General features: G+C 40.8%; 8 protein-coding genes across 11 annotated transcripts; 6 read left to right on the top strand and 2 right to left on the bottom strand.

Annotated features, from left to right (window-relative positions):
- The first annotated feature begins 1796 nt into the window (after window positions 1-1796).
- Window positions 1797-5647, top strand: LOC138413827 (F-box only protein 50-like). The gene is made up of 6 exons (XM_069539940.1): window positions 1797-2031; window positions 3369-3440; window positions 3516-3612; window positions 4324-4419; window positions 5037-5175; window positions 5258-5647. Exons 1-6 carry the CDS (start codon window positions 1890-1892, stop codon window positions 5402-5404), a joined length of 693 nt encoding a protein of 230 aa, XP_069396041.1. The 5' UTR covers window positions 1797-1889; the 3' UTR covers window positions 5405-5647.
- Window positions 5648-7565: 1918 nt separating this feature from the next.
- nccrp1 (P1, F-box associated domain containing) lies at window positions 7566-11488 on the top strand. Its single transcript, XM_020086253.2, has 6 exons — window positions 7566-7816; window positions 9182-9262; window positions 9353-9449; window positions 10165-10260; window positions 10884-11022; window positions 11105-11488. The coding sequence occupies exons 1-6, from the start codon at window positions 7675-7677 to the stop codon at window positions 11249-11251; spliced, it is 702 nt and encodes a 233-aa protein (XP_019941812.2). The 5' UTR covers window positions 7566-7674; the 3' UTR covers window positions 11252-11488.
- Window positions 11489-14707: 3219 nt separating this feature from the next.
- slc8a2a (solute carrier family 8 member 2a) lies at window positions 14708-39300 on the top strand. 2 transcript variants are annotated; one of them, XM_020085320.2, is made up of 12 exons: window positions 14708-14896; window positions 27086-27494; window positions 28121-28258; window positions 28650-28877; window positions 28968-29246; window positions 29854-30288; window positions 30980-31341; window positions 32894-32997; window positions 35095-35207; window positions 35930-36029; window positions 37138-37404; window positions 37673-39300. In XM_020085320.2, exons 2-12 carry the CDS (start codon window positions 27147-27149, stop codon window positions 38047-38049), a joined length of 2751 nt encoding a protein of 916 aa, XP_019940879.2. In that variant the 5' UTR covers window positions 14708-14896; window positions 27086-27146; the 3' UTR covers window positions 38050-39300. The 2 variants fall into 2 exon arrangements, with proteins under 2 accessions (XP_019940879.2, XP_069366263.1); XM_069510162.1 differs by lacking the exon at window positions 14708-14896 and adding an exon at window positions 16743-16882.
- A 1504-nt stretch (window positions 39301-40804) lies between these two features.
- LOC109628792 (heterogeneous nuclear ribonucleoprotein L-like) lies at window positions 40805-50901 on the top strand. Of its 2 annotated transcripts, XM_020086169.2 has the most exons (14): window positions 40805-40943; window positions 41454-41572; window positions 42236-42473; window positions 43011-43096; window positions 43254-43350; window positions 43425-43497; window positions 47969-48004; window positions 48242-48310; window positions 48397-48650; window positions 48897-49018; window positions 49136-49337; window positions 49424-49481; window positions 50342-50437; window positions 50562-50901. In XM_020086169.2, exons 1-14 carry the CDS (start codon window positions 40860-40862, stop codon window positions 50618-50620), a joined length of 1593 nt encoding a protein of 530 aa, XP_019941728.2. In that variant the 5' UTR covers window positions 40805-40859; the 3' UTR covers window positions 50621-50901. The 2 variants fall into 2 exon arrangements, with proteins under 2 accessions (XP_019941728.2, XP_019941729.2); XM_020086170.2 differs by lacking the exon at window positions 47969-48004.
- A 597-nt stretch (window positions 50902-51498) lies between these two features.
- On the top strand, window positions 51499-57076 carry LOC109628607 (interferon regulatory factor 2-binding protein 1-like). The gene is made up of 2 exons (XM_020085796.2): window positions 51499-54525; window positions 56148-57076. Exon 1 carries the CDS (start codon window positions 52725-52727, stop codon window positions 54498-54500), a length of 1776 nt encoding a protein of 591 aa, XP_019941355.1. The 5' UTR covers window positions 51499-52724; the 3' UTR covers window positions 54501-54525; window positions 56148-57076.
- Window positions 57077-57144: 68 nt separating this feature from the next.
- micu2 (mitochondrial calcium uptake 2) lies at window positions 57145-63384 on the bottom strand. The gene is made up of 12 exons (XM_020085797.2): window positions 63027-63384; window positions 62647-62776; window positions 61392-61423; window positions 61227-61302; window positions 60923-60970; window positions 60548-60630; window positions 59797-59847; window positions 59591-59688; window positions 58480-58651; window positions 58281-58389; window positions 58041-58198; window positions 57145-57698 (listed from the first exon to the last, which is right to left on the bottom strand). The coding sequence occupies exons 1-12, from the start codon at window positions 63234-63236 to the stop codon at window positions 57597-57599; spliced, it is 1269 nt and encodes a 422-aa protein (XP_019941356.2). The 5' UTR covers window positions 63237-63384; the 3' UTR covers window positions 57145-57596.
- A 3529-nt stretch (window positions 63385-66913) lies between these two features.
- Window positions 66914-114061, bottom strand: sptbn4a (spectrin, beta, non-erythrocytic 4a). 2 transcript variants are annotated; one of them, XM_069509931.1, is made up of 20 exons: window positions 113942-114061; window positions 108854-108957; window positions 83081-83344; window positions 81479-81712; window positions 80429-80518; window positions 80061-80339; window positions 79843-79973; window positions 79508-79712; window positions 78543-78788; window positions 78279-78413; window positions 77771-78012; window positions 76329-76467; window positions 76133-76217; window positions 75612-75823; window positions 73887-75274; window positions 73676-73736; window positions 73321-73589; window positions 72199-72369; window positions 72017-72059; window positions 66914-71016 (listed from the first exon to the last, which is right to left on the bottom strand). In XM_069509931.1, exons 2-20 carry the CDS (start codon window positions 108941-108943, stop codon window positions 70717-70719), a joined length of 4584 nt encoding a protein of 1527 aa, XP_069366032.1. In that variant the 5' UTR covers window positions 108944-108957; window positions 113942-114061; the 3' UTR covers window positions 66914-70716. The 2 variants fall into 2 exon arrangements, with proteins under 2 accessions (XP_069366032.1, XP_019940869.1); XM_020085310.2 differs by lacking the exons at window positions 108854-108957; window positions 113942-114061 and adding exons at window positions 92116-92270; window positions 92471-93191.
- On the top strand, window positions 104849-106733 carry bhlha9 (basic helix-loop-helix family, member a9). The gene has a single exon (XM_020085537.2). It carries the CDS (start codon window positions 105219-105221, stop codon window positions 106089-106091), a length of 873 nt encoding a protein of 290 aa, XP_019941096.1. The 5' UTR covers window positions 104849-105218; the 3' UTR covers window positions 106092-106733.
- Window positions 114062-120436: the final 6375 nt, after the last annotated feature.

The raw sequence follows: 120436 nt of genomic DNA, 5'->3' as shown, positions 1-120436 counted from the left end.
ACAACGGTTGGTTATTGACCATTAGCAGACTGATAACAGCTTTCCTGTCTGGCAGTTTCATTTCCCGGGAGTGCCCCTGTGGGCTGAGACTAGAATACAAATCAAAAAAAGTGAAAAAGAAAACAAGGTAATCTTTCTCTTCTCCTCCAATCTCTTTGCCATTATAATAATAATACCACTAAATGTTTTTGTTAATGTTATTGAATGGCACCTTTCATGACATTCAAGGTCACCTTACATCAGATACAACCGACAGCAATAAAACATATAATCATAATAAAACATACAATCAACAGCAAAAGTAATAAAACATAATTACCATCAACACTGCAAAAAGCAGAACTTTGAAAAGGAATTAGAGTGAGTATGTTAATTTAAACAGATGGGTTTTGAGAGCAGTTTTATATTTTGTAATGGAGTCCTGTATGCGGATGTGGTGGGGAACGTTGTTCCAGAGTTTGGATGCAGCATGAGAAAATTCTCAATTTGTAAGCATTCAATGTGCTGACATCTGTCTTGAAAGAGCCTCCCAATGAAATGATGTGTTACTTTTAGTTATGAAGAGAGTCAGGTGCATCAGTCCATCTACCAGCTGCATGTGAAGTTACTGGGTGCAGACAAAAGCACAGTGATCTCAGAGCACTGTGTCAACCCCACTGAAGACCTCAGCACTTACTCCCACACCTGGAAAGAGGTGAGTGGCTCAGTTCTCTGCAGGACTCAAACATCCACTCATATCCAGGTCATTCATTGCATTTCTCTGGGTTGGCCTGCAGGTGTCGCATGTGTTCTGCAACTATGGGACCTGGGGTGAGATACGTCCACTTCCTGCACCGACTGAAGAATAGTTTCATGATGGAGTTCTACCCAACAAAGTTGAAAGTTATGCAACCATTTCCTCTATGGATTATCTTGGTGTAATAAAAACATTTAAATCACACTCTAACATTAAGCTGAAAAATATTGCAAATATATAAAAATATATACAATAACTCACTTCATCATGGCACTCATAACTTGCTCATATTAATATTTATTTTTAATCCTTGGGAGGTGACACAGATATTTCTCCTCAGCCTTGTTCATCGTGACCCCCACTGTCTGTATGTTAAGTTTCAGAAGATTTTAATGTCGACTTTTTGATCAAATTAAAGGCAAATTTGGCTACCTTTTCATTATGGCACAACTGTCTTGCTTCTTGTAGTTCAGTACTAGTACTAGCACAATATTTACTGCTAGTGAGTTGTACATGCAACAGTCTGCATACAGTCTGCAATTCACTATTTGATGCAAGATTAAAAGCCGCCATAGAAAATGTGCAAAAGGCCATCTTGTACAGTCTCAATGTATTTTTTATTGTGCAATTTCAAAATGGAAAATTCTCTTAACATTAATGAAAGAAACAAACTTAAATATTCAAATATACATGCTTTTTTGGAAACCGGATGTTATTTTCCTGGACAGCATGACGATCACTGTAGTTCTGGAACATCTGCTGGTATTATGTAAACACCGTCACCGATAAATGCTATAAGGCAGGACCAAACCATTCCATGCAGATGCAGGGGGGTGGTCGGTCAATATGGATGTTTACTTTTTGGTCAATGGGGACATTTAACTGTTACTGCCAAAAACAAGTAAAAACAAAGAGATCATAAATTTTATTATTATATTTGAAAATATATATATATACTCAATGATGATGGTTTCATAATTGTATATTCATTTTGACCTATCTTTTGGGGGTCCTGTCAGTCAGGGGCCCTTGGAATTTTCCTAACTTTCCCCCCCTATACGGTACCCCCTGTTCCACTGTGGAACACAAGCATAACAAAGGAGCGTGCACAGTTCCTGGCTTTGTTGTGTGAGATTGCACATCTGGGCTCAACATGTCTGCTGCTGAGTGGAAGAAGAAGTGTGAGGCTGAGTGGAGCCTGCAGGGAGCTCCGCTGCCCGACAGCCTGGACTGGAAGTCCGTCTACGAGGCGAAGCCGCTGGGGAGAAACTTACTGAAGAACCCTTCTCCTCTCGGTACCATGACTCTTCTGCTGACACTTGTATTGTGCTGCTTCCTCTTCAGGACTGATCCACACTGTGCTGATGTGAATGTACTGTGAGTTACAGTAGTCTTCACTTAGGTATTAGGTTTCCATGTCTGGTTTTCTACATCTTCCAAAGATTCTTTCCCAAAGTTTCGTTCTGATTCAGTTCAGATATAAAATGGTGGTTTCAGTGTTGGTGCTGAGCCAATACTGCACACACGTCCTCTTGGACATTTTGTCAAACTCCTGTGAGTAATCTGACTGACAATGTGAAGAAAGAGTGCACCAGACATGTGTTAATCCTCTTCACTTCCCCTCTTGGTTTGGTTTGTATTATTATTCTACTTGTCACTGCAGGATCTGCACTGATGATTGGTTTAATGCAGCCTCATCTGTTCCAGTAGTACTTAAACCAAAGGAGGACGCTAGTCAATGTCTGCTTGTTGTTTAATCACTATAACAGAACATTCATTTGTGCAAAGATTTTGAAAAAGTGGAAACTGCAGAAACAAACACAGCTTCATAGAGGCTCAGAAAAACATGAATTAGTCCTAATTATACAGCACATCACGTGTCATATATGCACAATATCAATAAGGTCACTCAAGTTGGCTGACTTCTCACAAGTGGTGAATTTTCCTCTGACCCCTTGTTGCACAGAGATTCACAGTTCATTTTGGTTGTTTTTTTTTAACCAAGGTTTTTCTGATTACTTCTGCTTAGATCAAACTGCATGTCTCTGCTCAACAGGGTTTTTGTTTTATGAAGAATCTAAAATTTGCATTTGAAAAACTCTACAACACTCACAGGCAAATGTTTCACAAAATTCTGTTAGAGCTGTGTGGATCCAAATAAAGGTAATTGTTGCATTGTTTTACGTTGTTGAATCTCTTATTAAAGCCGTAATTATCCTTGTATCTGTTATAGGAGATATTGGTGCAGTCCAGTTTGAGGAAATGCAGCAACATTTATCACCTAGAAGAAATTCTGAAAGCTATTTGTACACTCAAATATTGTTTCTTGCCAGGGAAGGAATCGGTGAACGAGGTCACTGCATTGTATCGCTGTCATGTTTAAACTAAAATATCAGTGTGTTTGCTCAGAGACAGAAAAATGATCTCTTAAATCTCAAAGGGCATATGTGAGATTTATGAGCTGCTGACTAATACTTAAAGTGTGTGTTTTTTAAAGAGGGCCACACCCACTGACCCTGTCTGACAGATATACTGTATTCTTTGGCTTTGTGATATGTATGGTGTGATTACTGCTGCTTCAGTAGGTGTGGCCCCTTTTTACAACTGTCCCTTTGTCCTGATCCTGACACAGGTTTGAGTAAAGACGCCCCTCCGCCTGAGCGTGATGCGACAATGCGTGGACTTCCTTGTTTTCAACTTGACGGTGAGAGAAACAGCTGATCAGCACGTCACGCAGCAAATGAATGAAGTTTTGTTGAGTTCATCTCTTAAATCATAGGTGACTTCACCGGCTGGACCACATCTGTCGAGATCCTCCCCTATGATACCAGTGGGATCCCAAAAGGTGCCGTGATCTGTCAATTGCCTAAACGCAGGTGGGTCGGATGGTAACCATACCATTGATTATAACAGTGATTGCCAATGAGCATATTCAAAAACCTAGCATGTCTATATTAATTCCACAAACATCTGTATCTGATATCACAGTCACCGTTTATCTTATTGGCTGCACACATAGTCGACCAGATCTTTGTAGCAGGTAGTGGGGCCGTAGTTAAACATGTCCTCCTCTACGTCCTCAGATAAACTACTGACGGTCAGTAGCTGGCAGCCTGTGGCCAATAATATCTGTACCACCAGATCATTTCAATGATATTTCACCATATCGGACTGACACAGACAATCTTGAGGGCTGATCTCTGTCATGGCAACATCATTCATAGACTCATTTCATCATTAGCAATTTGCGTTCAAAGTCAAAGCCTTTTTGTTGCTGCAATGCTTTATATTAAGCTGAATTCACAGAGCTTTTATTTTGAAAGACTTTGCACTTGGGTCTGAAGATTGTGTCACTACCTTATTAGAGCTCTGAAATATAATATGCAATTTATGAAAAAAAAATAAGACCAGTTAAGTTAATCATTCAAACTCACTAAACTAAAACTATTGACTATGAAATCTTCATTGCAGATAAACCAGGTAGAATGAACACAATGTTTTCAAACTTCCCTCTTTTTTACATATAAGAACATGGTGTGACTTGAGGGTGTGGTATATTGGACTCATGTCTGCTCTGATGTCCTCAGCTGGTTCTCCATGGAGCAGGTTGTGGACTTGAAGGCAGAGGGACTGTGGGAAGAGCTGCTGGATACATTTCAGCCTGAGATATTCATCCAAGACTGGTGAGTTGATGAGCACTACAACCCACTCCCACCCCCATGTCTTCATATTAGACAGTATATGATTCTTTATCACTGTCAGCATGGTTGGTGCTCAGTAAAGTTTTATATTATCTAATGGGACTAAAACATGTCGTTAGTAGTTGGGAGGGGAATCCAAACATGAGCAGATGTAATTATAACTTCATGTAACTGTTCTCTATGGGAGCAAACTAGACATGTGTTTGCATGTTCAGCTTATCTGCTGTGCTCTGACTGAAAGAGTCTCACGTCACAGTAACGAGTAAGAGTTAAGCATTTATCTGTCCTGATATCAAACCACACAGTTCTTTCAAGATGCCTCTTGGAAGTTAGTGCAGCTGAAACAAGGTAGTCGATTAGTCAGTTGAAGCAAGAATAAATCGTATGATGATGAAATAATGATTTCAGTCATTTTTCATGGACAACTTTATTTTTTTTGCCATTTCTTACACTAAAGAAACAATCGCTTGATTAAAAAAAAAAACAGGTTTATCAATAAAATTATTTATTAGTTTCAGCTCAAGACGTTTTCATGGAGTAGGAATGTGCTGACATCTGTCTTGAAAGAGCCTCCCAATGAAATGATGTGTTACTTTCAGGTATGAGGAGACTCGGGTGCATCAGTCCATCTACCAGCTGCATGTGAAGTTACTGGGTGCAGACAAAAGCACAGTGATCTCAGAGCACTGTGTCAACCCCACTGAAGACCTCAGCACTTACTCCCACACCTGGAAAGAGGTGAGTGGCTCAGTCCTCTGCAGGACTCAAACATCCACTCGTATCCAGGTCATTCATTGCATTTCTCTGGGTTGGCCTGCAGGTGTCGCATGTGTTCTGCAACTATGGACCTGGGGTGAGATACGTCCACTTCCTGCACCGACTGAAGAATAGTTTCATGATGGAGTTCTACCCAACAAAGTTCACTGGCAGCTCAGTGATTGTCAGACCAGTCACAACCAGCTCCTAGGCTGACTCCTGCTGAAACACTGCAAAGCAGTCACAGTTGCTAACACGCTCAATCTAGTCAACCTGATCAAAACATATTTGCTTTGAGACTATTACTATGGGTTTGCTTTGAATGCACTTTCAATTGACTGAGGGATTTAATTATGTTTTATTGTGCATTTGCTTTTTTAAACAAAGGGGGGGGTCCAGGTTAGTTGCTTTATGGAATTATACACTTGTGTATAATAAACCATTTACTTTAAAATTTTCTTTTGTGCAATCATGTTTCTGAAAAGCATTAAAGGCAGATGTTTGAATAGTACACATAGTTACACACTATCTCCACAATTAGAGAGTATTTGATATGTTTTGTCTATTGGTGGGTTCTTCACTGTGTGAATATACATGACACATTCACATTACATTAATCAACAGAAATACTTGAGTGAATGAAAAATGAAAAGGTTTGACTACTCAGAGGAGCAGGTGGTAGATTTAGTGAAATTCTCCTTTATAAAGCTACATTTATAAATCCTATTGAAACTTAAAAGAGTTTCTCTGAGATGCCTAGGACCCAGGATTATGATCTCAGTTTTGTCTGTGTTTAACAATAAGAAATTCTGGGTCATCCAGGCCTCAATGTCCTTAAGACAGTTTTGAAATCGAATTAAATGGTTCAGTTCGTCTGGCTTCATAGATAAATATAATTGGGTGTCATCTGCATAGCAGTGAAAAAGAATCTTATGTTTTCTAATAATATTGCCTGATGCTAACTTTAGTGTATGATGAGTATTCATTATTAACACTAACAAGGTGGAATCTATTTGATAGTTACAAGTTAGTAAATTCAGATTTAGTGGGCTAGAAGTGAGATACCAATCAGCATTTATTAATTACTATTCAATCACCAACATTCAGAAGTGCACAATACCTAAATAGAATAATGAACACTGGCCAGAGGGATTTTTCACAGCCTGCCAACAAAAATATGCTCTCATGATAACATAAAATACACAGTACAATTAGTATGTACTTTCCAGTATAAATTGTGTTTTGATTGCTTCCACGAGTACTGTACTGACAGTCTAAATACAACCAAGAGAATATAAATTCCATTATTTGTTTTACATAGCACCAAATCCCAACATGAACAATGACGGAGAGAAGCTCATCAAAAGTGGAGAGAAGAAAAAAAAATGAATAAGTTGAGTCATCAAGGCAGATCTGTATCCTGCTGCTCTGAAGTCAGAATTAACTGCAGAGAGAAATGATTGAATATTGTTGATATTACATGCAGAGACGCTAACGGTCCTGTCCTATAGAGACTTATTCCAACAAGATTACACTACAATGCAAACATACCACCTCATACAACACTACCACAGGTTTAGCTACTTCCGCTATCGGGATTGTTATTCCTCGCAATCACATCATGGATGCACCTGATTGGTCCCAAATTTGTTCTGCGGCACAAGCACAAACACACAGACAGAACTGTCTTTAGACACAATAAGAAGAGTAAGTCCTGCTGCAGGTGGTCGGGCCCCTGCACAGCCTGATCTCATCACCATGGAGTCTAGATTAAAGCCGCGGGGCATCTGTGTCAACTTTTCGGAGATGCTTGGAACAACCTGCCTGTAAAATCAGATTGTGGATGTGTACTGCAGAGAACTGGTGCTGTTTTAAAAAAGCTAAGGGAGGATTGAGGGAGTTTTTCCTCTCCACAGTCACCAAAGTGCTTGCTCATTGTGGGAACTGTTGGGTTTCTCTATATTTTGCTTTTAAGCTCCTGACCTTCTATGTAAAGTCCCTTGAGGTAATGCATATTATGATTTGGCGCTATACAAATAAAATTGAATTGAATTGAATCACAGAAAATATTGAATGGACTGAACCATCACGGCTGTGGTGCCATGTCCTCTTGTGACCCCAGCTGATGAAGCTCCTGCCATCACTGTCTTCCAGGAGGTTTTGACAAAAAGACAACATCCAGCCTTTAAAAACACCTCCTTTTCTGACTCCTCCTGATGAGTCTCCTGTTAAATGGCTCTGGTGAACCGGTGAAGCAGCCAACTCTGCAGCAGTGTCAGCTCCACCACCTCCTCTGACACTCCTTGTCTCCAGTGTGTTGACCTGTGTTGGGATCAGCATTAAACACTGCAGCTTTAAGAGAGCAGGGGGCAGCTGCTTCCATTACACCAACCCGGGGAGTGGCACACAACTCACAGCATAATAAAAGAGCGTGCACAGTTCCTGGTTGTGTTGTGTGAGCTTACGGATTTGAGGCTCAACATGTCTGCTGCTGAGTGGAAGAAGAAGTGTGAGGCTGAGTGGAGCCTGCAGGGAGCTCCGCTGCCCGACAGCCTGGACTGGAAGTCCGTCTACGAGGCGAAGCCGCTGGGGAGAAACTTACTGAAGAACCCTTCTCCTCTCGGTACCATGACTCTTCTGCTGACACTTGTATTGCGCTGCTTCCTCTTCAGGACTGATCCACACTGTGCTGATGTGAATGTACTGTGAGTTACAGTAGTCTTCACTTAGGTATTAGGTTTCCATGTCTGGTTTTCTACATCTTCCAAAGATACTTTCCCAAAGTTTCGTTCTGATTCAGTTCAGATATATGGTGGTTTCAGTGTTGGTGCTCACCTTCAGGAACATGTGGACATATTGAGCCAATACTGCACACACGTCCTCTTGGACATTTTGTCAAACTCCTGTGAGTAATCTGACTGACAATGTGAAGAAAGAGTGCACCAGACATGTGTTAATCCTCTTCACTTCCCCTCTTGGTTTGGTTTGTATTATTATTCTACTTATCACTGCAGGATCTGCACTGATGATTGGTTTAATGCAGCCTCATCTGTTCCAGTAGTACTTAAACCAAAGGAGGACGCGAGTCAATGTCTGCTTGTTGTTTAATCACTATAACAGAACATTCATTTGTGCAAAGATTTTGAAAAAGTGGAAACTGCAGAAACAAACACAGTTTCATAGAGGCTCAGAAAAACATGAATTAGTCCTAATTATACAACCCATCACGTGTCATATATGCACAATATCAGTAAGGTCACTCGGGTTGGCTGACTTCTCACAAGTGATGAATTTTCCTCTGACCGTTTGTTGCACAGAGATTTGCAGTTCATTTTGGTTGTTTTTTTTTAACCAAGGTTTTTCTGATTTCTTCTGCTTAGATCAAACTGCATGTCTCTGCTCAACAAGGTTTTTGTTTTATGAAGAATCTAAAATTTGCATTTGAAAAACTCTACAACACTCACAGGCAAATGTTTCACAAAATTCTGTTAGAGCTGTGTGGATCCAAATAAAGGTAATTGTTGCATTGTTTTATGTTGTTGAATCTCTTATTAAAGCCGTAATTATCCTTGTATCTGTTATAGGAGATATTGGTGCAGTCCAGTTTATAATGAGGAAATGCAGCAACATTTATCACCTAGAAGAAATTCTGAAAGCTACTTGTACACTCAAATATTGTTTCTTGCCAGGGAAGGAATCGGTGAACGAGGTCACTGCATTGTATCGCTGTCATGTTTAAACTAAAATATCAGTGTGTTTGCTCAGAGACAGAAAAATAATCTCTTAAATCTCAAAGGGCATATGTGAGATTTATGAGCTGCTGACTAATACTTAAAGTGTGTGTTTTTTAAAGAGGGTCACACCCACTGACCCTGTCTGAAAGATATACTGTATTCTTTGGCTTTGTGATATGTATGGTGTGATTACTGCTGCTTCAGTAGGTGTGGCCCCTTTTTACAACTGTCCCTTTGTCCTGATCCTGACACAGGTTTGAGTAAAGACGCCCCTCCGCCTGAGCCTGAGCAGCGTGATATGCCAATGCATGGACCTCCACGTTTTCAACTTGACGGTGAGAGAAACAGCTGATCAGCACATCACACAGCCAATGAAAGTAAAGAGAATGAATGAAGTTTTGTTGAGTTCATCTCTTAAATCATAGGTGACTTCACCGGCTGGACCACATCTGTCGAGATCCTCCCCTATGATACCAGTGGGATCCCAGAAGGTGTCGTGGTCTGTCAATTGCCTCAATACAGGTGGGTCGGATGGTAACCATACCATTGATTATAACAGTGATTGCCAATGAGCATATTCAAAAAACTAGCATGTCTATGTTAATTCCACAAACATCTGTATCTGATATCACAGTCACCGTTTATCTTATTGGCCGCACGCATAGTGGACCAGCTCTTTGTAGCAGGTAGTGGGGCCGTAGTTAAACATGTCCTCCTCTACGTCCTCAGATAAACTACTGACGGTCAGTAGCTGGCAGCCTGTGGCCAATAATATCTCTACCACCAGATCATTTCAATGATATTTCACCATATCGGACTGACACAGACAATCTTAAGGGCTGATCTCTGTCATGGCAACATCATTCATAGACTCAATTCCTCATTAGCAATTTGCGTTCAAAGTCAAATCCTTTTTGTTGCTGCAATGCTTTATTTTAAGCTGGATTCACAGAGCTTTTATTTTGAAAGACTTTGCACTTGGGTCTGAAGATTGTGTCACTGCCTTATCAGAGCTCTGAAATATAATATGCAATTTATGAAAAAAAAATAAGACCAGTTAAGTTAATCATTCAAACTCACTAAACTAAAACTATTGACTATGAAATCTTCATTGCAGATAAACCAGGTAGAATGAACACAATGTTTTCAAACTTCCCCTTTTGTTTTTTACATATAAGAACAGGGTGTGACTTGAGGGTGTGGTATATTGGACTCATGTCTGCTCTGATGTCCTCAGCTGGTTCTCCATGGAGCAGGTTGTGGACTTGAAGGCAGAGGGACTGTGGGAAGAGCTGCTGGATAAATTTCAGCCTGAGATATTCATCCAAGACTGGTGAGTTGATGAGCACTACCCACTCCCACCCCCATGTCTTCATATTAGACAGTATATGATTCTTTATCACTGTCAGCATGGTTGGTGCTCAGTAAAGTTTTATATTATCTAATGGGACTAAAACATGTCGTTAGTAGTTGGGAGGGGAATCCAAACATAACTTCATGTCACTGTTCTCTATGGGAGCAAACTAGACATGTGTTTGCATGTTCAGCTTATCTGCTGTGCTCTGACTGAAAGAGTCTCACGTCACAGTAACGAGTAAGAGTTAAGCATTTATCTGTCCTGATATCAAACCACAGTTCTTTCAAGATGCCTCTTGGAAGTTAGTGCAGCTGAAACAAGGTAGTCGATTAGTCAGTTGAAGCAAGAATAAATCGTACGATGATGAAATAATGATTTCAGTCATTTTTCGAGGACAACTTTATTTTTTTGCCATTTCTTACAATAAAGAAACAATCGCTTGATTAAAAAAAAAAAACAGGTTTATCAATAAAATTATTTATTAGTTTCAGCTCAAGACGTTTTCATGGAGTAAACTGTAAATAACCAATTTGTAAGCATTCAATGTGCTGACATCTGTCTTGAAAGAGCCTCCCAATGAAATGATGTGTTACTTTTAGTTATGAAGAGAGTCAGGTGCATCAGTCCATCTACCAGCTGCATGTGAAGTTACTGGGTGCAGACAAAAGCACAGTGATCTCAGAGCACTGTGTCAACCCCACTGAAGACCTCAGCACTTACTCCCACACCTGGAAAGAGGTGAGTGGCTCAGTCCTCTGCAGGCCTCAAACATCTACTCATATCCAGGTCATTCATTGCATTTCTCTGGGTTGGCCTGCAGGTGTCGCATGTGTTCTGCAACTATGGACCTGGGGTGAGATACGTCCACTTCCTGCACCGACTGAAGAATAGTTTCATGATGGATTTCTACCCAACAAAGTTCACTGGCAGCTCGGTGATTGTCAGACCAGTCACAACCAGCTCCTAGGCTGACTCCTGCTGAAACACTGCAAAGCAGTCACAGTTGCTAACACGCTCAATCTAGTCAACCTGATCAAAACATATTTGCTTTGAGACTATTACTATGGGTTTGCTTTGAATGCACTTTCAATTGAGGGACTTAATTATTTTTTATTTTGCATTTGCTTTTTTAAACGAAGGGGAATCCAGGTCAGTTGCTTTAAGGAATTATACACTTGTGTATAATAAACTGTTTACTTTTAAATGTTCTTTTCTTTTGTGCAATCATGTTTCTGAAAAGCACTAAAGGCAGATGCTTGAATAGTACACATACAGTACATACACACTATCTCCACTGTGTGAATATACATGAGAAATTCACATTACATTAATCAACAGAAATACTCGAATGAATGAAAAGGTTTGACTACTCAAAGGAGCAGGTGGTAGATTTTGTGAAATTCTCCTTTATAAAGCTACATTTATAAATCCTATTTAAACTTAAAGCTGGGTGAAAGTTATGCAACAATTTCCTCTATGGATTAACTTGGTGTAATTAAAGATTAATCATAAAAATTAAAACCACATTCGTATATTATGCTTAAACATATTGCAAATAATATCTCCTAAAAAGCTTTCATGTTACCACCTTGTAAAAAAATAGCATTTCCGTGGCTTTACTGTGTTTCTTATAGTGCTCTATAGATTATAAGCAATCAAGAAGAACTCTTGGGTTTCCAGAGTGAAAATTCTGACTGGCGTCTGAAAAAGGACTAAATCTGACCCAAAGTCTATTTAAATTCTTATAGCAGCAGATGTGATGATTAAATCCATTAATACTGACTTATTATCAGTTATAAGTTCAGATTTAGTGGGCTAGAAGTGAGATACCAATCAGCATTTATTAATTACTATACAATCACCAACATTCAGAAGTGCACAATACCTAAATAGAATAATGAACACTGGCCAGAGGGATTTTTCACAGCCTGCCAACAAAAATATGCTCTCACAATAAAATACACAGTACAATTAGTATGTACTTTCCAGTATAAATTGTGTTTTAATTGCTTCCACGTGTACTGTACTGACATTCAAAACACAACCAAGAGAATATAAATTCCATTAATTTTTTTACATAGCACCAAATCCCAACATGACCCCAGCTGATGAAGCTCCTGCCATCACTGTCTTCCGGGAGGTTTTGACAAATAGACAACATCCAGCCTTTAAAAACTCTTCTTCTCTGCCTCCTTTTCTGACTCCTCCTGATGAGTCCCCTGCTAAATGGCACTACTTGTCTCCAGTCACTGCTGACATGCCCACCATTCCACACTGGGATCCAAGGCTTCCCTGTCCAGATCAGAAAAACTCAGCTGCCATTTTACGCCTGAAAAAACAATACTAAAAACTATTCCTCAGTGATTATTCACTTTTGCATATTACATATATCATGATGATGTTTTAATTTTGAAAATAATAAATTTGTTGTTGCATTGCAGTAAGTCTCTATCAGTCATTTTCCTTTAGTGTGAACTGCAACACAGAATGAAAACATTAATTAACTAGAATGGCTATATATATATATTTATTTATTTCTTTATATATTTATCTATTTAACCATGTCTTGCGGTGGAAGATGTGTAGACTCTCTGCTTGAGTGGCCTGCCTTGAAACCAGACTGGTGAGTATCAAGAGGGTTGTTCTGGTGAAGATAGGAGGAGAGTTGATTAAAGATAGCATGCTCAAGTGCTTTGGAAAGAGAGGGGAGAAGAGAGACAGGTTTGTAGTTGATTACTTCAGACAGGTTGAGGGTGGGTTTCTTCAGGAGAGGGTTAACTCTTGCCTCCTTAAGAGAGTTAGGGAAACAGCCAGTTGACAGGGAAGTGTTAATAAGATGTGTGAGAAAAGGAACAAGGTCAGGAGCAGTAGACTCTAGATATCAGTATCGTAAGTACGCTGGCTTTTTTCAGTAAGACTGGTTAATCATTTCCAAGGAATTTGGTGAACAACAGGGGGCTGATAACTGTTTTTTGCGCCTGGTACTGCTAGAAATTAATCAATTCTTGGTTTTTACTATTCAGGATGTTCATTTGAAATCTCCTTGTAGAACATATTTTATATACACACAGATATAGAGCATGTAACTCTGTATGTAACTTTAAACTCAAATCCTTTCTCCTCTGGATTGTGGCAGCTGGATAGTAACAGGACAATGTTAACAGAGGTTTTGCTATAAATTTATGAAACTATAAAATCTTTGTTCCCAGCAGAAAGCTTTTGGGAGTAATTACTTTGCAGCTCCACTCATGAAGTCTGTACAGTCCGCCTACTTACAGTTTCTCATTTTTCGATTGCTCACATACATTGGTCAAAACTGAAGTGACGTTGTCTTCACACAGTCAATGAAGCAGAATGTTATGCGGGCCAAAGTGTGAGTCACTTTACATTGCTTTCACACAAAATTATTATTGCATTATAACATTACACAAAATGTATTCATTGACCAAACTTTCCAAAAACTCATGGCTTTGTGAATGACACCGCTTCCAGTCAAATTTGAATGTGGGGGCTTACGGACCCTTGGATAACATCACAGGAGCAGTGTGGAGGCACTTTCTGTTGTTTTTACATTTGAAGCAGGAGTCCCCAGTTACTATTATCTCAGATTTGGCTGCAACTCTGAAACTCCCAAAGTGTTTTGTGGACTCAAACACTTCACCCACACCTCCATTGGCTTAGTGGTGAGTAGATAATGAGTGAATTTTCATTTTTTTGGTTAACTATCCCTTTCATTGCTGGCCAATATGCTTGTTGGTGGTTGATAAAGAAAAATCTTCTGCACAGATATCTGATTATATGGCTAAATTTGTAAGTAGATAGCAGTCCACTTTACTACAAGTTACACTACACTAGTGTGTACTAGTCAAGATCACTATCCTTATGAGAAACAGATTGTGGATATTCACCTTATCACAACACCAAAGACAGGATGGCAACTCCGAACACAATACATAAATATAAAATATAATATAATATAATAATAAAACATAAAATAACTAATCTAAAGTCTGCTCAGGTCAACCATCTGTGAAACACCATTTATGTTGGGCACATATTTAATCATACTAAATATTAAAGGTACCAAATTGTGTATTGGTAACACATTCCCTGACAATACTGCTGAAGAGTTTTGAAAAAGCTTGACAGCAATTAAAACAACTGTAATACCTTACAAACACAGTCTTTGTGTAGCTGTGCATTTGTGCTGCTTTCACGTGCTCTCAGTAACAATTAGGACGAGGTGGCCATGTGTACAGTGTCAAACCACCTCTACCTGCATGTTGCAGCTGGAGCAAAAAAGTTAGACCCAACTATAAAGCAGCAGGAAGTTGTGGAGGGAGACAGTGAAGGCAGCACGTCAGCACATCGTAGCCCTCCCCTCCTCCCCTCACCACCCCCCCTCCCCCCTCCCCCATGTGAGCTCTCTCTCTCTCTCTCTCTGTCTGTGTCTCTCGCTCTCTCTCAGCAGCATCACCGTGCTGAGTTAACGGGGGATGTGAGTGGACAGGAAAGTTCAGCTGCATGAGTTCAGCTGCGGGAACAGTTTTACCAGGAGACCTCTCTGAGAAGCGATGGCAGCCCGTGGTGGAGCTGGGCCCTAAAGCAGAAGGTAAGAGGGTGGAGGAGGGCCAGGACAGGACAGGACAGGACAGGACAGGTTTATCCAGGGGGAGACATGCTGAAGGCTACGCCCTCGACTGGTGACCCATCTGTAGTCCTGATTGTGTGAGCCCCATGACCGACAGCATTATTCACAGAAAGTGTTTTATATTCAGTCTATGGTTTCTACAAGTGTTTTATATTCAGTCTATGGTTTCTACAAGTGTTTTATTTACAGTTTATGGTTATTACAAGTATTTCATATACAGTCTGTGGTTTCCACAAGTGTTTTATTTACAGTCTATGGGTATTACAAGTGTTTTATTTCCAGTCTATGGTTATTACAAGTGTTTTATTTACAGTCTATGGTTATTACAAGTGTTTTATTTACAGTCTATGGTTATTACAAGTGTTTTTACATGTAGTCTGTGGTGTGTTTTTATTTACAGTTTAGTTATGTAGTACTTATAGTATAAATGTGTAAATAGTATGAATGAGGTCCGTAACACAAAAACAAATCGAATCTTTAATCATATGTTTTTGTTAGGCATTTTGAAGCCCCAGTAGCATATTCCAGTGTTAACTGGTGCCACAGAACATAAAGTCTTCACCATATACTTTATATTTCAACAAGTCAGCTCAGAAAGAAAAAAGTATAGTCCCACGTGAATGACAAGAGAACTCTGCAAGCTGCAACACTTGCTTGATACTTGAAGCTGCACCGCACATGTATGTACGACCATCCACATCTCAGGCTGTTCTCAGCATTTTCTGCCAGCTTCTTCTGACTGAATGAGGAAATTACAATTGCTCTGCCACTTTTAAGTCTTAACAAGAGAGTAGTGATGTTTGTCCCCGAGGGAAACATTGAGGTACCATTGATTTGGTTAATTCAGAAACATCCCTCTGCTTTGTCCCTCGCTGACATTTTTTCTGATCAGGACTGAAATTCAGAGCTGACATTTAACCAACATCATTCATCTAGCACAATGGCTGCACCATTTACCACATCCTGGCTGCCCGTGAGCTGTTTTAAGAGTTGGTGATGAGTGAGACAGGTGGAGATGAGGGAAGAAACACCTCCAGTGCCAGGCCATTCTATTTGAATACATAGGCTACATAAGCATCCATCAATAGCAGTATACTTGTTTTTTAGTGTTTGCTAATCTGCGTATATCTTTTCATCATGGCATATAGTTTCTCATATCTTATAAATATCTCATTGAATTACAGGGAAGTGTGGGTTATTGGCTAATCAAATCAGACATATATAATAATTGAACAGAATAATGTCAAACATTTTAAACAAATGAGGAGAGACTTTCAGAAGTCTTTCAGTCTTTCATTCGGAATGTATTTTGTTAGTTTTAGTGGGTGTACATATTGTGCTGAAATTGTGATTAACATAATTAGTTTGTTCTATGATAATAATTTTTGAACTACTTAAGTAGAAATTTCAAATTTTTTTACCGATACCAGCATTTTGTCTTGTCTTGTTTTGGTCAGTTATGTTGATGTATGTAAGTGTCCTTAAGCTATTGATAATTGTGACAGGAATTTTTTATTTAAATATTTTATGGGGAAATCAATTAATCAAGAGCATAATCCGCAGGTTGATCCATTATATAAAATAATATTGGCATCTTATTTTTTGTTCTCTGTATTCCCACTGGCTGTCGATATGTGTTGGGCCAGAATAAGCTCAATCCAAACAATCCACCACTGATGCTCTGTGACATCCCGTAATGCAACCTCCTCCCCACGTATGTGACAGCACACGTAAACCAATGCTGCGGCTTTGTGTGCAGGCACCGATATGCTCGGCAGTTGCAGGTGCCACAGGACAAAGGGCTATACTACACCTCACTTTTCTCTCACGTTTCCCCCAGCAAACTGCCTGTTAAACTGTACAGTTAATCAGACTCCCCCCCTCGAAACCTTTCATCCACTTGATTTAGGGAAGTCAATACCTATGGATTGGTCTCCTTTACCTCGGGTGAGTTAGATTACTGTACCTCACTTTGTCAAGGATGTGTAATGTGACTATATGGTAATTATGAAGTCCAGAATCCCCTGGAGTTGGAGCAGAGAACTGATGTAGTTCAGTTTATCTAGTTATATAATCATGATCATGTATACCTTTATCTTTATGTCTAACAGTTTAATGCTGTAATGGACAGTATTTACCAGTCTCTCTGTCTTTGTGTGTGTGTGTGTGTGTGTGTGTGTGTGTGTGTATGTGTATGAGTGTGTGGGAGAGGAGAGTCAGTGCCTGTGGGGGTCTGTTTTGTTTTCATTGACTCCCTGCTCTATTGTGTGTTCAGGCCTGCCGGCTGCCTCTGCACATTTTGTTAACATTTTGTTGGTCTAAACTCGACTGTTGCCCTGAATTCGGGCGCTCACTCATGGTGACAACTTAAAGGCGCCGGTACATCTGCATCTGCCGCGTTAAAAATGTTTGAAATGGAAATGTTTGTCGGTGCTTTGTTGAATTTCCCTCTTTGTGTTATTCTTTAGGTTGTGTTTTCTTACCCAGTGAACAATCAGCATGAGCAACATGTTAACTCAGACTGGGTAATAAGTAGAGGTGTTCTTCTTAATGTGTCACATCGTTGAAAAGTTCAGAGATTAGAGATTGCTCACAGAGCTTTAATAGTTAGAACCCAGCTCTAGTGCAGTTTCTGTAAAGTGTGTGCAGTGCTTGTGCATGTGATCAGTGGTGGAAAGTAAGTACTTTAACTCAAGTACTGTAGTACAATATTGCATTGAATTGTATAAGTATAAATTAATATAACAAATTCAATTTTTATATTGTAGCAAAATGCAGTTTTTCCTTCTTTCCTCATCTCACATGGCCTCATAGACAAAGTAACTAACTGTATATAAAATAGTTATCTCCGCCTAGGAAGTTGTTTTCTGTCTGTTATTTACCAGGATTACGCAAAAACTGCTCAAACTATTACCATGAAACGTGGTGTAAAGACGTGATATGGCTCAGGGAAAACCTCTTTAAATTTGAATGTGTATATGGATCAGGGGGCGGACACAGGAATTTCTTTTCACTTTCTTTAACATTGCATTTTTCTACATTTTTGTTGATTCCTCAGAAAATAACTCATGGATCTTGATGATAGAAATCTGGATTTATTTAAGGGACTGATGTGTATAAGTGTAAAGTGCAATTTGTTGATCTAAATCAAAATATTAATCTATTGAATTTAAATGAAGTTTCACTAGTGGACTGTTGGGCCTTGGCAGAGGTATGTGTTCACCTGTGTACAATTCTAGTTAAAACTAGCTCTACATATTGTGTATTGCTATTAACATCTAATGTCATATACTACTTCTATATATATATGTATATATGTTGTAGAATATAGGACTAAATGGTAAATATGCCTTTGCACAAATTATATTACCAACTACCAGTATATGTTAGCAGGTGTTAGCAGCCACCAGTGGATCTAATGAATGCCCACCACCAGTAGATGTTAGCGGATGTTGATCACCAGCAGATGTTGGTGGGATAGAGTCACAGGGGACAGTGAACTGAACAGGTTTTCATTATCTGCAAGTCCTGAATTCAAAATGAAAGTAAATGCAGAGAAGTAGTATCAACAAAATAATAAGTACCATCAGTACCTGTGCAACAATTTAGAAACTCTCCATTGCAAGCAAGACCTGCAATCAAAATTTTACTGAAATAAATGTACAGATCTACCTCTACTTTTGATATTTATATTAGTAATACTACATTTTCATGATAATACTTCTGTGCATTTATTCACTTGAGCAAAATTCTGGATGCAATTTGAACTGTATTTGAGTGTTATTAAACTCTGGTACTTTACTTAAGTAATGGGTTTGAATACTACTTCCACCACTGATATTGACATGTCACTCGTTGACAGCCAGCAACAGCCATGTGTTTGTATATTCTGTCTGCTGTTGATGTTTCTGACAGTATCCTGAATATTGCATAACAGGTGTCTCTGTCTGGGTTCATGCTGAAGTTGAGAATGCTGTTCCTTCTAAGGTGACAGGGCCGCCAGTGGCTGGACAGGGTGTCTCAGGTAATGGAAACCTCAGGAGCTGCTGTCTGCTGGCTGACAGTCATACGTCTGACCGCCCCATGCAGCCTCGTTCTGTCTCCCTGCCTCCTCCTTCACTGTCAGCCTGCACTGGAGACTTTTTAGGAAAAGGAAGTGTGTGACGATTTCAGTTGAGGCAGAATGACACGAGAGGGAGAAACGAGAGACGAGAACGCCTTAAAGATGTCAAATGGATTGTTTCCCTTGGAGTCAATCTGAGATGCTGAATTTCCGAATCACCCATGAGATCTCAAGGGGCCTCGTCTGAAACGTCACAGGATTGAATTCATGCTCAGCCTGAAATCCCCCTTGAGTAGGGATGGGTGAAATGACAATACATACGTTTTAGACACAGAGTGAGAGTGAAGATAACTATCGAATAATGGAATAACGGAACGGTTGGCAGTTTGTTCCAAGTATCTCAGAGAAGTTGTTCCGCTGTTCTGTTCTGTATTCTCAGTATCTTCTTTCTCATGTGATCCCACACTGATGACAAGATGCTGAGGTCAGAGGATCATGGGATTGATGATGTTTAAGAACACAAATATCTGAAGTGGCTGAAACCTTTGCCATGTCCAGATATTTTTTTAACATTTGGTCTACTGTGCAGATGTGAAACAGAAGCAGTCATTTGAGAAGGAGGATCCTTAGAATGTGTCACATTTTTAAAAACATCTCTGTTGATCAACTCATCAATCAACTGATAATTTCAGCTCTTACAAAGACACTGTTATGAACTACACATATTGCCAGTCTAACATGTCTTGTCTTCAAGAGTTACTTGGCTGAGGAGGTAGGAGAGGTTGTCCTCTCACCAGAAGGTTGGCAGTTTGATCCCAGTCTCCACCATTCCACGTGTCCTTGGGCAAGATACCTAACCCCAAATTACCTCCTGACGGCTGTTCCAGTGGTGTGTGATTGATGTGTGATAATGAAGATTACTGCAACTATATGAATGTGTGTGTGAGTGGGTGAATGGCAAAAACTGTACTCTAAAGAGCTTAATTGATCATCAAGACTGGAAAAGCATTGATGAACTTCTAATTACTTTCTTCTGTGTGATTTTTCCATGATGGCAGTGCTAACAGTCCATAAGCAGGACGTGTGGTTTCATCCACAGAAAATCTTACATTTTTCTGTTTTTCACATCAGAAGGAAGAGTGAACTCGTCATGTTTCTTCCTTTCACAGTGTAGTTACTTCTGGGACACAAAATAGAAATTAGATTTCCAAAATATAATTCACTCTGAAATGCTTTTAGGATATAAAGGAACAGGAAAAACGTCACTGTTGATTACTTTTATCCACTTTATTATAGTAAGTCAAGTCCTTCCACCTTCATCAGGCATAATTATTGTTACCTGATAAGATTATTGTTGTTGAATTTACCATAGGACATAAACAGGTTGGAGGAGTGGGGCTGAACTGAGGCGACTGAGAGTACATCCCCGAGCATGGCAGCACGCCCACCCTGCTGTAAACTAAACCTTGTGCTCAGTCAAGCTTTCACTGACGCTGTCCAGATTGATGGGGATTTTGACCCAGTGCACACAGGGGGAATAGAGACTTTGCCGACTTGGCTCATCTCTCCGCTGCTACGTGAACTGTACACCTATCCGTCAAAAACAAATTCATTCCTCTGGGGGACCGATTGAGCCAGTGTAGTCAGTTTATACTGTACTGAGTGACCTAACACAGCGCAGAGACTTGCTAAAGCGCTTTGAGTGACGGCTGCTGCTGATGAAGTTTGTTTGTACAGGATCCATCTGCGTGGACAATAAAAACTTTATGGACAACAGCGCGAGCAAGCATGTTTTAAATGGTGCTGCACACAGTCATGCAATGCAGCGATGGAGCAAAACACTAAGTTAGAGATCTCTTGTGATATCATGAGAAGAGTAAAAAATGTTGGCTCATTGTAAAATTGTCACAGGACAAATTAGAATACGGTTGGTCACCACAGTCTAGATAATAATATTTTTCAGGGAAACATTGACTTGCATCAACATTATGTCCTACTTCCAGTTTACACGAGAACTCAGGGCATGTGTCATCAAGCAGGTGACTGTTGTATGTCAATGTCCTAAAATGCTGTTAAAAGGATGTAATCATGCGATTAAGACATATACATTTCTACATAATGCAATTAAAGTCGTAATACTCTAAATTAGAGTTGTCATGATTCCATGATACCATAGACTTTAATACAATACCACTACCTTACCACTTTCAGCACCATGATATAAAGAAAAAAGGTCCTGTTACGTTGAGCAATATTGTTCATGTAATACTTATTTTCAAAGCAATACATATTTATTCAATTAATCAATTGATACAGCAAACGGGTGGACACAAAAAATAGTGTTGGGGGATCTGTTGGAAATCTGATTGTAGATCTGCTTTGGTACTTTTCAATACCATTGAAAGGTAAATTAACAAAGATTGTATCATTTGTATTAAGAGATCAATCGTCTTAATTCAATGATTGTTTATTTTGAGCATGACCTTATTCAGGTCAGAACATGCACAGTGCAGTGTCAGGCTATTGTCTTAACGAGGCTAATATTGGAATATTGATGTCCATGTAAACATATCTAGTGTTGTGTATTGGCAATCGTTTTAGACTCAGTGGGAAGATGTGGACAAAACCACAGACTTATCGTAGTCATTTTTGCCTAACCACACATAGCTATTGGACCTGAAGTCACAGAAAATGCAACAGTTAGTCTCTTCAGTGGCTTTTTAAAAAAAAAATCCAAATTCCAATTTATACGTTTGGGTTTTTTGTAGCAAGTCATGGAAATTGAAACCATGACTCTGAGGTCTTGTGTGGATCCATGTGTTCAGGGTGTAATCTGATGTGCAAACCTCCCACACAGACTCTATTTCATCAGTCTGTCAAAGCGTTCGGTGCATTCTTACATCCGGCCCTGTACTGAGCAACTGACATAACTAAACCTGTTTGTGTGAGAGATGCGGTAAAACAGTTTAAACATTTGCAGAGACTGTGGAAAGTTTTAGTTGTAATGGAAACAACTTAACCAGATAACTCTTTAACTCTTTAACAGACCCTGGTTTGCTTTGCATACTCTCTCTCTCTCTCTCTCTCTACAGGACAAAGCCTCTGGGTGTGTATTTGAAAAGTATTATTGCTTTTTAATATTATTACTTTTTGTGGAAAAGACTGATGAATTTAATTCAGTTCAAATAATTCAAGACAAGGGGGAGAGCAAACAAAAGAGCACAGACAAAAAAATCCACACAAAAAAAACAAGAGTGAATACTGACAAATCTAAAAATACAAACAACCATTTTAGAAAAGACAAAAAATATTATGTATTTCCTTTGGATTTACGTGAATATTAAGTCTTCTTAAATATTTCTTACATTTTCTGACACAGACAAAACAGTTGAAATTAATAGAATTTCAGAAACAAAATATTTGTTTCTCGCGAAACAAATGACTCACTGTGGATTCACTTTTGAAATGTATATGCCCAGGGTAGTGTTTAAACAGGCCAGCGTTAAATTGCAAAAAGTGAGAAATGTTAAATGTAAAAATGATGACGTTTGTATATCGTGAAACATCTTAACATGATATCCTCAAAGCTACATTTGTGGTTTGGTCCAGTGCTTATCTGTCTGTCTGTCTCTGTCTGTCTCTCTCTGTGTGTGTGTGTGTGTGTGTGTGTGTGTGTGTGTTAGTGTGTGTTAGTTCGTGTGTGCAGCCCAGTGGATTATTTTACACTCTGATTCAACTGCTTCATTAAAAGGGCTGCAGCAGTGTTACTTATTAAAGGGACGGATCTCTTTCCTTTCTTTAACTGCAAACGGGGAGACTTGATTTGTGTGTAACTTGATTTTATTGTGCTTTAATGGATGTGTCTTAGACTGTACTGCTCAAATCAAATGAACCATCTGTGGGGAGAATAGTCTGAAGGTGTAATCCATGACATCTCCACAGGAAAACAAATCCAACAGATTCAGATTGCCTTGCATGCATTTCCTTGAATAGTGTAAGAAGCAGCACAACTTTTATTCTGAAAGTGACTCTTCCACCTTATCCAGTAGTATCTTACTCTGGTTATTCACCAACGTGGAACACGTAAGATCTGATTTGTATTTTAAGCATTTGGAGCTAGTTTTCTTTCAAATGACACAGTTTACACCTTGATTCTTAAAGATCGATTGGATACACAATTCTCTCTTAAACAAATGTTGCGGTAGCACCAGAGGAACTCTTGACAAAGTTTGTGAATAGCAGTGGAGTCACCCATGTATAAATTAACTTATTTGTTTATGGAGAGCTGCATTAATGTTACACTCATGAGTGTGACCTTCTGCTCTCTGAATTTTTGCATGGGGCTTCACTGTTTGTCGACTGTTTAAGATTAAGTACAGAGACATGTTTTGATTGGCTATCTGTTAAATTGATACATGGTATGTTATCGGTTTACCTGGGCCCAGAGTTTACTTCCTGGAAAGCGGATCTTTGTGAATCTGTACACAGGTTAATGTTCAAACTGCACGTCCGATGCATCATCATCGTTCAGTGGTGGATTAATGAGGATTTTGGGTGTGTGTGTGAGTGTGTGTGTGAGTGTGTGTGTGCATTCATGCATGTTTTAAGGTCAGGTTAAGATTAGGGTTGGGGTTAGGCAGTAGTGACTATGGTTAGGTGACATGACTGTGCATGTGTGTATGTGTGTGTTTGTATTCATTAACTATATTTTTTCTTGTTAATTTAAAAACATTTACCAATTTGACTGACGGGGAAACAATTCATAATTTGACTGAGCTGCAGGGTAGATCTCTTGTACAAATGTTCACTGAATGGTGCCCGTGAGCTGCCTGACAATAATGAAACCCAAGAGCTCATCTGCTCTGCATGTCTAAAGGAGCATCCCTCATCTGACTGTACACCACCACCAAGGTACAAGCAGGAAATATTAAACTGTCACAGGTGCTAACTCTCTTTTTTGGTGGAGCTCACTCTCTCAGTGTAAGATAACCCCAGGCAATCACTTATCGTTGGTGCTGACTGATAGTGTTTGGTCAGAGGCAGTAAGGGGAGATGAGCTGTCACCCAGTTTACAGCTCCTGTGTGAGAAGTGAACAAGGAGACCACAGTTGTGTCAACACCTTCTGACCCCCCTTCCCCCCAGGCGTAAGAGAGGCTTGTAAGAAGAGAGATAATTTTTTTACATGGTCATCCACTGTACAGCTTTTTCCCACAGAGCAGCAGTTTGATATTAAAGTAACCAGTGAAGAAAATCAGAATAGAGCTGCCTTGAATCAGAGTCACTGCAGAGGAAAGTTCTGTACTATTTAGGTTTGGGTTGCGAGTTGCGGTGGTCTGCCGATATATCGTCCTACCTCCTTGCTGGAAAGACTAAGAAGTAGTCCCTTTAAAATCTACCAGCTCTCCATCTGAACGATTACACAGCTATTTGTAGGTGACATGAAAGGAAACGATACACTGCTATATTTAGGTGAATGCATTTATCAATAATTCAGACAGCTCTTTCAGCTTCGTGGTTAGCCAGCACTCACAAACTGTTTTGCCTTGGCATTGATGCATTATACAGATTCACCACTTACCAGATAGAACAAATCTTTATTTGGATCTTAAGTGTATCACTCAGGCATTGGACTCTAATACATAAATTATGTTGGGAAAGGGAGTTGGTTTTAAAATGTTGATTGACACTAATCTAATTGATTAGGTGCTGTGTAGTGAGTGTTTGTACCTCTGTGTTGCATACTGCAGATTTCTTGTTAAAGTGTTGGCTGTTATGATAGAAACAAGGCAGATGCTCTCATTAAAGCTTTGCAATATTAATGAGAGCATCATACAACAATTTATTTGACAGGACAGATGTATTTTGCTATTTTCATTATGATTCACTGTGCTGTGACACGTGACCATTCTGTGCACCATTGTTTTCCAAATATGAATGTTAAGGGGGGTTATTTTTGGTGAGCCTACCCCCCATCAGCAATCGCTGGTGTAAGGTGGCCCTCTGTCTGAGGTCGTGGTAACCATAGCAGGCCTTGGAAAGTGAAATGTGATGCGGCGGGCCCTTTGGGCTGTGCTTCTGAATCACAACTCCATAATGAGCTGGCAGAGCTCAGGCTGCATCAAAGATGCAGCACCCAAGTATCTGTTTCAACTCACAGCGCACAATGGTGCAGTGTCACCTGTGCAGGTGGAGTGGAGGTGGGGAGTGAAGGCTCTCTGCCATCATGGTGTATGTCAACCATACATCCTCAGATTGGCTCGCACTGTAAAATACCTGTTACTGACTAAAAGTACAGTTTAACATGTCTGCTCTGCTGATTAGTGCTTTGATGTTATTATTACACAGACTCACAAAAAATGACCCTCCCATTTAAATTTAAGATTCGCAATCCGACATCATCGATTAATAACTAGATGAATGTGAAAAGTGATGGAGACAAGCAGACACACACTCGAAAAAGGATTCCTCCTTTCAAAAAACGTGACAACTCTCTACAAAGTTCAGCATCAGCACATTTCATGTTCAGGTGATATTAACACTGTGTCTTGGCTTTAGTTCGTCACTATGGGTTTTTTATCACATGATGATTCTTCTTACTAATTTGGCCGAGAGAGCTCAAATTAAGAATTTGTATTTTTGACAGAAGAAAACAGCTTCATCAATTTAAAGATACAAACTAGACAAGTACAGAAGTTATTGAAGTCTGCTACATGTCAGTGGTAATGAAATTGATTGCACTGAACTACAGCCAGGTTCGTTTCTTTTTTGATCCTCTGGGAACCTATCCTTCATCATTTTCGCAATTTGCAGCACGTTTCTGTATTTGCATGTGTAGTGACTTTTTTGCAGCGCATGTGTCATTAAACTGATGAATTAGTTTTTTCTGTTTGCAAGTGTTTTCTTAATTTGTCGTATATTGAGCTCTCTCTTCTGTATAAGTGGAAACGTGAGTTTGATATCTGTAGAATGTGTGGTAACGTCATCACCCACTGATTAGTTATAAGACCCCTGATGGCCAATTAATAAGTCATGTTAACGCACACAAGGGTAACTCATGCAGCCTGTCAGTAATTGTTGCCAATATTACAAGAATTACCAAATTAGTTTTAATTTGCAGATATGTCAAAATTCTGCCTGTCCACTGACTTCATTCTTTCCATGACATTGCAGAGGTTAGTTTTAAATTGAAATATTTATTTCTTCAGGAAGTGCTCACAGAGATATTGGCATGGAGCTACTGACAGAAACACATGAATTACTGCTTAGTCATTCTTACCACCTGGGTTCAGTGATTAGTGCCAGATAATGTTAACCACAGGAGCTGCATGGCTTAACAACCAGGCTTTAGTTTCTCCGAGGTCATTTTGATATGCAGTTAAGATGACTCAGTGGGGTCGGTTTACGTTTAACTTCTAATAACAAGCCTTTGTGCTTGTGGCAATGACTACAGAAACAAAACATCCTGTACCCTGGCTGAGTGTGCAGGACAGGACAAAAGACGTCCCTGAAACTGTTTGAATGGGTTTGTGCTATAGTCACCTGCTGGGTAAAGCATTAGGGTAAAACAGAGGGTAACCATGGCAATAAGGGGTTCTGACCAGGTTTTGACAGATGAAAGTGATGTACATTTAATAAAACAAATAATCTGAAAACTGATGACACAGAAACTTTGCAGTACATGTGTGTTTATAGTTTTACTTTTTGTTTTTTGTATTCAGTCCTGTGTCTGGAAGTAATCATCTCAATTTTATTTTATTTGTTTAGCACCAAATCATAATATACATTCTGATGCTACTACAGCATTAACTGTATTGTATTCATCAATGGCCGAATCTTGGCAGTAGCCTTGTATCATGCTCTCATTGACTGAGGCGGGGACTGCAGGGTGAGCACAACAAGAAACGCCTGTACCAAATTTAATTTCACTCAAACCCCAAAATAGGTTAATTCTCTGAAACCTGCTAATTACCATTTTAATCAACATGATAACAGACTTCTTTATGAGTAGTATTAATAGTGGGCGACTTCTCACGTTTGGTTGTTTTTTTTTACTACTGGCTACTAATGATTCTGTCTGTGTCTCTAGGGAGTCTTTTGACCCAGCCGCTCCCCCAGTGACCACGTGCTCCTCCTGACTCAGGATTATCATGGGAAGCCATCCAGTTCACCTCTCCCCACCCATCATCCTCCTCTTCGGGCTGCTCCTCCTGGCCCACCCCTGCACTCCCTCCAGGCCACTGGTTTTGGAGCGGGCATCTAGCCCCGATGAGCCTCAGCCCACAGGCAACTCTACGGGATCTGCGAAGCGCACGTGTTCAGGCATCGTGGTGTGTAAACCTGGTATCCTGCTGCCGGTGTGGCTGCCGCTCAACCCTCCACTGGGGGAGCAGGCGGGGAGGGCTGTCATCTACTTCCTCTGTCTCATGTACATGTTTCTGGGTGTGTCCATCTTGGCAGACCGCTTCATGGCATCCATAGAGGTCATCACCTCTCAGGTATTATTGAACTTTGTCCTTTTGAGTTATGGCTGGGGAAGGGATTTCGCAGAGCATTATGATGTCACAGTGAAGTTGACCTTTGACCTTTTGGATATAAAATGTCATCACTCTACCCTGTCAGTCATTTGTGTGAAATGTTTTCATCATTAGCATGTGAATTTTTTGAGTTGTGGGCTCAAACTTGTTTTTGAGGTGACCTTCACCTTTGACCTTCGACCCCCAATATCAGTTCATCCTTCAGTTTAGTGAGCATTTGTGCGAAGTTTGAGCATATTCCTTCAAGACCTTCCTGAGATATTACATTAACAAGAAAGGGATGGGTAGATGTATGGACAACCTAAAATTATAATAAGTCAGCTATTTCCAACATGGAGACATAAAAATATGGAACCACAAACGGTGGTGATCCGTGTTTCTGATCACAGAAATCTCAGTTGAGTTTACAGTGAAGCCACAACTATTCCAATAATATTGAAATAAGCTCACTACAGTACACTACACATTCTTCTGTTACCATGACTCCCCTCAGAGAATGGATTTTAAACCTCATTTCACATCGATGACAGTAATGGAAACACATGCATCAGAATAACAGACATTTTCTCAAACATCCGTCCCTGCAGGAGAAGGAGGTGACCATCACCAAACCTAACGGTGAAACGACAGTGACAACAGTGAGGATCTGGAATGAGACTGTGTCCAACCTCACACTCATGGCCCTGGGCTCCTCTGCACCTGAGATCCTGCTCTCGGTCATTGAGGTACTCAGACACAGTAGCCCAACACACTTTAGATGATTGACTTTCGTTGAGAATGTGGTATTCATGCATCTTTATAAAGAGTCTGACTTTTTCTCATATTGTAAATTATTTACACATGCAAAGAGAACTATCACCATAAAGGGAGAAGAAATTAGGATACATTATAGGTCTCACAAACAAATACAGTACAATTACAAGTACAATTTGCAGGTTTATGTCAGCGTGGAAATAGATTAACTCTGTTCTCATTCTCTGTAATGTGTAGTTACCAATTTAATATATATATTATTTAAGTATTCCCACAATTCTTAATAGATTGAAGTCCAATTCCTTTAGAACTTCCATTACAAAACTGTTTGATTTGCTTCTTTGTGATGTTTCACTGTGACAGGTGTGTGGGCACAACTTTGATGCAGGCGAGCTCGGCCCGGGAACCATAGTGGGCAGCGCTGCCTTCAATATGTTTGTGATAATTGGTCTGTGTGTGTGGGTGATCCCTGACGGAGAGTCTCGCAAGATCAAACACCTGCGCGTGTTTTTTATTACATCTTTCTGGAGTATTTTCGCCTACGTTTGGCTCTACCTCATACTGGCTGTCATCTCACCGGGGATTGTAGAGGTGTGTTTCTGTATATTTGACTAAAAATCTATAAAATGGAATAAATCAAATGTGTAACTCATGTAAAGCTCATATTGCCTGTATTGCCAGGTGTGGGAGGCCGTAGTGACGCTGCTTTACTTTCCGGTGTGTGTGATCTTGGCTTGGATTGCTGACCGTCGCCTACTATTCTACAAATACATGCACAAGCGTTACCGCGCTGACAAGCGGCACGGCATTGTTGTGGAAATGGAGGGTGACCTCGAGCCCAAAGGCATTGACGTGATCATGGATGGAAAGCTGTCGGACAGCGGAGCTTGCGCTGGAAACTCCTCCAGTGTGACGGTTTCTGTGCAGACAGGCAATGAACTAGACCGGGACAAAGATGAGGTAAGACTTGCTCATGGAGAAAATACTTGACCACATTGTAGACACAGCTTTTTTCTTTTTGTTTGACATCTTTGTTGTGCTCAGCAATTAAAGCTCTTAATTTTTTTTCACTCTAGTTGTGGTACTGTTTTAAGAAGAAAGATTACTTCAGTTGTATTTTTTTTAAAGCACGAGGACAGAAAGAAAGCTTTGAGCAGGGGAACGACTACATTACTCTATCCTATCAAGTCCACCGTGGATTCTAATGTTCTTATAACTTTAGTTAGTAGAGTTCAGTTACAGCAGTGGTCTGAATGGCAGCACTGCAGTCAGCAGGAGTCTTAACAGCAGGAAGTTGATCAGTAGGAGGCAGAGCAGTATGAGTTCTCAAAGTTTTTCTCATATTTGTCTTCAAAGTTTTGTCCCATGAAACGCTAATGCTTTTAACATTATAAGCTCAGTTATTTCATCCTGCTGTGGACTCCCACCTATCCTGTGCAGGACCCTACTGCACACACAGCTTGTGTAGTCTTAACTTCAAACTTCTGTTGTAGAAGGAAACAATGGACATTTTGTGTTCTTTTCTCTGTAGTGTGTTTTCTTATAACCAGTTTCCTCTCTTGGACAGGTGGTTCGCATCCTTAAAGACCTGAAGGAGAAGCATCCGGACAAAGACTTGGACCAGCTGATTGAGATGGCCAACTATTCTGCCCTGGTCCACCAGAAGAAGAGCCGCGCCTTCTACCGCGTCCAGGTGACGCGCATGATGATCGGTGCCGGTAATATATTAAGGAAACACGCTGCTGAGCATGCACGCCGCTCAGTGGGGCAGGAGTCCGACAAGGCCACATGCTCGCACATCTGCTTCCAAAGTGCCCAGTACCAGTGCACTGAGAACTGTGGCTCTCTGAGCCTGGGGGTGATCCTGGAGGGGGGCACAGGTCAGAACACTTTCTATGTGGACTACTGTACAGAAAATGGCTCTGCCAACGCTGGGGCGGACTACGAATTCACTGAGGGAACCCTGGTGTTTAAGCCAGGGGAGACACGCAAAGAGATCAAGGTGAGCAATTAAAGGAGCCTGTGATAGGTATTTAATCAGTCTTGATTTCAAAATGTTGTCCATGTAACAAAATCCATCACCTTCTGTGTTTCCTGTTTATTTCCACTATTTCAATAATGCAATTTTATAATGACTTCATAGGTTAATTTAGATTATTATCTATCTTATTGGTTGCGATAGCTAATGCAATGCTACACTATATGACATTGGTGATTGTCATTATCCTACCATAGGATCATACGTTACTTTTCTTTCAATATTAGCGTGAGGTTGTGTCTATAGTCTCATAGGAAACAGAGATACCTTGACATCATACTGTGCATCTATTTGCAGCACTTTTGTATCACACATCATTCCACATCATATAAAGAGGATATGGAAAAAAATATCACAAAAAAAAAAGTTTGGCAAAAATCCACCCATACATTGGACCAACACACACACACACACACACACACACACACACACACACACACACACACACACACACACACACACACAACCACGTTTGTGTATATGCTAAGTGAGATTGCAAAGTTAGTTTACAGGCATTTATTATGCATCGTTTTCATCAGTCCGTGGAGAGAATACTATTATTTCAGGGTTGGACATTAATCGAAGTTGTGTTGAAGTGACTTTTGAGAATCTACTTCCATGAGGAGAGTGACCGCACAAAACTTTTCATCCCCAGGTCAACATCTTGGACGATGACATCTTTGAGGAGGATGAGCATTTCTTTGTGCGTCTTCAGAAACTGAGGTTAGAAGAAGGTGCAAATGAAGGGACAGGAAATCCACCCAAGGGTAGACTAGTGGAGCCGCTGAGTGCCACCATCACTATCTTGGACGATGACCACGCCGGCATCTTCACCTTTGCTCAGCGGGTGCTGCGGGTGAGTGAGAGCACGGGCATGCTGACGGTGACGGTGGTGAGGAACTCAGGCTCCAGGGGCACTGTAGCTGTGCCATACCATACAGAGGATGGCAGTGCCAAGGCGGGGGTGGACTATGAGGAGACCGCAGGGGAGCTGGAATTCACCAATGAACAAACCAGGTGAGGCAGTGACTGGCAGGTACAGTTTGAATGTAGGAGTCAGAGTCTAATGGATGTGTTTCCTCAGAGAGTCAATCTGTTCTTTTCCAGGAAGGAGACATTGGGAGACTGTGTCTGTTATGGTTACATATTTTTGGCTCCTTATCAAACAATAAAATAAAACAAAGCTCCGTTATGATTAACAGTTGTGTTTTAAAGGTCAAAGCTTGCAATATTCTCTATTTTGTCTTTTTGAATTCATTTCATGAAAAGACTAAATGCAACAGTGTCCAACTTTGGACAGTGGTAGTCAGTGCCAATCATATTAGTTCCTATGCTGAAGACATTCTTTAGAAATTGGCCACGGATACATATGTACATTTTTTGAAATTATGATTTACCGAAAGAGTCAGAGTAGTTTGTGGCAAATGTTCCTTAAAAAAGTAGAGAGATTTGGAGTATTTATGGCAGCAGGACAGTAATCAACCAAAAATAAACTACAGCGTCAGGGCATTAAAGGAACATTAAATACGCTTTGACTCATTTGTTCGTTTTTAATCATTTTTTAGACAGCAAAAGAAAATTCTGGTCCCACTATAACAATATTTATTTGTTATATTATTCATGGTTCATTATGGTATTTGATTGAATAGTATATAAAACTATATATAGTATATCAAAAGACCTTATCCTTAAGTTTTTGAGGGAGCTATTTTCTCAAACTTCAGATTTAAATAACCGACAAAACTGAATTATGGTATGATAGTCTCTACATTCTTGGTATAATCACCGCAAACACATAATCAAAAAACTGCTGGCAGTTATTCCAAAACCACTCATTCTGAAACACACACAGCATCCTCAGTGCTTTTAGATACTTTGGCTTATTAGTGCTTTTAGTAAACAGGCACCTGAACCTCATTGAGAGATTACTATAGGTTGTCAGTCACCCACTCCAGGTGGAGGAGGTCCTTTTAGACAGAATTACCCGACGACTTGACACCCAAAGATAATACCATCCCTGATCAGGTGTGGGAACCTCCAGTCACCCCATGTAAGGTGACGGATTGTTTTCCCATTAAATTTTCAGGTTATATAAGCTTTGTTTGCACATGCACTAATTGTACACTTAGTGAAAGACTCTGTTATGTAACAGTGCCCATCAATGATGCTACACAGTCACAACAATAACAATTTGTGGATTACAGTTAATGGGCAAGTGTACACGTAGTTAGCCTCATTATTTTATTGCTATTTTTCAGCCTTTCCATGGCTTTCAGACAGGGATGAACCAGGGTGTACAGGCTGTTTTGCACTTCATTCAGTTTATCTATTTCCTTGGAAAACTGAGCAAGTGTACACAATGTTTTTACCTGAATTATTGAGAAAGCCATTATCATTAATTATTTAGGTCACTTCAATTTCCGGTGTGATTTAGATTGGTTGAGGCAATGGTTTTGTTTTTATGTCCCTCATTGTTCATCAAATTTAATAGTATCTCATTGTTTTTTTTACTGAAATTAAAAATGTGTGTGTTTGTGTGTGTGTGTGTGTGTGCTTTGCATATCTCCAGTCAGACGTTACAAGTGCGCATCATAAATGTGGAAGAATATGAAAAGCAGGAAAACTTCTTTGTTGTGCTTGAGGATCCAAAATGGCTGAAGCGAGGAATCTCTGGTGAGCTCTAACATTTTATCATTGATGTCTGAATGACTTGATTATCATCAATAATGTGGTTATCAACAATAATCAAAGAAATATATTTTACTTTCTCACTTACATTCACTTAAAAAGGCTGCAAGCAAGCAGCAATACCCAAGATCAGGTATCAAAACAATAACAAGAGCAACGCGGGCGGCTGTGTGCCTGGCACCTGCGTCAGAGCCAGTAACCGAAGATTACACGCTGTCATTCACTGCAGTCTCTGTTTCACTGTAGCGCTGTAGCCACTGCAGCCAATTATGAATTTAGTATCCTTTAGTTCCCTGCTCCCTATAACCTCCATGTGACAACAGGATGGTGCAGGAACTGGGTATGTTAATGTTAGTGGAGGTCAACAGAGTCAATTACATCAGTTATTTATTTAATGAGGTAAAAGTGGAAATGGAAGATAACAGTGTGGGTGTGCCGTGCATGCCAAAGACAAAAGAGAGTGTCTTCTTCCTTGTGCAGTTTTAAATTCTTTGAAGCCACTCTGATGTGTTCGAGAGAGGTATTGAATTGTTGTCTTTATTCCCTCACATGCAGCACTGCTGCTAAATCAAGGTAAGGTTTGCCTGTTAAAGGTGAAGTGTGCAGCATTTTCAAATATCCATAAATAAGTTTTCAGTCTTTTCTGACTTAGTTTTCTTTTTATAAGCATCTCTGAAAGCTTACTTATTAATATTTAGTGCTGTAATCAAGATCAGCATATTCTTGATTTTACTTTGTGGAAGACACCGAAGGTCTCATTGTTAGTTGTGCTCACTGACAGTGAGGCCTGTTACTGCATGAGGACTGCTTGTACTGAGAGGGGGTGGAGTGTGACATCTTGAATGTCGCTGCTTGGATAAACATTCACGAGGACATTGTTAAATCTATATGGACGGGGCCAGCTATCAACTCTGGGGGCAAAGCTCCTGCAGGGCCTAACGTGGACAGCGGGGGAGGCTAATGTCATCACTGGTTGTGGTGCTGTGACACATTCTGACTTAATTGTTCCTAAGCACACGTCCTAGTAAACACGAGGGAGACAGGGACACAGGGTGGATGCCACCTCTCCAGACGATGATGTTTCACTACCAGTGACAGGAACAGGGGCAATTCTGAGATGGGCCTAAAGCAAGGACTAGGCCTGTTAGGTAGCTGGAGTGGGTTCAGTAGTTACTTTAAGAGATCATGTATTTAATAATAATAATAACTTGAATTGATATATTGCCTTTCAAGAGACCCAAGGACGCTTTATATGTAGGGACAAAAAGAAAAAGAAGAAAAAGTAAAAAACGATAAAACTACACCTTTAAATGATCCCCTTGGTGTCTGGGTCTCCTGGGATACCTGAAGTATAGGATTTTTCCTGATAGACATTTGCAGACAGTGCTTAGTCATAGGCTGCGTACAACCCAAAACATATTCTTTGAGATACAGATAAGTGTGGTCAGGCTTAATACCATGATTGGATTTTGATCTACAGTTGCTTTCAGAGACGCACTGAAATTTTGCTGAAAATTGGTAGGACAATTTTCTGGTGGGGCTAAATGTGAGAACAGAAATGTCTGCATCATATGCTCCAGACTTTTTCTGGAACTTTTCCTGCCAGCCCCCTGGTAAAACGTCCAACACGGCCGGTGCATTAAAATTCATTTTGACAATAAGGGCGGATGCCGGTGTTGATATGCAACTAAAAACACAGGAGTCCTACAGCGGATTTTCACATTATGTCCTGTCTCCTGCATGTTGTGCCGCCCCTCACTTGAACATTATGGACATTTTCCTATTGTTGTGACCGTGACGATCTCCTGCTGCATTCTTAAAAACTAAAAGACCATCCAAAATTTCTGGAGTTCATATCTAAAAATGCCGGGGATAACTCAGGGTAAAAATACCTGGTCATCCTGGTCACCCCGATAACTTGTTTTCATCAGGGAGTAAATGGATGCTGCACTAAGTACCTCTGAAATGTAGTGTTTTTTATCTTTATTGTGTAGGTTTGGGTGTGTATTGCCTGAGGTTTAGAATGTATGTGTTTTGTAATATTACAGACATGATCATTTAACATCTGTGCTCTCCTGACAGGAAACCCCAGCCCTGAGGAGGAGGAGGCCAGGAGGATCTCTGAGATGGGTAAACCCATTCTAGGAGAGCACAGCAGGCTGGAGGTGATCATAGAGGAGTCCTGTGAGTTCAAGGTGTGTGAGTGTCTGACAGACGACCAACCAGGCTTTGTACTTTCTGCAAATATATGACAAGGAAAAAATAAGTTAGTAAAATATGAGCTCTTTATTATCTATATTGGTTTATAAAAATCGTTTAGTGACAGATGGTTTGACATGTAAATTATTTAATTGAGTGATAATGAAAAGTACCACAGGGATCTGCAGTGTGGGAAACTTGATGTATATGTGTTTTTAACCACCTGGTGCCCTCTCACACATCAGACTCCCAATGGAGTACTTGACCAGGTACAGTTACTGCCAGCATGCTGTGTGTTGTTGAGACTGATTAGACTTTTCTCATTCCATTCCCTGCTTCATCTCACATCATACTCTTGTGATTGCAAAAATACTACTTCTGCCATTCCTCCATTTTTTGTGCTTCATGCATTTTGATTTGAGATGAATTGAGGCAACATGTGGGTGTCAGTATGCGCTGTGTGAGCGATATTAGATTTATCGATTTATTCTGTATTTAATTTTGCAGCAGAACAGGGAAGCTAGTGGTTTTGTGGATACACTATATGTGCCATATCCAACACTGTCATATTTGTACTGAATATTACGCTGGGCCTTGTCAATTTGAGAGTCTGAAGAACAAATTCCTTCAGAGGCTGAAGAGAGACATGTGGACCATATAATCTATGTGCAAATATATGAGCTGTCTTCTCACTGACCTTTTCAATGTGCAATAACAGAACACTGTGGACAAACTCCTGAAGGACACTAACCTGGCAGTAGTGATTGGCACTCATTCATGGAGAGAGCAGTTCATTGAAGCAGTCACAGTCAGTGCAGGTCAGTGGCTGTAAATGCATCTGTTTTTTTTGTGTGTGTGAAACCTGTAAATAAACAGGATTGTAGTGTAATGTAGTGTAAAAGCTCAACATCTGTCACATTCACACAGTGTTGATATACTATGTATATATAGTGCTTCCCTATCAGAGATAATTTGGAGTGCAGCTGCAAATATATTGTACATATATGTTTTTTCAACCAGGTAATATTTGTGGAAAAGAGGTCCATTTAAATGTTCTCATGTTACTGGACCAGAAATTATAAGCTTCAATTTAAAATGTGAGATGAGTCTGTTCCAGAATGGTTAAATTAACTTTTATTCATTTGATTAAGGATTTGCATCCACAGTCTGACTGTGTATGGAAAGAGGCAGGGAGTAGGTGATAGAAGATTGAATGAACAATAAGAAAATGCAGTAGTAAATAGTGTGAGTCAACTGATAACACAATTGAACTACCTGGTGCACACCTACACCAAGGCCCAACTGTCTCCTTATGAAACCACATTTAAATTCACTGCACCAAATTATGCACACACATAAATATCAGTACATATTTTTTTCATAAGAAATATTCTCTGAGAAATCAAAGAAATGTAGAAAATACTCTACTTCTCAAAGTTTTAGAGAATGTGAAAGTTCCTGGACTCCTGATCTGGATCCATACCAAAATTGAATGTTGTCTGTACCGAACGCATACCACATCCCTCCACTAAGTTGTGTATTGATACATTAAGTGGTTCTTGCAAAATCCTAACAGTAAGACAACAAACGCAGAGAAAAGATCCTGGGTTAGGTTATGAATCAGGTAGGCAGACATACAAAATACAAGACTTAACAGGCTCAGAACCAGCTGAGTGAGTTAAGTGTAAAAACCATGAGGTAAGACAACTTTCTGGCAGAGAGGCAGTGTTCACACAAATACCAGAGGCGGGTGAGTTGCCGAGACAGGATGGAACCACAAAGGAAGACTAATGTGCATGCAATACTCTGTTTACAGCTTGATTATAACAATATTAGCTGATGGACTCAAAATGTGATTGTATAATTTGTGGCTGATGCATTTGGTTGCTTAGTTTGATTTTTCTTCACTGTGTCCTCTTAAATCAGGTGATGAAGATGAGGGACAAGAGCAGCGGATGCCGAACTGCTTCGACTACTTCGTGCACATATTGTGCTTATTTTGGAAGGTTTTGTTTGCTTGTATCCCGCCCACCGATATCTGGAATGGCTGGGCGTGCTTCTTAGTATCAATCTCTGTCATCGGTTTCTTAACCGCCTTTATCGGAGACCTGGCCTCCCACTTTGGCTGCACCGTGGGCCTGCGGGACGCTGTCACTGCAGTGGTCTTTGTGGCACTGGGGACTTCACTTCCTGGTGAGAGAAATGTACCTCAGTTTGTATTGATTGAAGCAAATGCAATAAAGCTCAACGGTGTGGTTGAGGAAGTAAAAATCCTATTCATTTTCTAAAAATAGAGATTTTAATTATCAGACATAATATTGTATCCTATCTATGAAAGGGGAATTTACCTCTGGAGCCAGAGCTGATTTAAAAGTGGGCAGTCACTGTTTAGCTCCATATGCTGATTGTCCCCAAGTATGAAGGATAGTACACTCTGCAACTTGACTATTTTCTTTTTCAGATACGTTTGCCAGTAAAGTGGCTGCCACTCAGGACCAGTATGCAGATGCATCAGTGGGGAATGTGACTGGAAGCAATGCAGTTAATGTGTTTTTGGGTATTGGGGTGGCCTGGTCTGTGGCTGCTGTGTATTGGGAAGTCAAAGGTAAGGTCTTCCGTGTGGACCCTGGCTCGCTGGCCTTCTCCGTCACACTCTTCACCATTTTTGCCTTCTTCACTATGGGAGTGTTGATGATACGCCGGAGGCCGTCCATTGGCGGCGAACTGGGAGGCCCGCGGATCCCCAGAGTCCTCACCACACTGCTTTTGTTTGGACTCTGGTTCCTCTACATTCTCTTCTCCAGCTTGGAGGCCTATTGCCATATACAAGGCTTCTGAGAGAGCGCGGTGTGGCGAGTAATGACTGCGAACACACACATCACCAAGACATTGACCTGGTCAGTGCTGTTACAGTAACTACCGCTGACAAGACCTGTCACCACTTGACAACTGCTGCCATGGTTCAAGAAGAAAATCATTAATTCTACAGACCTGCACATGCAAATTTGTGTGTTACATCCACTTCAGGATAGTTCCAGTCAGTAAAATACAGACCGGTTATTTTCCCCTAAGCGGATTAAATAACCTGCAGTGACCATTTTTGATGAAGGAGATCAAATGGACTGCACCTCCGTGAAGTCACTGGATTTTGCTTCATAATGGCTATAACCTGGGCTTCAAATTTGGTCTTGTTCCTTGTAGAGGCTGGATCCGTAGATTACATGATCCAACCCAATAAATAAATAAATAAGAAGAGGAATGTCAGGTTGCATGATTACGTGATGATACAAAACAAGCTGCTATGAAAATCAGGGTTGAACATTACTCCTCTTTGTGTTACAGCAGTGGAGCCTGCTGTTATTTTATATCATTACACCTCTGAGCGTAGCAATACGTTTATGCCATGGCCACTCCTCACCGTCATACATTTATGAGGTTTATTTAATGCCAGTAAACTTGGACCTGAGCATTATTCACTCACTACAAGTCAGTTACAGTTAATGCAAAACATAACTCTGTGCAAAAGTCCTGTTGCTTTGGTTACCTCCAGTTTTTGTGAACAGATTTAAATCAATAGCTAGACTGATGAAAACTGTGAGTTGTCCTGGTGTAGATTCTTGATTAAACCCTGCCAGCCATTCAGAAACAAACAGCTTCTGTGGCCATGGTATAAAAACTGAGCACTGTTTGGGAGATAACACCCTGTGAAATATTTCACTGCTAAATTGTATTTCTTCAAGATATGACATGTTTAGTGGAATGTACTGCACCCACTAACGGTAATCTCACAATAAATATTGATAATGATAATGATGAGTAATGCATTACATGGACGTCATATTGAAATGTAAAATTGACGATGAGTTACACAGACAATGAATTTCTAATAAGCTGTAGAATGAAAAAAAATTACTTAGTATCTGCCATTTAGTGTGACTGTTTGAAAGTGATTCATACACCCTGATAAGTCTTACATGTTTATTTATCAATGCTGTATTTTAATGTCTTTATAATTTATTGTATTTGACCTGATGAACAAAAGTATATTATTGTCATTTATTGTAAGTTGTCAATTATATTGAAATTTTACCTGAGTGTCTGGATCGGATTCATCATCCACAGTGGTCAAGAACTGCATTACTTCCTCATTAATGCAGAAGAGGACATGGCTTTTCTGAGGGAATGTGAAATGTAGGGAACACTGATATGAATATGCAAACTTAGGCTTTTAAACCCTGAAGACATCTTCCAGGTTTGCACATGTAAAATGCACATGGCTTCAGGGTTCCTAAAAGGGCAATAATTGGATATTTAGGAAGATTGTATGATGTTAAAATGTTTTTTAAAGGGCATGAACACAAAATAGAAATCTGAAATACAATTCAAGTAATAAATGCCTTGGTGCAAATACAGGGACAAGCTTTATTTTTTGGGTAAATTTTCAAGTTGAGTTTCTGATCAATTTCTCATTTACAAAGTAAGTTATACATCATGGGGAAAACATATTTTTCAGCATACTGGTAATCAACATACCAGGCTGTGTAAAAACATTGAGTGGAAAAGCATTGAGTCCATGTACATCAAGATGGATGACACTGGACTCTGGTGCTGCCAACTTGCATATTTTACGTCAAAGGTCAAGCCTATTATTCAATTCAATTTTAGTTGTATAGCAAAGAGAGAGAAAGGGAGAAAGAGGAGAGAGACCAGGAATTGTTGTAACTTCTGTTTAAACTCTGTCAGGTTGTTATCATGAAAATAATAAGAATGACATTTATAGATGTAATACATGCACTAGACCAATCATACGCGATTGCCAATCATGATGTTGCATCAAATAACTAATTAAAACCAAATATATCAGAAACACTCTGACATACATCAGTGTTATAAAAACTACATAAAATGACAGAGCCCATATTTGAGAAAAATGTATTTAACATCTACTTTGACTGTTTAGTGTGGTCCATGTCTTATCAACTAACATGACCAGTACTGCAGTTAGCCCCTAGCAGTCGACTGAGATGATTATCTAGACTTTTGAAAGCTGTCCATCTTTAAACACAGTCCATTACTGAGTCCAGTGAAACCGGGGGCTGGTTAGGTTTCTATCCATAACAAATGTGTCCAAAGTTCTCAGATCTACACTGGCAGATCTGAGACATGTGATATGAATGATCAAGGTGAGGGCCACCCATTGGAAATATAGCAATGGTTGTTCTTGGTCTAAATAGTACAACTACTACTACATTAGTACAATGACATTTAAAATCAAATTCAGCAAATCATATGGTCTAATGTCTAAAACCCAAGACATCAAATAAAACAATGCAAAATCTAAAATCGATCATTTAGAATGAATTAAGAGAACCTGATAAAAGAAACACAAGTAATAGTAGAAAACTATCAAAGATAAGTGGCAATGTTAAGTGTTGTTAATTTAAAAGCCATGTTGTGATCACAATGTCTGATCACCACTGAATGAGACGTGTTAACGCGAGGAAAATATATTAATATATCAATATTTGGACAATTTGTAGAACGAAATTGGAGTTTGTGGAAAACGGGTGTCTCGACAAAGGTGTGCAACAGAAGCCCATTTTTCCCACACACCTTGAAAGCGGCAGCGCTCCAGCAGACAGGACAACATGGCTGCCGCTGCGGGCCGATACTACGGAGAAGGTGGCAGAGCGACGAAAAGACAGAAAACTGAGGACGGAGGGATGACGACGGTGAGGCTCTGCTGTTTGTCCATGACTGTAGTGGCGTGCTGTGTTGAAATGTGCGGGGCTTTGCTTTTCTAAGACATGAATTAAGCCTGAAAAAGGGAGGATGCTGGTTTCGCCGCTGGCTAAAATGAAGAAGCTAACTAGCAAGTTAAACCCGTTCTCCTGGATGCTGGTGGGGTCAGGCCATAAAGAGGGACAGCGTCAAATAGAACTACATGACAGTGGTCATGGGGTTCGTCCTATAGTGTGATTGAATAGTTACTGAACGATATGTCTGTCTTTGTTGGACACAGACCATGTTAAAGGTCTTCATATGAAGAATAACGTAAAGAGTGTGTCGGTTTTTCTCGTCCATGACGTTGGTTTGCTAACGTTAATCTTCTACAACCTGTTATTCCTAAAAAAAATGATTTGCCCCACTGTTTCCACATCTTCAGCCGCTGCTCCAAGCCTCCCTGCAGGCGGTGGAAGTATCTTTACGACCCCACAAGCGTCATCTTGTTTCATTTTCAGGAGAGCTACGAGGACCCTCACAAACCGCTGCCCTCCCCGGTGGTGCACATCAGGGGCCTGGTGGACGGTATCATGGAGGCCGACCTGGTGGAGGCCCTGCAGGAGTTTGGTGTCATCAGGTAATGTCAGGCCACCCAAGACCATGTGTGTCTCACATTCTCCCTCTCTTCTATCAGTGGTGTTATTCTCACACCTTCCAGTTTCATAGTGACCACTAACAGACCCTCACAGAAAGAGACACATGTCTCTCTCTCGCTCAGTTACACACATTGACAGTGGTCACACCAGTTAACTCAGACTGGGTACAAGCAACATCATTTGGTCCTGATCACAGTAGTCACGTGAGGTTCTTTACAATACCAGGTGTGAAATGGCTTTTATTTATTTTGAAATCATTCTACTTGAACGTCTTACCATCCAGGCACAGGGATCCTTCACATGTGGCTTGCTATCGTCTTTTTTGGTAGTTTTTACCCACCCTTGCTGAGGGTGAATGACAGATGTTGCTGCACCTTGCTAAGCCCTATGAGACAAACTGTGATTTGGGCTGTACATATATGAATTGATTAATAACAGGTCTAAATAGAGTCAGTGAAACTCAAAGCCTAAACTATGAGCTGTTTAATACATAAAAATAAAAATTGGGTTAAGGCAAAATAAGTTCTATCAAGTTGCTCAGGATTTTAAACATTTCTATGAATGATGCTTTTTATAGATGAAGCATGGTTAATTGATCTGGTCTATAGATCCTGTAATTTCCATCTTGAAATATTTATTTACAGTTATGTGGTTATGATGCCCAAGAAGCGCCAGGCCCTGGTGGAGTATGAAGACATGAATGGCTCCTGCAATGCTGTTAACTATGCCGCAGAGAATCAGGTTTACATAGCAGGCCACCCTGCCTTCATCAACTACTCCACCAGTCAAAAGATCTCCCGGCCAGGAGACGCAGACGACACGCGGAGCGTCAACAATGTGCTGCTGCTCACCATCATAAACCCCATCTATCCTATCACCACGGTAATGTGATTGTGAAAACAAACCTTGTGTACCACGGTAGCTTCACGTCATCATTTCTATGACCAATGTGTATACAATACTGTATAATTACGAATTCAGACCGAATCATTCATCAGGCCACTGTACTTGTAGCTTTGTTTGTAGTGTTTGATTTGAGCAGTGATTAAAACTAGCTTAATGAATAAGAAAGGGACTAGATTAATTTAATTAGTACTAGTAGTACGAGTGCCAATATAGTCATCAAACAGTACTATGAAAACAACTATAAAGGGGAATTGGTGGCTTTTGTGGTATTTCAGTGTGGTTTTTAAAAGTGTTTTTCCACATGATATTCTCTGCACAGATACACTGAATTTCATTTCCACCTTGATGTTACTAAATTATGTTTTTATTGCAAAATGTAGTAACTTGGTTTTAGTTAACAATTACCAATGCAGTATGTTTTAGTGTTGTGGTTGTGTATTAAATGTGATATATGTGATGTTTGCATAAAGAGTACTGACAAAATGGTTTAATTGTATCCGTGTGCTCCTGCAGGATGTGCTCTACACCATTTGTAACAACTGTGGTCCTGTACAGAGGATTGTCATCTTCAGGAAGAATGGTGTTCAAGCCATGGTTGAATATCCTTTTTAAGAACTACTGTATTTTTTATTGGCCATGTTGCTCTATATTTTGATACACTATGATTCTATAACAAGCTGACATACGTAATTGATGATGTATTTGAATTCAGAATTTCTCTTAAAATCAGATCTCCCCTTAACTTGCTGCTGCCACATTTGATTCGGTCCAAAGTGCCCAGAGGGCTAAAGCCTCTCTGAATGGGGCAGACATCTATTCTGGGTGTTGCACTCTGAAGATTGAATATGCCAAGGTGAGTGTATGGCAATATCTATCGATCTTTGTACCAAGAGGAAACTAGCTAAAAAATGTTTTTGCACTTTACAGCCAGCACGCCTTAATGTCTTCAAAAATGACCAAGACACGTGGGACTACACTAACCCCACCCTGAGTGGCCAAGGTAACATGCAGCCCCCAAGCCTTCCTTCTCCCATTCTTCTTCTTCTTTTCCTCTCATGCCACTGTATGGGATGGTTAGGTTTGTCTGCCTCCTGGGGCACTGCCTCAGATCACAGATGTTCCCCATGCCAATCGACAATGTGTTCATAGGCAGTATTCCTGTGATGCCTTCACAGTCTTCATGCATTTTCTCGTCACACTGCAGGCACAAAGTAAGGGCATGAGGAGCAACCTCAAGGGCAGCCAACTTCAGTTACAGTCTCATGCATGTACAACGCTCAATGCAACCGACACAGTAGCATATGCAAGTGCACCATTCTTCACATAGTTTCACATTCCCTATAGAGCATGCCACAGCTGCACAACCTCACGTCCCTGCCTACCCTCCTCCAGTAAACACTAAAGACTGTCACACCTGTTCTATTCTTTCAAACATAGTGGAGATTTTATAGCTGAAGTTAGACATTGCACTAGCCAGCTGAGTTGACTTTAGAGACAGCTAGACATGCCTCTGGTTAAAGGTCCCATGAAATGACCCTTGAGATTGTTTTTGAGGCATTGATCTGCTCGATGTGTATTTCAATATGGTTGACCTGGGATTGAGGGCAGGTGGCGCATAAAGCTGTCAGTGGGTGTCACTGTGTCAACAACTACTTATTATGGAGCAAAGAACATTTTGCATTTCATGGGACCTTTGGTGTAAAATATATATTACAAACACACTTCATGGCTTCTACATCGTTCAGCTTTCAAACCAATATCTAAAATGTGTTTTGTTTTTAGAATCACTAATGAACTTTGTATAAGATTAAGTCATAGCGTGTATAAATTATTTTTAGTTATTGGGTGCTTTCTTGATTATAAAGCTTAAACAAACCAAATCAATGTCTGAAAACTTCATCAGCCACTTGCCACATTATGGTGACAGACATTCTTCTCTTCCACTTGTATGACATAATACTGGTTAAAATACAGGTTACTGCTAATTACAAGTAGACTAACTGTAATGTTATCAAATTTTCACTGTTATATTCTGTGCTCGGAGCCTTGGTCCTACTCAAACCTCATTTCAGGAGTAAACATTTTCTTCAGATTCGTTTTGGGCAGCAGTAGACAGTTGCTGGTGTGTTAAATGTATTTCATTTTTCTTTTCTTTTCTCGTCGGATACTCCTTAAATATGTAATTGTTTCTCTTGTACACAGCCAGTACATGTACACTGCAGGTTTCATACAGGTGTATGACACCTCGTCCTCTCGAGACATTTCTTGGTATTCTAGTTTTTGCTGCCTTACGAACCAGAGGTACTCCTTGTGTCCTCACTGTGCAAACTCATACAGGCTTACCTCAACTTCTACAGCGACAGTATAACAGCACCCACAGCTAAAGTAAATCAGCTCTGTGGCTTACATCGGACACAGTGGGGCAACAAACACCGGAACACATCTTCAACTCTGTACTTCCTTATTCCAAGTCCATCATCACCTCTTTCTCCACCACCTGACATGGGAATCCGCTTTATTTTTGGTGTCGGACAGTAGCCACCATTTCAGATTAAGGGACAGAAATGTTCCAAGGCCACGCAAACAGACACCTTGTATATCCACCACAGACTGACGATAGATTGATAAGCATCTACCACCACCTCTCATCCAGTACAGCACATCTGCAGAGCCCTGAGGAGTCGCCACTTTTGACACAAAACATTGACGATGAGGGCTGGAGTCAGGCGTGTGGTCGTTTCCGCCACGCCTCTTAGCCCTCGGGATGTGACTGCCATAACACAACCACAGGGAGCAAGAGAGGAGTTTTCAGACACACTCAGCCTGACCAGGGAACAGATGACATCACATACGTGGGGCAATAAACAAAAAAACGATGCCATTCTCTTTCTCAGATGCTAATACCGCTCGTCTCTGCCATCCTGTGCCGAACACAACATGACAACACAACGAGCTGAATATCCACGACAACACACAGAGCTGAACCACCACGACAGCACATCGTCACTAGATGCCTTTTCAAATATGCAAGCATCATGTGAACGCCCATTTTTACACAAGAAGAAACATCTACAGGGGGGCCCATGAAGACACAAGCATCAGACACCTATCAAGCATATAAGCACAGAGGCAAACAGATTACAATCCTTTCGCAACGCTTTCTACATTTATGGACTCTGGTGTTCTGTTTTTCCTTGTGCCTTCCTCCCCATTTCCCTCCTCTCTGTGCTGTTCTTGTGTTGTTTCTGCGTGATTTCATTTACCCTTTTTGAATATATTTTTTTGAACTGGCCCATAGTGATACCTTTAACGCCTCCCGTGTGATGCAGGTTTGGCTCAGTGTGTCTGTGGACTGACAGCCCACTCTGAAATGGTGCAAATGTCCCGCTTTGTGATCAGAGCACGGTAAGCTGGAAATGAGCCTCTAATTGCAACTTTCAAAACGAACTGGCAGCAAGTCAAAGCCAAGCTTGGAACCTGGATGTACTTTTCTTCCTGGTGGTGGGGATGCAAGGATGGAAAGAAGAAGGAAAAGACTGAAGAGGGAGAATGAGTTGAGGCTGGAATCAGAGGTATGCGGGTAGCATCCTTGCTGAAGACTGCCCCCTACCTGCCCACTGTGTCCCATGCTTCATGTGTGGTGCTGTAAGTACTTGAAAGAAATGAATGAATAATCTGACTTTGGTTAAAAATGGAAATTTAATGTGAAAAACCCCAGGATTTCTGCCATCCTGTTTATACAACAAAGTCTCAGTTGTAGGACCTTAGTAACACCAGCACATAATAGATGTACTAAAGATTTTTGACAAGCTTTGGAGTTTTTTATGCAACTTACCATTTTAAATTATAGTTCCTATAATCAAAGAATATGTTAGATTTATGGCTGTGTTATTACACCGGTTTGTATTCGGTAACCAAGCACCTTCGTATTTCGGGGAATGAGTGGGGCATGTCAGTGGTTGAGTAATCATAACTTTGATTTATAGATCAAATTAAGTGCGTTTGGAAAGCTGTTCATTGATTCTAATGTGTTGGAGCAGTAGTGGCAGTTCAGATGGATTTTCAATGTAGTGTTTTAGTGTACTGACACTGATATAGTTTTCTACTTAGAAACATTGTTGATATACTTGGTGGTGACACATAAGAGTGACATCATCTGTTACCACAGGAGGTTTTGTTTGCTGTGGATGTGTGTGGGCTTTTGTTATGTGTGTGTGGTACTTCAATCTCATAACGCAATAGATAACTTACCAAGATTAAAACTGTTTCCCTGAACACATGAATTAAATTTGGGTGTCAATAAGAAAACATGTCTGCTGATAGGCCATTATATTTCTGGTTAATAAACCTGCTTGGGTGTAACACTATAGTTGGGCACATCTGTCCTTAAATCAATGGTTTTATCTGGATTATTTAAGGGTGGCATCTTCTGAACGTAGTTCAAGCAGAGATGTTGCAACAAATAAATTGTGAAAACTTTTAAGAGCACAGCCAAGTTTTTTTCAGATGACTTTCACCCTACACTAATGCGGATATTATGCAAAAAACACAGTTTTCGTCTCGATTTGGGCTGCTTGCCCACATGGTGTTTTAAATCTCCAAAATGTTTTAATGCATTTCAAAGTGCAGACTTTAAACAAAACTCAGGTTTCTATGTATCTGTGTGAAGATGAAGAAATGAAGCATCTGGGAAACAATGCTGTCACAGCTTACATATTGAACAACAATGGCAGCTATATACCAGTTATGAGTATTAGCTCACTGAGCATGCTCACAATGTTCTTCTGTGCTATTTGACAGATCGTTACTTGCTGGAGCATTTGTAGTCATTTTTGTATTCTTGTCTGGATGGAGACGATGGTCGCGTAGACAGCTTTTTTTATATATATTTATATTATATATCAACAGTGGTGTAGACAAGGTTGATGTGCTTTAAAAATCAGTGTAGCTGACTTCACTACACACAGGTCAGACTGAAAACTATTGCCCTATTTAACTAACACTGATTATAGTCAGCTAAAAGTAGATTGTTCATCTACTTCAGAAAGGGCCTCTAAAAAACATGGATGGATGCTGATGCACAGAATTCCCCCTTGGTGTATCAAATGGAGGTTGTGGGAACTTTTAAAACCATAAAATGGACTTATACATGTGATAACTTCGATCAAATTCTGTTTTAATTTGTTTCCCCTTTAACACTGTTTTTTAGTTTAAATGCTCAACGTCTTGTCACTTCTGATGTGAAACCTGTGTCTTATCCTGATTTGTTGTCATAGTTTCCAATAAAACATGCTTAGACTGCAGGTGTGGCTCATACAACTGATGCCTATTTTAATATCTGATCCTCTATATGAATGTTTGTGCTGAATATTTTCTAAGATATAAAGAAGTGTGTTTATACAGTTTTGCCAAATTGATGAAATTTCAATGTTCATTTTGGATTTGAAATGTTTATGTGTGTACCTGCACAGATGCTGATGGTGAAGGCAATTGGAACAATTCACAAGGTGTGTGTTTGTATTAGGATGGCAGATGTAGGAGGTCTCGAAAGCTTTCTTTCAAACTCACCATTTAAAAATCTCCATTATGTCACATTAATTTAGCAAAATAGAGCTTGCAGGTTTTTTTTACACATTAGATGCTAGTTCCTTATGTTGCATGTCAATCACAGTTTTGCACCTTATCACAGTGTAGCTCATGTAATTTAATGGTTTGATAGGCAACTTTTGTTTTCCCCATTTTAGATCCCAATGGCAATCCCAACAAACGGCAGAGGCAGCCTGCTCTTCTAGGAGACCACCCACCTGATTATGGTAAGTATTCAACAAATACAGTGATCTTGCATTAAGACTGGTGGATTACACTCCAATAATGTATCTTTACCTTTTCTTTCCTTAAGGGGGCCCTCAAGGAGGTTATCATAGCTACAATGACGATAGCTACGGCGGTCCCCCTCCTGCCCACCGCATGGGGCAAGGGATCGGTGGGCGTGGGCGCGGTAGCCAGCGCTATGGCCCTGGATATGGACCACCGCCCCCTGAGTATGGTCCTCATTCTGACTCCCCAGTTCTTATGGTGTATGGCCTTGAGCCCTCCAAGATCAATGCTGATAAGGTCTTCAACATCTTCTGTCTCTATGGCAACATAGAGAGGGTAAGTAAAATGGAGGCAAACACCCTGAAGCACTACTCGTAAGATACCATGTATTGATCTCTGTATCCTCCTTTACTTTGGTTACTGAAGTTGGAATGGTAACATAATGCATTGTTGGTTGAAATGATGGTTGGAGTAAAAGATGAAAGGTGATGCTACCAACAGTTGTCCACTAACAGTTTTCCATCAACAATTGTATGATGATGTTGTTTATGTGTAGTGAAGCTGGATGCTTCTCTTCTTCAGGTTAAATTCATGAAGAGTAAGCCTGGAGCAGCAATGGTGGAGATGGGAGACTGCTACTCTGTGGACAGAGCAATCACTCACCTCAACAATAACTTCCTTTTTGGACAGAAACTCAGCATTTGGTAAGAGCTGTCCAAAATATTACAGGATATTAGTATTGACTATTTAAAAAATTAAGATACGGTGTGTGTAGAGCTAGACACACAGACATATGACTTCTGGCTGTCTTTCCTTGGCAGTGTGTCCAAACAGCAGGCTATAGTGCCAGGACAGTGTTACCAGTTAGAAGACAACACCAGCAGCTTCAAAGATTTCCACGGGTCCCGCAACAACCGCTTCACCTCCCCAGAGCAGGCGGCCAAAAACCGAATCCAGCACCCCAGCAATGTCCTGCACTTCTTTAACGCGCAGCCTGACATATCTGTAGAGATCTTCAACCAGGTAAGGAAATTCTCCAGGGTCCCCCCTGTGATTGATAGATTATCTAAAAAACACCTTTTCACATTTTCACTGGTCTGTCCTTCTAGGTGTGTGATGAACTGGGAATTAAGACCCCCACAAGTGTGAAGCTTTTCTCTGGAAAAAGTAAGTAATTCATTTTTGTCAGGAATGTTATTTATGATTCTTCCCTCTAGATTTAAAACAAATGAGTTGGTAGACAGATATTTGTAGTGATTCAAAATGCACACCTGAAACATTTCTCAGGGGGTGGCTGTTTATCGGGGAGGTAGAGAAGGTAATTTACTAACCAGAAGATCAATGGTGTTATCCAGAGTGACACAAAATGTCCTTGAGGGAGACACTGAATCCCATTTTGCCCCAGATGGCTGTGCTTTTATTGTGTGAATGATGTGTGATAGAAAAAGTGTGTGTTACCAGATGAATGTGAATTGTTGTGTAAAGCACTTTGAGTTAAGACTATAAAAAACACTAAATAAATGCTGTCCATCTACCATCCATATAGCATTTATACATGTAATGTGCAGGGATGGGGATAACTGCTAGTTCATTGTAACACTCGTACAGGCTGTATGTTGGCCTTACAGTTCCTATGGTATATGCAACACACTGTTGAAAAAACCACAGCATGGCCCCAATACATCGTCTAAATCTGGCATACTAATCAAGTTCTCTTGTATACAACTGTAATTTGGGAGGGTTGTATCATTAGCATTAATATTCTTCACTGTTATACCAGATGAATGTCAAATCAAGATCAGAGAAATAGATTGTTTCTCAGTTTACTTTGCAGTACATACACCCAGCTGTTTTTAAATATACAGTAAATATACAGTATATATATATATATATATATATATGATACATTGTATGAATGTGTTGTTTATGCTGAGGCTTATTCAGATCTGTTTAGTTGAGTGCATTAACAGACAGTTAAGTATAATCCATTGTGGTAATCTAATCAGTCGCCTTGTGTGGCACAAAAGGTGAGCGAAGTTCATCTGGCCTGCTGGAGTGGGACTCCATCAATGACGCCATGGAAGCCCTTTCTCTGATGAACCATTACCAGATGAAAAACCCTAGTAAGCACTCTTGTCATTGACACACCAACACAGTCATGTTGATTTTACTATATACTGTTCATTTTACAGTCTTCATTAATGTATATGACTTTTTTAAATGTTTAATATTGTGTCTTTTTTATAGGTGGGCCTTACCCTTACACACTGAAGCTGTGTTTCTCAACTACACACCATGCCAACTAAATACTCTCCCAAGCTATTTGTAATGTTTTGTGTCCTTGCATAGTTTACTGCAATTCAGTTGTCACAAATTTAAAAATTCAACCAGTGATGACCAAACCTAGGATTGATGTGCTTGAACTGGTTTTGTATCATTTTATTTGACTTTTACCATGTTTTTCAATTGGTTGTTTATTTAGTATGTTAACACGACATTGGATTTGAATCATTGCACACTAACCCAATCTAACATTTAAATGTGGGCCTGTTATTGGTTTTTAAATAAAATTCATATTAGTCACCAATATGTAGTCATTGTCTTTCAGTGAACAGTACAAGAGCGGTCGAAAGTTCGATCCCCAGTCTTCCCATCTGCATGCCAAAGTGTCCTTGGGCAAGATACTGAACCCCAAACTGCCCAATAGAACAACAAAAAGTGCTAGCTATAGAAGCACTCTATGTATGAATGTGTGTGTGAAAGGGTGAATGGAAAACTGTAGTGTAAAGCGCTTTGAGTGGTCTTCAAGACTAGAAAAGCGCTATATAAATACAACCATTTACCATGAGTATTACTTTGGTTGTGTTTACTTAGTCATCTAAGTAGCTTTTTTAAGTTAAAAGGTCAGGTCGCAGTGAAATCAAGGCCAGTGACAGAGTGATGGTTCCTGGCTGGAGTTCATCACAGTTGCATTTCAATAAACATACTTTTATTAGCAAATCTTATTTTGCTAAACTCATCAGGTGTGTGTGTGTATGTGTATATATATACATGTATATATACACACACACACATACACGTGGCTAACAAGTCACATCCAGACACTTGTTGTGAATCACCGTCTCAGCCCTGTACTGCATTGATTTTAGAAGTGCTGCGTTAATAAATTGACTTATTGGTCTTAATTCACCTTAATATTTATTCTTTGAGTAATTGGCAGCAAACCCAGAATGCATCACTGCAAACAAGCACTTCAGTTTTACGTGGAGACCACATAACATTATGCGATTAGTGATTGAATTATTTGTTGGCTGCATGTGCATGTCTAGTGTCCTTTAACATGAATTCTCTCTAGATACAGTTTACACATAAACCCTGAGATAATACCACCATTATCAGAAGGATGTATACTCTCTAATCTGTATAAATATATGATAAATGTATGTTCAACATCTCAACTGATCACTTTCCCTTTGATATTGATAGTAAAAGAAATACACCTCAGATGTTCTTGTTCATAGTCATAATCCACAAGATCAAATGTCAATCTATTCATCTTCCTCTGAGCACATGGCTTCTCATGACAAGACCCTTTTCCTCCACATGAATATTTTCAATGAACGTGTAATGGCTCATTTTCTAAGCTGAGGCCTGAGCACAGCAGCTGTATTACACAACAACGAATATCCAGGTATCTTGCAAAACCCCTTCTCTAGTTCTCTCTTCGATTATACAATGTTTTTAAAATCTTACTACATTTAATCATGTATATTTGTTGTGCTACTTCCAGGATCTTTGATTAACTGATAGTTCTTTCTAGTTTTACTATGTGTATGCCTCTACTTCCTGGGTATTATTAAATGAGAGTAATATTCACAGTAATAGACTGGATGTCTTCTTATCTGGAAACGTAGACGTAAGGGATTCAAAATAATCTTGGATCCGCCCATTAAACCGGATCCACAGCACAATGTAAAGCTCTTCTTCCCTGGTCCACGTCACAAACCCTCCACACAGTCTGGAGCGACTTTATTCAACAGCCTTTAAATCGGAGGGACACGTGGAAACACAGACGTTCAGCAGAATATCAAGGAAACGGCGACACGAGTTCAAAAAAACTACAACTCCCAGTGTGCCCCGCGTCGTCGTCGCGTAGGTGTTTCCGGTGTCTTATAACATTTTACTTCCTTCCACACAGACCGACGCGAACAAACCGAGAGAGGAAACGTTGCTAACTTTTAAATGTCGTCACCAGCGGTCGCGTTCCTCTAGCTCGGTTTTCCTTCGACTTCCCGTGGTGAAATCCGCGGCATGTGGCGGCTCGAGTCCGACAACTGAACAACAGCCGAAGAGCGCAGCGCGTAACGTGAAGGCCTCCGAAGAAAGTTTGGTCGAGGGCCTGTAAACAACATGTCCTCCGCCTCGCAGTCCTCCTCCAGACGGCAATGGTGCTACCTCTGCGATCTGCCCAAGATGCCCTGGGCCATGCTGTGGGAGTTCAGCGAGGCCGTGTGCCGGGGCTGCGTCAACTACGACGGCGCAGACCGAATAGAGCTCCTCATCGAAACGGCCAGGCAGCTGAAGAGCACGCACGGGGTTTTAGACGGCAGGTCCCCGGGTCCTCCGCAGAGCAAGCCCAGCTCGTCCGGGCCCGTGGAGGCAGGGCGGCAGCATGGAGAGCGTCTGGACAGGGGGAGGGGTGAGTATGGGGTGTCCTCTCGCCTTCCCAATGGCCTGCACAGAGCTGAAGATGTGGCCTTGTCCGAGGGCAGCCGGCAGAGTCCAAACACTCGTCGGGCTATAGCTGGGGCAGTTCCTGGTCTGCATGGCACCATATCCCACGCATTGCTAGCCCAGGGGTTAGTCGCGACCCCTCATGGGCTGTTAGCCCCTCTGTCCAGCTCCAGGGGTGGGACCACACCTCTTGCAGTTTCAGCACCCATCATGGGTGATGCTGGGAGAAGACAGGCTGTGTCCCTGGGTGTGGGGGCTAGCACCTCTGCTCTGGTGGGTATAGATCCTGCACTGTGGAGGAACAATGAAGTGATGAGTGAACTGAATGAGATTTCTCGCAGCAGGGTCGAAGGCTGGCCAAACCGCCCCAAAGCCGTCAGGGACGTGCTTGTAGCTCTCAGCAGCTGTGTCCCCTTCAATGTGCGCTTCAGGAAAGACCACAACCTGATGGGTCGCGTCCTGGCCTTCGATGCCAGCGCGACCGCAGAGTTTGAGCTGAAGGTGTTTGTGGAGTATCCCTCCGGGTCTGGAATGATCTTCTCAGGAGTCCCAGACCTGGTCAGGCAGATGTTCCGCGACTCGGCTAAAGATGCAGGTAAAGCGGTGAACTCCGGGCTGAGATACGTGGAGTATGAGAAGCGGCAAGGCACAGGAGACTGGCGCGGGTTGGCTGAGCTGCTGAATGATGGGGTGCGGATGTTTAAAGAGCCCCCAATCCCAGAGGTTCTGCCACAGCCAGATGTAGTGTTGCCCATGGCAGCTGCTGGACGCCCCGTACCAGCGAAGAGCACGACTCGCCGCCGCAAGGCTTCTCCTGGCTCAGAGAATGGAGAGAGCGAAGGGAGGCCTGAACACAGCGCAAGAGAGCCCTGGCCCCGAGGTGCATACTCAGGCATGGAACCGCTTCCTGGCATGGCTGCCCCCCAAGAAGGCCCGCCCCGTTTACACAGCCAGCCCTCACCCATCTCAGCACTCATGGGAGTTGCAGACAGTCTGAGCTCCAGTCAGATGGCCAGAGAAAGCCCCAGCATGTCCACAGCCCACTCCTCCTCAGCCGGGCGTCCCACCAGCAGCAGTCCCTCCACTGCCTCAACCTCAGTCTCCCAGGCATCCATGGGGCAGGGCTTAAATTCGGTGGGGCCGAGCAACACCACCGCTGGTGAGTCATCAAGCAGCGCTCAGGGCACCTTGCTCTGCTGCACCCTCTGCAGAGAGCGCTTGGAGGACACTCATTTTGTCCAGTGTCCCTCTGTCCCGCACCACAAGTTCTGCTTCCCCTGTACCCGGGGGTTCATCCGCAGCCAAGGTCAAGGAGGGGAGGTGTACTGCCCCAGTGGGGAGCGCTGTCCCCTGGCTGGATCCACCGTGCCTTGGGCCTTCATGCAGGGAGAGATCTCGACCATCCTGGCCGGAGACGGAGATGTGACAGTAAAGAAGGAGAGCGACCCTTGACGTCTCCATCCTGTTGTGGTGAATGGTAAGATGGCATTTTATTTTTCTACTTACTGTCCAACATCCACCTTTGATAAGTCAATTCAATCTGTCCTGAGTGGCTTGATTAGGATTCGTTATTAGTAATTAGATTTAACATTTTAATTTGAAAGAAACAAATAAAAAAACTTGAGATGGCACCAAAAAGTAGAATCAGTGTCATCAACAAACTAACTATCCCAAACTATCCAATATATAAACACAAAGGTGAAGAAAGTCTTAGACTGCAGGGATGATGAGGTGATTGTAAAGTGCCTTGAGATAATGTAAATTATGAATTGGTGCTATATAAATAAAATAGAATTGAATTCATTATTGCCACTGCCACAATAGATAAATGTATTCACTGAGATAGTGTAGAAAGATGATTAATCATACATCTAATCAACATCACTATTTAGTATTAAATTAGTATTATACAAACTGAACAGGCTCCTGTAGGTATAATGTGCATGTTGAGTAAAGTAAGCAGTGGCAGCAGTGCAAAGTTACAGAGGTGAAAAAGTGTTAATAAATAGACATAATGAAAAATGACCTCTACTAACATTCGTTCATCAGCTGGTTCATGCTGGAAATACTTTCCCCCAACACATCCTTTGTTTTTATTGATGGGACAGGTAGTTAATCAATTAACAGATTCATTTCAGCATTTTCCTTTCGAGTAAAATAACCAGGAGGAGGATTTGCAGCTTTTCTTCTTTTCCTTCTCTGATAGTGAACGTGACCTTTTGAGCAGACAAACCAGTTTTCTAAACATGTCGCCTTTGACTTCAGGATATTGTAAGAAGCATTTTAGATCATTTGTTTTTGATTAATAAAAAAGATAAATGGCAGGTGAGTCAATAATGAAAGTAATGACCTATATAGGCCTTATTGGAATAGAAGTGTAGTCTGTCAACATGACACCTCAGTGGTTTTGGTGGATGCTGAGTTGTAAAATGTGTCATAATAACCAGTTTCAATAATAATGATAAAGACAATAACAATATATAGGAAATACTGGAAATACAAACCTTTCAGGCATAATTTTCACTAACTTGAAGTTCAGTCCTAGAGTTTCATTAATCAGTCCTCATTGTGACCTCATCTCTGTTATTAACTAAACATTTTACTTAATGTGCTGTAGAGCATCTGGTAGTTGTTGCAAGAATTTCAATAATTAATCAATGAAAGAAAAACACAACAGTTCTCTGGATCCATCCTCCCAAACGTTAGTATTTGCTGGTTTCCTCAGACTCTTCAGCCTTTGAGCTGTTGCTTGGACGAAACAAAATATTTTTGAAAATGATGACATGGGCACGTTCTGATATTTAATGGACTTCACCCTCAGAAACAGAGAAACCAACAGACCTCAATAATTGAAAAAAACTGTTAGCTGCACTATGATGGAGAGGAGACACATCTGATTAAAAGCCACATTTTCTACAATCCTTAAAATCAAATGTCATATTTACAATAACAATTTCACAGCTTGTTCTGGTGATTTTACACAAGCAAGAAGTGTTGTTAACCCCAGATAATGTCACTGTTCAGTTGGATGGAAAAAAAAGTTGGCAGTTGTAACCCCATGTTCCCAAATCCTCACAGACTTGTCTTCTTTCTCCACAGTGGATCAAACACTTTGAAAGCACTTCCCTATTATCTCAAGCAGGAGTCCTCTGGCTGCAGTTCATCATTTGTGCCTCTGAGAACACAATAACTCTGAACCCCTGCAAGACAGCGACACACACACACACACACACGCATACATACATACATACATACATACACACACACACACACACATACAGTCGACACAAGACTCACTCATAAGTGGCAGGACATGTCCGTCTTGTCAGGGCTCGGCTCACCTGCGAGGGACGACCGAACGTTGAGCCCCGACCACATTTGTCCCTCTCACGTGTCCAGTGCAGCAGACTCCTCACCAGGCCTCGTTTCAAAGCCCAGGATTGAAAGCACATGCTTGTTTTTTTTTTAAGAATGACAATCTCTTCTGTCTTTCGTTTGTGTGTTTGTCACATATGTTCCATATTGTCCTATACAGTTGCGTGACAGCGATAGTAATGGATGGTCTCACAGAATCCTGCAATTCTAAACAAATGAATGTTCAAAATGTGGCAAAAAACCATTGGGTCCTTAAAGCCAAGGATTAAAAAATGTAATCCCATACTATGTCTCTTAGGTATTCTCCCTATATTGTATGTCAAAAATGTGAATTTACTTTCAATATGGCTATGTAATTTCTATTTTTGATACAATACAAATTTATATGTATTTGTTTATAGTGATAAGAAGACCAAAGATGGCTTCATGCGCAATGTAATTTTATTGTATTGTAGCTGTGTATGCTGTATTCACTGATAACCTTGGCATCAGTCACTAATTTGTTCATCTATCACAGACGTAAGCTTGTTTTGTCTATTTACTTTTTGACTTGTATGTATGATAAAATAATTAGCACCACAATCTTCAATGGTTAACCCACATACTCATGTGATCTTAACAGGTCAATTCTACAATAAATTACAAAATAGTTATTAGTCATAGCTGCTTTTTCCTGCTACTGGTTTGAGTTCTATTAACCACAAATGTTAAGCACATTAAATTTACCTTTTTACAATAAACCTTTATTTTATAAATATTTCAAACTTGAAAACCCCACACCATCTCTTATAAAAGCCTGTGAAAATGTTAATGTGGTGACATGAACAGATTAAGCATTCATGCCTTGAAACACAGTTAACTGGTTTTGTGAAAACACTTAAGTGTGTAAAGTGCACAGTTCATTTGAAAGTCATCAGCCACTCTGAATAGAACATGCATGACTTGATTAATTACTGATACACTGTAAACACCACACCCACATTCAGCAAAGTAAGCTAATATCCCATAATAGATCTGCTCCTATGTAAACATGTCATCCATACAAAAGACAGTGGTATAAATCCTTACTTTCTTTACATGTGGTTACATTTAGAATCGTGTTCACGCCACTCTTTGATTATTCGACACCAGAATGAGTGATCGTCTATCAGGCACCTGGAACATCGTGGGGGTTCAGAAGGGGCAGCCGGTGTCTCCCAGGGCCTCTTGGGCTCCCTTCAGGGTCTCCTGCTTCACACACTTCCAAAAGCCAGAGAAGCCGTTCTGAGGCTGCACCTGAGGACAGGACAGAGTTAAACACAGCCAACAATACTGTGACGTGCAGAGGAGACGCGCTGGGGCACAAAAGAACGTGATAAATGAACAGGGGCATCTGGAAAGTGTCTAGTGCTAAAATCTCACAATGTCAGATTTGCTGTCTGCACTTGAATGAAATAACTGAAGATGAACATTTATGTATTGGCAACTTACAAAAATTGAACTAAAATGGCGCTCAGAGCTAATAGTCCTGTGAAATTCAATCGAGCTGCAAACTATTGAAAACCAGTCCATTAACTATGTCATTCTTGCTAACAAACAAACCAACAGGGGTGAAAAGGTACAGACGAATGACCTCACCTTCAGCCCTCGCAGTACTCTGTCTTTCATCACACCGAGGAATTCCTTATGGCTCAGACAGTTGTCTCCGTCCAAATCAAAGAGTTTAAACACGGTGTCCAGCACGTTCTCAGACAGATCGTGTCCGGTGGCGATCCTCACAGCTCGCTTAAACTGGGCTACAGTCACAAGCAGAAAAAAAGTGTCATCCACTGTAAATAGTGTGAGGGGGGATGCTGTCCTAACCAGAAGAGCTCTTACCCATTCCAACAGGACGGTTGGCTTCAGAGACCATTTTCATTGAAAAGGAAAAGTCCTCCAGATTGTTGGTGAACAGGCAGAAGACTTTGAACTCATCAAATGTGATGCTCTGCAACACAAGATGTGTCAGTTCACTGTCACATGACATTAAACAACATTGTCGCATACGTTTCTGTCAGAGGAGAAGCAGAGTCTTTACCTGTCCTGCTGGGATCCTCTTCCTCATGTTTTCCCAGTAGATCTCATTGTCTTCCTCGTTGGTGTAGTGAAGCAGCCACTCTGCAAAGTCTTCTCTTCGCATGGTGTCCATACCTTTGGAAAACTGCATGAACTCCATCTCCTGGACTTCAGCCTGCAGGTCCTCCATGAACCTGAAGGACACATGGTTTACTGGAAATGTGATGCATTGAGTCCTGCTGAGCTTCGTGACGACAAATGGCACCAACAATATCACCTCGTCACTTTAATGCTATTTCTAACCATTCTATTAGTGAAGTCTAAATACTTGGGAAAAAGTCCTGTTTTTTATTTAAATCATTGAATATTCTATATAATAAACTATAAATATAGATGGTCTGACTTTATACCTTTAATACTTTAAAAAAATGCTGCATAAATACAAGACAAAATTCTGATAGTAATTATATACAGCTTACAGTTTGTCTTCTGTATCAACCTCAAAGATTGTTTTTATTTCAGAAATCCAGCAGTTTTCATCCACTTGTGTATATATACACTAAGATAACAGACCTGATGCACTGCAACTTTGTAACTATCAAAGGAAGGACTTAAATCACTTCTGTGGCGATAACGCGCTGCAAAATAGTGTTGTGGTGTAACATATATATGTGGTGTGGTGAGCACTGTCATTAAAATGGCTAATTCACTGCAGAAAACACAGTTGACAGTCGACTGTGTGATTGCAGGATCCAAGTCTTTGTCACAACAAGTGATTTTCAGTGTGTATATTGCAGTTCCCTAGTAGCTGTTGTTTCCTGTAGTGAAGGGGGTTTTGAAAACAATACCAGGCAGATGCAGGTATGTAGGACAATGGCAGACATAGCTACAGTTCATATACAGTGAGTCAGACTACTGCTGATGTAGAAACACGTGACAGAGTGACTAACAACTTACCAAGCTGTGCTGATGATGTGATTGCACTTTCACCTGTCTACATACATACTGATTTTACTGGTGTGGAATTGTGCAGAACTTTGGATGTTGCTGTTTTAAGGAATCATGGGATGGAATTATCTCCTTTCTTTTTGTAAAGGAAGGTGAGAGTGTTTCTGTTGAAGCCGTTTTCTTACTTGAGGAACTCCTGGTACTGCAGCTTGTTTTCTCCTTTCTTCCCAAAGAAGTAGGCCTGTAGCGTCGTCTTCACACCTTCACCTTCCTCTGCTGGTTTCTGTAAACACCATGTGACGTGTAGAGTTAACATTAAAACTGAATGGCCACATGTTACACTTGGTAAGTTATGCTGAAAAGTGACAGTCAAGAGAATGTGAATACTCACCTCAGTGTCCTTAGGAGCTTTCAATTTGCTTTTCCGAATAATTTTCTTGAGCTTCAGCAAAGAAAAAGAAAAAATATCAAATTATTGTTAACATCTAACCAAAGAAAATTAGAAACATTTTATGAACTGGATTTTTTGGAGTACATACATCCTTCCTCTCTGAACTACCCCCCCCCCAAAAAAAACAAAAAAGTAGAATTTCACTGATCAAACCAGAGATGCAGCCTTCATCTAAATCAAACACACAGGAGACTGAAACAGATTTCATGCACTTGGCACGCATTATTGAGCGCTTTACCAAGTCACAACACGAAACAATACGACACAAGGTGCATGACGTGCCAACATGCAGTCTACTAGTCTAGGCCTGAGCTAGACTTAGCACGCAGAGGTCTTCTTGTCATCAAAGAGGACAAGCCTGATTGGACGGGACAGAAACTGCGAGTCATATAATATATATATATAATAACTGGCGTAAATTGAGGAGCTGACTCAGGCTGCAAACACAGAACAGATGAGACAAGCAGCTCAGCTGTCTCTCACCTTCACACAGATCCACGTCTCCATACTTACACTGTGGTAGCATCAGTGGCAGCATTAAAGGTGGGTATATTTAGAAATTTCAGTGCACACAGACGAACAAACAGAATTACAATTTTTCTGTGACATATTGTCCCTTGTGATTATCATGATCAATATTTCTTTGATTCTTTCTCTGCTTAATGTCATCTTGATATGTCAGAGGTCCTACCTTGAGAAATTCCTTTTTGTCCACTTGCTCATTGCCATCAACGTCCAGCATTTTGAAAGCTATGTGAAATCCTGTGCGCGGCTCTGCAACAGCAAAGCATCGACAGTTATCTGGACTCTGTCTGGTAATCTGAATGCAGACGACTTCAAACTAATCAATTCATTTGGTTAGTGGGACAACTTCTGAGGAAGCTGCTGATAAACTGTCTGTCTCCTCTCTAAATGTGCAAGTGTGCAAAGGTTGAACAGCATTGTGGGGGGAAAAAACAATATCAGTACTGAATGCTAACATAAGATCCCATGGAAATCTGTTACTGACAGAGAAGAGTGGAGAAAGCCCAGCAGCTCATGTGAGGTTTGGAGATGTATGACTTACTGGTGAGGATGGTCAGCAGGAACAGGTACTCTGTGTAAGATATCAGGCCTGAAATACATGAAGACGTGTATAATACACTTTCCTTTGGACAGAAGATAACCAAGACATATACATTGACATTGAAAATAAATAATATGCAAACGTACAGAGTATATTTTTCTATTACACAGATAAACACACGTTAAGTGTGACCTGAATCCAGTGTTAGAGAATCCAGACATACTGTGTGAACAGATGTGGATTCAGGGCATTAAGCCTGGAGCTCCAGTGTATTAACCACTCTGACGACAGATTAATAACTCACCATTGTCTCCTAAGTTTCTGAACAGGTCATTACCAGCCTGCGCTTTAGACGCAGAGACCAACATCTTATTAACTTCCTGGAAAGATGCCAACAGGAAACAGACAAAAGCACCTTTAGTCCCAAGTAATGCGTGTTCTCTACATGTGCAGTGAAAGGGAGACACACCTGTGTTGTTAGAATCTTCTTCTGCAGCTTCCCTGCATGAAAACAAACAGAAAAGATGAACAGCAGGAGGTCAGCATTACATGTGATTTAATTTCATTCATCTTGGTTTTATATGTCTGAGTGTCTGCAGGGTTTCAATGTTTAAACATAGCTGCATTCACTTAAGGCCTTTTAGAAACCATCAACAATGAACAACCACATGCCAATAATAAAACATGCATCTTTGTAGGATTAGCAGGTTAATATTTACATGATTTTCAGTTCTTCACTCATAGCACTAAGCTAACTGTAAATACTGTAACCACAAGTTAACTGCTGATTAAAATGGCTGCCTGAATTAACGTGTTTTATTCTCACAGTTTGTTTTTTAAACAGTAAAATATTTTTGTAAGCAGATGGTACATATGTAAGTGATTTCATTCGTCAAGTGAAAGTAAATAACAGATTGCCAACACAACCAAACTCATAAATTATACCATATATATGTACTCATCTATGATGTTATTGAGTTTTGTCAGTCTAATGATGATAATAATTAGCTGATGATTTAATGATGCTTTAAAAGGCAACAGTTTCATATTTCCACTCATCTCTTTACGAACATTCAACTTCTCCAGAGAATGTGTGTTGGAGTCAACGTTTCCACTTAGCAGTGTGAGACTACGTCTGGACGATATGGACAAAACTGATATTGAGATAAAATCTTCATATCAATTAATTTGCTCCCAACTGAAGGTTGTGGTTTCAAACTTGTCTTGCAGAGAATCACAAACATTGGCTAAACAGCAAATTGTTTTACAAATCTGAGGTATATCGATCATGTGTCTTACCTCCTCACTACCTACACCTTGTTTAACTACAACTAAAGCATGATTTCTCGTAATAAGATGACGTTTTTCATTTATTTATGACTTTATTCTCGTAATGACTCATTGAAACTAAAACTTTCTTCTCGTTATGAATTTTTCTCTTTAAATTATAACTTCATTGTCCTGATTTTGTCCTTTTGTAGTTGAAGAATTTATTCTTGAAATCTCAATTTGTATTCTTCAATAAGGCCCTGATACTTCATGGTATCACTGTGGCTGCACAATGCATTGTAGCATTGAATCAATACATACTGGACTATTGTCACGTTGGTTTTCATGACAGTTATATTGCGCTAATTAAAGATATTATTTTATTTCCCAGTCCTAAGCCAGACTCCATTCAGGGCTGCAGTGTCAGAACATGGGGAGGACAGAGAGCAGCTTACGGTCCACGTTCTCCAGCATGACGGAGAACAGGAAGTCTCTGGGGGTCATGTAGGGCTCCTGCTCGCAGACCACTGAGGCAAACTTGTTGAAGCGGATCCTTCTGGCGGAGAGATGAGGAGCAGCGGCCTCCTGCAGCAGCACAAACAAACACCATGATCATCAGAGCTAGGAGCAGCAGGAGCAGCAGGAGCTCCAGTGAGGAGTCAGTCTCTGTGTGCTGTGGCAGTGGGTGGCCGCTAGAGGGCGTCATCGTTGAAACTAAGTGTTCACGCCCTGTCTGAAGCTTTGACTCACATTTAGCTTCATTGTGTTTAAATAACTCAAATATGAAACGTGTATGTGTGTCTGTGTGTGTGTCTGTGTGTGTGTCCGCTCTCACCTTCCGTTCCGCAGCGTGAACGGTGAAGGCCAGAGTCCTGATGTTAGCTCTGTTGTTAGCATGGTGTCGATAATAACAGAGGAGGCCGCCCGCCACAACAGAGCCCACAACCACAGGAGCCACAGCCCGGCGGACAGCGGAGCTCCCCAGAGTCCGGGGGCTCCTCAACACGTTCCTCAGCACCGCGGACACCTTTCCCCAGGTGGCCATTTTCAGGAAGCTAACTCGCCAGCTGGCTACAATCAAGCGCCCCGCCCACAGGAGCGTGCTGGGCCGCTGGTCACGTGCCCATGCCCGCAGTGTCACGTCAGATGTTACGGTGACGTCATCCCGACTGCGCTACACGTCTCTGCTCATCCTCTCTCCTGCGGCCTGGTGCTGTCACATGAAGAGGCGTCCCGGTCTGATGACGACAGCACAGCTGGATCACAGCTTGATCACAGCTGGATCAGCTGTCAGACAGGTGGAGAGTTCTGTATTGACTTTAGATTGATGTCTGTGTTCCCTCAAATGTCCACACTGTCCAGATACTTACCAGCAGGCTTTTATAAATGGTTTGACCATCTGTCACTCGTTTTTTAATTCACTGATTATCTATCAATCAATCAATCAATCAATCAATCACGTTGTGTTTGTGTAGCCCATACTCACAGATCACATCCTCTGTCCTTAACCCTCAACAAGAGTGAGGAAGAACTACCAAAAAAACTATTACCAGGAAAAAAACAAAGAAGACAGAAGAGCAATAGATCCTGCGTGTAGCTGAACACATCAACAATTGATTAGTAGACATTTTTTGTGACATAATGGAATATACAATCAAACTGTTTTGATATTCTGTTTGGTTATATATACTATATTTATACATAACAAATAAAGGTTCCCTTTGGCACCATAACCCTAACCCTGAGAGCCTGAGGGCTCTGCAGTATCTCAGCTGTTCCCTGGACTGAGCTCTTCTGGATCTGGAGATCTCAAACGTTTTACCTGCTGGAGCCCCTCTCCCAATTTGAGGGTTACAACCCCCAGTTCTCAAAACTGGCATCACTGTTACCTTCACGTTCTACATCTTCCCTAGATCCTCTTTCAGTATTTCTCAATCCTCTTGTGTTCCTTCTTCACACTGTTAATCCCCTCTCACTTGGGATGCTTGTATAGTAACATTCCAACAATTGCAGGTTTTCCGCCCTGGACCATGGATGTCTTGTTCCAGGCTGGTAGCATTGAGGGTATTGGAGAATTCCGGTGAGTTCTTGCTCATGGCTCCTCAGAGCAGAGATCAGAAGCTTCCAGATTAAGGACGATTTCTAGATCGAGTGATCATCAAGAAGCGAGGAAGGATCAAATTAGAGACCTGATATGTTCCCATACTGTTCTCCTCAGTACATCCACAACACATGACCACAGTGATGTAGCACAGAAATCTGAGCCCTGTTTATATGCCTCACTTCCTGCCCTTTTTATACAAGGGCAACAACACAAATTAGGGTATTATCAAATTATTAAAGAAGTCTTTTCCACACAATAGATTCGTTTTTTCTCTTACTGTATTCACTCTGTGATATTTTCTACTTTTGCAAGTTAGTCATTGTTTTCATTTTATTTTGAGCAGAAGACAGCATAACCTCATTACTGTGTGCATGTATGTGCATGTCCATGAACTCAATTAATAACCATACCAGGGAACATGAGCCACAAAGCAGCAACAACATCTATGAGATTGGAAACTAAACTAAAAAAATCAAGCTGACGAAAAAAAATCAGTGCGCATGAATGTAATCTTCTAATTCTGTATAATAACGCACAATTATGTTGAATATCGGCAACCTAAGTCAGTAACCACATATTTAAAAATCCCCTCTGTTCTGAATAATTATAGTTATTTGTGTCTGATAGGGCGGCTTTTTTGTTTTGCAACACTGCGCCCACTTCCTGTAGCATTTCTGTTTCTTGGAACCGAAATACATTTTTTCTTATGGAGGAAAATCATATTTAGTATGTCTTCTTCGGAACATCAGACAGAAGAAATGCAGGGATCTGACTCTAAGTCATTAAAAAAGCAAAGTTTAAACAGGTCAACAAAAGGAGAGAAGCTGTTCAATACAGAGAAGTGGAAAATGATTGTGCTCATGTTATGTACACATGCAGACTAAGAGGGAAAAGGAACACTGTAGGTGATTCCTCAGAAATGTATCATGTCAATATCTCTGCCTTTTCCCTTCGGAGGCATCCACCATCTCTTCCTCTGCGTCCTCCCACCGTCTCATATATCACAGCAGCTTCTCCTTCAGTACACCGTGTCCGATGACTGAGGGCTGCCAGCGGAAGGCAGGTCTCTGTGAACTCTGCCCCCCCACTCTGCGGCAGCCTGACTGACACCAGGATCACTTATAGAGAGCAGCTTCCTGTCACAAAGAGCACGGCAGCAACAGCAAAGGTTAAAGTTCAAATTCCTCTGCCTTGTCTCAGTGAGCTCAGTCAGTCACTCTGAGACAAGAATGACAAACCAAACAAACCATTCGATTGTTTAGGGAGAACATATTTGAAGTCATTACTGACAGATTAGACAGGCATGTCGTCTGTTGTCCACAGAGCTCGGGCATAACAGCTTCTATATGTAGCACATTTTCTATCACATCATTCGTGCACTGTCAGCACAGCCGTTAGTCAAGTTAGGGTTCAATATCTTGTACAAGGACACTTCAGCATGTGGAATGGATCCTGGGATCGACCCACCGACCTTGTGCCTTGTGGACGACCCTCTCTATCTCCTGACCACTTAAGTGGCTGTGATTTAAAGGTCCAGTGTGTCAGATTTAGGTGAAAGGGAACTATTGGCAGAAATTTAATGTAGAATAATCCTCATGATGTTTTCACTAGTTTGTTTCATCTAAATTATATGAATTGTAGTTTTCTTTACCCCAGAAAAGACCCTTTATATTTAAATACTTTATATTTACATGGAGGGGACCCTCTCTACGGAGGCCGCCATGATTTTTACATTAGTCCAGACTGGACAAACCAAACACCTTTTGAGTTTTTATGAGGACTGAAGCTACCACATGTTCTTTTTCATGTTTGGAAGGAGAGGGTGAGGTAAATGGTAAATGGTTGTATTTATATAGCGCTTTTCTAGTCTTGAAGACCACTCAAAGTGCTTTACACTACAGCCATTCACCCATTCACACACACATTCATATATACAGTGCATCTAGAGGAGCACTTTTTTATCGTTGTTCTATGAGAATAGACCTTCTGGTTGGAGGACGACTGCTCTACCCCTCAGCCACAGCCACCCCAGGTGAGGGGTGTTCAGCTGCAACATGCAACTTCAACACTAGATATCACAAAATTCTACACACTGAACCTTTAAATTGTGAGGTTGACAATCAAGTGAAAAGTATCAAGAAAAGCCCAATGTACAAACTGACTGAATCTACCTGTCATGAGTCAGCAACTGTTTCTTCTGAGGGTTTCTGAGACAGAGAACAATCATGTGGCTCTTCTCTCCATCAGGTAAAGAGATTTGTATCATCACAACCTGCCTTTAATTCTTCTATTACTTAGCAACTCTCAACATTCATGAAGAATTTCTTCAACACGCCTCAGTTTTTCACGGCATGGCAACACTTGTTCAAACCCTTAGGGGAATGATCTACACAGTATAGTTGAACATGATACAAGTCAGAACTACAAGCTGCTCGGCATCGTCAGAGATGTATTAGCAATTGCGATCAATCAATCAAATAAATCACAACAATTCATTTGAAGCATGTTAGCATTGCTCACAGGATAGTTATAAAAACTCTCATGTGGTGTAGCATTATAGAGTTTCCATCATAGCTCGTGCTATGAAACTATTAAGGGTAAAAAAGACAATGGCAAAATGAAGGGATGAAGAGATTTTATGAGACAATACCATATTTCATATTTCCACAGACAGATATTGGCAGATGTAATTCAATTCAATAAACAAATCATATTTAAAATGTACATTCTTGAAACATACATCAAGTTGTGCAGAATTTGTGCAATACTGTTTACATGTATGTATGTTTTTCTTTTTCTTTAATTATAGAATAGACCCTGCATCACCACTACTGTTTCACACTGTGCACGGGGCTGTACTTTAGTGCATAACAAAAGTTGCATGTACCTTTATTTTTGCTCACATGAATGAGGCTATTCACATGTCCACTCACATCTTTTTCAAAACTGCACGTACATAACCTGGATGAGATTCAGCATTTTCATTGGTTGCTGTAAGAAAGCCATGAATACAGCATAAAAATGTCTGCGTTGCAGCGGTGACTGTATGTACAGAAGCGAGCGAGGTGGATCTGAAGCATTGAGTTGTTGACATGGACACAGTTTGGAAAATACCAGCCCTTCAGTTGATTTCCTCCAATAGTTCAGTCCTGTGGCAGAGTGTCAGTATAAAGGCTTGTTCAGCTCTGCGTCCATGAGGCGTTAAACATGTTAAGATGACACACACACACACACAGACTCAAATGTTTCTAAGAAAAAAATTCAACATTTTAGTCCATCGGATTTTGTGTGTTTACATGTCAGTGTCGTAGCAACATACTTTACTGTGTAATGTCCTGTGTATGACCCCCAGAATGTGCTCCGTCAGTTTGGAAGCACAGTGAATGTGGCTGATCAGTCAATGTTAACCAGGGTTGCTGCGACCTCACGATGACAGAGTCATGCGTTTCGGCTGGAATTCATGGACACCGAGTCAGTTTCAGCAATGAGCAAGTTAGAAGAGAACCACACTGCTTCGTCGTGTGTTTGCGTGTGCATGTGCGAGACCAGCGTGCGTGTCCACATCAATTCCACGTAAAGTTTGCATCAGCAAGATTGGAGGTTTATTTAATGTCATAGCAGCAAAGTTGTCATGTAAAGTAACAAAGACATACACACTTGTAAGACCATCAATGAAGGAAACAGAGTTTGCACAATATTTTTTTCTTCAGTCACAGTTTATGCTGCCTATTTCATTTCAACTGTTACTGTTGTTATAGGATAGTGGGGAAAAAATCCTTTGTGTTTCATAAAAGTGATGGAAAGCAAATACTTAAAAACGCACATGACGATGCGGGATAAATATCAGCTGTGACGAATGACTCAGAACAATTACAGCCACATGAAAATATTATAGCTCCTATTTCAGTGATAAAAATATGTATTGCACTGACAGGCTCACTGTCAGATGACCACGGAGTCAGATGAAGAGTTCTTCATTTCAATGAACCAAATGCTTTCTCCTCTGAACCACTCTCTCTGCAGACTGCATGACATGGCACGTATGTAAAGATGGCTGCCAAATGAAAAATAACATTAACTTCGTAACATAGCTTATCTGTTCTCGTTCATCCGATCTGAAGGCAGCAGTAAATGCAGACACGTACAGCAGCACTGTCACCACAACCCTCAAGTGAGTCAATTCAAACACTGCTGCATCAGAGATATGCTTTTGGTGTTTTAATAGAAAGGAAGACTCTTTTTTTTCCTGTTTGCAGTTTGACAGGTTGAAATGTGGGAAAACACTGACAGCAGAATCTGAAGGACGACTCACTGACTGCCTGTGTTTCACTACACTGTATTTCCTCCTTGTCTGTAACATGAGTTCAATGTCAAAATGGCCACTGACTTGAACGGTAGCTTAACTGTCCTTATACATGTGAAAAGAAATATGGGAAACAATAGGGGGACAGACGCCTGTTCATCTCTGACCACAGCACACTGTACTTAAGTTTAATCACCAATAAATTCATTAATAGAGGGGCATGTGGCTCAGGCTAGTTGACTATCTCTTGTTGGTAATACATAAACTGAGCACACCTCTCACAGACACACCGACTACTCAATCAGCTATTATTACAAGTTCTTACTGGGGCTGCGGGGCAACTCCTGAATCTGATATGAATAAATAGAAGCATATAAAAATACAACAAGCATACCTACAGTATGTCCCTGCTCTTCCCTGGTAAAAGGTGTTTAATACAACTAGATATGGTGTACTTATATACACTATGATAGTTAATAGTGACTCCTAATTTGCATATTTTTCATTTAAATGTGATAAACATTAATATATTCTCGAGTGATGATTGTTTTTTTTTAATCTGTGGATTAATACAAATGTTTTAATTTTACCCATTTCGCTTCAGAGTATTGTTTTTATTAGAGCACTGGATTTATTGGTATACATACAAAGATAAATATATACAATTCATGACTTGGATCATGACAGTTTTACATTTAACTTGCCTTTGGTGGAGAGATTCCAATCGGGTTGAGCTTCAAATGAAGGACACAGGGTAAAGAGAGGTGTAACTCTCAGCCAACGGCCTCAGGCTTTTACAATTTTGGGCACCACTGACTCTGTGGCGAGTGAACATTTGAACATTTCAAAGCTGAAATCAGTACATTCTGAGGAAAATAAATTGCAGTGATACAGTACAAACAGCAGAGGGGGCATTTGGCTTTGTAATTTATGTTACAGATCAAGAAGCAGTCAGTTCTCTGGTAAAGAACACCCCCCCCCTCCCCCTCTTCATTCTCATGCGCACTATGAATGGGGGACAGCCCCACTTTGTCGGACTTACCTCTGGATTTTAAGAAGTGGCCCCTTGATAGCAAAATACATTTACTCCCCCCTCTCACATTGAATTATTGCAATTCCAATACTGCCCAACGTAGTTCAAGAACATAAAAAGAAAGGCAAGTTTAACAGGTGCACTAACAGATTATTTCATGCAATGTTCTGATTTTTGTCATGTATACAAAGGCATTGTGTCACATAGGCTTAGTGTTACTTGGAGCATTGCCACTTTGAACCACACAACTCAGGTCAATGGATTAGATTCTGATGGAAAGCTCTTTTTTTGACATGGATTGTTATAAACTAACAATAATACAAATAATAACTCAAATGAAACAGTAGAAATGTGTGTTTTGTGACAGTGATGAAGTCAGGTGGGTAACACCAACATTCCATTATACTAACAGGATTGAAAGCTAGCCATGTGATGGGATTAAATGTCTTTATGATTAGTATACAGATGTGTCAGGTGTCTAAGGTGCACAACTGCCTGGCGTAAGCTTAAGTGGAAGTGACAAATCATAGAGTTGCGACTATTTCTTGTTTCCTTTTCCCATTTTCTCTCTCTAACAAAGAGAAGAAATAAAAAAGTATATTGCTTCAAAAATCGTTTTTTCTTTTTTTCTTTTTTAATATCGTGGAACATTTCATTCACCACTTCTTGGGTTTGTCTAGATAGACAGAGCATTACATTATCAGTCAAAGATACATACAGAAGGATGCTGTGAATCCAAAAGATTAAACGATCAACGATGGGACATGACAGTGACTAATTCCTGGGACGACTTGCTGGAGTCAGTCAGTCTGTCTGTCTGTGTCTGTCTGGGCCAACCTGCTGTCTACCAGCAGGTGGCGCAATTCAAGCACTGATGTATTGCCTGGGTGAAGGGGAGGGGCTGAGAGATGAGTCTGTCACAGTTACAGTAGTCAGTCCAAGGACTGTGGCCTCAGCGTGTTCCGGCTCTGTGACTGAGGATCTGCAAACCTATAGCTGCACATGCTCTCCATCCATCCATCCCTCCCACCCACCGCCTCCTACGCCTTTAGTCAGTGAGTAAAATGAAAACACAAAGTGGCTCCTCATTTGCTTTTTCCAGACGTGCTGGAGCCCCCTGCCCCGCCCTCCAGCTTGTCAGCAATTTCTGACGTGTCTAACTTCTCAGAGCCATCCCCCTTCTCTGACCTCTCCTTCTCAGACCTCTCCTCCCCCTCAGCCAGCTCTGACCTCTCTGACCTGGCGTCCGCGTCCCCCTCAGACTTCTCCTTCCTCTCCGAGCGGTCAGGGTCCATGGACGAGGTGCCAGGCTTGTCCCACTTGGCCATGTCCTCATGGTCAGATATACAGGTGGTGATGTTTGAAGTCCAAGCCTTCAGGTCCTCCTGCACAGACCAGAACAGAAAGATTATACAAGTACACTCTTACTTACTGCTACCATTCTCTGTTTCATGTTTTTATATGTTCTGTTTTTGGATTTACGGCATCTTGTAATTACAGGAGTTATATACAGAATCTGAGCCTGAAACAAAGCAGGCAACTGAAACTGTGCCCTTATTTGAGGAAACTGATTTCAGGTGTCAGTGTCGTATATATTTTTTTACTACAGTGTTTGCAACCCAGGGGTTGAGGCCCTCTGAAGAGCATGTGAAGGGTTGTGAGATGATTAATGTAAAGTTCTGATTCACAAAACCATTTATTTTATTCAGATTTGTTGAAAATCTTTGCTGTTTGAGAAATATTGATCAATTTTACCTCAGTGGTCCTTAGAAAGTTATAGAAATGAAACTATCTGATAAGTTTGGAGGGACTTCACATCTGAAACTTTACTATGGGCCTAAACTGATTTTTGTTAGATATCACAAGCTACAATGTTGGTAAAAGAGATTATTTTGTGTTGTATCCTAAAGGTTGATTCCTTTTTTGTGCATCTTTAACACAGAAAAGAGTATGATCCATGTTCCCTCTGCTGTTGCCCTGAAATCTGAAACTATAACAGCATACAAAACATTCTGTTGTTATTTTGGTAACCCAGTAGAGAAATACATACAAAAAAGTGATGCAATGTCTGACATTTATTTGCATAAGGCGATGATCTGATCCATTTTCCTAAATTTGATATACTCTAAATCGATTATGTTTTTAGCAGGCAGGATTAGTTTAAAAATATTCTTTAGTGGATTTTTGTTACTCACAGAAAATTTCTTAAATGGACCTAAACCAACAAAGAGTGAGTTTGTCCTTTACTGCGTTCCGACACACATACCTTGTCGGTGGCTTCCAGCTGCAAGTTCAACAGTTCCTACTTCAAATTGAAATCTTAAAAAAAACAACTCAGCCTTTCCTCAGTAAAAAGAGAAGTGGATTATTTCTTAACGTTCTTACCTCATCTTTTGCATGGAATACAAAGAAGTTTCCATCGTTTATTCTGTTGCAAAGAAAAGCAACAGGGATTATTAGTTGATCATCCCAGTAACGGAACATTACACTTTGAAATTTGCTATTTAAATCGCAATTTAAAATCACATTTTCTGCTTTTAAAATAAGAACTATAGAAAAGCTCTTACTGAAGAAGGAAAACATTTTTCTTCTTCTTGTATCCCATTGAAGGATCAAATGAGCAGTTACAAAGGTCGACGGGAGGCTCTCCATTGTACGTTGTGTTGTGGTTCCTGGCATCCTTGTAGAAGGTCAGCAGTCCCTCTTTCAGCACACAGTATACATTCACCCAGGACTTACTGTTGAACCACAAGAACACATTAGATGTTAACAGATTGAAACCGAAAACACTGCTTGATTATTACATTATTGTAAATTGGATTTGACCTTTTCCCTGAAGTATTAATTTTGCTTCTATTGCTTATGTTGAAAGATTGACATGCAACAGATGAACCAAGAAAGATTTGCCTCTGAAAACTAAACTAAACTAATTTAATTTGTTAGTGACACTTGTCTTGCTAATTAAACCAGTGTCTCAGGCTTTTTAGCAACTTGTTTAAAACAATAACCTTGTCAAAGGGGCCTTAATTCAACACGTGATGGACGGCTGTCCACCCTCACCAGTAGAGAACATGAAAATAAATGTTTCTGGAACACAGTGAAGAGCTAGACGATCCTATCATTGTGTATTATTAAAGAGATCCTGTACATGAATGTAAGCACATTTTATGACTTTTATTTGATAAAATAGAATGCTGGTTTTAATATCACATTTATGGATTTTAGAGTGTGGACTAAAAAACGTATTTGACAAACACTACCTTGTTTGCTACAGGGTACTACAATGAAGAACAGGAAGGATCTGCTCGTGCAAACATTAACAGAAACACTGATAGCATCCAGGGTCAAGGGGGAAATAAAATGTCAGACAGAGCTAACGCAACCCCACAAACAACTGTAGGAAGTTCACGATGTGCTCGTTGGCCTCGGTAACTCATTAGCTGGTTAACTAGTTAGTTATACTTTACTAACATTTGCATATTCCAGCACTTATGTCTTTGGTTTTGGAAAAGCTTGTAAAAAAAAAAAGACACCCACATCTAAGTATTTAAATGCTGTCAAGAGACCTATGCACACAGTGTCAACATATGACAACATGTGAGGCTTCACAGATGTGTTGTGCAAAGCTAGTTAGCCAACTGTCACTTGTGAGATATGTCTGTTTTATAATTAGTCAGCGATGGCTGTACCTGTTGGGGCTCCTCTGCTGAGCTTCTAGATCAGAGCTGGTGGCCTTTTTGCGATAGAGGAAGCCTTCATTGTGGGCAGTGTGTGAGGGTGGCTGGGGTGTTGTTGGGGCTCCAGTTGCTGGGGCTGAGCGAGAACGTCGTGTCTCCTCAGGCTCTTTTGGGCGGGGCCTCCTCCTTGGTTTTGGACGGTCACGGGCGCGAGGACGTCCATCAAAACGAGTCACCGGTGCTGAAAGGCTGCTAGGAGGCCGATAGGGCTCTCCCCGTGCCTGAGAAAGCAGGAAAAAACAATAATCTAACGCAAGGACACAAGAAAATGAACATTACAAAAAACATTGTATGTAAGCTAACTCACATGTGCTGCCTCTCTCTCCTGGACCTGTTCTACAATCTCTGCCATGGTAGATCTCTTGTCCCTGCAAAGACAACAGAGATGAGTCACCCAAACACAATCATTATGCAACCTTAAAAATCTTTGGGATCACACTAGACATTGCTGATATGGCATTCTAAATTTTGCAAGTTCATTAGAATTGCAGTGTCACCAGCACAACTCATTCACATACCCTGAGCGCTTGTCAGAGCCCTCTTTAATGGAGCCCTCCAGGTCACTAGAGTCCTGCCTCTGCAGCCTCTGCTTGCCGCTTCCCTCCTGTTCACTGGAGGACTGTCTCTCCAGGCGTCTCCTGTAGCGCTCCTGACGCACAATCATTGGCAGCTCGTTCAGCCTGGCCTGGATCTCCTGTTCGCTGGAGGTCTGTCTACCCAGCTTGTACTCCCTCTCTCGCCTCAGATGGTCCATCTGAGGGTCAGAGCGGCTACCGCGGGGATCCCTCTGGAGACGGCCATGGAGGAGCTCCAGCCCAGACTCCGGTCCCATCATGTCTGCCATTGGGATGTCACCGTACTGTTCTCGCTGCACCCTGCTGGCTTCTAGGAGTGGGTTTACGGCCTTGTGGATGTGGTTGATCCTGGGCTGCATGAAGTCAGCTTTTAGGTGCTGCCATGCATATGCCATTTTAGGGTCCATGATGCCGCCACTCTGAGCTAGGTAATTGGAACTGCCCAGACTTCCACTGCTGTAATTATTTTGTGCCAGAAAGCCTGAGCTACCAAATCCCCCACTACTCTGATAATTCTGCGGTAGGAAGCCAGAACTCCCCATATTAGGCTGCTGCACCAAGTACCCAGAGCTCCCCATGTTAGGCTGCTGTGCCAAATACCCAGAACTCCCCATATTAGGCTGTTGTGCCAAATATCCTGAACTCCCCATATTAGGCTGTTGTGCCAAATATCCTGAACTCCCTAAATTAGGCTGTTGTCCTAAGTATCCAGGACTTCCAATATTTTGTGTTTGGGCCAAATATCCAGAACTGCCCATATTCTGTTGAGGGAGAAATCCAGGGCTTCCCAAACCTCCACTGCTTGGCTGCTGAGCTAAGTTACCCGAACTCCCTAATCTGCCACTGCTAAAATGGTTTTGGATACTACCCACACACCCAGCAGTCAGTCCAAAGTACCCAGAGCTTTCTGCACTGCCGACAGTTTGATGATTTATTCCAAGGTAAGTAGAAGTGTCTGCTCCACCACTATGGGAGGTCAATGCAGAGAAACCGGAGTCACTTCCACCTCCAGCTGCCTGGTGGTTCATCCCAAGGTACGAGGAGCTCATCAACTTCCCACTGCACTGCTGCTCCTGACTGTGGTAGCCTGATCCATTTAAGACTGGGTTGTAGTTGGCTAGCGTTGAGGACAATCTCTGGGTGACAGCAGTGGCACCCAGATCCAGACAGGTCTGTAAGGGTTTGGGTTCTATATGTGCCTGTACCGTCTGCCTCAGGAAAGGTGAGGTAGCACTGGTTGAGGCAATGTTTGGAGTCAGACAAGATAATGGGAACATCCTTCTGCTGGAGAGTGGGGTTGTCTTTTTCTCCTCCTCTTTCTTCTTCTCAGCCTAAAAGACAGAGTTTAAATAAATGATAGCAAGACTTAAACCAAGTTACAACCAGAAATCAAAGGCAGGATGGATCCAATAAAATGTTGGTATAACAACTTATCAGGAATATTTGCTAAAAGCAGTGTTACTAAACAACGCTACATGAAAAGCAGATGGGGTGCAGTGAGTGACGGTGCACGAAATACAGTAAACGTCACAGATTTAAACCCATAACAATACATGTGCTCATGTCTGTTAGGCAGACACAACAAGCCAAGGTCACATTTTTTCCTGTAGCAGCATTAAATTCTGACTCCACCAAACTGATTAAACATTTATCTACAGTTGAGCTTACTGCGGAGAGCTGGCGGAGGGAGCTGAATCGTTCTTTCCAGGTTACAGCAGCCTTGCGGAAGGCCTCGTGGCGGAGAATGAGCTGCTCAGCCTCGTCTGTTTGGGCCGGGGCCTCGCCTCCTTCTGGCTGCTTGGAGGTGATCAGCGGCTCCTTGGCTTTTAGCCAGGCTTCCGCCCTCACTGTCTCCTGGGCAAACTGGAAGTATTCCTGCTCTGGAGGTGACAGCAGACCAACAAGATGGTTACCATTACACCACATTTAAATAGAAATCTGTTGTTTACATTCAGTTTGTGTGTACACATTATGGAGATGGTTATGTTGTTGTTATGTGTTAGCTCACATCTTAGATTTTTTTCAAGTGAGCATGAAATGTTGGCACACAGGAACAATATGATTCATACATGATTCATGATACATTAACGGCTCATAACAGGAGGAAAGGGAGTTTAACTCCACTCCACATTTAACGCTGTGTTATAAGTTGCTTCTGCTCTAACAGAGACATTTAATGAGTTACTCACTGCGCTGTAACCTTTCCTGGTGTTTGTCCCATTTTTCAACAAGATCCTTCTGCTTAGACAGAAGACTGTCCAGCTTCTCTTTTATCTGTGGTGACACACAAATGGCAGTCATGATGACAACATACTTCTCCCTCTCAATTTGAATAAGTATTGTATTGGTTTAATGAATTGTATTTGTGGCTGATCGATAACCAACCTCTTCTGATGCAGGGTTTCCGGCAGCTATCAGGATCTTGCCCAGATCCGCACACTGCTGGATGGTCTTGCTTCGGCCGTCTATTTTGGCTTTCAGCTCCTGGTGTTGTTTTATCATCCCCTCCAGAGCTGTCAAATCCCTGAGGAAAGATTAGTTTAGATAATTCAGATTAGATTAATGATAAATACTTTCATGGTACTCTTGTATCTGCCGACTGTTAAATCAAAAATTTATGTTTTTACAACATATTGCACTGCAGCAAATTATAAATGTAAGAAATGTATTTAAAATCATCACTGGGTTAAGCTTCATGAGTGTAAACAATTAATCAGGCTCAATAATTTTTAGTTCTGTATATAAATCTAAATCACACATTTGCCTCAAAGGGTTTATATTCTGTACAGGTGAAGACAACCGTTTAATAGAATAGACAATTACTGATTCATGTGAAATGTTATTTCAAATATTGAACTGTGTTATTCTTTAAAATGACAGAAAATACTGAAAAACAGAACATAGGGTGGCGTCTTAAAATGGATCATAATCGTGGATGTAATGTGCCTACTCACATATACTACTATTAATGTTGTCATTGAGGCTTCCTTCATCTCTGTCAGACTTTTTCTTTTGTGTAAATACTTTGAACATTGATGCACCTCTCCATTTATGTCTTTTCTGAATGTTGTATGTTATTTTGCTGATGTGTTCAGCTTCATGCAACATGTATTGCACTTCTGTTCGTCCTGGGAGAGGGATCCCTCAAATGTATCTCTCTCTGAGGTTTCTACATTTTTGATGAACAAAATAAACAAATAAAAAGTAAAAAAAGAAATCTATCCATAAGAGAAAACAAATAAATTTAAAGAATAATACAAGCAGCAAATCTCTCCATGTAAGAAACTGGAAATAGGACATTTTGAAATTGGATTAACCAGTTATCAAAATACCTGCTGATGATTGATTTGATTTGATTAAGATAAGTGTTACTTGCAGCACTATACTGTACGTGTAGATTTCTTCATCAGTCTATCGGTGCTGTATGCTCATGCATCTGTATATATTTCAAAAATTTTAAGAAAAGTTGGAAGTGTTTTAAACTTATAGTACAGTTATACTGGGTAAAAGATAATGGCAGTGATTACAATGTAAAAGTTATAGCCCACAGCTACACCATATGACAAATTGAATAAGAGATGTCGTTGAAATTAGGTCAAGGTAGAACAGCTGCTTAATTTGACACTGCATGGTAATAAAATTCTGTCCACAGGGACTGTACGAGACTTTCAGTTCAAATGAACAGTGAAAAACATAATCAGAATATACTAAACCTGGACCACACACTGTCAACTATATATATATATTTATATATATATATATAGTTTTCATCTCAACACAGAGGAGCAACCCGTGCAAAGCCAGACAGGATGATGTTAATATCTCACCTGGGCTCATCCCATCCTATCTGGCCCATGATGCCTTCCATCCACATCAGGTTTTCACGCACTACCGAGAAGAACTGCACCTTGTCGGTCACTGAAGTAACCTGGACGCGACTAGCCCCGCAGGAGCTCAGCAGCTCCTTCCACGCCTCCATCACCTCCTGCTCTTTGACCATGATGGCCTCAGCCTTCTCACCCGCATAGATGGTCCTCAGCTGGGCGGCGTTCTCCTGCAGCTGCCTCACCTGCACCAACACAGAGTAAAGAGTTAATGGCTCAGTCACATTGAAGTCAATGTATGTACAGTCAGTGAGGAAGAATTGATTTACTCTGGGTTTCAGATAAAACAAAACAAGCTCCTTCAAATTCATACACAAACTAAAAAAGTAAATCATGAAATATAGTTGTATAGTCTAAAGGCTGGGTTAGGGTCACTTGTATAGGGTTTTTATCAAAAATAACTACAAGAACACTGTGACTCATAGGTTTGGAAAGAAGTCATATCACTTGCCTGTGCTACTAGCAGTTGAAGGGCATGCTCAAAGGAGTGCATGAGTCTCTGCAGGGTGGCTGGATTGGTGATGTTGGCCTGGCATGCCCTCACCTCTGGCAACTGCTTCATCTTCCCTGCGATCTGAGCCAAGACCTGCAACACAGGACAGTGGCATCGTCACGAGCGCTTTAAAAATAGAAGGCGCGTGTCACGGCCAGACAGTCTCCCTTTGAAGCAATACGACGCACCTAAGTCAGAGACAGATATGTGTTTTGACTGTACCTCTTTGCAGTCGGTGAAGAACTTGTGCAGCTGGTGCGAAGCTGCCAGCATCTGTCTGCGGGTCTCCATCAGCTCCAGGAGGTCCGCCCATGACTCATTTAGTCCATCCTTCCACTCAGCGATGGTGGCCGCGTCCGAGTGGCCGCAGTCGATCATCTCGTTCACCATTTTGTTCACCTGCTCCATGCGCTGCTGGCCGATGTTGTTGGTTTCTGAGGCAAACTTGGTGAACGTCTCCTGAAGCACCTGAAACACAGAAATTACACATCACTACACACCCTGGACACAGTAACATGGACTCACTCATTCTGATACACCAGTCCTGCAATAAATACCACCTTTGTGAGGCAGAGTATTATTATTGTTCTACGAGACAATGGATGCTTCCATTCGGTTGAATATATTTTATCCCCTGACCTGGAAATCAACCATGTTCTGCCATCAGTGAGGATGACAATGTAAGTTTTGTCATGCTCATACAGAGACTGTGTGTCAGGTGTGTGGATAGACACGAGCTCGTACAGGCCCAACCTCATTAGTGCTTTATTTTACTGTATTTATGATATTCAGCAGTATATATAAGAAAATATATATCTATACAGCAGCACAAATTCATTCATCCTCACATCTGATCCTGGAGCTGCTCTCTAAGCACCTTTCTTCGCTGTCTTTCATCATTGTGCATTTGTTTGGCATTGTCTTTGATTTCTCAGAGAATAATTCATGGATCTTGAATAACAAAATCAGACATGTTTAGAGGACTGATATTAATGAGTGTGTGCAGTTTGGTGGATCCAAATAAAAAAATCAAGATCTTGTGACAGTAAAAATGAATCACAGTTAAATAAGTGGTAACTGTATTTGGTGGACCCAACGTAAAAAGATATATTATTACACTTAAATGACCTTTGTTCATGCTGTTTGATGTGGTTACAGTGGTTTAGCTACTGAAATGATGGACTGACCGTGACGTCCTCGAGGTCTTGGCCCAGCTCGGTGGAACTGGCCACCGCCTCGCGCTCAGTGATCCACTTCTCTAACTCCTCCACGTCCTTGTTGAGCTGATAGAGCCAGTACTGCTGCTCCAGTTTGGTCTTCCTGTGCTCTACCATGTCCTTCAGAGACACGTACAGCCGATCTATGTGGGACTGCTGCTTGGTGATGTGTTCACTGTGGAAAATGTTACAGCGACCGACAAGGGAATTATTGATGACGTGATCCTCATATCATTTTACACAGCGGATAGAAAATGTAGGAATCAGACATTTCAAGTGTGAGTGGAGGGCGGGTCTTGCCACACCTGTCTGGATGTCCCAGTTCCAGTAGACGTTGGCATTGCTGGGATAACATGCCAACTGTCTCTGCATATGTCTCCACTGTTTGCTCCAGAGCCAGGTGGGCCTTCAGCAGCTGCAGGGTGCTCGCCTCATCCTGAAAAATATGAGACTAATGTCAGGATGCTGGTGTCATATGTTCACTGAGGATTTACGGATAGGAAATACACAGGGTTGTCCGTACCGTGCCTTTTTCCTCACTGACAAGATGGAGCTTCTGACCTGACAGCCAGGATTCCACTTTAGCTGCCTCGCTATAGTACTGCTGAGACTGCAGCGTGGCGTCCAGCATCACAGACCTCCTCTCCGTCTCCAGCTGCAAAACTTCCCACAGCTGGCGCACGTGACCCGCCCCTTCGCGTACAAACTCCACCTCAGGAGTCCTCAGTGAAGCGATGATGCCCGCCCGGTCCAGAACCTCTTCAACACGAGCCCGGCGCCCGGTCAGATCCCTCTGGAGTGTCTGAGGGACCAATCAGAGGTAAGTTCCCCGACTTAGAAGTTAGGTCACATCTCAGCTGACCATCACACTATGTCATATTTGACACTTACCTGGTTCTTTTTTACATGCTGCTGTACACTCTGGAGGTTATTCCCGTAATCCTTACAGGAGGCCAGGGGAAGCCTCTCCTGAATCCACAGCTATCAAGTACACAAAGTCAGGTCATTCTTCAGAAGGATTTACTCCTCTAAACTCTGATTCCCTAAATACATGCACTATATTACCATGAAACATAACCTTCCTACTGCGAAAAATGGTTTACACCCATAATGTTCGTTGATTACATTTGACAGGTTTGAAAACAGCAACAAGCACGAAAAAGACCTCAAAAGGCAAATGTTATATAAAAATAATTTCAAATGAAAAAAAAATATTGATATGGATTAAAATTGAGAACATATACTTTCCTATGAAAATAGTAATTTTGATTTCCAAGCCAACACTTGTCATCACCAGTACGGTAAAAATGTGTGAGTGTGTGTGTGTTTGTGTGTGTGTGTGGTCCAGGTATTACTCATGTTTACACAATCAGATTATGGGGACCTGTCCTCCTTTATGGGGACAGAAATCAAGTCACCATAATGTAAATTCAATTTTTGAAAGGTTAGGTTTATGATTAGGTTACGGTTAGGGTAAGTGCTATGGTTAGGCAAGTAGTATCTATGGTTTCAGTTAGAGTTAGTCTAAAGGAGATCGATGTAAATCAATGTCCACTATAGTCATGGAGACAACACTGTGTGTGTGTGTGTGTGTGTGTGTGTGTTGAAGTTATACACCTTGGAGAGTGAGGTGAGATTATTATACAGTTATTATGACTAGATTTAATTCCTATTATTTTTGGTTTTATCATTTCTGTTATCCATGTTGGTTTGCCAACATTTGAAGCATACGATGATCAGCATGTGTTTTATTGTATTCAGTATGTCATTGTTGGGGTTGTACTGACGCCTTGTTTTGATCAGAAACAATTAAACGTATGCAGGTATCCAGATTTGAAAAGTGATAAGATTCGACCTGGACACAATAGGAGGGTTTATGCAGTAACTCTAACTGGTGTGTAAAAAGGATCTGTGTGTATGGGAGAGAGCTGCGCCACTCACTATCTCATCCTCCAGGTCCTGGGCGACTTGGTGCATCTCTTTGGAAGCCAGCAGGATGCGGCGTCTCTCCTTTAGGGGCTCAATGAGGCGCACGATGCGCGTCTCCACCATGCCTGACTGCTCGCCGCCTCCCTTGTCACCTGCCATCAGCCCTCGCTGGGGTAGACAGACCCCCTGCAAGCTTCCCAGCTCCCCCACATCCTTGTAAAAGTCCCCTATCTGAGACTCCATAGCCTGCACGGGGGGGAGAGGGAGGTCATGTTACAGGCATGGACAAACAGCACATCAGCTTTCCCTTATCAGAACATTTCAGGGTTATGTAATAGACTGCCTCACTTCAAAGGAAAAAAGCATATGGTGCATATTTTAATGCCACTGAACCTCGTGTCTAAGAACATACCACAACAGAGGCCTGTGTGAACACATGTAACAGCTGGGAAAATTACATAAACTACAATGAGCTGAACTACAGTCTGTCAAAATCATGAGCTACAACAGGGCTGATTATAGACTTTCAGTTAGACAAACAGTTCTCATGGGCAAAGGTGCTGCGGAGGGAGATTATGTTGCTGCTTGAGTTAAATGTCAAATGGGTGGAGTCACATAAGTAGGGTTATGATGACATACATGTATTCTGCTCTCACTGTATATATTCTGTTTACACTGTTTATTGAAATGTTTTATTTCCTCGCATTTATTTTGTTTACTTCTTATCACTTTTACTGATTTCTATTTTTGACTGTCCTCTTTGCTCCTGTAACACATCACATTTCCTTGTTGAGGGATTTATCTCATCTCATTTCATCTCAACTCATCTCACTTTATCTAATCTTATCTTTTCTTATGTAATCTTAATGTTGAAGTTCTGCATTCAAAGACAGGATTAAGGAACTTGTGAGTTGAGTATTTCTGTTTTAAACCGGCCTTGTTCCTGGCCATAGAGTTCAGAGGTGGTGTCTGTCACATGCTCACACAGGATGTATAGTGAGATGCTGGGTGGCAAACTCTTGATGCTGTGCTAAAAGACTAGAGTGCAGCAAATTAAAAAATAATTTGAATAAAAGGGGGGAATACTCAAATGATAAAAAGACTATAGAATTATTCTTGTAGCGGGATATGAAAGACTTGGGTGAATATGCCTCTGTCAGCTGGTCCTGGTCTGACTCCCTGTTGGCCGGATCATTTACCGTCACTCTTCTACTCCCTCTCACCCTGTTTTGTGTCTTATCGTCACTGTCACTATCTAATGAAGGCAAAGTGCCAAAAAAATAGCAACAAATCAATACATAAATGATTTATACTTCCCAAGTAGGCTTTGCCATTTTGTACATAAGTATCAGTTTACATAAGCAACATATACATAACGGTTAAATTTATAGAATGAATGTTTGTAGGCGCTTCAGTGCAAACATGCAGTTTAACAGGGAAGTGTAAAGGATGATAATGTGCTAGTGATGGCTGAGGATATACAGAGGTCAGACAACAACCGATTGTTGGTGCTAACTCCAAAAATCGTATCATTTCTGGTCTCAGAGCACCTGCAACCTGTTCCACATATGAAGGGTTCTTCTCAGAACGACCCTGGAGAGCCTTGACACTTGCCTGAAATTTCTGGAGCTGCTCATTGAAGGTGGGCAGGTGGTGCGCCTGTTCCAGCTGAGGAGGCTGCTGCTCCAGATGGGAGAGTTGGTTGTCGAGGTCAGAGTAGCTCTTGACCGCCGGCTCAGGCTTTTTGTTTTCAAACAGCTGGCGCGCCTTGGCCTTGGTGGTGCTCTCCAGGTCCGACCAGCACTCTCTGATCTCCTCCAGCTTCTGCTGGACGACCGGACGCAGCTCCGGCTTCTCCTGGATCAGCTCCAGACCCTCCTGGAGACAGAGAATCAAGTTATTCCACTGGATAACACTGTTCGGACTTTACTGTACCTCACCGTGTATTTTAACACGTGCTAACACATACCTGACCTATTTAGAACTTACATTATGCGTTGGGCTGTCATTTCCTGGCTGAGTGATTTATTTTGCCTCTCACTTAAATGTCAGCTCTTCCTTCAAGGGATGGTTCTCGGGCTGATATGATTGTTGCCTCACTTGGGACCAGAAATGAATTACAGTGGAAAAGTCCACCACTTGAGATGTTAAGATTAGGCATCTGGTAACCTTGTATCAAGAGTTTTTTTTAATTCTTATTAAAAGGCACTTTCATAGAAAGAGTAATATTGTAGGAACTAAACAGCCCTATTCTAAACCATGAACCTCTGGATCTGGTTTATTTCAAATAAGTCCAATTTAAGTTTTTAAGCACACTCTTACCTCCAACTGTTCTTGTTTCAGTTCAATTGTTTGTTTTAATTTATTAGTTTGTTTTAAATTAATTTTCATTTACTGTATTTGTTCCTAAGTCTTTAAATTTTGCACTTGCTTTTGCTATTTTGCAGATTTTACTGTTTCGTATTTGTGTTTACTTGGTTTCTTGAAATGCTTTGTTTATTTTCTACTGTTTAAGTCTCTACCTCAGTATATTAAAATCAATGGTTGAATGAGTGAATATTTATTTCAGATCCAGATTATGAGAGAAACATAGTGTTAAGAAACTGGGTAGCTAAATTCAGTTCTTTCACCAAAATAACTTGGGACAACACAGCTCCATGCCAAGGCTCGGAGCCCCCAGCTTGCAGAGAGGCAGGTGTATGGAGCAAAGTGTGGCCCCGGGCTGACCTAAAAATCATGCATGGTAAATCTAATAAAGCCCTGCTCTGTCCTTTGCTTGTGCTCCTCTGACTCCTCTCCCCTCTTCTAAATCTCTCCAGCTCTGTTCACGTCATGATCTGGATGCAGGGAAATCGAAGATTGTGGCATTTTCCTTTGAGTCAATGAAGGATTTTCACCGAAATACACTATCACCAGTCTCCTCCCATTACCTATGGTAGGAGTTGTTTGCCTGAGATGACAAGATTTGGGATATTTTTTAAATATGGCTGACAACAGCTCATTTGTAGTGCAGGCATTCGAGGCTTTAAAGAGCCTGCAGTTGCAGTGTCTTTTTCTCCGTGTTTTAAGAAACAGGCTCTGTTTTTTCCTGATCTGTATGATAGTGGGCGATGTATTCATCATTAACTTAGCTTGTATTGTAATAACAAGTGTGCAAATGATGGATTTTATCTTTTAAATGCCGCTTCGCTCCTTCATCTTTAACAGAGAGCTGGGCCTATATCCTATGGCTTTCATAATGCAGTGCTGCATTCCTCCTCTTGGCACAGGCTCACTGCTTAACTGCTGCTAGTGCTCACTCTCTCACATCCCTCTCTCTCGCTCCTATCTTCCCTCGGCCTCGCTCTTCGTCTCATAATGCAGAGCCAGCAGAAAGCAGGTCTCTCTCTCTCTCTCTCTTGGCTTTACTGACACACAGAGTGAAGCAGAGGGAGAGGGAATCAGAGAGGGGGTGGAGAGAGGAGAGGAGAGAGGCAGAGTAAAGGAAGAGGGGAAGCAGAAGGAGAAAGAATCAAAGGTTTGTGGAACAGGGATGTGGCTGCGGGTGTGCTCGGCTCTGCTACAGCCTGGGCACAGTTGGATCCAAAGGGCATCTGTGAGGTGAATTTTCCAGGCAGTCATGGCTGACATAGTGTGATATTTTAATGGCTATACCACAAATGAAGAACGCTATTATGGCAACACTGTCGTCTTCTGCAGGCTTTCTTAAAATGCTGATGAAGCATAGTGAAACAGTGGGTGGGAATACACACAACAATGTATTCACACCTACTGTGTGGATAAAGGTAACACTGGGAACTTCTGCTAATGGTTAATCAACAAAAACACCTAAACCCTGAGCAAACGTCCAAACTCAAATCTGGCTAATCAAAGAGACACGATACTCTTATTTTGTCCCTTGCAACCCAACCCACAATGCAACACTAACATTACCATATATATATAACAGTAACATCAGCAAAAGCAACTTTTTTGCCACCAGCTGCCTCTGTTTGCCATTCTGGATTTTTCAATCTGGATGTAAACAACTAAGCCGTATTGTGTAAAACACACTCATGAGCTGCATGAGACATTTCAACTTAAATTATTACGGAGAAGGTCGTAGCCTGTGCATTAATTTTGAAAAATTTAAAACTGACAAGTGTAGCATGGATGGCATTTATGGATAGCTGATGACATGTTTTTTTTAATACCATTATCATAAGAATGAAATGTATCATCAAAAGAAATGTTTTTATATAACATACTGTTGTCAGGCTTTGTTTTAAAATGTATCTTTATGCCCCAAACTTTTGACTCCTAAAATAGCACAATGAACATTTATATATATCATATAACAAGATTATTAAGATGTTAAGTGAGGCATGTTTTTAATTTTGGAGCAAAATGTAAACACAAAAAGGTTTAGCAGACAGAAAATACAGACATGTGAGGACAAATTTAAAAATAAAATAAAAAGAACCTGGACATTGACTCAAACACCACTAATATATATATATATATATATACACACACACACTTACTGACCATTTAGTTTAGTATTACTTTACTTCTACATGTGCTCTACATCACCTTTATATTTTCATTTTCACTTAAAATAAACATATTCTACTACTTCTACCTTTTTTTGACCAAATATTTTTTTATTCAACTGAACAATATTATATTATGTTACTGTCATCTTGGAAAAAGCTGGTGCAAGAATTTCCCTGAGAAACAAGTATTTTCCAGAGCACCAAGACAATATTAATTTTGTTAAACTACTGGATGTGAATGCATGTCATCAAATCCTAATGTAACAACAAGCTTGCTTACACACCAGTGTGTTTGATGGGACCTGGTTAGAAAAAGCCCTGAGAGGATAGTTACATGCAACTTAAACTGAGACTGTGCCTTTTTGTGTGCATTGCCAATATATTTACAGAATGCTGTAAGCATGTGATTTATATGACTACTGATCTAAACCAGAGCGGAGCTTTTTCACAAGCTCTAGCTATCAAGTCTTTGGACTGAGGAGAAATAAACTTGAGATTTTTTGCATTTTGTCCCTGATTTCACTGTGTTCACTTCATTGACCTTGTGAGTATTGATGTAAGTTACTGAGATCCCTATTGCACAGCTATTTCAGAACATGTCTGATCAGGACATTGTTTCACACACCACATGCACTGAAGAGCTGGTCAAAGAGGTTAAAAGTAGATGCAACCTATTATGCAAATTTGATAGCAATGTTGCCATCATGTAGTATTGATACTGCTACAGTATGCTTGGTATTAAATGATTAGCAACCTTCATAACAGAACATGTAGTCTTGATACAGATTTAACACCATGAGATAATGTGACAAACATGTTTCAATCTAATATCCCCTAACACTTGAATGAAGTGAGCCTTCAGCGATCATGTTTCAGCACAGCTACTTAATGTGTTAGACGCAAATAAATGACAGGATATAATAATGTAATAACCTTAAAGCTGACTGAATAATTCATAGGTCAAAACATCCAAACTACTCAGGAATTATATGTTTATTATGGAACGAAACAGTAAACCGCTTTCTTTAATTGCATCTGCAATCTTCTTGTTGTTTACTGTTGGAATAAAATGTAAAACATTTCTTCCATTAGATAATAGATTTAGACAGTTAAGGTATTTGTGAGCTGTGGATCTGAAGTAAAACTACAAATTTTCACTTGCTTTAATCTGTGTGTAAAATATAGGATGTGTCTATAGTTTTCATTCTTCTGTGCCATAGTTAATTAATCGGTTAAATAAATACTTGTGGGAGATGGTGTTTACCTGATATCACTATAACAACACAAACCAATGAAAACTGTAGATATGAAAGAGAAAAAGAACAGAGGGGCTGAATGAGTGATTTATTGTTATTTGGATGCAAGACTTAATTTGACCTCCAGTTTCACACCATTAAAAACCCACCAGTCACACCTAAAACAAATATACACCGTGCAAGAGAAATTAAGTGTAAGATTTCCTCCTTAATGCTGCAAATCTCTTCATGAGTGAATTATCAGGTCATGTTTGAAAGTAAATGTAGTGGCAGAACTTACAAGAGGTGGAATGGTGCTGATATTTATTCAGATTACAAGGTCAGTTTTGTTGACAAACCTCTTTTTTTTAAAGGTCCAGTGTCAGATTTAGGTGAAAGGGAACTATTGTCAGAAATTTAATGTAGAATAATCCTCATAATGTTTTCACTAGTTCATTTCATCTAATTTGTATGAAGCGTAGTTTTCTTTACCCCAGAAAAGACCCTTTATAATTAAATACTTTATATTTACATCGAGGGGACCCTCTCTACGGAGGCTGCCATGTTTTTTACATTAGTCCAGACTGGACAAACTAAACATCTTTTGAGTTTTTATGACAACTGAAGCTACCACAGGTTCTTTTTCATGTTTGGAAGGAGAGGGTGAGGTGAGGGGTGTTCAGCTGCAACATGCAACTTCAACTATGTCACAAAATTCTACACACTGTACCTTAAATATACATCAGAACAAAAAGAGATAAATGAAGAAATAACTTGAGGGATATAAAAGGGAAGTCTTTGTTTTTTATTTGCCAGAGTCTGATTTTTTATGCACTTCAAAAAGACATTGGAAAAAGGTATGCAAAATGTATATTTACTGCAAAGAAATTATGCTCCACCACTGCAGATGTTCTTTCATTAAATGGAAATCTAGAAAATGCAATATATATACAGAACACCGTCCTGCTAAATACTCACCAGAGCATCACATGTGTTCATTCACCCCTGAAAATAACCCAGAGCAAATGCATATTGTTTACACCTCTTTGAGCAACACTGGGAATAATTTCGTTTTAATTTGTTTTGGAGTGAAACAGACAGGGAAGGGATGTCAGACAGTGTAGGACCTTTTCACAGCAGACACTGACTTGTCATAGTAGGAAATGTGTCGCTGATATGAACCAGAATCTGTGAATGAGGCAACTACATGGAAATCAGCGATGGATGAACATGTGTCTTAGTTTTGGTCTTCTGGGATTCATTGTTTGATCATTGAATTGAATTTACTGATATTCAGAATATTGTCAGCCAAACATACACTGAGGCCTCTTAACCGATTTTAAAAATGTGGGTGGCCACATAATGACAGATATAACCGATTTTTAGAATCTTATTGGGCAGAATGTTAACAGAAGACAATTTTGGCAAGTGCGAGTTTGCTCAGTAGTCCGTCAGAGCCGATTATTGCAGATATCAAACATGTTTGATATTTATGATTCGAAATCGGGGAGGCTCAGAGACAATCAGTAGTATTAACACTATTCTGTAAACCCCTCACACCTCCAGATTATTTGGGCAGATAATCAGTTCCAACTGGCCTCTAATCGTAACACCCCAAGATAGTCGGAAGGGCGTGTCGGGTCTAAAATCAGCCCGATTATCCTTAAGTGTGCACCAGCCCTGACACATACGTGGAGTGTATGTAATAAAGTAAAGACATCATCTAATTCCCTACAATCTGATTTCCTATCATTTCTCTCTTCACAGCAGCCAAAGTGTTTGCTTGTTGGAACTATTGGGTATCTCTATAATATGGAATGGTCGCGACCTGACAATGTATAGTACCTCGAGATAATATTTGTTGTGATTTGGTGCTGTACAAGTTGAATTGAATTGAATGTCTTATCAATAATATACAAAGGAGAAGCTGAAGATTAAGAGTGATAGATGATTTAATGTGGACTGTGTGAAACAGACAAATAAAAATCGACTCTTATGCTGATCCCACATCACCAGAAGGTGTCCAGCAACTAGTAAGTTAGAGGTGAAAAACTAGAATTACTGATGACAGTGGTGTCACTGATCTATGAGCTCCGGCTGGGTGTTTGCAAAGCACTGACCCCTGAGCCCACGGTGAGCCCTGGCACAAGGTCAGCTGTGAGGCCTCTCATTGAGCACCCACAGATCCTCCACATGCACATGGCGGCGTGGAGCTGTGCGGCCTGCATCATGTGCTGAGTAAGTACTGAGAGAGAAGGGAGGTAAGGGGCTGAGGCGGGAACCCTTCCAAAAGAACGCAGAGTTCTCAGATCGTGGCAGGACGCAGCGTCATCTCTTCTCTCTGTCTCTCAGGTAACGACAGGGAGAGCAGTGGGGGTAGATTAAGTAATGCTAGCAGGGCTGTGAAGACATGAGGGTTGGTGGAAGTGTGTGTAAGGGACTACAAACACGGGAGCCAGCTCGGGGGAGACAACCACTACGGAGCAGCCATCTTCTGCACTCAGAATCAGTCCTTTCAGCTTATTTCTCTGCTATCTAGAATCAAAGGTGAAACAAAAATGCTGCCAGAAGTAAAGCAGCGCACAATACTGTTTACTGTAGCATCTATAGTGGCAAATGACATTAATATAAAAATATAGTTGCCAAGAAATTATCACAACAGTGTACAACTGTGGTCATTGACACTAACTTGTGCCCCGTTTGTACTCAACTAATTTAAACCATGTTGCTCTTTATTGCTCATGTCAAACTACTCTTTAACAATAATCCATACCAGCAGATTTATATAATTTCACTGGTAAAAATGATGATGAAATTGCACAATCAGAAGTTTTCAAGAGGCCTTGTTGAGTTTGCTTCTATGTATAAAAAATGCTTTTTGCTAATATCACAACTCTTCCATTTTTTATACTTGAAATATTATTTTTTTGACATCTCAACACAAACCTGGCTCATCACTTCATATGATTTGGAATCGCTTGCTCAATAAAATATCAGCTGTCAGTGACAAATGCTCATCACAATTTTGTAAGGTGCAGTGACAAATCCAGAGGATAATCCTCATATATGAAAAACTGGAACAAGAGATGCATTTGACATCGTAAGAACACCATCTCAGGTGTTTCCTCCATGTGTTGTGTACTATTAAACTGGCTATACTTGAACGAACATAATATCCTGCACTGCTAAGCCACAGGACATAACACCGCTGAGAGCACAAATGAATATTGTTGCACAGATTCAGTCACTAAACCTGATTTAAGAAAAACAAAATAAAATGTCAAGTAGAAAGCAGAAACCTGTCTGCACACATTGAATGATATGCAACACAGTCAAATCACAAGTCATCTCTCAGCTGTTAAGCATCATGACTAAATCAAGGTGTCTGCTGGCTCAATGGGAGGGTGTAGACTATAGCACGATAAGCCTTAAAATACATTTCACACATGGGTGACTCCGTGAAGATTTCTTCATTAGGTAATATAAAGTCGCACACAATCTATACTTTCTTAACGTCTTAAAAGATTAATAATCAAAACACAAACAAATGTCAACAAAACCTCTCAGGACAATATCAGAGATGTAAATAAACTTCAGTCAGGTCATAAACATCAAGTACTTCAACTATTCCACTGGTACTACAGACACATATTGTTTAAAATGTGTCTACAGGGACTTGTGTTATAGTATTGTATTATATTGTACTGTATTCTTGTCACAGCTTTGACTTACTGATACTGGATTGATAGGAGCCACTTCATTAAAATTAAGAGTAGGTGCGAAAACTAAGAATCAAATAATCAAAAACAGACACGGTAAAGGTTTTCTAATGTTCTTATGAAGCTTGGGTCTAAATTCAAAGAAGACCTGGTTAAACACATCACAGTTATGTGTTTATGTATTATTATTACGATGAATCATTACAGTGAATCTGTTTAAAAGTTCAACAGCATGTATCAAGGCATCACATTTTTCCTCTTCACGATCTCCCAGTGTTTGTTCATTGGTTAGAACTGTTGGGTTTCTTTCTAAAATATTGGACGTTTTTGACCATTACGATGTAAAGTACCTTGAGATAATGATATATATGTTATCATTTGGTGTTACGATGTTACAATGTGCAGAGCAAACAGATAAACAGCAGGTTTCTACATTGTAAGCAAAAACGACCATTTACACACACTGCATTGATCTCATATCCTGTGCGTCAGCATCTTGACATGTGACCGAGCTGAACACACATTTAAATGTCCAAATGCAATGTGCCATTGGCAAAAATGGAGTCTCATTGACTTATTCACATGTAAAGAGCCCACCTGAGCTTCATTGAGGCAGAGGGCATGGAGAACATTCTGTGTGGATGGGCTGCTGCAAAGCATGATGGGAATGCAGGGCAAAAAGAAGCAAACCTGAGCATGTTTTCTTGTGAACATATCAGCTGTGTGGTCCTTGAGGACATTTTGTAAATAAAGGAAAATGAGAGGAATGTGTGTGTATGTTAGGCCTTCAATACTGCAGAGGTTGATGTGTGTGTGATGTGAAAAGATATTTGAATGGTCTGTTCGGAGAGCAAACAGACCACAGAGCCACAGGGATCACACCACCTGTGAACCTGAACACAACACAGCCACTACAACGGTATAACCTTGAGATGTAATTCAGGATGTCCCCAAGCAAAGCGATGAAATGAAAACTGGGTGATGACATCTCTCCCACTTCACGTATTCCATTTCACTGCCACCACACCCACCATCATCACTGTTTCTCAGTCATGTGCTCTCTTTGGCGTGGTTCCTCTCCCCCAACTCACCTGCTCTGCCTATCTGTCCTCCCCATCCTTCCCTCCCTCCACCGCCATGCCCTGGTCCCCTCCACTCACCTGTTCTATCTTGGCCAGCCATTCTTTATTGCGGGCCAGCTCTGCCATAAAGGCCTGGTGCTTCAGCCACTTCCTGTGTAGCTTTTGAGCCTCATCCCGCGCCGTGTCTCGGGCCATAAGCATCTTCTCTTCCACCCGCTGTCCCAATCACTCAGCTAAGGGAGACAAAAATAGCCACCATCAGGAGCCCAACACTTGGGCCAGCCCTTCTTCACCCCTTTCCCACAGGACGTCCTGCCTGCCGCCTCTACGCAAGAGCCACCCGCAGGGGCCTGGGTACCTGTGCTGTCACCACCCTCCCCAACCCCCACCAGACACCCTTTTCTGGAGGAAAAAAAAAAATCAAGATAAGCACCTCAGCAGCAGTGGTAGCAATGGAAGCACTCAAGCCCTTCCGCCTGGTCGCCCCTGGGTCCTCATGCCCTACCCCTTCATGGGTCTTGCGGTCCTGATGCTGCAGTGCCTGCTAGCCAGTCTCAGAGAAGGCAAAAGCAAGCAGTGAAATAGAGGAAATGCGCCAATGACAACACTGGTAAAGAATGACACACATCCAAGATTCCTTGAGGGCTGTGGGGTATCTTCAAGCTCCAAATGTCAATTAGAATCCAGCCATCAGTGGAGGTGTAGATGTAGCATAGCCATAGACGAATCTTTCAGCCAGGGCAAAACCTGACCATCCACCACTCTCCAGTCCCGGTCAATCTGTAGTCCTGTCTAACGATGCTTTAGACAGGAGGAGGAGGAAGAGTTGGAGTGGGAGGAGCAGGGTGAATGGGATGCAGAGTCAGTGCAGAGGAGGCCAGATAACATAAGCTATCTGCTCTTCAAATGCATCATCCCCGGTGCTGAAAAGATGCTCACACAGGCTGGTGTGAAAATAGCACACTAATTTCTCTCCTCTGTTCCTCTTCCTCGTTCCCCCGAACAGCTCAGCCGCGGTTGGTGCATGCTGCTGCAGTCCTTGCCGCTCAGCTACGCTCCTGTGTGTGCTTGTGTGAGTGTGTGTGTGTGTGTGTGTATGTGTATGTGTGTGTGTGTGCAATCACAATCAGCACTGCAGTGCTAGAGCAGGGAGAGAGAGAGGGAGAGAGAGAGGGAGAGAGAGAGGGAGAGAGAAAGCCAGAAGGAGGGAGAAGAGGGAGACAGCAAGAGAAGGGGAGAGGGAGACAGGGAGAGGAAATAGAGAAAAGGGGGAGCGTCAGAGCAAAAAAAAAAGAAGGGGAGAGCAAGTCAAAAGAGGGAGAAGATGGTGAGGGTGGGGGGGTAGTGAAACAGAGAAAGAAAGAGAGAGCCTGCGTCATCCCTCAGTGTCACCAGGGACATTTCTCTGCACTAGAAATGACTGCACTCGGAGCGGGAGCAGGATTTGGGAAGGGAGGGGGGTTGTCGTTTTAAAACAGCTGAATGAGAGGGAAGGAGGACACATGCACACATGGTCCACCACACGGTGCAGCTGACTGATTCTCTGTGCTCTCACCCTCTGTAAGGGGACCTGCATTTGATCCGCCTGCTGCAAATATGTCATGTGTGTACAGAGGGTGCATGCATTGCGCTGTGTGTTTTAGCTGATACATTTCCATTCAATCACATACAACAGCTTCATGTCATCAAAATGTTCGCTCTGTATTCGGCTCATATTTTTGATCGTGTTTTTTGCTGCAGCATCGGATTTTTTTTTTTTTTTTTTTTGAAAACACCAATTTTTTTGAAATGGAGTCATCATAGCATCCAGAGAGGATTAAAGTTTCATGAGTACAGGCAGAGAGCACTACCACACACCAAGTTCTGTTGTTCAGGCTGGTTGTGTATTTCACATTTAGTCAAGGATTTAAATCCCTCTTTGGTTTATAATAAAAAATATCAATTATTATACTAGATAGCACTTTGTCATGACATTATACATTAAACAACATTGCATGAGACACTTCTTGCTTTGTTTTTATGAATGTCATCTTCACAGCGGGTGGCATTGATCAGTTCCTATCAAAACCAACTAGATCTGTTTTTTTTTTTGCTCATTTGCTCATAACTGTAAATACCGGCCAAAACCCAGTGTGTTTAGTGATAAGTTCAGTGAGCCTATCTGGACCTGAATGCAGACACACAAATACAGGCTGATGGAGCAGAGGAACTTACAGGTACTCAGGAGGCAGCCAGATGGAGAACAGGATACAAAGCTGATAATCCATATTCAAAAGTCTGTGGGAAACGTAAGCAGAGGCCTGAGGTAACACAGGGGAACAGAAGAGACAAGCTGACACCCAGTGAGGGGAAACACTGGGGCAGTGTTCAGATTGGTCCACTCACTCGCCCATTATGTTTCTATAGTGTTTGCGACATGGAGGACTAGCCAGGACACAAGTGCACAAGTGTTGATACCTTTTGGACATTATTTGGAAGATACACAGATAAAAATTATGAACAGGATGTTTACGATTATTTCTGTTGCATAAAAAAACAGCAGAGGGACATCATAGCATCTTCATCACATGTGAGACAAAATACATGTTTGCTTTTAGAGAAATTATGTTACATGTCATGCAACGCCTTCATTATCACCACAAACACCAAACGGGTGAGAAATCAAGAGGAAAATCACATTAGCTAGCAGCTAACGTTATCATTGTGATGTTATGAGATGTTGTGTACACAATTAAAAGTGTGCAGACACCTCTTTAACTATTGCATCCAGCAGGTTGAAGAGTCAGAAACAAAAAAACATAACTCTCCGTCTCTCTTTCAAGCCTCTCTCAATGCCTCTGACAGTACAAGCTGCAATGCATGATGGTCTGACTCAATCGATGTAGGCTTCCGTACGTTACATTTTCGGTGTGCCTCGGGACAGTTTTGTAGTGCACTCATTTTCCACTGTAAAATCTACATTACAAAATAGTTGATTAACTACACTATATAATGAAAAAGTTGACAAATGAACTGTTTCCTCCACATTTGGGCCTCTCGTCCACACATAAACATTTTAAGTCACTGAAAGAGATTTTCTTCAAATACCTTGCAAAGTGCAGACTTTCAGAAACTCCTGTTCCTGTATATTTCTGTGTACATGTCAAACAGAGCGTTTGGGAAAGGATGGCAGTTTCTCTGCCTTTGGTTATTACTGCTAGTTGTGAGTCAAAGTTTGCAGCTAAATCTAGCATCACTGCACCACATTGCCAGCGAGGCCTTGTCCAACATTAATTGGACCACAGCGTTCTTCTCTAGCATTTGACAGATGGTTGATGTAGACTTTACTGCCACCTACTGGCCCGGCATGCTTGTTTTTGTTTTCTCATCTATATGGAGATATTTTTGTGAAAATGAAGGTTGTGTGGATGGAGAGGAAAATATCTGTTCGAATAAATATTTGCAGTATGTGTAGACAAGGCATAAACACAAAAGGTGGTGGTGAGGAGACTGGGAAAATGACAAAGACAGGGAACAAACAGCAAGAGTAGACACGTAATTTATAAAATGAACAGGAAATAAGCAGAGTAACAGGGGTTAGCTAATGAGACCACGATGCTGTGTTCACAAACATTATTGTTGCTTCCTGCTTCACAGTCCAAAGACATTCAGATTGGGGTTAGGTTAAACGGAGACTCTAAATTTCGTGTAGATATGAATGTGAGAGTGAATGGTTGTTTGTCTCTATGTACCTTGCTTATCTCCCGATAACAACTGGCTCCAGCTCTCGACCTTTTCAGGATGAGCAGTAAAGATAATGGATGGATCATTTGCACTAAAACAATAAGTAAATAAAAGCTGGAAGGGTCATGCATAGACTACACTGCATTTGCTTTATCATGCTGGGATCTAAATGTTTGGAAGGATGTACAACCTGACCATCAGATGGACGTTTCTTGCATAAGTGTGTGTGTGTCAGTATGTATAGCAACTTGATATAGAATCAAAATGAATATTAATTAAAGTTATTATTAAGGAATATCAGTTAAAATAGTAAAAATAATAGACAATAAAGTACAAATAATAGACTTTAAAAAAAAGGTTTGAAGATTATGCAACGTTGGGGCGGAAATATAATAATAAGAGAAATAAATCATATATGAATATTTAACATATCACTTTATAATGATTGAAATAATCTATAAAATAAGAACCAGGAGAAAGTCTTTGTAAAGGAGACAAAAAGGTTCTCATGGGGACTCCAGTAGAAAAGGCCCAGTCACCCTCGATGCTCAGCCGAGACTGTGAGAATGGTTGTGTTTACAATGTGTTTTTCCAGAACAGGTCAAAAAACAGTCAAAAATAAAATCTTATCATCAATTATAAAATTGACAACAATTACAAGTGTAGGTAAAGTGGCAGTAATGTGCTCTCTCCTTTTTGTATTTGGTTAGAAGTCTGGCTGCTAGATGTTATTTATGCCGATATGATATTTATAGTTAATGCATTATTTCTACTAGTTTCCCATTCATCCTCTAAATAACAATGTCTTCAGAGTAACAGAAAGCAAATACAGTCTACTCACACCACCTACAGGGAATAGAGTGTATCTACCTCCTGTCCTCACACATTATGACAATATCCTTCAACCTTTTTTGGCTTGTCCCTCCATTTTCACGCCCTCAAGATGCTGCCAGTTAATGTCACATTTGCATTATTTTATATTTGCATGAATAAAGTTCCAAAAAGGTAATATGAGGGAGTGGAGATGTTCATTTTTTTGAAAATACTATGTATCAGCATCTATAGTATACATATGTCTGTGTTAGAAATCTTTCAAACCTGGACTTCATGAGGGAGAAACTCTACACTGGGACGACATGTTTCCATCAGGTTCCCTGTTTCCTTCTCAACTGACAACTGTAGAGAAAGTATCTCACTCTTACTGGCCGTCACCCTCCCAGACCCTCCCCCCTTCATTAGGAAAATAAACACAAGTCTAAATCTTCACGATCACAAATCTAATACCTTCAAACGAAAGCATTTCTCTGTGAAAACTGTATTCTCATATTATAATCATGCCATTTTCAACCATTGACATTACATGAACATCAAAAGGCTTGAGAAATACATTTAATTATATACATTAACTCATCTATTCCTCAGATCAGACCCTATCAAAACATCACTGTAAGCATATCCTAATGACAGAAATAACAGTTAAATAGTCATTTTAAAATGCCTGTTGGATAAGTTAATATATCATATAAATACATTTTTAAACTCTGGTCATCTGCTGCTCTGGCAGATTCTCATCATCATTTTCCCCAGTTGATATCTCCACTGTCAAATACAGACAAAGACAAAGTACTGGTTAAAAAACAGACTTCATGTCTTTTCAGGTATGTATATAAAATTATTTATCTTATTAATACATGAGCAATTGAATAAAGTTACTCGTCACTGTAAATTAGGTTGCATCACTAGTCCTCCTAGTGGTGTGACAGCAGCAGAGCAAGCTGAAGATTTTACAGTGCCTGGGTTAACTTGTCTTGTGGCTGCACATATAGAATTTAGAAGATTGCTCTCACAATTTTTTTGCCAATCTATATCATCTGTTTGATATTTAGCAGGACTGCACACAAACTACTGGATGGATTAGCATGAAACCTCCTGAATGAATGTGGTATGGGTCAGAACAGAACCCATTCAATTTTGGTGAGACTCCAGATCAGGGGCGAATCCAGGATTTTTTTTCAGTCTATTTAAAATAGCAAAAAAGGAAGTCTTGCAACCTTTTTGTTTATTTCTCAGATAATATTTTATGGATCTTGATGAATTAAATAGCCGTGTTCAGGGATATGATATCTTTAAGTGTGGGAAATTTGGAGCAGTTCCAAACAAAAAGTTGAAATTAAAGTGAGTTTAAATGTGGTTTCATTTGGGTCTGTTGGTCCTTGGAGGTTTGTGCTCTCTGTGTCTCTGAGTGCACTTCTTATATTAAATTCTGGGAATAAATTACACACTGAACAGAGGTAGCTCTGTTTGTTTTGGGTCACCTTTTAATCCTTTCATCGTAGCGCCTCCACTTGGCAAGAATTTAAAATGTTCCTTTCCTCACATAGATAAAGACTGCTGTACAGGTTCATGCATCCTAGAGTTGCTGGTGTCCTTCAGTGCTATTGTCAAATTGAATTTTGGCTCCCTCTACAGTAATTCTGTCATTCACTGTGTAATGTGTCTACTTTCAAAGTGATGCCAAGCTTTAGAATCGTCTGTAGGTCAACTACTCAGTAAATTATTGTTTTGCTGTACGTACCAATGAGACTGTATGCCATGTATATCGCTCTGCTAGTTTTCATCATGACTGTCATTGCTACTGTTCAGTGGACATACTTTCCCCTATCCTGTTTTTAATCACTTCTGTTGGCATTTTTGTTTTAGTTTCAGATTACAATTATATTATTTACTAAAATATCTGAAGCCAATACGGAAAAAAAAAAATCCCAAAACATGAAAACCTTTTTCAAAATGTTCACCATGCACAGCCACTTATGGTTCAGCAAATAAGAATTTTGCTCAGGTTTTCTTGTTAAATGACATCAACATTTTTGCAGTTTTTCTAAAAAACAGCCCAAATCAACTGCATTTAAATAACCAATCTGAAGCAGCCTTAGTACTTGTGTGTAATCTTATTACCACTAGAGGGCAACATTTCTACAACAGTTCTCTTTCCCTGCCTTTAATAGTATGACACCTATGAGAGAGAGGCCTTCTTATTCCTGTCACTGATGTATCAATCTATTGTCTTCCAAGGTGGAGTCGGAGTTCTACATGTAACTGCATCATAATAACAGTGACACTGTAAAAATGGTAAATGTTTGATGGTTTAATAACTTTAGTCAGGATTTGTACAGCTGACAATTATTTAGGAGCTATTTGACATTTTCTGTCTTGTTTAAAGTATCATACTCTCTAAGGTTGTGTGCAGCAGTAGCAGAGTGAAAGCTTTGGAAATGAGATCAGTCTCTTGGATTGACATCAACCATAGTCAAACAGAAATACTTGACAAATTATTCTTGGGTAACTACCAGTGTTTCTGTGATAGTTGAAGGGATAATTGCAACATGCACAACAAGATAAATGCCGGTGTTTCAGTGTTGTGTTGCAGAGGAATTTAAATTACATTTGAAACAAGTCAGTCTTAAAACAATTTAACAATTTAATTTAAACAAGTCAGGTGCTAATATGAAACAAGCTGTTCTTGTTTTAATAAATCCAATCAATCCTCACTTTTGAAACTGACCTTTAAAACATTCATTCTTATTCAATGAGCATAAAAACCTATAGTATGTGTGGGATCTTTTTTCTGCTGTGAGAGTGGTTGATGGCCAGAGGCAGGACAAGGTTATAATTGACCCGAAACACAAAGCTGCAATTATCAGCCCCGTAATGACAAAACCCCTTCAGTTGATTGTAACTTTCCTTTGTCCTTAAACAAATATGCTCCCAGTCAACCAGCCAGCTGTTCGATGGTCCTATTCAGATGTATTTTTTAACTTATTTTACAGATCACGTATAATTAAAAATAAAACCATGGACTTCTAGCACCTTTCAATCGATCTCTATTCCCAGGACAAACATTTCACGCACATCACTTTAGGGGGGTGCTGTAAACATATTAGAGCCATTTAACCAGAGTATTGGTGTGATGCTTTGTTACCACTGCTGTGGTCAGAGGGCTTCACTTTAACTGCTGTGGGTTGTGTGGGAACTAGCCTACGGACAGTTAACCTTGACCACATGTTCCAACACTCCAAATGGACCCTTTAATGACAACCCCAAGTAATGACTGACTTCTCTTTAGAAGGAATGCACGATGAACATACAGCGCTGCCTTTAAGGATTCTCTTTTTTCCAACTCTATGCATATTTTTTGTCATGTCGTACATTAACCTCAGCGCTTGCATGGCACATAGTAAAACATGATTTAACAGTTTAATGCCTTCCCACTGCACCGTGCAATAAATACAGGTCTTTCTCAGCAGTGCCTTCGGTTTTTCAGCTCATATGATTCTACAGTAAATGCTTTCCTGTAAAAACCAGTGATTCATATTGTGATTCAAGTATTTAGGGCAGGGGAGGAAGTGTACTGACATTCCTATGCGGAGGAAACTGTTAGACATGTCATGACATCAGTACTGACAGATTTGCATGGTTTTGTTACAAGGTGTAAATCACTAACAGCAGAGGTTACAGTATGTTCTGCTTATGGCTAAATTAGAGAGCACAGGATTTTCTAGTGACCCAAACATTAAGTGCTGTTTTTCCCCCACACAGCAATCAGCCCACCTTTATGACCTGACTGAAAAAACATGTCTCATTAATCAGTTGGTCACTATCATTATAAAGGAAGGGTTAACCTCAAACAAAATATATGTACATATCAAGAAATATTAATTTGTATAATAAATATAAATGAATTCATGTGAATAATAAAAAAAAATGAATTCAAATGTTAAATTGTGTCTTTTTTCTGGCAAATGTATCCTGGTATGATGAAGCGATCGATGAAAGATGATGACAACCTGCAGGATTTATAGGCCTTAATCAAGGTATGCTCTTCCTCCTCTTAACAACCATCGTTTTGACTTTTTTATACAGCCCTGGAAACGTCTCTAATGTTGGAGAAAACACCTCAACACAGCTCTGTGATTAATAGCCAACGCTGTGACAGATATTGTGTGAATAACACTTTCGATGCTGGGCTGTGCCTGCTATAGTACCTGGGGCATCGTTTCAAGTCAACAACAGAGATTTTATAGCTGCCGTGCACTCTGACAGCAGCCAGCTACACGTAAGTGCCAGTAATTTCAGACAGAATGATTCACATTTGTTGTGTCAGTATGGATTGCTCTCAGCAAAGTTTGTTTTGAACAGGTTGGATGAGATCTCTAATGTAGACACTCTCTCACCATGTCACCAAAATTCAAGAAGCGTGTCTCACCCAAGTACGTCTGCTGACGGAGGAGTAGAACAGCTCATACTGAACCCGACTATAACTCCGATCTTTTTTTTTTCTTTTGTCAAATGTTCAAATGTTTCTTTAAGACTTCATGTCTCACTTTGTTCAGGAAGAGTATGTGACTCAGGGAGGCCTGAGAGTCTCCTTCACTGGATGCTTTGAAACTATCAGACATGTCAGCAGCATTCGGTTCTGACAGCAAAGATAAAAAATGAAAGATGGACTGAGCGGCTGAGTTGCTCGTCGGCGACGGTAAAGGCCACAGCCCACCCGCCAAGGAGGGCGAGTTTTCATCTGTATGTTTGGTTGTTTGTTTCTAGGAAAGTCTTGTGGGGGTGTGGGCGATGGCCCAAGGAGAGAAAAAAATCAGGCACTCTTAAGAAACTGATATTTATGAGTGTGTGCAATTGAATGCAAATCCAAATAAAAATCTACTGAATTTAAATGTGGTTTCCTAAGGTGCACTACTACTTACTATACTCGTTAATTTTACAATTAAGATTTTACTTGTAACATCACCAACATGATGCATAATTACACATTCAAATATCCAGCAGTGATAAAAATGTATTAGAAGTCATTTTAACCAGCTGTACTGTTCAAATGCTGCCTACATGTCACTGTATCTGTAATACAATCCCACTAAATAAATATATACTGTAATGAAAGGACAATTCTGCATGACATGTAGTTTTACTCTGATGCAACTTCATTTGTCTGATATAATTTTACTTTCACCTGAGTAGAAATCTGAATGAATTGAGGGAGACTAGTTTTACAATGTGACACGTCTTTAGTTCGGGAAAACATTTTTTTACTTCCTGGCACTGAATAGTTATCCTTGCACCAAAAAACAAAAAAAACATGAGTAAACTACTATCAAGTAAACTGGATCATGTTGTTTTACTTACTCTGACATTACTGGAACATGGAAAACTTTGGTCCTGAAAATAATTAATGCTCCATGTAAATCCCGTCCCTCACAGAGACGGCAATGCAGTAATTTTGCAATAAAAGCGATTAGACTATGACAAATAGCATAACTGCCATGAAAGGCCACAGACCGGCAGTTTACACTTGATAACATTGATTTTTCAGACATTAACTATTCCTAAGGGATTGTGTTGTGACAAATAGTGGAGGGACAGAGATAAGTGCAACCCTTTCTTTTTTTTGACTGGAGGCTTTTTATTAAGGTGAGAAAATTCCATGACAGACACCAAAAACATGCATTAACATACCACTGCAAAGCCAAGGTTAGCGAACCCGGACCTTACTCACTTATTACCCCTAACTACCCCTTTGGAAATATCTATAATGTTTGGCACACAGACCTCTAATAACAAACGACTAACAACCAGTCATTATGGGGGCTAGAGCAGGAGATTTACAAATCTAAGGTTCAGGGGCATTGGACAGGTTCCCCTTGCTTGAAAATGGTTATTCCATCAAGGGCACGGCGAGCAGCGTGATAAAATCTAGTGATTTATTCCTGGCGGCTGATAATTACTGGTGTCTTGTCACCTGTCAAAAATGAATGGACTGGGAGAGTCCGAGGCTGTAGTCTTCATGCTCTTTACACCACAGCAGTAAATCTGACATGTTTGTGAAGCCATAAATCACAGCATGTGATAGAGCCTGCATACTCCTCGGAGCGGAGCAGTCGGCACTGAACATTTCAAACAGTTGAAGCTATAAAGGTATGCAGTAGATCAGCAGGGTTATTTCAAAGGTGTGGCAATTAAGAGGCTACTTTACAACGGCCCAGGAATGGTCCATCGGTTCATTGCAAAACAAAAAAGACAGAAATTAAGTCAATGCTTTAACATCATCTTGTGCTTAAACTGCTTTAACCAATGACACAAATAAAAACTGCATCATATTCAGGTTGTGAACATTACTAGTAGTGATTATTAAATAGAAGGGATCAGTAGGCTTGTGACAAATTTCATTTGATTTAGTGTCAAATGCGAATTTAGAAAACACAAACATTTGCAACTTTTTCATATGAATGGCTTTTAGATCCGGGTCTTTAAATTCTAATAAAGGAATAATTGTTATTTGTTATTAACATTGTATAAAATCGATCTGGTTTATTCAGTGTCATAGAGAGTATTTTGCAATATACTTGTAGCAATAATAAATTGTGCAAAACCTCAGGATGAATCGTAGCATTTATCTTTATTTATATGACAATACACTTGGAGGTATACAAATGGAAAACTTTATAATGAGTGAATAATCCAGGTCTAAGTTGATTCTCTGGACACAACAGTAAAAAGACCAGACTGAATTTTCCCACTTCAAATCATTAGCTGTGCTTTTAGAACTGAAACTCTGGGCTGTAATTGCTTTAAAGGTTGGCGTCTCTGAGCCGCAACACGCATAATAAAACGAAGAGGGCAGGAAGGAAGCAATGCTTCTCAACGACCCCCAGTTCACTGTCTGAGGTCCTACCCTTTAGTTACCTGACCCGTTGCACTTGGCCAGAAGCCTGGCTAAAGGTCAGTGCAATCACCTTTCACTGTCTACATATCTGATACAGAGATCCTGCATGTGGTTATAGGTTTCTCCTGCAGCTGCAGTATTAAATGCCAGACCATGTTGTCTAAAGATGTGTTAATAAAACACAGGATCGTCTATTTATATTCTGCATCTGGTGAGTATTTGTTTAGAAAATTACATGTAACTCATCAACTTACCGAGTAATGAATAAAATATTATTTAAAAGCATTTTCTTTATTTAAAAAAACATTTGGAAAAAGAAAAAGTCAACACGTCTTCACTACGAAAGATCGATAGTCAAGCCTGCAGTAATTGCAGGCTCTAATTGTAAAATTTTTGCCCTTGTTTTTCCCTCTCTTTGAAGTCGAAGGCTCGTTCTACTCTTGTCCTCAGGTGCTGCCCAGGCCTGATTTATGGGGACGGGTTCCAGGGAAGCTATTCTAAATTACATGGCCCTTAAACCTGAGCAGAGAGAGACGGACAGACAGGAGAGAATCGCCACTCTAGAGACAGCTAATTGCAAGGACAAATCTAACCTACGGTGGATAAGGAGGTTCCTCTCGTCCTGCACCTGAGAAAAGGGGAAATGTGCTTAATGGATCAGGCCACTTGGAAAATGGAGTTGGTCACAAATGTCCCTGAGACGAACATTCATGGAAGACAGATGTAGACAAATAACCCGTCATAGATAATGATAAAAAGAAAGAGATGTAGATGGACAGAGATAGAGTGTTGGTGGTCATTCAGGTTAAAGGTTCAGTGTGTAGAGTTTTGTGACATAGTGTTGAAGTTGCATGTTGCAGCTGAACACCCCTCACCTCACCCTCTCCTTCCAAACATGAAAAAGAACCTGTGGTAGCTTCAATTTTCATAAAAACTCAAAAGGTGTTTAGTTTGTCCAGTCTGGACTAATGTTAAAAACATGGCGGCCTCCGTAGAGAGGGTCCCTCCATGTAAATATAAAGTATTTAAATATAAAGGGTCTTTTCTGGGGTGAAGAAAACTACAGTTCATACAATTTAGATGAAACTAACGAGTGAAAACATCATGAGGATTATTCTACATTACATTTCTGCCAATAGTTCCCTTTCACCTTAATCTTACACACTGGACCTTTAAGTGTTGTTCTTCACAATAACAGAAAATTGAGCAATGTTGACTCCCCAACTCACTGGAGTTGCAAAACAGACACATCAAATTATTTATAAAACTGTTAGAGGAAGTGTAAAATGAGCTGTTTTTCCAAATAATTAGATTCTGTTTTTACACTGATGTGCAGTGTTGAAACTGTTCTGTAAGATCCTGTAAGAGATGTGAGGGAGAGTCAGAGTAGGAGGAGGAGGTGACAGTGCCATTTGCCTGGAGGGCGCCCATAAACCTGCAGTGGGAGAGAGAGAGAGAGAGAGTGCACCATTCCTCAAAGGTGACTGTGCCATGTGACTTCAAGAGCTTTTAAAAGCAGGCCAACCTGTCTTGTCGAGGTACAAGTAATCACAAGGCAGCAGAGGAGTCAGAGGAGGAGAATACCTGGGCTGTCGGCACAGCAGCGAATACCGACAGCCCCACAAAGACAAATACTCAGGGAGCACTCGCAGGCTGCAAACACAGACGGTTCAGCTACAAGTGCCCAGACTTTCGTCAGACTTGTCTATTCGTCAGTGATATCGACAGAATGAGCTGCAGCAGTGTTGAAGGATCAGAATTCTCTGAGGAGGAGCTGGAGCTTGGTGTTCTGGGAGAAGGAGAGGACGAGGGGAGTCCCAAGGCGTCTTTCCAAGACAGCGAGAGCTCAGTCAGCAGCCCGAGTGACCTGGAGGAAAGCCAGACCAAGAAGCGCAATCGACCGGTGCGCTCAAAAGCTCGAAGAATGGCTGCCAATGTCCGTGAGCGAAAACGCATCATGGACTACAACCAGGCCTTCAATGCCCTGCGTGTTGCTCTGAACCATGACCTCAATGGCAAGCGGCTCTCAAAGATCGCCACGCTGCAGAGGGCCATCAACCGCATCTCTGCTCTCTCAGTGTTCCTGAACTCCAACCCTCCCAGCAAGCCCTGCAGCCACCGGGAGTGCAACAGGGCCACAGTGGGGGCAGCTGGGACGGGGGTATCTCGACCAGACCAAACCAGGGTATCGGTTCCTCGTCTAGAGCATCAGAGTTACATCCCCTGGCACACGTCCATCTCTCACCAGATGCAGCCACAACAAGGGCCTCACGTGCACAGGCTGCCCACGGAGCCACATGTCTACATGGACAACACGGTGTCATCGTGTCCTCCGTCACCACACTATCCTTGTTATCCCACTGAGGGACAGCTTTACGCCTCACATGGACACTGCAGCAGCCCCCACAACCATCCGCCCAGTCCTCTGCGGTACCCTCAGGTGGGCGAGGGGTTGGGGTACCAGCCGGGGATGTGGGCCTCCTGCAAACAGGGATATGTGGACAATTTTGTGGAGCCGCCTCCTGCTCTGGGGCTTCCATGGCAGGCGAGCTACAAGTCAGAGATGGAGCACAGCCTGTCTCTGTGCGCTGACATACTGTAACAGGTACATCCACCACTGTGAGCCCTGACGACCGCTGACGACACCAGTGGACTGTGAAACCACCTCAGGGAGAAACGTGACATGAGGTTTTTGTGCTTTCTGCTGTTGCAATCACCTCAGTGTAGTAAGAACAATCTCTTATTGTCGAGTCATCTAAATGTTACTGACAGACAGAAATAAAAGTGCAATGGCAATCTAGACTGCAGAATGTTGTAAACACTAACAAAAGTATTTTAACCTTGCATTTCAAAATGTTCAACTCAAAGAATGTTGTACAATCTGCTGTGGATAATAAACCCCCAGAATTGTGTTCTAGTTGTTAAAGCTGCAAAATTGCTGAATTACTGAACATTATTTTACTTAATGTGTGAAACCATGAGAGCAATAAGCTGACTGATCGACAAAAATGGAACACAACAGGCTACATTTGCTGTGGTATACTGTAACTGTTCCTACACAGTGGTGGAAAGTGGATCCTAAAGAAAAGTGATTCTGATTACAGCCCAAAGTTCAACATTTGTAAATGTATTTATTCTCTGTTTGTATAAAAAGTCTCTGTGGATCTGTGGACCCAGTGTTTGTAAAATTGTAAAGAGCTTGTACATCATTTTCTAAACTTCAGAATTAAATGTTAAAATGAGATCATTCTTGTTTCATTTCATGAAAAAAGTTTCATTTATTTGGTTCTCGGGTCTTCCACATAACACGACACGTTGTTGTGGCATGTGTGCGAGTGCGAGAATGCATGTCTATGTGTGCATGCGTGTCTGTGTGTGCATGTCTATATGTTTGATTATAGCCTAAGGTCAGAAGCCTCAACCTCTCGGGGGTAAGAGATGACAGAGGTCCTTCACTCATTAGAAAAATGTCCTTACAAGTCCATTCTTGTCATTGTTCTGGAAGGAAAAAAGTCAAGGTGCTATTTACACACAGTAAAATATAAGCGTGGGCCGACAGCTAGAAAGACAAGACTGATGGTGGTTTTGCTATGTGAGGCAAAAAAATCGTGAGCTATGCAGAGTATGAGAGGTGCATGTGGTGTATCATGCACACTTAGCATTTCTGGATTTATTTAGCTTTTATGGGTAAAGCTCTGCAACAACAGCAAGTGAGATCCCTCCTAGTGAATGCTCAGCTCATCCAGAGGGTCAGAGGACAATCATGAAAAGTAAATTCTAACCACAACCTCTCATCCCGGCCTCACCAGCTCATGTAAGTCGACAACAGGTCTCCCTCCCCTGCAGAGCAGCAAGTCATGGAAAACAGCTTTAATATTAGACTATAGGACAGAGCCCACCGACAGATTTATGTGGGCTCAGGAAGGAAGAGTGTGCCCCGTCATCAGTGCGGTGAAATCCCCTGTCGGGCTGCGCCGGCCCGCAGGTGCTACTGGGTGTGGGAGAGTTTTTTTTGAACATCCTGGAGGTCTCCCAACAAGGGCCTGGAGATGCTGCTGAAAGGAGCTGGCCCGGGGAGAAGCACTGCAGGCTGAGTGGAGAAATAAATGGTGTGGTACAACAACAATTAGCAGGCAGGAAGGAAAGCGAACACAGACAAAGAGATGAATGGAGAGGAGGAGTGGAATAATAGGAAGAGGAGGATAAGAAAAAGGAGGACAGTGACTACACTTGGGGCCCGTTGCTCAGCTTCTGCACAGACGTGAATCATTGGAAAACCTTGACTCACAAGCGAGTGTGGCTGACAGCACTCAGTGACGGCATGTCTCTTTCTCCTCCCTTTTTGGCACAAACACAGATCTCCACTCACTACAGCCAGTTTATCTACTTGTCTGGGTCCTCAAGAGACTCTGAGAGTGAAAGTGGGCTGATAGAAGCTCGCTACTGAGGCTGCGCTGGCCGTCTGGTTCTTGCTGCCGATAGAATTCACAAAGAGGAAAATCTCTACATCAGATAAATAGGAGAGCCTTTGTTGCTTTATAGAAAACCTGGCGCACAGAGAAGATTGAGTAGTATTTTCACCGTCAACCTGGCTTTGCTGACAAACACAAAAAAAATAGGACACAGAAATATTCTCATTTGAGCTGTTTGTCTACTGAAGCATGAATTAAATTGATTTAAAAATAATGATGCTTCACAGTGAATTTGAATTTCTGCACAGTGACATTTATAAACATTTAATCAGTTGCTCAATCAGCACAAATGTAATGAAATCATCTGACTTCAGAAAGCTTAAAATAGCGATCGAGGGTCGTGGTGGTGGTGGATTGTGGATCGTGATGGTGGGTCATGTTCGTGGTGGTGGCTGATCCTAGACTATGATTACAACAAGACTGCTTTATAAACAATCTGCCTTCTCACATTTTCTACCATTACTGGCAATAACTCAATTACATTGCTGCTCCCTCCAGCTCAATTAGACATTTGATAATGTATAAATACTTTAAACTTCGATAGACCTTTCCATTATGTTTCTTCTAATCAATATTGTAATGTTGTGATGTGTTCAGCTACATGAGGCCTCTATTGCACTTGTGTCCGTACTCTTGTTAAGCCCTATGAGACAAATTGTGATTTGTGAATATAGGCTATACAAATAAAATTTGATTGATTCACCTGATTGAAAATGTAATGCAATGTCAAACTGAATATGTTTGTAATTTCCATGTATTAAATAAAACGGAATCAAGAAGTATTTGGCAATGAAAGATTATCCAGTGCAGAGTGACAATCCCACAGCTTTGTCTCGTCTTTGTGCAGAAAGTGCTGGAACAGGTCAATTTTTTACATTAAATGGTGACTCACCTGAGGATTTACCTCAGTTCTCCGACATGTGAACCAATCAGCGAAGCATCTTTCTGCTTTTTTTTCCGGGCCGTACCGCCTCCTCGACATCCTCTGCTGCCAAGCTGACAGGAAAGAAAACAAGCAAACATGAGAGAAATGATGCCAGGACACGAGGGTGTGTTCGCTTGATATATGGGGATGAGTCAGTCTTCAGAGTGAGGGTGCATGTTGATGCTCTACATACTGTATCCACCCTCTGCTTCCCAATCACACACACATACGCACATTATTCTGAAATGACATCACTGATGAAGGTGAAAGAAGAGCCAGAGGGCATGATGCGACAGACAAAGCTTGTTCCCGTAACATGCACAAACACATTATATTGTGTTTCGAAGACATTTTCTGAGACTGTGTCAGGACGTTAAATCAAATCTCACAGACCTGTTGAGTCACCCATGAAATTTATACTAGATAAACTATACTTAAAACAATACAACTTTCATGTGAACTGAATAACAGCAGCATGTGTAAGGCAAATAAAACCAATCATGTATTTTACTGTGCTCTCTCATTTCCTGTTTATCTCTACAATATCAACTATCAAATAAGAAAAATCCCATGGTAGGAGCATATCACCAGGTTTCAGCTGAAGGTCACTTTACAATACACAGCAATATTAATGTTTGGACAGTCATCTTGGGAGAAATTAAGAGAAATTGTCTGTCCTCATTATACAATAGGTCTTTTCAACATTATGTCTGTAGGGGCTGATCCCACTGAATATCATTCACATGGTTATGTTCCTAAAAAGAAAACTGTAAACAGCAATACCAGGCTTAACATTTACATAGAGGTGGTGCTCACAAAAGTTGTCAAGTAAAAACTTTCATGCTTTCTTGTAGTTTTTCTTTGACACTGATTCACCTTGTATTTCATTATTTACAAGACTTTTGTCCTTGTTAGAAAAAGAACAACAACTCTTGCCTGACCCATTCAGGAAGTGTTATCTCTGCTCTTTTCTCTTGACAAATGGGACAAGATGCAGCTTGTTTTATTGATTTGTTTGTCTCAGCAGGGCCACGTGTAGTTTCACTACTGAACACTAGATGGAGACAGGATAATACACTCTGCGACTCAGGGTGCCCAGAGTCAGAGGCCTGTGCTCCAATACTCAGTCAATAACAGGAACAGCAGCAGGAAAAGACATTGAATTTGACAAAAAAATGAACTAAAAAGCGGAATTATTTAGTATACCATTATAAATGGCTGATTTAACCGTCATACTGATATATACAAGGTAGGGTTGCAAGTGCATGCGTGTCCTGTAGAGATTTAACTGCTCAAGGTTTCAAAGCTTATTTGATGTTGCAGTACTGTCAGTGGGTATGACAACACCGCTGCCTATTATTCACATTCTGTTTCATTCCAGAGGCTTCAGGGTTTTGTTTGCTCAGAATCTCTGATATGGAGCAAGTTATATAATTTACAGAATCTGTGGATAGTTCTCCTTCTGTCTAAAAATGGAAATTCTGGTCTGAACTTCCTCCAACAACATGTGATATCTGATGGTGTTTAATAAAACTCACGTACAAAACAAACAGGAAGAAACAACTTCAACCAAATCCGTGGATTCATTTTTGATACTGAACTCCACCATTGTCCTCCATGCAGACTGTCCACTGGCAGTCCAGATCCACAGAACTGGCCCGCCGACATTTAAAATGGAGACAGCACTTCCAAGGCATGTCAACGTGGACAGCTGTGGCTCAGTAGGTGGGGCAGGTTGTGCTCCAGAGGGTCAGTGGTTCCATTCCCTCAAAGTGCTGAAGAGTCCTTGGATAAGAGAATAAACCCCAAATTGCCTCCACTGGTGTCCACCGAGTGATGTGTGAGAGAAAGTGCTGCACATAAATGCACTGCATGAATGTGTGTTCCAATGACTGAATGACAAAACTGAACTGTAAAGAGCTTGGAAAATTGCTATAAAAATACAGAGCATTTACCATTTGTATGATCCACTGGTGTTTAGAGCATCGTCTTTGTATCTAGATGCCTAAACTACTGCAACTCCCTCCTGGCTGGTCTGTCTGCCATCCGACCTCTGCAGCTCATCCAGAAAAACAGCAGCTTGACTGGTCTTCAATCTATTCAAGTTCACTCACACAACTCTGCTCCTCCGCTCCCTTCACTGGTTCCCACTGGCTGCCTGCATCCTTTTGAAAACACTAATACTTGTGTACCAATCTGTGAACGGTTCGGGTCCAGTCTACATCCAGGACATGGTCAAACCTTACACCCCAGCCCGTCCACTCCGTTCTGCATCAAGCAATGGGTTTGCTGCTCCCTCACTGCGAGCTAACCACTCAACAAAATCACGACTGTCTGCTGTCCTGGCTCCTACATGGTGGAACAAGCTCCCCATTGACATCAGGACAGCAGAAATGATGATGATGGCACTTACATGTAGCACAAGTAGTTTGAAGACTAATTGTACTTACATGACTCTGGCTGTTCTATGTTTGTTCCCTCGTGGTTGGTGCACTTATTGTAAGTTGCTTTGGATAAAAGCATCAGCTAAATGCAATGTGATGTATCTGTGAGGAGTTTCTCTTAGGATCTTCCCACAGCCTGAAGACCTGCCAGTCAGTTTGAATCCCGTTCTTCATTTGATATGAACATAAGAGTGGGAGTGATTGCCTAATCTGTGACTACATCCCCACAGACATTTCACATGTACGTTAAATTAAAGATGGACCAATTTGTCCTCCACTCATAAGAAATCTGTTCTAGCGCTGCAGCTTCAAAGGGGTTCCTTTGAATTGAAGGAAGAAGCAGGATTATTACCTGTTTCTCACCAGCTGAGATGGAAATAATGTGACATAATAAAGAAAAAGGCAGCGGGGGGCTGCAATTTTTAAGAGTGAGGCTCTTGCTCGTGAAGTGATGGTTATTTGGCTCATTAAAGGCTCAAAGGTTCATGTGAACATACTGAATGACTCCAGTGACTTTGAAGTGAACTTGTGAAATTAAAATCATCTCCCCATTATCTCTCCACTGTGTATGTCACACAGCCTCCATTAAGTCATCACAGATGAAACGTAATTATCTTGGACTTGGAAATGGGGAAAAAAAAAAAGTGAAACGAGAAAATGAAGGAATCGACGACCTGGTGACCTGAGCTGCCTCAAACATGACTGCAGCAACTGTGCAGGTGAGCTTCAGCAGACTGTGGCAGGAGAGCACAAAGGTGACACTCTGACAAGATGACACATCTCCCAATCCACCGTGGATAACCTGCTCAGCTGACACTGAGGTTACAGAGATACAGGGATGAGCTGAGAATAGAGGGTGGCAGCTCTGGCTCTGGGATTCGAGGGGGGTGAATTCAGCATTGGAGGTACAGCGACCTCGGGTTTAGGATTTTGAACAGTCTCAGTTTGGTGTCCTGCAGTTTGCTGACAGTACAGTGGAAGTTGTTTATCTCATTTGGGATGGGGATAAAACTATTGAGCATTTTGTTGATAGATAATAGGAAATAAGAAAATATTGACATTTACTGTTTTGGCTAAAATTCCTCTATCTCTCTCAAACACACACACACACACACACACACACACACACACACACACACACACACACACACACACACACACACACACACACACACACACACACACACACACACAAAGAGAGTGAGGAAAGCACAATGTCATGTTTGGCCATGTATTTTCAAACGGTGTGTACACAACTGTTCTGTATTTTCCTTCATTCTCTTGCTGCCTTCAGCTTGCCCAGCGATTCCTCCTCACATCCGAGGACAGCGTGCTCCAATTAATCCTGCATCATAAATGGAAGCAGAGAACCTGACAAAAACACAAAGTGTGAAAAATCTTTCAAAATGTCTGCACACAGATGGGAACTGCTCAGATCTCCGTGTCCAGCCCTCTCAGCAAAAGCGGTATCTGCTCACAGTGTGTGAGAAAAGTGCTGTAAACAGTCAGCTGTAACAGACAAACTGAATCGTCCAGACTGAAGAAACACTGGTAAATGAAGAGAAAAAGCTTCAACAATATGACAACACACGAACGGCAAAAACACACACGGGCAAATTGAGGATCTTTTTCACCAAGTTCATCACCTATAAATATAAATAACTGAGAATGAAAACATACAGACATGCTGTGCAAATAGAGACGCCAATTGTGAGTGTTTATGTGTATCCTTGTGTTTTCTCTGTTTGCCTGTTTTCTGTTTGCTCTGCCCTACATTTGCATATATTGCTATGCTGCATACAGTATGTGCTGTCAAATAGGTGAAGATATTTTCCTCTTTGATTGTGTTTGGTCTGTCTGCAAGTCTCAGAGCGTGGGGCTCTGGGGGCCAACATAAAATACAGTGTCTGCACACTATATGTGGGAAAGCTGCTTCTCTCAGAGAGTCACATATCTGAAGGAGACGGCCTGTGGGCCTGTGACGAGTGGTGGCACTGAGTAGAAGCTCAGTAGAACTGATACTGAAGGCAGTGTCTGTATGTGTTGTGGTTTGTCCACACTGACCTGTGCTCTCTGCATTAGCTGCAGATTTGTCAATATCACTGACGGTCTGAACTCTGTTCACTGGGCTTCAATAAGATTTAGTACAAAGATGCTGCTGATTATAATAATAACAAGTATTATTGTTAATAGTACTAGTAGTGGTAGTAGTAGCACATAGAAGTAGTGATAGGAGTGATATTAGAGGTAGTAGTAGTAGTAAAATAAGTAGTAGTAGAGTTATAGAAGTAAAATTAGTAGTATTACTAGGAGTAATAGTAGTAGTAAAATAAGTTGTAGCAGGGTTATAGGAGTAATATTAGTAGTATTACTAGGAGTTATAGTAGCAGTGTTAGTTGTAGTAGGAGTAATAGAAGTAGTAATACTGGTAATATGAGTAGTATTATTGGTAGTAGTGGTAGAAGAACTCATAGTAATAGTAGTATGTAGACCCAGGGTTGGTGAGTTGGGCACAAACTGCAACAAGCTCACAATCACTATTCAGCTTATAGATACACAAAAACAGACAAAATACACAAAATAGCATTATGTCAGATCTTTTTCAACTCACCTCAGGGATGTCAGGATAGATGTGATTTCTCCAGATAGTCGCTGACATCATTCGTCAAGACGCTAGGTGGGAACGACGGTATTAATGTCAAAGATGCAGACGTTTCCCTCGCTCATGATTCAGGTGCCTCGGATCCGCTGACACCTGTGTAAAGAACAGCACCTTCGATGAGAACGTTGAACTGTATGTCCAGATCATCCATTAAAAAATCCTCTGTGACCACATCTCTTCCTCCTGCACACAGCCCAGTAGGTTACAGACTTTACAGGGGACTTAATAATAATGTTTCAAACTGAGGTGAACTTCAATTTTAACAAACTGACCTCTCCCACAGACAGCTTGAACACATCTAGATGACCCTTTCCCACAATCCACCACCTATTAACTCAAAGGTCAATACATACACTCCCACACTGAACAGATTTTGAGCTGCTGTCAGTTGGTGGCATTTTCCATGATGTACTTTCCATTTTCTCAGTAAATTAAAAGAAAATAATGTGCTCTGACAGATGTCAGTGTGGGGTCTTGGTTTATTTTCTTGTTTAATTAACAGTTGGGTTTATTAGAGAATTTATGAGAATATTTTTTGCAAGAAACTTTTGCTTATCCAATTTAAAGTTGGAGCTTATTTGGTCAGACGTTTTCCCGATATGTCCACTTGAAGGTAAATTCATTGGCATGCTGTGTAGCCTCTAGTCTAGAGAGTACAGAGGCTAGATCACTTAAAGTTGGTAATTTAGTTAATAGAGTGGGTCTAAATAATTGTGAAAAGTAAATTGGTCTTTTAAAGGGTTATCTGCACTCTGACACAGAGCCACCTCTCAGGAATATAAAACAACACCTTGTTAAGTGATTGGACAGGCTCATTTCAGCAGCTTCTTTCACTGCTGCACCGTAGATATTTAATTTTCCCTTCCTCTTCTTGGAGGCCACATCTAATGGATTGATTTTTTTTCTGCGGAAATTGGTTTATAAAAAGTCTGTGTGTGGAGAGGGTTGCAGGAACGTGTGAGATGAGAGGGTAGAGAGCTGAAGAGTGGAAAGTTTGAAGGAGGTGCCAGTGGAACCTTCACAAGCTCGCCAAGCAATTACAGCTCCTGTTATTCCATAAGCCCCCTCGAACCAATTGTTTGAATCCATTTCATCATGGTCAAGAGAAAGAAAATTAACATTACTGATTGAACTTCAACATCCCGAGGTCGAATGAATGCAGGACCTGAGCTAATGTCTTCCGGGGAAACGTAGATATTCATACACATTTAATCTCATTCAAATCAGTGTCCTGCGGGAGAGATAGCAAAAGGGCTCAGCTGTAATGAGAATACCAAAGAAGTTGTGTCATTAGTCACAGATAAAGATACATTACATGCCATCCTTGGCCTCTGGGGCTTTACTGTATTTTTCTTCTACTGAGGTTTGCTTTTTTTTCACTCTATGCAGCTGAGACTCACAATTTAATCAATTCCCTTTTCTGAGGCTGAGAAGCAGAAAGAAAAGCCTGTTACTGAAGGGGAAAACATCATATTGGGTAAAGAATTGAAGCCCAACTGTCAGAAGAAGATGGATTAGGTTTGTTTTGTTAGGTAAGTCAAACAGGCTTTATATTTACTGTGTGGTTGAGGAAAATGAAACCTAAACATCATAATGTCGAGGTTTGACTTAGCCTACATGCACAGAGGGGGCTGCACTCCATAGGGAACTAATCCATGATTGCATGAGGCAATCAGTGAAGCCTAACGTAAACTCAGCCACATGAAGCGAATGTGAAGTCACTTGGATAACAATGAAAAGCAGCTTGATAATGGATGGCACTTTCCTGAACACCACCAACTACAGGATATTATTCGTTTTCATGAAATTCTTTTGGATGTAATTATCTACACTGACATTTGTATTCACACTACACACCCTTTTATCCTTTTTGCTTCATTTTCTTTACCTACTTTTGACCTGACACCTCCAGTTTTTTGCCTCTAATGCAAATCCTTGTTGCTACGATGCACATTTTATGGGAGATAATAATAGCACAAAAAGAAAAAGGAAGACTTAGCTTTTTAGTTATTGAAGGACAACAAATTAATGAGTCAATAGGGCTAGCAGCATTTTAGTGATGCAGATAAGCTGTTAGCTTGCAATGTACGGGACAAGTGCTACTTCAGGTTGTATTTACAGGTACAAAGGAAAAGTAGGACATGTAGATAAGCCAAGACCAGGCTGTGTCCGATATCCCCAACTTACTCACTAACAATATAGTGGACTATTCAGTGATAAGTGTTTGCAGTTTCAGGTTTACAGTCCCTCAACCTTCCTGCTCTCCATTACCTCTGGATCTGCCCTGCAGAGTGAGCATCAAAACATATTGTCAGTGTTGTTTGGGCTTTTCATTTCTCCTTTTGATGAAATCCACATAGGAATACATTTGAGAAACTCTTCCCACATAGCCTCCAAATATTGATTTGCAATTTAATGCTTTTCTCTTGGTGTGTGATTTGCTTCATTTGAATTCCTCTGTGTGGGTTCAACTTCAACTGCTATTGCAAGTACAAGGAGCTATTGTGGGCAGTATGAACTCATTTTCTTATATATCTAAGTTAGCTGCATCATGACCTTTGTGTTCTTTATTTTTGAGTGTCTCATTCTGGTGAAATCTCAGTAATGCTTCCAGGCCTCAGGAATCAGCTAATTAGATTTTGGGGTCAAAGGTAAAAGGTCAAGCCTCTATTGACCTTCACATTTTTGGACTCTTGACTCTTGTGAAGAACTTACAAATTTTGATTTAATGGTCAAAGGTGACGGTGGCTTCGTTGGACCGGTTGAGGATGCAGAGAATCTGGAGGCAGTAATTCTATTTTTTTAATATATACATATATATATATATATATGTCAGTTAGGGCTGAGCAATAAAAATGAAATGAGTTTCACAACCAACAGCAATATAATAAAGGTTCATTATATCGATATATCTCTTATGCATTGTGCAAACACAGTGAGGTGGTACAACACATAAGTGAGCTACCTCAGTTTTGTAAAGTTTTTGTAAATTTTGCTGTTTACCAAGTGTTCACTACAGGAGCAAAAATCTGTCTTTAAACTCTAAAGAAATAATTTATTTAGCCATTTATCACAAGTTTTATCGATTTCGACTGATATAAACATTTGTATCCTGGTATAATTTTGGCTATATGGTCTAGCCCTTATATTGGTGTTTTAATATATAGCCCTTTATCCACTGCAGACATTTTGACTTATTTTAGTGGAAATTGCAGGTGTTACTAATACCATTAATAACAAGTGCACTCCTTTGAGCTGTGCAAGTTCAAGGTCCTTGTGCTGTGCATCCTGTCTACTGGCAAGGCTTACTGAGACACTGACCTGGAACAGAGCCATGGTTAATGCTATAAGTAATGCCTCCCGCTAAAACAAGTCCAAATGTCAGCTGTGAAAAAGATCTATTCCAGAGCCCAGACACTGAAGCAGCTAAATGAAATTCTGCCATCATTCATTTTATTATTGACACTTTTCTTACTGTGACAAGTAAAAATTTATTTCGCGAAAAAGGCCTTTTGTTGAGCTGTTGTTCGTCCAACACATGGGAGCTGATAACTGATTGTCTGTCTATGTCCCACATTGTACTGTGTATTTCTCTGAATTGCTTGTTCAGTGCCTCATTGTGAGGGTCTGTTTGTAGACCTTTCTCTCAACAGACATCCTCACTTGTCAAAAACAGCTGCAAGTTAACATGATTCATGGCTGAATTCCATTCAGGTGTTAGCATTGTCTTGCTGGGACATTTGAATGGAACAGACCCATCATTCATTTAATTACAACTGTGATTTTCCTGCTGTGGCATTTCTAAATGTCTGCTGTGGAAATGGCAAACAAACCACCTCACAACTGTACTAACACAGGTCTTTTCCATTGGACTTTTTCTCCCATTCATATAGTGATATAAATGTTTTGTTATTTTTTATCATTTGATGTGCTCATGCATTGCAACTGAAATCACTGCACATTTACTTAATAACTAGGCAACATTAGGCAGTGAACAGTCAAGCTTCACCAATGTTTCAGTGGGAAAGATTTCTTGCTTCATCACTTAACTCCTTTCACCTCTGTTGTTCTGTAATTGCCTTTGAAAGTGTACATGCTGCAGAACTAATGTGCTTTGCTTGCTTGATTGTACTGAAATGTCAAACTGTTTCCTCGCTGGTCAGTGATCAGCTGCAATCTAGATGAACTGCTGAGTACAAGCTCCAGGATGTGAAAAAAAAGGAGAATAACAAGTCTCCCTTCCAAAATGTGAAATACATGAATATAAATATCCCAAGAAAATTGATTCATTGTAAATGATGTTTTTTTTAAATTTATTTCAGGATGCACAAGTATTTAAAAAAATTTAGAAATTAGTAAACAAGTAGACTTGCAAACACTCAATACCTCCATCATCCTCTGAACAGCTCAACATTAAGCAGGGGGGTAATTATAATGCTTGAACATTAGCATAGAACTGGAGAGCACTCACCCAGAGGGCAATTAGCCTCATATAACCCTCACATGACGGCTGAAGTGAACTAAATAAAAGCAGATGTTCACAGCGGGCCAGACGCCGTTTTTTGATTGTGAAAATGATCTTTTAGTCTTATGGTACACCCCAGTAATACAATTTTAAAGTGTATAACAACACATTTTAAATAACAGCATGCACATCAAGTGTTACCTAATACCTAACGTGAATGTGGATGGTTTTGTTGTTGAGATATCCATTAACCTTGTGGTCATTACAGACAGTAAAGCACAGATTAGGTAAAAAGTACCCTGCAAAACCGATCACTGTTGGTATACTCCGTCTGAATAATGCTACACAAAGCACAACACACTAATGAGGATGCCGAAACCCTCTCTAGATAACAGATTGTTCTTGACAATATAGAGCATAACTGGCTCATTAAGACAAGGGCAATTTACTGTGTTATCAGCCACTGCAAGCTTCATCTAGCTTAAAATAGCACATTAACTCTGTCAGCAAAGTGACACACTGATAAATGTCTGAAATGAGAGCAAACTGAAACGCTGTGAGGCAAGAGAGTTTCAAAGAGGTCAACAGACAGCCAGCGCTGAAAATCTGTCAAATTACAGGAGTGCAAACAAGATATAAGATGAATTTGGGAATACACGGATCCATATTAAGATGGACTGCTAAATGATTCAGGGAGGCAGAGCCGGATAGGAACCTATGAACACGGCAGAAATTTTTCAATACGTGTTTGATGTGTTTAAAGTGATGGTGAAATTTAACAGCAAACAAATATTAGACTCTCTGCACTTAGTAAGATTCATAAGCACAAACCGTCATTAGACTGATCTGCTAAATATGTTTGAAACTAAACTCAGTGTCAAAATTGAGATTAGTGTTCATTTCATTAATGCAAGTGATGAAGAAATACGTTTATGAACAACCTCCATGCATACGTCATCTTTACAGTATCCAGGTTGATAGAAAGTATTATCCTATTTAAATATAATCAGTTATACTTTATGTTCATTATCAGCGATTGAAGTGTATTTCTAAATTTGAGTGGTAGGAGGTCAGAACTCGTAACTTACTGCACGTTAACAATGACAACAGAGCTTGGGAGAAAGAAACATGGGGATGTTTGAGCCAATTTTTGTTAAAGATAAACAAAGACAATAAATGTATTGCTGAAGGGAAGCAATGTGGCCATAAAATAGCTGGTAAGAACATCACAAACCTGAAGCGACACATTACGGCTCATCACAATAAAACTGAGGCAAATGTTATGTTGTCTCTTCAGCTTTATAATGATGTATTTCAGGGCTGCTGTTCAGGCTTCTGATTAACTGTGTAGACTTTCCTCTTTTGTAGGACTCTAAAAATCTAAAAATAGCTGACTACATCAACGCTAATTGAAGGGTTCAGCTGAGAGTTGTGTACTCGTTCTTTTCACATTTACATGCCCACTGTTGCATTTATACTAAAATGAGGGTCTGCGTCGGCCTTCCACCTATCCGTACCCGATCCAACAATCCATTCCAGTAAAGGTGGAATGGTTGCACCTGGAGCATGCACAGTTGACACGAACAGTTAGCGCAGTCACACATTTTGGGCTGCACATGAATGTCCACAAAGGGGTCTGTGCAATCCCTAGTGGACATGGGTGGATGTCTATATGGTCATAAGGACCACAGCAGACCCCAATGGACTGACGGACTCGGAAGCCATACATTTTCCTTAAGACATCACATTTTCATCCATTTGGATCAAATACTGCCTTACCTGCCACCCTCTCTGTGCATAAAGAGAGTAGTGGAAGGGGAGGTCCATCAATTTATAGGCTATTCCCTCAGAGGTAGCTACACATACACGTGTAGGAGATGCATGAAATCTATACGATAAATTGCCTCAAGTGTCATTGAGTCAATGCTAGTTAAAAAAACGGGATTGTGTGGAGTCAGAGAGAGCTAACCATACCTCTT

This window comes from Paralichthys olivaceus, chromosome 15 (assembly GCF_024713975.1).
Source record: "Paralichthys olivaceus isolate ysfri-2021 chromosome 15, ASM2471397v2, whole genome shotgun sequence".
In the NCBI taxonomy this organism is placed as follows: domain Eukaryota; kingdom Metazoa; phylum Chordata; class Actinopteri; order Pleuronectiformes; family Paralichthyidae; genus Paralichthys; species Paralichthys olivaceus.
The sequence above is the reverse complement of the archived record's forward strand: the minus strand, read 5'-3'. Positions and strand labels throughout refer to the sequence as shown.

Excerpts from the sequence above, each read along its gene's own strand:
- LOC138413827 (XM_069539940.1), top strand. The coding sequence starts at position 1,890 with ATGTCTGCTGCTGAGTGGAAGAAGAAGTGTGAGGCTGAGTGGAGCCTG. Across the intron at positions 2,032-3,368 it reads GAAGAACCCTTCTCCTCTCG|GTTTGAGTAAAGACGCCCCT; the intron begins GTACCATGACTC and ends ATCCTGACACAG. Across the intron at positions 4,420-5,036 it reads GAGATATTCATCCAAGACTG|GTATGAGGAGACTCGGGTGC; the intron begins GTGAGTTGATGA and ends TGTTACTTTCAG.
- nccrp1 (XM_020086253.2), top strand. The coding sequence starts at position 7,675 with ATGTCTGCTGCTGAGTGGAAGAAGAAGTGTGAGGCTGAGTGGAGCCTG. Across the intron at positions 7,817-9,181 it reads GAAGAACCCTTCTCCTCTCG|GTTTGAGTAAAGACGCCCCT; the intron begins GTACCATGACTC and ends ATCCTGACACAG. Across the intron at positions 11,023-11,104 it reads ACTCCCACACCTGGAAAGAG|GTGTCGCATGTGTTCTGCAA; the intron begins GTGAGTGGCTCA and ends GTTGGCCTGCAG.
- slc8a2a (XM_020085320.2), top strand. The coding sequence starts at position 27,147 with ATGGGAAGCCATCCAGTTCACCTCTCCCCACCCATCATCCTCCTCTTC. Across the intron at positions 28,259-28,649 it reads TCCTGCTCTCGGTCATTGAG|GTGTGTGGGCACAACTTTGA; the intron begins GTACTCAGACAC and ends TCACTGTGACAG. Across the intron at positions 37,405-37,672 it reads ACTGGGGACTTCACTTCCTG|ATACGTTTGCCAGTAAAGTG; the intron begins GTGAGAGAAATG and ends TTTCTTTTTCAG.
- LOC109628792 (XM_020086169.2), top strand. The coding sequence starts at position 40,860 with ATGGCTGCCGCTGCGGGCCGATACTACGGAGAAGGTGGCAGAGCGACG. Across the intron at positions 41,573-42,235 it reads CAGGAGTTTGGTGTCATCAG|TTATGTGGTTATGATGCCCA; the intron begins GTAATGTCAGGC and ends ATTTATTTACAG. Across the intron at positions 49,338-49,423 it reads CTGTAGAGATCTTCAACCAG|GTGTGTGATGAACTGGGAAT; the intron begins GTAAGGAAATTC and ends CTGTCCTTCTAG.
- LOC109628607 (XM_020085796.2), top strand. The coding sequence starts at position 52,725 with ATGTCCTCCGCCTCGCAGTCCTCCTCCAGACGGCAATGGTGCTACCTC.
- micu2 (XM_020085797.2), bottom strand. The coding sequence starts at position 63,236 with ATGGCCACCTGGGGAAAGGTGTCCGCGGTGCTGAGGAACGTGTTGAGG. Across the intron at positions 60,631-60,922 it reads CCTGCTGACCATCCTCACCA|AGCCGCGCACAGGATTTCAC; the intron begins GTAAGTCATACA and ends TTGCTGTTGCAG. Across the intron at positions 58,390-58,479 it reads AGAGGATCCCAGCAGGACAG|AGCATCACATTTGATGAGTT; the intron begins GTAAAGACTCTG and ends CTTGTGTTGCAG.
- sptbn4a (XM_020085310.2), bottom strand. The coding sequence starts at position 92,238 with ATGCTTATGGCCCGAGACACGGCGCGGGATGAGGCTCAAAAGCTACAC. Across the intron at positions 73,737-73,886 it reads GGCTCTGACAAGCGCTCAGG|GGACAAGAGATCTACCATGG; the intron begins GTATGTGAATGA and ends TTGTCTTTGCAG. Across the intron at positions 73,590-73,675 it reads AGGAGAGAGAGGCAGCACAT|GCACGGGGAGAGCCCTATCG; the intron begins GTGAGTTAGCTT and ends CTGCTTTCTCAG.
- bhlha9 (XM_020085537.2), top strand. The coding sequence starts at position 105,219 with ATGAGCTGCAGCAGTGTTGAAGGATCAGAATTCTCTGAGGAGGAGCTG.